At 41.2% G+C, this 139,094-nt stretch overlaps 1 protein-coding gene across 2 annotated transcripts; it reads left to right on the forward strand.

Moving 5' to 3' along the window:
• Window positions 1–13,098: 13,098 nt before the first annotated feature.
• On the forward strand, window positions 13,099–110,017 carry LOC101476769 (zinc finger protein GLI2-like). Of its 2 annotated transcripts, none has more exons than XM_004565574.3 (14): window positions 13,099–13,353; window positions 26,781–26,889; window positions 68,441–68,546; window positions 78,975–79,177; window positions 81,609–81,791; window positions 91,541–91,742; window positions 92,170–92,362; window positions 94,749–94,859; window positions 96,683–96,823; window positions 100,818–100,967; window positions 101,532–101,696; window positions 102,478–102,756; window positions 105,931–106,282; window positions 107,248–110,017. In XM_004565574.3, exons 2-14 carry the CDS (start codon window positions 26,790–26,792, stop codon window positions 109,272–109,274), a joined length of 4,212 nt encoding a protein of 1,403 aa, XP_004565631.3. In that variant the 5' UTR covers window positions 13,099–13,353; window positions 26,781–26,789; the 3' UTR covers window positions 109,275–110,017. The 2 variants fall into 2 exon arrangements, with proteins under 2 accessions (XP_004565631.3, XP_076736558.1); XM_076880443.1 differs by having other exon boundaries at window positions 13,099–13,348.
• The last annotated feature ends 29,077 nt before the right edge of the window (window positions 110,018–139,094 follow it).

A 139,094-nucleotide genomic window follows, 5' to 3' on the forward strand; every position in this document is an offset into this window, starting at 1 on the left:
AGTAAGAAAACTGTCCAGGACTCTAGAAAATTAACACATTCATGTATCACCATCTTTCTAAAGTTACTATAAGCTACTGCTGATGAGCCTTATAACTAATACTGCAGCTCCAGTCTAGATCAAGTCTAATCAGTAAGAAAATAGACCTGTCTCGTGGCAGTGAAATGAGAAAGGGGGGTCTTGCAGATTATGGTTTAGCTGTGTGGGCCCCAACCCTCCTTCTCACAAACCCCCACCACCACGTCACAATGGCTGAGCGGAAGCTGCCCTGCTGCTGTACCAACTGATTCCCAACGCCACAGCACAATAGGCCCAAACCTGCCTCCATCCCTGGGCTCTAATCTCCTCTGCCTCCTCCCTATGCCCCTCATTCAGCCCACCATGCGGTGCGTGGGCACAATGGTGCTAATAACACTGCAGAGTGTCCCCACTTCTCCTGTCAAACAAACGAGGTTTATGTCCCAACAAAATGGCCGCAGAATGAAGGGTTTGAGAGGAACGAGGTGTCTGAGCACAGATCTAATTAAAACACAAAGAAGCAATTACTGCAGTTCTCGGTGTGACACATGAACAGCATCACGCCCAGCATGGACACATGGAGACAATACATGAATACACACATATGTACTGCTTCAGTTCTCAGTGCACAGATTGACAGAATTCATCCCTTTTCAAGGGAAACTGTGTGTCCAAAGAGCAAAACGGAACATCAAAAAAGTAGATATTAGCACTTATTGCACTGTTAATATGTAAAAATAAGAAGATATGAGCTAAGAATGCAAATTTAGTTAAATGTACCCTAAAGGTTCACTGTTAGATGAGCTCAAAAAGAGACATGTGACCAAAACACCAAATGCTGTCAAACCTGGTAGCTTTTGACAAAGGATACCCAGAAAATGTATGTATTCTTTAATTTTATAATCATGATGTGTGATTGCTACAATATAGCATAAGCTGAATGTTTTTGTAGCGTAACCTACAACCAAGAAGTTAGCCCATGTATCTTGTTAGTCTCCTGCTAGGTTTAATTTCTTTTCTTTTTCATAAATGAAAAGGGTATATGAAAGATGGATGTAGCTTCCAGTGGTTTTGGGGACTCCTTTTCACCCATTAATAACAGTATAGTTTAGTCATTGCATCTAACTTAGCAGTTTTGTCCATGAATTGCTAAAGATAGTTAGCAAACCTATTTTTGTCTTTTATCTTTTTATCGAATACCTGTTTCCCACGGAAGACAAGTATTCAGTTTATTTCCATCTACATTGTCTTCTACGCAGGAGGGGGAAATTGTTACTGTGTGCTAGAAATTCTCACTGTGACATGTCTAAAAACATTATTCACTCATCTAAACTGAAATCAGTGATTTTAATGCATTGTTTTGCATATGAAAGGATTTAAAAACCATTTCAGAATCAAAGATTCTGCCCCAAACAGCAGAGGAAGCATATCTGACCAAACCCTATCAGGTACCACTCTCATAAAGGCCTCGTTGGCTCCCAAACAGTCCCCTCAGTGTGACAGAGAGCAGGCCGATGGGACCGGTCAGATGTGACGGGACCTCCACGAGGGGATCCCACTCTGCACTTGACATTCATCTCCTCTCAGATCACTTGAGTGTGACTTTCCCTCGCCTTCGCCCAGCGTGGAGCCCGTGAGTCCTTCTCGGCGGCGCTGACATGCATTGTTGACGTGTCACTGGTTTTTGGAGAGGGCCACGTGCGTCCAGTCGCCTGAGACAAGTGCCTCCATACATGATGCGAGGCCTGAGAACGGACGAAGCAAAACGCGCTCCCAGCTGCAGGCATTGACGGTTACAAAGAGACTTATCTGAGAATCAGGGACCGTTAGAGGCTTTGTGAACAGGATGACGTCTTCGTGTTCAGCAGGAATTTACATTTTTACTGTTCTGCGTGGCTTATGCTGTCATACAGAACCGTTTGTGCAGGGTGAGTGCTTGAGGGACTTGCTCAAGGGCACTTGAGCAAGAAAAATACTCAAGGCATCTGTGGGCTTTTGAATGGAGGATAATCTCTAATCTAAACCAGCAGGCCGTGGAGGCTGTGGATTACGAGGGAAATCAATTAGGAGTAAACACACAAACACTGTTTAGCCGCTTTAGAAAAGTCACAGTCCCTCGTTTTGTCCTCTGCTGGTTTATTTTTCTGACAGCCTCAGTTTATCCTGACAGCAGAAACCAGACATTAACCCACCGCCTTCTCACCACCTTAAAACAAATAAACTGTCTGCGCTGAAGCTGGAGGAGTAAACAGTAAGTGGGCTGGACAGAGAAGACAATGAAAAATGGACAAAACATGTTTATCTGAAACAAACCAGGTCAAAATAAAAGTTATGATGACACCACAAAGCTCACAGTCATGCACTCTGTATGCACCACTCGTGGCTAAAACAGTACCGTTTGACGTTACAGATCACGTTACCTGGGGTTATAATTTAATGAGTATGGCCACTTGTAGCTTGTACAAACATTTATCTCTTAATTATTAATCCTTACACACACACACACACACACACACACACACACACACACACACACACACACACACACACACACACACACACACACACACACACACACACACACAACTCTACTTAGTATTAGTATTTACTATATTGTATTTATTTAGAAATAAATAAATAAATAAGGCCCCAGCCACACAGGCATAGAGACCCATTACGGACCAATCACCAGTTGCTAGGGAAAATGTATATTGTGCAAGTGTATACGGTGTTGCACTAAAAGCATTCTTGCAATTGCTTTAGTTGCTAGCAGATATCTACAGTTTCTCATGGAAGACAACTGACCTGCAAAAACTCAAAATGACCAAAGGTTATACAAAATCTAACATGCAATAAACCCATTTGGGAACCAACTGGCTACTCTGTTGCTATAGTACCTGCGCTCTTATTTTATTTTATTTTATTTTTGTATAGCTTCTGGATAGAACATTTGTGGAATATATGTAATTATGTGTAATTGTGAAACAGTTTTAGAAGGCGAATAAAATGCTAAACAGACACAGGTTTTGAAGTTCTGTTACTGTGAATGCAGTCCTTTTCACCAGATGGTTTTCCAGAAACTGCTATGGACAGAAACCAGTTTCCAAAAAACAGAAACAAATAAAAAGCACCCCCAAAACCCACCACCAAAGAACCACCATCCATATGGTCTGGGTTTTGTTTTAGCCACATGCTAAACAGACATTTTTAACCTCTTGGACCTGGTGTCCACAGATGTGGATGTCACATTTTGGGTTGTCTAGACCAAAATAGTAAGTTTTGCTCTACAAGCACCTGATATCCACTTACGAGGACATTATGCTGCCTCTGTTCTATCGAAATTTAAAACAAATATCCTCATATGTGGATCTCATTTTTTCAGAAACAAAAATCAGGTAAAAAAAAAAAATATCTGGCAATTCTTTGTTTTTACATGCATCAGGTCCCAATATGTCCAAATATCAAAGAGAAATTAAAAATGCATGCCATGGAAGAGTTTGGGTCTTAGGAGGTTAAAGACACTAGAAGTCTGAGTGAAGACGGTTGGTTGGGTTGTCTTGATGCATGCTCAATCATCCAGGTAAGTAAATCCCATCCAGGTAAGTGGTTGGGTTTTTAGTTACCTGGTGGAAAGGATGAAGTTATGGTTGAGGTTATGGTTGTTAAAATTGAGGAATATAAAGTTTGCATTTAGTCTATATGCAGAAAAATTGAAAAAAACATCCGACCAAGACTGTAAGTGACTTAACCTTAAGTTAGTAACTGCTTAATGTGCCTCCATTGCTCCATAAACCACTAACCAAACATTTCAAAGCTTCCTTTCTGGTATCCAGAATGAACTTTAAAGGAAACGCTGCTGCTATCGACAGTTCAGATGGAAGTAAAGTAAATGAGCAGAGAGTGACAAATGGCCTCAGACCTGCTGGGTGTGAATGAATCGGTGTCATCAGTTAGTCAGACAGCGAGACAGGCGAGACGGCAGGGCCGTCTGTATCGACCTTATTGTCCCACCGGACAGAGGCTGATGGGTCTCTGAAAGACTGACAGATTTCACTTGGCCATAAGCCAGCACACACACACATTTACATACGAGCGGCACCCTACACAGCATGGGAACTTTTGGGGCTGCTGGTTTCGATGAATGGATTACGGAGGCGGAGGGCAGATTGTCAAACTATTAGTGTCAAACACGGGATTCAAAATCCCATCTCCCGCCAGTTAATGGAGAAACAAACACTGCGATCATTTATTTTTAATTGAAAACAAGTGAAGTGCTCTCTGCTGAGCTCTCGCTGATGCTTTGAAGTGCTTGTAAATGGAGAACAACGCCCTCTTTACCCTCGCACCATGAAAAATGACACAAAGACAGTGACCAACCAGCACAGGACACAATATGAACACAAATAAATATAACTAATTCCACTTCTAACAGTGACTAATGATGGCTGTGAGAGCTTGTTTTGTCTCGGTTTATGGACCGAGACATAAAAGACAAACAGGGGAGAACGTGAAGGTCAAAGTCAAGCTGCTCCTCACAGAGACCAAAACTAATGGTGTGTTCTGGCGCTCTTTGTCCACTTCAGTGTGCAGTTTAACCAAGTTTAAACAGTAATGCACTGTTATATCAGCACAGATAAAATGCAAATATGATGAGGTTCTGTAGTGTCCAAAAGCTGACTAAGCCAAAGTAGATTATGGGAAGAAATACAGGTAAACACTAGATGGTTGGTACTGGGATTTTTAATAACTGTTTAAAAAAAAATCCATGCAGAGATGCTCCAGGGTTCCCACCTGGTAGGCCATGCTCCAAAGTCTTCAACTGGCTCCTCTCCATGTAGATTCACTCCTTCAAACACCTTACCCTTTCACACCAAACATAAGCTGTGCTTGCATAATAATACTTGCATGAACACAGGGTGAAAAAAACTACAAATAATCACCCAACAGCCAATAGGATGAGGAGAATGCAACTGATAGCTAGAATTAAGCTAAAAGTTCACATATTTTCAAGTCCCCTTTTTCCTGGTTCTAAATACAAGTAACAAATAAGCTGAATGACGATGTGAGAAGAATCCAAAATCTATGGAAGAATCCCAGAAGATGAGGTTTTGCAATGCAGCATGAAGCAAAACTGCAAAATTGCAACATACTGCATAAACTTTTCATGCAATTTGGTTGCATGGATACAAATGAAGGAATGATAAAGACAGAATAGTAAAGCATGCTGAGCTCTCTTCACTGTAGCTGATAGTAGATAGGCCAGACAGTAGGTAGGACAGGTAGACATCAATCCATCTGTCAGTAAGACCATAAACCCTGAGATACCTAAACTCTTCCACATGAGGCAGGACCTCATTCCCATCCTGCCCTTTTAGACCAGACAGCTATGAACTAGGAACTGCTAATTTTCATACCAGACACTTTGTACTGGCAGGAAGACCAGGACACCTGGAGTCTTTCACTGTGACGCTATATTGTTGAGTTATTTTCATGGAAATATTTAGCATTGTCTTGCTGAAATAAGTAAAACCTTTGCTGAAAAAGACTGCAACTGGATGGCACCTGGAGGCTGCACTCAACAGGAATCAAAACCATCAAACAGACTCTGGATCACCACGCGGGGACAATGCATGGTGTCCATGCAGTGTCCCTGTTTTCTAAACACGATGTCAGGACAGTTGTCTTCAGTCTCAGATCATCTTAATTCAGAAAAGGGAAATAGTGGCATTTCTAGATGTTGTTTCTATTTTTCTTTCTGTGGTAGAGTTTGAACTTGCTTTGTGGATGCAGCAACCCACATAGCAAGCTGCTCTGGCCCGGATCTGGTATCAAGCTGGCACTGCTGGCTGACTTCTGGCATGATAAGATGTATGTCATCCAGATATGGGCCAGACATGGCATAGATGGCACTGTCTATGTGATGTCATGCCACATTTGGCTCGATTGTGGTTTGGTTTATGTGGCCCAGTGAAAAATATTACATAAGAATCAGTCCATTCACTGTCTGAACAGAGTTTCGTCATGATACTTTTGCATTATTATTCACATGTTGTTATTACATGGCTTAATTAAGGTACACATTAGGCTGACATCTGGGGCCAGAGCTGAAACTGTTCTGGCCCAGCACAGGACCACCAGTGTGTCTGCAACTGGCCTTGTGCTGGCCCATGTGTGGGCCACCTCTGGCAAACCAGATCTGGGTCCCCAAAGGGCCGTCATTATTCAGTATTGTTTGCAACATTGAAAGCAGGACTCTCTTAGCATATCCAGTTATAAGCGAGTTCTTGAGAATGGCTCGTTATATTCCAGCAAGAAGTATTTGAAATTTGAGGCCTAAACTGCAACTTAAAGAAACACTGATGTTCTAAACTCTTAGGTAAAGTTAAAGTATTTGGTTAAGTTTCAGAAAACTATCCAAATGTATTGATTCATATCAAAAGAAAGCAACAATATTAGATTTTAACTAACAAGACTTAATGTTGTTGTTATCCTCAAACCAAAGTACAGTACTTTAGGTATTCTGGTACAAAGTGAGCCTCAGCTGTAGTTTGTGTTCAGTGCTAATACAAATATGCTGCTATGCTAGCCTGCCGAATAAAAATGGCGTTGGGGTAAACAGTCTCTGCTAACTATCAGGATGTTAAGGGGGTTACCGTGAAGACCTTGTTATCTGACAGAGCGATTTCTCAATCATTCACCCTCTTTCTCACGTGGGCCCTTCCTGTTTTCTTGACACTGATGTCGTCACCCCACCCATGTGAAACAACACTGAAGAAACGAGGCTGAACTGGGGGCTGCATATTAATCTGCTCGCCCCCCGTATTAAGGTCAATGGAGTTGCCTGGTCAGTCATAGCAAACACAGCAGAGACTGGGGTCTAAATCAATTTACTTAGGAAAACCTGAGGTCACCCGGGGTTAAGTATGAGGAGGCAGGGGGGCAGTGGTGCTCCTCCAGTCAACACAACATATCTGATTTAATACGCATCAGAGCAGGCGAGTGCAGGGAGGAGGGGCGAACTAGCAAATAAACTTGGCGGATATTAAAGGTCAAAGGGCTACCTAACATGTGTTTCTCTGGGACAGACTTACTGAAGGCTGAAGCAGACGAGTCTCAGCTAAAATCAGAGAGGTGTACACTGAAAATAAGACCTGACTTCCTTGAACTGTTTAGTCACAAACAGGTATGACAGTGCTTAGATTCGGATGAGATGATGAGTAAATACGTCAAGGTAACTCAAGAGATTTTTACTGTTATAAATACAACCCTGTTTACCAAACTGAGGAAATTTTTTAGTTTGGAAGTCAAATGTTTAACAGTTCAGGACCTTTGTGGTTGCATTTTGATTTGTTTGAGCACAGTCGAAGAAATCCAGATGACAACACAATCCATCAATCCATATTGTTCCTACACCTGCAAATATCCTTTGGCATCAGTGCTGCTTTCACGGATGTACCAGGAGACTGTGGGATGCATACAGTGTGCGTGCCTACCACTAGCGAGAAACATTGGCTGTGAACTGCATGTCTTCTATGCCACGAAGACCCATGTGGCCCAGATATGGGATTCTCCATTCGGTGGTAGATGCTAAACTGGGTACCACAAACCACAAGATATCAGAGGAGAATAAGACCTGTGATGCATGGTATGTCAAGCCCATCTGTGATTGGACATGCCCTGATGCCAACAGAAAAAGTCTGCAGCTATGAGTACATAGCTTTACTGCCTTGTAAATGACTTGGAAAAACTAACGGCTATGGGAGAAAACCCAGATGGAAAATCTGCATTGGACAATTGGAAGGACGATCCAGAGAGAAATCCCAGTCCATTAGAGTAAAGGTTTAGTATTGGTTAACTAGCCTGAAAAAAATAATAAATAAACAGTTATAGAAACTACATTATGTAATTTGAGACCAGGGTTTAATCCTGGGAAAATCCAATTTAATGATGAAAAACAGGAAACAAATTAACTTGGGTGCAATACATTAAAAAAATGTAATTACAAAAAATGAGAAGTGTGACTCTCAGAGTGAGAACATCAAAATATATTTCATGGCTGGTTGTGAATGTATCTTAAATTCATACTAATGATAATGACACTGCGTTTGTTAAACTAAGAATATGGATGAATGTATGCATACTTTTTCTTCGCATGTTGTATTTAGTGCTGATTTAAATGCCTGGGATTCCCAGAAAAAGTGGCTTCAGATGCCTGTATTTAAAATGTCCAAGTTTTGGGAAAAATATTAAACCCTATTTGAGACTTAACTCTATCTACGATCTACTGGGTGACTTGGTCAGGAATAAGCTCCAGTTCAGTTTTCCAGTAGTGAACTCCTCTAAACCCAACCGGTCGTAGCAGATGGCCGCCCCTCCCTGAGCCTGGTTCTGCCGGAGGTTTCTTCCTGTTAAAAGGGAGTTTTTCCTTCCCACTGTCGCCAAAGTGCTTGCTCATAGTGGGTCATAAGATTGATGGGTTTTTCTCTGTATGTATTATTGTAGGGTCTACCTTAAATATAAAGTGCATTGAGGCGACTGTTGTTGTGATTTGGTGCTACATGAATAAAATTGAATAAAATTGAATGAAATTAGGCCAGAAAGTAAAGTTAATATCGAGGCTTGAAGGAGACATCAGACTGAACATGAGAGTAAGGAAAAGCAACAGTAGAACAGAGTGAGTGTCAGTAGGAAGGATATGGAAAACTAAGCACTGACCACACAACACTATCCTCATGAAATAAGGATAACAATGTTAACAGTGTCACTATGATCGTGAACAATGAAAAAGCAGGTACATTGTTACACAGGGAGTTAGCCCTGCTGTGTGCATTAATACTCTTTGTGAGTAAAACGAACAGTACAGTAAAGTAGTTGGCTGAGTTTAAGATAACAGTGTGAAAAGTTATTTAGTGTTTAAGGCGTTGAACATACAGTGAAGCTTTCTAAGTATTTCTGAACATGAGCTGTAACCAGCAAATTGTTTCTGGGACACTGACATCTTCTCAGACTGTACTCTGTACCTGACAGACACCTCGCTACAAATGTAACCGCACATGAGGTCACTCTTGCCTGCAGTGTCTGTGATTGGCCTGTTCCGTATGATTGTTTCCTGACACACATTTCTGTTTTCTTCTACTGCCATTTTTCAAATGACCAGAAGACGCTGAATCAACTTGAACAGAGGAACACCAGCTCCAACTAGTGTCTTGATGGTGAAATGACAAATGTGAGCCAATTGTAAGTTTAAATCATAAATCATAACAGATAAAAATCTCATAATTATGCAAGGTCTGATGTAGGGCCCTCGGGGAAATAAACATTCTGGGTTTATCATGTTTACTTGTTATACGTTTTTACACATTAACACTTTTTAGTCAAAAAGCAATCTTTTTTTTTACCATTTACCCCAAAATGTCTTTAAATCTTACTGTTAAGTCTCTTCAGTTAAGTATGTTTCCAGTGTTTTTGATGTGAATGATTCTTGTACATTTTAACAAAAAGCAAATTAAAAAGAAAATGTGCTCATGATATATTTGGCATTGTTTTGTAAACTGTATTTGATGAAGAAGTTTTAATAACCAACCAAACATTTTGAAAGTTTTTCATCTCATTTAGTTTTTTTAATGTTTCCTATCGCCAAATGTTGTATGTTCATACATCTGAACACTTTGGGAGAGCCCCTTCAGTATAAATGTCCAAACCTGTCTAGACCTGTTTTTACACTTACAGCCAGTAAAGAGCAGAGATGATCGACACATCTCCAGTGAACAGTTACATGTTCAGAGGCTGATGGACTAAAGCTGTGAACTTTGCCTCCTCCATCCACTATGACGCACTTCACTTTAAACCCCGAAAAGTCAGATTTCTTCCTGCTCTGGGGACGAGCACAGGAACGTCTGTGGAAGTCATCAGGATCAGGTGTGGAGATGGGAGGCAGATTTCTCACGCTCTACTTTAAACAAGAAAAGATATTCAATATTATTTTTGCTGTGAGGCAGGATTATCTCCATATGGAAGTGATACGAGTGATACATCACCTTTTTTTTTAACCGTCACGAACTGAGCTGCTTTATTTTCATTTAATTTGGCCGCACAGATGCAGTCGAGGATCAGACTGCAGATGGTCCAATTTTCTGCCAGGAGGTGACACCACATGTTTAACCCATCATAATTTATTATTTACAGTAATATGTATTATTATTAATATTATTATTATTAAAGCTAGCAGTAGTAAACAAGTAACTGGAGAACCGTGTGGTTCTTATAAAACTAAAGTTCTCAACACTCACCAGCAGGTGGAGATAATTTGATGAAATACAAAAACATCTCTGCTTTCTCTGCTTTTTGTCAGGTCCTCACACCTGGCTGCAGAGTAATCCGAGTACAACAGGTGATGGATGTTTCATTTCCCAGGAAGCATCTGGAGGACTGCGGAGGCTCATCAGTGGAGCTGTAATCAGTTAAGCTCAGGAGATTCCTCAGTGGAAGAGTTTTTATCTTCCATATATACATACAGAAGACATAAACTGCCATAAATAAAAAATAAATGCATTTAAAAGAAAAAAACATGAAATTCAACATAAATAATATTTTTAAATGGATGAAATTATAATGTATTATAAATGTATATTTTTATTTGATACAATTGTATTTTCTACTCTTTTAATTTCTCTATTAATGCACTTACTGTTTACCTACTAAAATACGGATTTATCTACACGAAACATAAATAGGTAGACGTAGATAGATTCAGACATTTTAATTTATTATCAATTATAACTGATAAAATTTTCAGTCACTTTTATTTCTTCAATTTTTTCATTCACTAAATAACTGAAATGTATTTAAAATGATTAGAAACATGACTTTATTTACAATATGTAAAAATATATTTCTGATTTGATCTGATTTCAGGCAGCAGATTTAGATTCATTTTTATTTAACATATTTAGTACTTAGTGTTGTAAGATGTACAAATATTTATTCTGTTTTTACTTTAGTTCGGTGATAAGCTGCAATAACGAGAGCTAAAGAATTGTGATTAGTTCATATCATGTCAATGGCTGAATGACAATAATGTTGAGTCTGAGTCTGATCAAATGTCTGTATGTGGACAAGAGTCGCCCAAAGTCATGCATAATCACATTTACCACATTTGGTGTAGGGAATTACTCGCTTTAGCCTTTTATCATCAATGAACAATAAGCTGAAGGACAGAAACACCATATATTCACCTTGTGTTTGTTGTAGTCACACAGTTTATCCACTGGGGGGCGCTGTCACAACACAAGTGTTGGTCACAGCATTTTGTAAAGATAAAATGAGTGTCCGTGAAGAACAATCATGTTGAAGGACACGTGGGGTTCATACTTGTCTGTTTAAGGTCAGATACCTCAGCGCCTCTGCTTTACTTCCTGTTTGCTGTGTGTCAGTCATTTATAAAATTAATTAATACACTTTAATTTTTTTCTGTCTTTGCAGAAATCTCCATGTAATCCAAAACTGCCTGCATTCCTCCTAACTTTATATTTTTTTTCTATTAAAATGGTGTAAAACATGTAAGAATTATTGAATGTGTATTCTAATAATACTCAATACTATTAAAATCTTAAAAGAAAATACAAATTTGCGTTATGATTGCATTATAAACTAAAATACTATTATTGTTGCTGTTATTCATATACAAAATACAGAATAGCAATAATGTTTAACAAATCAAACTGTGTGATTATAAAACACAGTACATCTTTAAAAATAGTAATAATTATTATTAAACAAAATAAAAAGTGTACACATAAAACAATTAGAGCCTCTGCTGGATAACAATACTACTACTACTACTATTAAGAGTAGCAATAAAATTAAATGTATAATAAAAAATAGTACATAATAATTATAATAGTCATTATCAATAAAGTACTAAATGCAAAAATAAAAATATGAATTCACTGTTAAGATGATTACACAATAATAAACCACTGTTGTCATCATTATTAATATATGTACAACATAGATTTGTTGTTACTGTTATGCCCAAGATTAAAGTCACAGTGATTTAACTTTAACTATATGATAATACAATAGTTTTATTTAATATTTCGGTGTCTTTTAATCAGAAAGTCATTTAAATTGATTAATTAAATAGTTAATTAATTATTAATCAATACATTCATTCATAATTATTTAATATCTGTGTGTCTTTGATATGAGAAGGTTATTTTATTTCATCTATGTTTAATTTTTTTTCTACTCCTTTACATTTGGCACGGAGCACATATACATTGACAATAAAGGGAAATTCTATTCTATTCTATTCTTCTATAATTATGTGTCTAACAAAGAGAAAGTCATTTCATTTATTTTGTTTATTTATTCACTACATTTTACTGTCTTCATGTTCATGCGTCTGTTATGAGCGACACTCGTCGTGCAGTGGAAGGCAGCCACCGCCAGGTGTCAGTATCACTCTGAAATGCACCTGTGCGTGTTCTCCTTCCGCTTACTGCGCTTTCAGGAAAACTAAGTTTAAGTAAAACTCTCAGTCAGGAGCCTGAGTCCAGCTTTGAAGACAGAACACACACACACAGTTAAATTAACACAGGCAGTTTTTTTAATCCTTCTTTTTCACAGAAACACTCGGAGTGTGTTTGAAATATTCACCTTTAAAAACTGAGATCGTGTTCGCAAACCTCAATTATGCGGAGACGCGCTGAGTGGCTTTAAATAGGACACACACACACACACACACACACACACACACACACACACACACACACACACACACACACACAGTTTTGCACTAATATTAAACATCAAACTGATGAACTGACGGGGTAAAGTGAGCCGGTAATGCCTCTGAGGTAACCTGAATCTCTCTGTTTCAGTCTGAGTTATTGGGAAGTTCTGAGGTTTGCTGTGTGCGCGGAGTCAGAGTCACTCCTCTCCTCTGAGGTGATGAAGAGGAGGTCTGTCCGTCCCATCAGAGAGAGAGAGAGAGAGAGAGAGGGAGGAGAGAGAGAGGAGAGAGAGAGAGGGGAGGGCGGTGAAGCCATCCAGAGTGACGCTCCGCAGCATCCCCGGACAGGAAAAAAAGTTCCTCCTCTCTTCCAAACTTTGGCGTGGAGAGCTGATCGGAGTCTTCCTCTGCTGCTCCGAGTCCCACTCAGGCTGTGCGCTCGGACATCTTTCTGCGGATACTTTTCCACCCGAGGCGCGCACTCCTCCGCGTGTCTGCGTGCACCGCACATGGATTTCAAGCTTTGTGGGTCTTAGATGAGAGGAAAAGTTTGAGTGGAAGGACAGAAGGAGAGAGCAGAAGACTGAGGAGAAGGTCGGGTGAGTCTCCGCTGGTCGGCCATGTGCTTACGGAAACATTAGAAACTCCGAGCAGAGCGCAGTCTGCAACTTTTAAATCAGTTTAAATAATTGAGTTTAAATATCACACTTGCTTTATTTTCTATCAGTTATATTTTTTAAAATTAATTTCAGAGTATTTTTACTTAAATTTGCTTTAAAAAAAATCATCTGATTTTAATACTTGATCGTTTTCTGGCACAAGAGGAGGTGAGAAACGGGAGAAGAAGACACTTTGGGAGCTTTTATTCCAGGTGATGTTTGAAGGTTTGCAAGGAAGCAGGAATTCCAGGAATGTGCAACCTGATATTTAAGATGCTCTCTGAGCTTTTCCTTTACATTACTGTCACTTTTTACAGCCTCAAAATCAGATGAATTTAAAAGCTGTTCTGATGGAGGCTTCCTGAAGGCCTCAGACAAACATGAGGCGCACTGACACCTCCTTTCCTCCCTCAGCTCCAGTCCACAGCAGATTTTTTTTTTTAATTTGAATCCTGAAAGGCCGGTTGCATTAATTTGCATCAGAAAAAAAAGTTTTAGTGCATTTCCATTGTGCAGGATGAAGAGTTCCAGCAGTCAGGGAGGAGGAGGAGGAGGAGGAGGAGGAGGAGGAAGGGGTGCAGAGATGGGAGAAAATAATGGAGGGCCCCCCTTTATTCAGGATGACATGGGCATGGGCGACGGCGGACGGGGACGTCCACTTTCATCCTGACTGAGGCTGGAAGAAGTGAAAGAGAAAACTGGGGGAAAACGAGGGATTCGGGAAGGAGGAGGGGGGGAGAAAAAGATTGAGGCGAGCGAGAGAGGGGGGGAGAGAAACGCCCCGCTGTGAGGACTCAAAAGTCTCTTATCCCACAAAACAACAAGTCCGCAGCAATTACGCCGTGTGGCCCCGGGGCATCGCTCCTGGTGGGTTTCAGTGGGATGAAAAGCAGAGGAGGGAATTGGAGGGAGAGAAGCAGATTCACCATTTAGCACAGAAAAAAACACACTGTGGACAACCTGACCTCTGTCCTAGGAAAGAGGGAGCCCCGAGAGCTGAAAAAAAACACATTTGAGTGTTTAAAAGTGAAAAATGCCTGAAAAGAGGCTTTTTTAATTGTCTGAACACCAAACTAAACACACAGATTTACAGCTCCTGCTTGTTTCAGACACAGAAAAAAAGTTCTTTCTCTTTTGAGAAAAGAAGCAAATCTTCCATCTTTGCATCCTGTATGATTTGAGCTTGAAACTTTTTGTTATTTTGAGCGAATATTTGCACCGGTTAGCAGCCGTCTTCAAAACGCTCCGATTCTCAGCTGCTGCAGATGTTTCCCACCTGAATCAAAGGTCACGCTCTAAAGTGAGAACAACATCCAGATGTGTCGCTAAAGCCGTTCACTGATGAGTCGGGAGTTGTTGTTTTGTTCCAGGATAATATTTGCTGCTTTCCTTCTTCCTAAATGAGAGCAATCTGAGCAAGACTTTTTTAGGAGTGTGTTGGAAAAATAAAATCAGTGTGATGTGAATTAACTGAGATTAAAATGTTGAAAGTGCAGAGAAATCAGCAATGCAATGATTGTTTTTTTTGTAGGATTTAACAAGGGGCTGAAGGTGAAGATAAAGCCTGCTTCTCCTCCTGCCTCTCTCTGTCTCCTTTTGGGTTTCAGTCCAATTGAAACACTTCAGGAGTTTAAGGGAAAATAAATAAAGTCGTATAAAACCTAAAAGCCGCAGAGGAACTCAAAGATTTTCCCATCTTTATTAATTAAAGCTGACGTGAAGCTCCGTCCGCTGATTTTCTTTGGTGCTTTGACTTCATGTTGAAGGACTGAAGCAGTTCGGGCTGAAAAGGAACCGCTCTGATTCTCAGCTGTTCTAAACATCTGGATCTGTCGCTGAAGCTGAAATCTGTTTATTAACTGAAAGCGGTCGGCTTCTGTTTCACATATTTTTGCTAAAAGACCTGCTCTGTCATTTCTGCTGCATGAAAGCGGCACATGTTCAGGCTTTTTTGTGTCATTTTCCCCTGAAAACAGAAATCATTAAACAGATTCCAGCAGCTTCACCGACACATCCACAACGTTCAAATACAGCATGTTTTTGCGCAGTCGGAGATTTATTTCTCTGTGCTTTAGAGAAAAACAAAAGGACTCCTGAGAGCAGATTTCAAAAGACCGAAAAAGAAACCGAGAGAAGAGAAACGTCCACGTCACAGGCCTTAGAAACTCTAATTAACCTGCACCTTCTTTCTGACCTAATAATAATTTCTACCCCTAATTTATCTGCAAATTTACTTAAAGCATTTGAACAGCCTTTCTTTGCCCCAAAGTCCCTAAAACCTTCTGAGATTGTACAGATTTTTGTGTCATTTTTCCCTGAAAATCACTACCTGACTCATCAATAAACAGCTTTACCTGCTTTTCTTGTCCCTTTAAGTTTATGGTGGCCTTTCCCCATAAATATGTCCACTTAGTTATCTTGATTCATCAGTCACATTAAACATTTAAAGCCAGAATGATGAAGAATCCGTGGACAGAGCTTCCTTTCAGTTTTTCCTTTCGGAGCTGTTTGGTGGTTTTTAGGCTGCAAGGACTTTGGAGGACGCTGATTAAACAGTCTGATGAACAATTCAAACCTTTGGTTTTTCGTTTGTTTTCGTTGCAGAGAAGAACTTGTTTTGGATGTGATCAGCTTCGCTCATGTTTTCAATAACCAGAAACGGACAATGTTTGGGTTTTAGATCGTTGTTCAGAGAAAATGAAACATCTTTTCAGTCTCTGAGAACTTGTCTCAGGCAACAGTTAACCCTCGAAAGGTAAACTGTGCTCAGGTTTTAGTTGACCCTCCTCTGCTCACTCTCTCTGCTGGTTTTAAGTGGCTGTTTGCTTTCCTTGCCGGCCCCAGCGGGTCAAACGAGGGGAGGATTATTCAGCCGCTCGTGGGGACAAGCTGCAGGAATAAAGAGTCTCTCAGTCGCTTTCAGATCTACAAACATTGACTCTGAAGCTCGCCCCGCTGCTCCTCCACGACACGAGAAAACTTCCTCCAACAGAGGAAACGCAGCCGTCACAGAACGTGTTGACAGCACGCACATGTAGAAAAACACTCGGAGGACCGGCAGAAATCAAAGGTCGCCGTGGTCCGCCGGGGGCCTGTAGTTCCTCCTCTTTGCTTTTCAGGATCAGCTTTGATGCTTCTTATAATTAACTCCTGCAGGGACAGCGAGCTGATCTGAAGGGCGGATGTGAAGGATGCTCCTCGCTGCGCGGATAGACACCCGCCATGACGCGCTGACACGTTAAGGAAACGCTGCATCCTTCCTCGCCTTAAAACGAGCTCTGAAAAGCTGCCAAACTACATCAGCTGACAGAAAAAACCACTTTCTTTTAAATACTTCTCAAACTTCTTTAACACATGGCGTCCCCGCAGGGCTTCTGGGATTCTTTAGCATTCAGTCACCCCTCAGTAGCGTTTGTACATGATTGCCGACCCCCCCGGACACGCCCAAAACTCTGAGACAGGAACCTGTGAGGGGTCGGGGATAGACTTCATCTCCCAGGAGGCTCTGCAGGTATCAGCTCTGCTCTGACCAAACGACCAAAAATCTCCTCTCAGGATGATGCCTGGTTCACATTCACTAAAGGCCCATTAGCTCTGAATAGATAAAAGCTGATGAACTTTCCTATTTACTAATCATGTCTACTACGCAGCAAAAGCATCAGAAGGAGGTGTCAATTGAAACTCTTTGGGGAGAGCACTAAACATGCAGCACTTTGCACCGCTACCACATCAAACTCCAAACCGTGCAGTCGACACCATTTTAAAGGTCTTAAAGTTTGCAAATGTTGTCATTCAGCTTGTAGGATGGCAGTGATGTGCACCTTTACCGGCATATAAACTCAACAGCTCATCCTCGATCATTGGTTCAGCAGGAGCCGATTAAAGAGGCATTTACCCAACTACTTCTAGTTCTTCTTTAATACCGATACTTTGGATTCAGGTGCTTTTCAGTATATTGAGTAGAAAAGCGCTATGTGAGAACCAGTTCATTTACCATTTACCATATGATTAAGCTTTAATTCTTGCTGTGGCAAGGACACTTCTTATGTGTGTTATCACATCAGGATTGACTTAAAACAGCTTTCCTAACAAATACATAAAATAATAAGAATCTACTGAATCTGAATTTACTGTATTAGGAAACAAAAATGAATGATTCTGGGGACACAGAAGTGACAGAAACCAAAACTTATGAGGAGCAGAAGATTCATCAGTGTTGTAGCCGTTTACTGTTAGCTTGTCACTTCCACAGCTGGTCCGTCAGCTTATTGTCTCCCCAAAAACGGTTGTGTTGTGTTTTGTTAGGTTTGCTGCACTTTTCTGATGGCTGGTGTTTTCTTAAGCTGCAGTGCGTTACTTTCTCCTGTCACTGTGAGGACACCTCCTCACACACAGAGTGCAGAAGTTAGACACTAGAAAAGTCAAATAAGAATAATCAAGTTGTCAAAAACATGTTATGTTACTGTTAGTGAAAGTGAACCTGACCAACAAAAGTTAAACCAAGCGTAAGGAGAGAGAAGCTGACAGGGAAACCATCATCATCATCATCAGCGTCGTCGTCTGAGTTTACCTTAAGCCTGCCATGACCACTGCTAACAGGTAATCTGTGCCTTTTAAAGATGCAGCAAAAGAGAAACTTATGTACATGAATAACCTTTTCCTGCTGTGATCTTTGTGGACATAAACCTGAAAGTTCATGTGGGTCAAAAGTTGCCTTCATAACACTTAAATAATTCAACTGTGAAGACTTTTCTCCTTTTTGGGAAAAACACACTGAATTTATTTAATCTGATTGGATTTACACTTCCACTTTTTTTTATTTAATAAAAAACATCTTTATGAAATGAGAAGCATCCACACACAAAACGAGTTCTTGTCTGAAGTTCACTGGATCCTTTTTAACATCCTGTCCTCCAGCTCTATTGCAGGTTGCTCTGGTCACACAGCAGTTTCCTCGCTATCATGTCACAGTATTGAACAGTTACTACTTCTAACACTAACTCTAAGAATGAAAATGTAAGAATGCAGTTTAAAAGAGTTCAGTAACAACATCTGGAGTCAAAATAAGGGTGCTGTTTCCATCAGTAGTATTTATTTATTTGGTTGGGTTGTCAACCTCAACATGACCGTTTATGGACAAATAAATTCAAATTCAAATTCAAATTTTATTTGTCACACACACACAACCATACACAGTATGACATGGGGGTGAAATGCTTGTAGCTGTACAATGCCCGACCATTAAATGACAGAAGAAAAGTTTTACAATATTTACAATTTACTACAAAAATTTACAAATTAACTTCGGAATTTACAGTAAAGAATGTGCAAATAGCAGAAGAGATTATAAAGATAAGGATTATAAATTATAGGAATTATAGGATTATAGGAAATGTGTGGTGGTGCGTGTGGTGACGTGTGTGAGAGTCCAGTCTTATAGTGACGTGTTTGGGAGAGTCCAGTCCTACACCTGGTTCAGGGCCCGAATAGCCTGGGGGAAGAAGCTCCTCTTCATTCTCTCTGTTTTGGCCTTAAGGGAGCGGAAGCGCTTCCCAGACCTCAACAGTGAGAAGAGTCCATTGTTGGGATGGGAGAGGTCCATCATAATCTTCCTAGCTTTGGACTTGCACCGCTTGGTGTAGATGGACAGCAGGTCAGGGAGCTCTGATTGAATGATGCGTTCTGCCGAGCGCACCACCCTTTGCAGATCTCGTCTGTCCTGCTTGGTGCTGTTCCCAAACCAGGTGCAGATGTTTGCCGTCAGGACGCTCTCGATGGTGCAGGAGTAGAAGTTCTTGAGCACCTTCAGTGGCAGATGGAAGTCTCTAAGTCTTCTGAGGAAGAAGAGACGCTGACGGGCTTTCTTAACCAGGGTGTTGATGTGACAGGACCATGACAGGTCCTGAGTGATGTGGACACCCAGGTATCGGAAACTGTCCACTCTCTCCACTGGCGTGCCACTGATGATGAGGGGTTTGTAGTTCCTCGCCTGCTTTGTAGTGAAGTCCACGATCAGCTCCTTAGTCTTGCTGATGTTTAGGAGGAGGTTATTCTCCTGGCACCAGGTCTCCAGGTTCCTAATCTCCTCCAGGTAGGCCGTCTCGACGTTGTCGGAGATCAGGCCCACAACAGCAGTGTCGTCAGCAAACTTGACAATGGAGGTGGTGTCGGATGTCAGAAAGTGCATTTGAGGATGAGGTGGGGATGGGTGTGGGTTGCAAAGCAGCTTGCAGATGCACAGACACTCGCTCAGCTTATAAGATAAGATAAGCAAAAAAAGGTGAATGATGTAAAAACTACTCAAAAGAAAGGAGCTCAGTTAAATAAAACATGAAGTAAAAATCAAATAAAGGAGCTCAATGAGTAAAAATGTAATTAAAATAAATAACTGCTCATTCAAAACAGCAAAAACAGACTTATTCAGACTCTAGTCAACAAAGAAATTATGATTCATCATTCAGGCTATGAGGCCTTTAGTTTGATGTAAATCTGTACTGCTGTAATATCCATGATATATCCAACCAAATCTGTGTTTGGTGTAGATAATGTAACTGTTATATTAGTTATTTATTGAGCTGTGCAGCAATTGTGTGTCACTATGGAAAATACTAGACCTGTTCCAGAATCACCAAAGTTTAGGATTTACTGTAGATCCACCCAGGCAGCGAGGAGGAAGTCTGCGGTCCAAAGTGAGGCTGTAAAACAGCAAGAGGCCGGGCTGTAGACGGACCATTTGGCTGGGGGTCAGGGATCAAAGCGATTGGTCAGCGTGGACTCGACGCCATCGGCACGCTCAGGCGGTCCTTCAGAGTGTAACCTAATAAAAAAGAGGCAGAGAAGAAGGAGAAGGGAGACACTTTAGGTGTTTTACTCACGGTAACGGGATTAAGTGTCAGGAATCAAACCTGAAACACGTGCAGGACTCAAGTAAACTGTGACTTGATCCAGTAATTTACCAAAACATTAGGGACACAGCAGTATTATTTTAAGCTGTGAATCATGCAAAGCTATTCAGTGGATCTATTTTGCAAATGAGCAGAATAGATCCACTGTAAGGCAGAACTGATAGATAATCCCTGCTCTGGAGACAGAACTATCAAACAGGATATCTGAGCATTTGTTTTTCAACTTTGATGTTTAATGTTTTTGGTATTACAATTAAAAATTAAAATTTCAGTTAATGTCAGCTGGAAGTGTCTGACCCTTTAAAATCCAGATTAATCATTTAAACGTAGGGAAAGAAGTGAGAACATCTAAGCTCTGCTTCTTTATCGAAATGAATGCAAATACATTCAATAACAATAAAACTGAATTTCTCACATGTACAAGCTGAAAGAAATATCTTCCTGATTAATCATCTAATTGATAAAGTAAATAACACATTAACCCTGTTTATGTGTTTCATTTTCACTTCTGTGTCTGAGATGACTGCGTGAGTTTTGTTATTATTGAATTATTGAGGAGATTTAGAAGACTAAAAATAAATAATAAAGAATTTCAAACAGAACAGGTAAGGAGAATACAAAACACCAGTCAGGTATCACAAAGCTCTACTGTCAAAAAACACAGATTAAAAATAATTCATACATTTTTTTTATTAGAAATATAGTATATTAAAATACAATTTTGAGTAAGATTAAAAGAAGAATTTCAAACTTGTGTTCTATAATATTCTTGTGTTATAAGTAAAACTAAATTATGGTTTAGTTAAGATAAACTGTTAGAATTAGAAAATCAATAAATATTTAAATTTGTATCAAATTGTAATAAAATATTATGAAATGGCAGTTTGTATTTATTTATAATAAATAAGCATTTTAATAAAAATGCCACAAAAAATGAAAAAGGTAACAAAACATGGGGACATCTTGGTAAATGAGTTTAAAAATTCTGGTTAAATGTCTCTAAAGTTTTATTTTGATATTTTAATTGGTAGCTTTACTTAAAACATTTTCCCAGGTACAGGCCCTCGTAGTGATGGGTTCAAATTTGATGCTTTTTAATTACATTTCCAGCATTTTTCAACAGTAGTACAGGAAATGGAAATATTTTAAATTTAATGGTTTAATGGTTGACAAACACATTTAGGCTCTACAAAGAAACTAAAACCAAAACTTCAGAGAGAGCCTTTTTGTTAAACTTTCAGTGCTCATATCACCATGTGGCACAGGCGGCTGGTCCAAACTCCTGGTTGTAGTGTATGAAACATCTCCTTCTTGGTGTATATGTATGATTTTTTTCGTACCTATTTAAAACATTTTCTTTCAGGTAAAATGTGGGTTTTATTTCCAGCTTTGAAATAACATGAGTGCTCTGAATTCCTACGAGCCTCGCAGAAAGCTCTGGGCTGCCTCAAAAACAACATAAAAGTGAGGTCAGGGCATGCCATGGCACTCAGGTGGGAGGCATCCATTCATCCCGCCGTGCTGCTTTCTCCTCTGAACTCGGCCGCCACATCTGTTTGCTGTTGGCGAGGGCAGGAGGAGATCAGCCACAGGATATTGAACATCCTCCTCTGAGGGGAATCTCACGGAGAAACATCCAGCCTGGCTGATGGTCCGAGTCTGTTTACCATCAGCTGAGGGACAAATGGGGGCCTCGCGGGGGACGTTTCCTCGGTATAAATCCACATGTCACCGTTAGCCTCTGTTTGTGCTTTCACACAGTAAACAACCACCCCTTCTATTTATTTTATTTTAGACTTGCCACCGACCCCGGCTTCTTTTACGGGATAGCTATTATTCAAGGGAGAATAGGTGTAGGCCCCAGCCATAAATTCCAGCAAGTGGCCCTTGGAAAAGGGGGTACCGCTCCGAGGAATTGACTGCGTGCTCTGTGATTTTACTCCACTGCGCTGTGATCTTTTGAGTCGAGACAGAGTCATTTGTTTGCCTGACAAGAGCTGCTCTAATAATTCAGGCAGACGCTGGCTGATGAGCCAAACTGTACTCGAGTACACCTAGAAAGGAGAGGCATTTGTTTCCCGGACGCAGGGAATACCCTTCCACTGCAGGCCCTTTGATTTCTAGAAGTCGTGGCCCTCCACAGGAGGAAGATATATCCTGTGTGTCAGCGGCTGTTAGTTAATTTACACAGTGGCAAAGGTGTTTCTCTCAGGTGACTTGCTTTGAAATTTCAGAGCGGAGGCAAGCACAGAAAGAAAAAAAAAACACAGGTTGTGCAGACTGTGCATGATTGCACAGTTAAAAACTGTACGTTTGCGACCAGGAAAGCCATAAAAATTAAAGTCAGATGTGTTAGTTAAACAAACTGCTGTGTTTGTGATTTAGAGTGACGGGAAAAGGATGACTTGGCAGGATAAACAGCCGCTGATTTCCTCACAATGACTCTGCAGAAATCGGGGGAGGGACGCTCTGAAGCTGTTGTTCCGTTAAATAACCCCATTGCAGGGCTCTCTTTCTGAGCTTTTCCACTCAAATGAATCATTGTGAGGTTTTTGAAAAGACCGACAGACAACAGTGGGAGGCCACGCTTAATTACCTCACTGACTGAACTGTTGACTTGCTAACGTGGTTGTTAGATACTCCCACGAGTAAATTCACTGATGCTTTTGCTCACTGCCATGCTCGCCATTTAATTTTCACCATAGTTTACTTTGTAGACTTTTTGAGGAATTAAAAAAACAAACATATGTGACCTCCAGCTACACAACAGAAATCGTGCTAGATAACGTTATTAGCTAACTTTACTAGCTATAAGTTATTAGCTAGTAAAGCAAGTCAAGTTGATCGTATGTCTTTAGAGCTAAAGAGAAAAAATGGTAGGGTGCAAGCTCATCTTTTATCAAGAAAATTAGTGCTTTGGCAGTTCTTCAGCACTTCTTAGCCAATAAATAGCTGGCATCACCTGATGACTCCATCATGTCATCCAAATATGGCCACTTTTGCATTTACAGATGCTACTAAGCTAGCAAGAGATAGACCTGATATAAAAAATTAAATGGAAAAAAAGGATTTTGGTTAAAGTTTAGTGAGTGAAATTTTGGTATTTTATTAATCTGTCATTCAACACCAATTAGCTAACAAAGCTAGCAAGCATTAGCTGATAATGTCCCTTTTTTCCTAATATGGTCACTTTTGCAACTTGTGTCACTATGAAACGAACTAATTGTATCTTTGGAACTGCGCAGGGAAAAAAGTTCAGTTCAGGTTTTATTAAGTGAAATTTGAATAAGTTATTAGTCTGATGCTCACAATTAATTAGCAGGTATATTTGTTTTACCAATCAAGTTAGGTGGTGTTAGCTGGTGACTGACAGACTAATGTGTTGAATCTATACTGTACGGACATTGTTAGCCCTCCTGAAACCCTACAGTGTTACATAGATCTAGATTAACCCGACATGCACGCCCCTGAAAGTGTAACTACACCTCAGGTTGGCGCAGCCTACAACTACCATGCTGTCAGTTCCTCTTATGCATTTCTATTTCCTTTTTTTTAATGTATTGTTGAAAATTCTGAATCATGTTAGAAGTTTACATTATAAAATTAAATAACTGTCAGATTTGTAAGTTTAGCAATTGGTATTTCTGCCTTTGTGTCTTTACAACAATTTCCCAAGTAATTAATCCCCTTTTTAGGCCAAGAACTGTGACTCTTAGAGACGAATGTTTTCTGAGAGGCCTACACAGCTAAATGTGTGAACAGTAAATGTTAAGCTTGACTAATAATGATTTGCGAGGACACATCAGAGGGCTGTAGGCGTGAAAGGCTGCCATTACGTGCCTCATTTATCACCTCAACTAAAAGAGGTTTGTGTGTGGTGAGGAGCTTCCCATGAGGCTCCACTGCTGTCCTCTCACACCTGTTACACTGATTCATCCTGAAGACAGCAGGCACACCTGTCAGTCAGACTACCTGCTTTTTCACTAGAGGCAGTAAATTGACTTTTGGTCACTGACAAACTCAGTGAACTGAAGGTTTATCAAAGTCTGCAACCTACAGCAGCCAGATTGTTGTTGGAGCCAAAAGGTCAGAGGTCTGTCTTCTGAAACTGCCACTAAATCATTAAAAAGATACAGAAGATATTATACATGGGGCAGGACCAAAGACTCTATTAGGGACCAAATCTGCATATGTCAGTTTATCATGTAAAAACATTAGGGTTTTCAGAAAATGTACTTTAGTGGAAATAATCAGAATCAGAATACTTTATTAATCCCTCAAGAAATTATGTGGGTTACAGTTGCTCCAAAACAGTAACAGAACTACAATGCAATACTGCAATACTGCAATACTGCAATGTAAAAAGCTTACAAGCAAAAGACTTAAAACAACTTACAGTATATACATTTAATGATAAAGTTAATCTTATTACCATTTTTATTTATTAACAGTGCATTTTAGCACTGAAAAAAATCAGCAATTTTAAGTTGTCAGAAAAACATTATGAACCTGAATAATTAAGCTGAGAGAATTTTTCATTGGTTTCTTTACACGACTTTCAGTCAATTCTTGATATGTAGACTCATTTTAAAAAAAAAACTGAATTAATCCAAAGATTTGTTGTGGTTTTGATGCAAGCTAGTCCTGAACTAGCATTTCTACTGTGATACGGTTTTGCTAATAAAATAAGCAAATATACTAATATTAATAAGCTATACCATTTAGCCAGCTAAGTGTCAGTTAGCCTCACCAGTCTAGCGACGTTTAGTGCATAACATCATCTGATAAAGTAATTTGAAAATGAAGTTATTTAACTTATATTGCTTTGTTTTATATTAAAAGACCAAAAATGTTTTTTTAGAACGATATACCAGCATAGTACTAACTGATTACCTGTTTTGGCTCTTGTTGAGTAGGTGGCATGTGGCAAACTCTTATCAGGTTTCTAAATTTATAAACAACTTAAATGATCAGATGTCTGTGTAATTAATTTACACTGACCCTCTTTCGTGTCATGTAAATCGCTTTCTATCCGTATTTTCATCTTTAAATGCATGGGATTGTTGCCAGTGGTGCCCATTGTTTGACACCAGATTTACTTCTGCTGGTTTTGGATCCAGTCCAATCTGATCTGCCAGGCTTATTAAAGAAACAGAAGGAGGAAATCAGGTTCCCAGATGTTTAGTTTTTTCCTCCTTAAAGGAAAATCCCAGTCACACTATAGAAGCTGAATTAAGAGTCCTCTTCATCTCCATCTCAACTTTGAAGATAAAGTTGTATTGTTCCAACTTTTTAAACCACGCAGCAGCTCTGAATAGCAGTGGTGGAAAGGTCAGTAGTCAAATAAACTTTGATGACATGCGAGCTAAGACCCCCACCTCCTTATCCTCTAACCCCTTTAACCCACAAACTGACCCCCATGGTGACCCCCGAGTCCCCCCTTCCTTGTGGCAGTGGAGCAGATTGAGTCGTGAATAGCGAGAGTTTGCGAAAAGACAAAAATCTCGTGAAGTGAGCTGCTGCTCATCGTAAAATCCTCTGACATGTTTGCTTGGTGCTCTGTGAGATTATCTCACCCCTTCGTGGGTGACTAACGAATGGTGCTTGGCTTTGAGCCAATCACAGCACCAAGTGGAACTAGCTGATGGTTTATGTTCAGATTTTATAGCAGCACCTTCATTCACAGATCATTCACAACTTTTTCTTCTTCAAGGAAATATTTGATGATATTTCCCCAAATTCACGAAACTATAGATGATATAGTGAGCTTTGATTTGTGTATTACGATCACTTCTTGCAGTCCAACTACGGGTTAAGAGACTCAGTGAAGAGTCAGAAGTCAAAGAACTGTATTGTTTGACTGATGCATTTCGGCGTACAGCCCTGTCAGGGTCATCGATGGAGGTCCATAAGTTACAGTGTGTTGGCTGCACAGTGCGTTTGTGCATTTGCCCCCCTCAGAGTAATTTTTTCCATATAATTATAAATGTACTGTCCAACCAAAATGCTGGCAAAGCTTTAAGGTGCTGAAAAAACATCTTCAGAAATTAAGAGTCCAGAGTTTTTTGAATGGGTTATCTTTCAAATAATATCTTATATGTCGATTTGTGCTGATTTTAAAGTGAAATTTCTGCTTGGAGGTGGAAACTTCATAAAAAAAGAGGTTGATATTAACAGAACCATAACAGAACTTGGTTATGTTGGTCGATGTAAAGAGGTTAACTTGTTAGACATGTATTAAAACTACTTTAAAAGATTTATTTAATATAGCTGCTGTTCCATTTTGAGGTCTTGGCCTAAAAAGGCTCTCTTTGGGTATTTTTCAGGAACCTCTAAGTACTCTTAAGTGCTTCCAGAGTGTTTGTGGAGTGTCCTTTTCCTGGCCTAAATGAACACTTTCTTTCGAGTGTGCTCAACTTGGTCGGCTCTAACACCTCTTTTTGTCTCCTCTTGCTTTTGCAGCTCTCGACCATGGAGACTTCACCACAGAGAGCCACAGATAAAAAAGACAAAATGGACGGTAGCGGATTCACCGACCTCCCAAAGAAACCCTCACCCTCAGAGACCAGAGGTAAGGCACTTCTTAAAACTTTCTCCTTAAACCAGTGACTGAATTTGAGTTTGGAGCCCAGCATCAGGCCTCGCCACGCTGTGAACTGAGGTCTCCCAAGTGTTCAGCCAGGGGGCAAAGAGGGGAGCAAACCAAGTGATGAAATATACATTTCAAAGACAAGGCGCCAACTAGGGAGCTGATGCTCGTGGCTCTCCTTAGATACTAGCAGCAGTCAGAGGTGACTTACAGTAGATGTCTGATAGGAATCCTAAGTAGACAATGCTCAGATGAGCATCATTAATGGGCATCAAGGCCCAGTGTCTACAGTCAAGGAGTGTGGCACCATTTGTAAACGCTGATGAGTGGATAACAAGAGAGGTGGTGGTGGTGGGGAGGGGGTGTTGGGGCAGGTGAATGTTTGTGTTGTTGAACTAAATGAAGAGTAGCACCGATGCTGTCTCACAAGGGAGGGACAGACAGAAAGAGAGAACCCATGTTTTAAAGATGTCAGCGAACGTGTGATGAAAGCTTGGCATAATGAGGCTCAAAGACCTTGTTCTTACCTCCAGAGTATAAAGGCAAAAAAAAAAGTGGAGCTGACGACACGGAGCTTCAGAGATCGACAAAGATGCAAGCCGATGGGCTGGCTTTGAAATGCAAATTAAACGTGTGATTTAGTGACATTTTTACTCATTCATGAAGGACTTGGTGGCCTGCCATTATAAAGAAACACTCATTAACTGGTAAAGAGGCGACAAAGCTGGCAACGCGGCCCAAAAGTCAGCACCTCGCCAAATCACAAAGGATTTTCTAGTTAGTACAACTTGTATTTTGTCAAGTTTTATTGGATATTATAACTCAGTGTGTTGTTTGAATAGAGACGTAGAGGAAATGGAGTTGGTTTCCTATCATTTTCCAACAGTTAATCTTTAATAATTCAATGAATTAAGTGTTTAACCTGCCTGTGCCTTACCTTTCACAGTGTTTTTGCAACTATATGGACTTGATAAAGCCCATTCAGAAAATGGGCTTTATTTGTACTCATGTGATTATCAGGAATAATTTGATGAAATTAATAATAATGATTAGTTAAACCAGTTTAAACCACAAATCCGAGGTCAAACTGAAAGCCTTGGTCACGCCAACCTTATTGCAGTGAATGTGGGTTAAACTACAAACTAGAACTAAGCACAAAACCTTTTGTGCAAGTTTTTTCTATCAGGAAACTCAACAGTAAGTTAATTGTTGTGTTTGTATTGTATTACTTATTTCGTACGTCTTATATTTTAACACAACACAACCTAAAACTGGATGGGGTCAAGAGGTAGAGGAGGTTGTCCGGTAATCGTATTTTGAAGGATGGTGGTTCGATCCCCAACTTCTCTGTGCGTGTTAAAGTATCTTTGGGCAAAATACTGAACCTCGAGTTGCTCCTGTCTGAGTGACTATTAGGTCCTGAGTGACATCCGGAAAATATTTACTGAGCTCATAATTAATGTGAGAAGTAGGCTCACGTTCCTATAGACGTCTAATAATGAGACTTCTGTTTGCAGTCACATCCTGTTGGATGAAAGCAGAATCACTGCACTTCACTTTTGTCTTATAATATAATGTGGATCTGCTAATAACTCATAAACCACAGTCTATGCTCAGCCTGTATTAATGTGTACAGGTCCCTGCAGGAAGACTGGATATGAGCAAAGCTGAGTGAGTTGGGATGAGGTGATAGCTGGACATTTTTACTAGCCAGATTGTTTTTTTTTTTATTGTTTTTATTGTTTTTTTTGTTTTTTGTTTTTTGGGGGGGGGGGGGGGGGGGGGGTCCCATTAATGCATAAAATCAATCAATATTTTCATTTTAATTATATTTATATAAAATTATTCAGCCTTGTTACAGTTCCACTTTGCTAACTTTCTTTTAGAGCTTAAAGTAACTGAGATTTGCAGAGACGTTCAATTATTACCTCAAATCTTGGTTTCACTGGCCATAGAAACGTGAGCCATTTTACCCAGACTGTATAAAACAGATTGAATGAGTTAGTATAGCTACAGGTTTAGATATGAAATTGGAAATCATCTTTTGGCTTTTCGAATTGGGGGGTCTCTACTCTCACCTCCACACTCCTGCCTTTCCTTCTCTCTCACTATCTCCTAACATGCCTCTCCCCTCTCCTCTTCCTCTGTCTTCGACCGACAGTAGTACAGTTTCCAACCTCCAACAGCAGCAGAGGCAGTTATTAACTGAATCAGCTTATACTGGCGTTCAACTTCATCTTATAAGACAAGCCATTTTATCTCATGAATCTTTAGGGTCCAACTCCCTAAAAACCTGCTTTCTTCTGACTGGCTGACTACAGAAGTAAAAATAACAATGGTTACTTTTAGAAACATGTATCTGCTTTTCTGAAGCTTCAGTGATGTTTAATCCAACGTTGTATTAATGACAGAAAATAAGGAAAAGAAGAAGATGAAATTGTGTGAGTACCTTCAGCTGAGCCACATTTAAACTACATGAACCACCTGCTGAGGTATTTTCATGATGAATGTCTCGTGAAGTGACATGAGAGGCAGAAAGAGATGCATGTTTTAAAGATGTCAGTGAACGTGTGATGAAAGCTCTCGATAATGAGGTTAAAAGACCTTGTTCTTACCGCCAGTGTATAAAAGGGATGAAAAAAAAAAGGCCTGGTGGAGCAGCTCTGACGTGGATGCAGAGTGGGCCGCGTTTGAAATGTAAATACAGCCAGTGATTTGGTGACATTTCTTCTCTTTATTAATGGAGAACTTGGTGGCCTGCCACAATGATGAAGAAATACAGCTTTAATTGTTCATATGAGACTACATGTTGGGTTCAAGTGAATGGCGCTCCATTTCTGGACGTGGACTTCTTTAATATTTTAATAAAACCACACGCTTTCTTCTTATGGCCAACACTTGGACACACATTTTTACACACTGGGTATACCCTTAGCCTATTCTTTCAACATGTAGGGTAGGCATCTGGGCACTTAAGGAAACGTACTCTCGGACTTTCACCCAGGAGACTGGGGATCGTACTGCATGTCAGACCCAGAAACTGAAAGTAAAAACATGAACATAGCCACTGTGACATTACTGCTTTTTTTAAGCATATTTGATGAAAGACTGCAGTTCTCAGCGAGTTCCCAGCTAACAGTACCTAGCTTAGTTGGCAGTTCATTATCCCATAAATAAAACTACAATGATAATCTATAATTCCAATATGTCCAGATTTTAACTGTGGACTGTGAGTATAAAAACAGGACATTTCTGATACATGGCGATTCATCTAAAGTGAAAAAAACAACAACTAGGAGCTTTTACCAACCACACAAATCACCACTTCAAGCCCGACCAATTAAACAGCCATCAGTCGTAAGAGGAAAGGTGAATAGTTGCGGCACCAGAAACCTCTTTACAATTGCTAGCGCGGATGCTGTGCCAGCCTGTAGTTTGCAAACCTAACAAGTGGAACATTTTGTGTTCCACTTTTCAGTTTCATTACAACTCAGAGACCAGTTGGCAAGTGTTTCTAGACAAGTTGACATCTTCTGTGCAAACTATAGCAACCGTAGCAATCTACTACCGACAGAAGCAAATAGTGCCGCATCGTATCCCTCTTTGGAATCAATTTCAGTATGTGACTGCTAGCAACCTGTCACCAACCAATTCAGGAAAAAAACATTTTTCCCTCATGACCAGTGGTTGCCAGATAGTTGCGAATTGATCTCTAGGCCTGTGTGACTGAGGTCATTATTATTTTGTTGACATTTACAACAAAAACGACATCACATCTACTGGTACAAGCTCCAATTTGATTTTAGTCACCTCCAGCATTTTGCTGTTGCCACAAAAGCACCATAAGAATAGAATAGAATAGAATAGAATAGAATCGAGTAGACTTGCTCATTATTGTCATTGTAAATGTACAACAGAATGGTAACTGCAAGTATAAATGGATGTGGCTGTGTGATGACATCAACACTGGTGCTCAAAGCAATGGGGTCTTAAGAAAGCTGTAAAACTCAACATACTTCATTGTTAATGAGAAAAGCCAAATTTATGTCCTATTTCTTTGCATTTTTAATTTTTTAGAGCCACCCACTGGGCCAGATTGTATTTGGCCCAGTGGGTATTTGACATCCCTGCTCTAAAATGTCTTTTGATTATTATTATTTTTTGTTCAAAGATCTGTCAGATTAAAGTCTTAAATAGAGAAAATCGACTTTGAGTCTTCGAGAAAGATTACTGGTACAGCTGCAGTTTGCTGCAGAAAAATGAAAGAGAAGCTCCATTTTTCATCCAGAATAAGCCCGCTTTGCATGAACTCCTCTGACCCTCAACACAGCTTTAGCTGAACTTTAATAAGCCTGCACTATTGTATATTTATATGTAGCCATTTTTAATCTTCTTCCTACCTAAAATAAAACGCCTCTCCATAACTCTTCCTCCCTATCAGCCTCGTGTTTTAATCTTAAATAAACAAGAAGCTTCGATTCTCCAGCCCGCTGCCCGTCTCCACCAATCAGATATCCAGCCTCGGTGCTAAAAACCACAACCGTCTGCCACTGTGTCGGGACAGAGCAATTACTTATCGTGGTAATATGCATTATTATTCCTGTTGCCAGCTCCTGATAAGTCAATATGCAGCATGAGAGGGAGGCAGATGAGCCGAGGTCCTTGAACCTGAGAGCTTATTTCCAAACAAAGCTGGGAAAAGTGGAGGATATACGGCTGCTGTTCGGCATCTTTTATTGGCAGCGTATGCTTTACTGCTGTCTGCAGCATTCCTGTCACCTAAGTCATGCCCACCTCTGAGCCTCGGCTCCATAACAGCCCGCCCTGCTTTATATTCCCGTCCCGCGTTATTTATTTAGAACAATTTCCTCTCTATCAAAGGACATGGCTAATGCCGAGTTTTAATATGTTATTTACACATAAAAACAAGCTATTTACAGCCACGTACGGGTGCAGAAGGGAGGAAAATGAATGGGCCCCCGCGCTCCCTCTCCGATCTGTTATATCACAGTTTAACAATCTGGATTGCTAATAGAACCATTTATCATGGAGCGGTCATTTATTTTACGTGAGCGGCCCGGGTCCCGTTCCCAGAGGCCTATGGAAATGGGGTGCGCATATAATGAAGCTCAAGTGAGAGTCACTTTGTTTAAAAAGTGGGGACGCCACGCTCCGAGTCAATTAGGATGGACCCAGGTGCTCCAGACGCTCCTATCTGCTCCGTTTGATGATCCGCCCTACCCCCTCGCCTTCCCCTTCAGGAGATTTGTTTTTTTTAGAGTGAAACATAAAATAAAACTCTGGCATGGCGGCTCCTGGACCAAAGTTTGCTGTCATTTACCAACACTCGGCCCCAGCAGCGGGGTTTTAAATAATTTTAAAAAATCTGAACTCCCCTCTCCTCGCCTGGCCGAGCCCGAGGCTCTGCTGCCCAGTTAATAGATTCAAATGAGTGCTTGTATTTCCTTTGACAGCACGCATCTGTCTGCTCATACAGGCCGGGCCACGGCACGCAGATTTACGCCAACTCTGGGACCTCTATGATTTCAGGCCCATTCTCATAACTGGAGGTATTTAGAGGGGGAAATATTACTAAGAAATGTGCGAAAATGACAAAGAAGCCACCAAGCTTTTATTGATGTATGTGTCAGTTTGTAGACGCGGGCCTCGGAGGATTAAAGTCACCCCGGATTAGGAGTAAAATCCCCCCCGCCTGTTTATATACATATATGTTCAGAGACATTTTATGAAGGCTGAGCTGAAATGTGATTTTGTTAAATTTAGAGTTATTGCCTTTTTTCAGGTAGTCGAGGAAACACATTAAAGGCACACTTGATCCATAAAGGCTCCCATACTACCTGAAAGTCATCCAGTCTGGCCAGTTTGTGAATATAAACTGGAAAACCTCCATTAGGATCAAAGGAGCCAAGCAGTGCCTACCTTGTTAACTACATTAATAACACTCCATTTAAAATTAAAAGGAGTTTTATGCGTAATACATAACATACACTTCTGTGCATTGTTTTTAACACCTTTATGCCTTTAGGGTATTCAAAAACTGTTAGCAATACTAGCTAAAAATAGCTTAGAATGCAGACTACTAATCACTAATGCCACCAAACAACTGTCTCCAAGCATGATAAGACTCCACATAAGAGCAAAAATACTAATGCTGATGTGGCTCCATAGCAAATTTGGGTAGATTGCAGCCTAGCTAGCTGCTGCAATCGGTTCAGATTTTTAGGTAAAATTTCTAGCTAAAATTAGCTCGCTTCCTTAACGAGTCTAAACCAATTTAAATCAAACTTTGCATGAAACAGATATAAAGTTAACCAAATGCAATTCTAAAAAAATTAGTTTTTAGTTGTTTTTTACAAGACACTACTGAGTCCACAGATCTTAAGCTTAGACGCAGAGAGTTCCACAGTCTGGGGGCCACGGTGGCAAAAGCTCAGTCTCCCTTAGTTCTCAGCCTGATATGCCGTAGGCCCTGATCACATGACCTCAGCGACCTGCGAGGGACATAGGGCTGTTGAAGTTCAAAAATGTAAGCTGGTGCTTGTCCATGAAGAGCTCTAAAAGGCAAAACCAGAATCTTAAAATGGACTCTGAATTCAATGGGGAGCCAGTGCAGCCGTATTAGCAACGGTGTCACATGTCAGTACTTAGATTATTTGGTCAGAAGTCTTTCTGCCTTGCAGCCTTGCTGATGTTCCCCATTTGCATTTCTTTCTTGTGCCACAAAACGCACATGACCGCACGTAACCGCATGTAACCGTATGTAACCGTACGTCACCACGAAATACGTTATGAAGAATTTAAAAAGTAGGTACACAATGGCTTCCAAGAACATGCCCATAGGACAGGTTTTTCCTTGCAAACAAGAGTGGCCTACAGACCACTCAGTAGGGCTGTGCGATATGACCAAACTCTCATATCCCGATATAAGAATTCTATCGTCCCGATAACGATATAAATCACAAAAATGTAACATTTTCTGTAAATTATGTGAATCTCGGGCAGCTCGACTTGCGGGAAGTGTTTCCAGCTGCGCGTCATGTACCTGGAGTCGAGTGTTTTAACCGATGCATGAAACTATACATTTTTAGACATAAGTTGTGACGGCCGCCGATTTCTTTGTGAGTATTTATTACACGGCGTGCTGCGGGGGAAAAGCCTGTTCTAACATTTGAGTCTAAGGTTTATTTTTTAGCACCTGGCAGCTCTTTTTTAATTCTCATCCGTAAATAATCTGCTCTTCACGTGATTCTGTTTATTTTGAAAAGTCTCAACAGGATCTTGAGCTTTATTGTGAAAGGTTTATGTGGAACATAAACAAGCGGACATGCGATGGTGTTACCATCGTTGTTGCTAACCACAACGCATAAAAACAGGTGCATGTCCGTCCTTAGTGTGGTTATATAAAATATAAGAGAAAGAGAGAACTTTAAGAAATTAATATAGCCACTACAGTGACCATCCAAACGATGAAAAAATATTGGCGTAAACAGTTTATTTTGCGACACCAAGAAACAAACGATAGCGTAAAATGAAACGATAGACGTTTTTATATCGTCATCCGATATATATCGTTATATCGAACAGCCCTACCAAAAAGAACCTCCTTGTGTTTGCTTTGGTCGCTAGCATACAGCTGCAACCATTGTTTGAATGGAAGTAGCGGACAACTCTTGAGGAATGTGAGCCTGACATAATGTGAAAAACCTCGACATATGTATTTAAGTATTTAAGTATTTATTTATTTATTGTCATTGTCAAGAACAATGAAATTGCGTTTGGGGCTTCCATACAACCCAAAAAAAAGAAGAAAAAAAAAAATACCCCTTAAAACCCAAGTGTACATATTTAACCCAGTGTGACTCCAATGCAATAAGACAATCCTTAGCAATAATGTTCGTAGAAATTCAGACAAAGACCTGAGAAACATGACAAAATACAACAATGCAACCCATTCAATATTATTGTACTGTGAGATATGATATCAGATATGATAGTTATCTATTTAAGAAAGAGGGGGGGGGGGGCAGGAGGGGGAAGAGAATAAAGATATGATGCACCAATGCAGACCAGTTCATTGCTATTAAGAAGTTGGATATGGTTATTGTCCGTGAGAGGGGGGCAGAGAGTTCAGGAGCCTCACAGCCTGTGGATACAGGCTGTTGGCCAGTCTGGATGTTCTGGCCTGTATAGACCTGTACCTTCTCCCTGAGGGCAGCAGATGGAAAAGGTGGCGCGCAGGGTGATGTTGGTCCCGCAGGATACTGTGCACCCTCCTCAGACAGCGAGTGGGGAAGATATTACTGATCTCTGGCAGACTTGTTCCAATAATTCTGCCAGCTTCTTTCACCACCCGCTGGAGTGCTTGCTCATCGGCCTTGGTGCAGCTGGGGAACCACACTAGAAATCCATACGTCAGAACGCTGCTGATGGCACAGTTGTAGAAGTTCAACATCAGAAATCTGGGAATGTGTGCGCTCCGCAGTCTCCTCAGGTAGTAGAGGCGCTGTTGGGCCTTCCGTACAACTGAGGTGATATGGTTGCCCCAGGACAGGTCCTCGGTCACAGTTACCCCCAAGAATTTAAAACTGCTCACCCTCTCCACCGCCTCACTGCCAATGAAGAGAGGCAGATGGTTGTTATGACCCCTCTTCCGGAAATCTACAATGATCTCCTTGGTCTTTTTGGTGTTTAAGACCAAGTTATTGTCGTGGCACCATGACTCTAGTTGTTGCACCTCTGTCCTATAGTTTGTCTCATCATTGTTGGATATAAGTCCGAGCACTGTAGTGTCATCTGCAAACTTAACAATGAGATTGGACGCGCAGGAGGAAATACAGTCATGGGTGAAGAGAGTGTATAGCAGAGGGCTCAGAACACACCCCTGAGGGGCACCGGTGTTGACCACAAGGGTGGAAGAGGTGTTCTTACCCACTCTGACACTCTGTCTACGGTTATGAGCTGTCATTGTACCGATACAGACAGTATTTATGCTCCTCGCAGTACAGTATTTGTAAATCTGCAGTTCCAGTGGCTGGACGTGCCATTGAGATGAGTTTTTCTGGATGCTATGCTCACCTAATTCAATCTTACCACTATGTCCTTTTAGTGGTGCTTCTTAGGATTTCAGTGATACCACATCATCCATCACTTCAAGCCACTTTTTCCTGCTTTGACTTCAAAGTTCATTCTTGGGAAATGCCGTTTTTCCTCCTGGTGTATTTAGAGTATTCTTCCAGGGCTGTTTCGATCTAACATCAGTCTCCTCTCCTGCTGTTTCCAGGGTCGGGATTGGTCAGTGAACCTGAGCATTTTTAAAGCAAGCGTGGGTATGAAATCCTTTTACATGCTCTGAGAAAAATGGAGGCCGCATATCCCGGTGGTTGTGTACTTATTTATTAGTTTATTCTTATCTGGCCCCGGAGCTGATCTGAAACCAGAGTTATTACACGTGAAAACCATGTGACCTTTAAATCCTTCACCGGCTGCAGATTTCTCTCTGTTCTCGCAGCATTCAGCCGGAGCTCGCCGCTTCCTCTCAGTCTGTGTCGCTAAACTAGGCCAGAGGAAGCTACTGGGTGCCGCTAATGATTTGATTAACTGGTTTCGGCGGCTCCTGACATACATCTTACAGAGAGTGAGTTTGTCATTCGGGAGGGAGATTGATGTGCCGCGGTCGGCGCCCACCGCCTCCCACCCCATCCGATCCCTCCCAGGTCTATCTGCTGAGCCCGGCTGGTCCTCCGGGAAGGAGCCTAAGTACTTAGCACCTCCTCGGCTTCCCCGGGGCAGGATGGGTGTGTGTGTGTGTGTGTGTGTGTGGGGGGGGGGGGGGGGGGGGGATGTTGAGGGGGCAGCACACCTAAATAGGCTGTAGCATTCCTGAGCACATATATTCTGGAAGCCTGTCAGGAAAAATGATCAGTTAACCAGTTTTTAGCTAGAAATGTATTTAAATTTGCTAAAAATGATAATTGTTTATTTGTTTTACATCGATGCAGGTGGTTATTTCTGGGTTTTTAGCCAAAATAAAGAAATGTTAAGATTTAAAACACCAAAATTGCTCTTTTTTTTTAAACAATACTAATGTGGGACTAGTTGCCACTTTTTCTTTGTCCTCACTAAAGTGGTGTGTTTTTTTAGGGATTTAAACTAATCCTCTGATTGGCCGTGACAGCAACCGGCCTCCTTTGAGATGCTTAACAAATACAAACATCTGCCTCGGGTGTCACAGAGTCAAACTGGAGTTGGGCAGAAACAATGGGATCACGCCGAGCTCCCTCCGTTAGATGAATGGCGACGTGGCTGGGCTGTGTAAATAGTATTTTAAGCGAGCCGGGGTTCGTGATAAGGACAGATCTCTTTATCGGGCCGGGTGGACAGTGAGTAATTGATGGTGGCTGGATGCGCGGGGCCCCGCCGCGGGCGAGCGAGCTGCACGGGGAGCGCTCAGGGGGTCAGGCCCGCTGGCAGAGAAAAATGTGACAGGGAAAAAAAACTCAGCGTCCACTTCCTACTCCAAAAGGACGGCCACTAATCTTCCTGAGAAGAAGAAGAAGAAGTAGGAGGAGAAGACGGCGAGGAGGAGGCAAAAGAAGAAGAAGAATAGGGGGCAGTTCTTTTCTCCTTCTCTGCCTCTGTCTAAATGAGGCCCAGCCCGGGGAGGCCAGAAAAAGAGCCCCCTGACATCAGATCTGGATTACTGCACAGATGAGCTGAGCTGACACTGAGCGCTCATGCTAAGCTCATTGTTAGTGTTTCATCATAAAGTGACCCTTAAAATCAAACTTATTTACAAAAACGTTCCTCTTTATCCATCCAGATCAGGGATGCCAAACATCTGGCACAGGGGCTACAACCAATGTAGTGTGAAGCGCTTTGGGGTCCCTAGGGACTAGAAAAGCGCTATACAAATGCAGGCCATTTACCATTACTCTCTGAAGGACCTGTGATCTAGGTTGTCGTCTAATAAGAAGAAGATGACTTGATCAAATCCCCCAGCTCCTCCTGTCCACATGTTGAAATATTCTTGGACACTATACTGAACCAGGAGTCGCCCCCGATGCATCCATCAGTGTGAATGTTAAAGGTGCTTGTGTGAATGAGGCTTGCAATAAAAAAGCAGTTACTCAAATAGATAAAAGAAACACACACACCATATAAGTACAATTTACTTTATCCTGTCACTGTAGGCATCATTGACATCAAAATAATGACCTGACGCAGCAGCGCTGGTTTGTGGGCTTTTAAAAAGGTCAAAAACAGCAAATGTCTTGTACAGATGTGAGCCACAGCAGAAAGCTGCCCAGATGTGGCTGCTACACCTAAAGTGTACTTTATACTTCCACATTGAATCTTTATGGAGAATGACCTGAAACGTAACAGAAGAACCAATGAAGAAGCTCCTTCTAGCAGGTAGATGGCCTTCTGATGTAACCCAAAGGGGAATTGTGTCTCTGACTGGAATTGAACCAGCAACCTTGCACTTGCCAAGTAAAAGTAGAAGAACCAGTAGCTGGGAATGCACATAAGGAAGTGTTGGAACTAAACAGACCAATCACAGTCATTGTGGGCAGATTACAGGTGTTTCTGGATCTTTGGGTCACAGCCGTGTCACTACACATCGTTTTCCAGAGCTTTATCTCAACTAATATGTCTATACCACAGCTTTAAAGCAACATGCTGTGACAGGGAATACAGAGAGATAAACATTAGACAAATTTTGGACAAATTTCAAGTTAAATTGAAACAAATGGAAGAGACAGTTCAATTAAAACTTGGTGTGTTACTAATAAGAATAAAAGCAACACTAGATCAAAAAGAAAATCCACAAGAAAAGATGAACAAATGACCAACACAACACCAAAGAATGTGTTTTAAGGAGCCAAGAGCCTCGAATGTACGGTTACCTGCTGGGCTGAGCTCAGATTAAGCCTGAATGTGTCTGCTCTGACACTCAGGAGTGTTTACTTATTGTGTTTACAGGAGTGTTCTGTACGGTATTTTTCACAGGATCAGCTGTGAAAAATTTCTAGAGTTTTCCCAGATTTGTGTCAAAAGACGTGCTTTTTAAGCCTCAAATCTGGCTCTGTGTCCCCTGAGCACAGCCCCTCAGTGCAGTACAGTTTCCAGTAATCACAGTGGCTCTCTGCATTTCCACATGTGAACCCGCTGCGTATACAATCATCGAGGCTAATGGGCTTCCTACACACACACACACACACACACATTTCTGCGGCTCTTTGTAAACATTTAGCTTGATGACTTTCCAAGATGCCCTCGTACCATTTGATCTGAAGTTTCCCTCTGGGGACCGGCTGGTCTGAGGAGCCTCGAGATTAAACGAACTGAAGTAAAAGCAGAATTTTTTTTTTTTTTTCAAATTTCATCTATTTATAGGCGGGTACAGATTGCTGGATAGAAAAAAAGAAATTCTACTTCCAGGCACTTATTTTTCCTTGTTAGTTGTTTTCAGACTTGCGAGCAGTCATTAAGGAAACTTGTAAAAATATGGCCTAGATTCACGGGATGAACGGCACCTCACATCTGCTGGGAATCTGGCAAGTCCATACCAAACTTTGGCACTTTTAATGCCTCATACCTCCTCTTTAGGCCATTTCCTGGCACCTTAAAGATGATCAAACATCTCCTGTCTAGTTTCCTTTTAACAGAGAAAACAGTAGATAAAGAGAAACCCAGATTAACACAACCAGAGCTGAGAAAGTGGCGTTTTGGGCTTGAGGATCAAAGTAACTGAGGCTCTCTCGGCCCTGAAAAATACAACCACAGGCTTCAGGCGACGTCTGGAGACTCTGAGGTTTTCCTTGCACTGGATCCAAAAACAACAGGCTGCATTCCTGCAGATTTACAACTGTGGGGAGTGAGCGCTTGGGAGCGATGTATGGATGTTTTAGAGGATTAAGCCAAAACTCCCCAACCACCACCACCGCCTCCTCCTCCTCTATGGTGTCCCTCCTTTCCCCATCTACTAGACTACAAATGAGCTCTCCGCCCCCTCTGAGAGGTGGCCTTAGAGGTTTGGGGGGCAGGTCCCAGGTTTGTCTGGGCTCAGCACACAGACACTTGCATGGGGACCAGCCGCTTTGTCACCATTCAGCTGAAAGAGCTATGACTAAATGTATGTGTCGCCTTCCGTGGTTGGAGTTTGGGAGGTGCAGAACTGTCAAAATTCTCACAGATAAGCCACGAAAATCAGTTTGGTTTGGACCACTGTTGTCATAAAAGATTTTTATGTATATCTGCAGTCAATATGATGCTGATTATAGCACGAAACTGCATGGAAAGAGCAGGAATGGTGGAGGAGGGTTGCAAAGTAGTCTGCACGAGCATCAGTAGCACCTATAGGCTTACTGACTCATCATTGCCATAACTTTCAACACATGCAAAGTCTGTGCAATCAGGTGAATGCGAACAAATCTGAGTTGATTAAACTTCACAGAAACACATAAGCTGGGATCCTCCTGACATGAACACCAATATGAAACAGAGGAGGAGCGTATTGATGCACATATTGGAGAACAGTGAGATGACTTGATGGTAAATCCTGAAAATACTTGATTACAGCTATCAGCTGGACTCTTGTCATCCTGGTGGCTTCCAGTGTGACTGCATTAATACCCCATGCTAAGTATGAGAGCACCATTATTTTCTTCCTGTGCATTTATACTCTGACACAAACTGTAAATGCAGACTGCTAATCCAGCTATTAAACACAGCCTACCTCCACCATAGCTGCTCCTGTCATGTCTTTGGTGATTGATCCTGATGCTGAAAGAATTAATAAAACCTTCTTTTGATCAAAGCGGTCCTGACCAAGCTGATGTTGGCGGGTTTTAGACAAATTAGACTTTTTCCAAAAACAGAAACGCTGATTTTAATGAAAACATAAAGACACGAAATCATATATTTGTTCTCTGGTTCGCTGAATGCTACTTAAAAAAAATATTTAAATCAGCAAAAGTCTCTGCTACAGTATAGATAACCCAGTTTTTTCCCTGTGTGCCTCTAAGATCTTAAATCTTAGAGGCACACAGAAATATGTCATCATCTGAACTCTCCACTGTCTGTTTCTGAAAAATAAAAAATCAGTTCAAATGCCTCACACTTTAAGCCAGCTTCCCCCTGATTGGTTGACACTCCTAAACAGAGGAGGATGGGAGGAGCTTCTGTGTCTGAGGTGACCCTATTAGTTATTTCCCCCACTCTGTGAGATCATGCAGAGCCAAGAGTAGAAAAAAATTGTCTGAAACTGAGTGTTTACATCAGTCTCAGGTTTGAGGCTTTGATTCACAGGGATGAACCATTTTTCCACCAGTGGAACAAGTCATCTTCATCAGAACAGCATTCAGTCCAACACAAGTTGGAAGAAACTGAGCTTTCCAAAAGTAAAACTAGATGCTAATTTAATAAAAACCTTCTCAAAGGCAGCTGAGGAAGCCAGGGCTCCACAGACTAGAGAGCTGTAGCTCAGTCAGAGCTGCTCCGAAGCTCTAAAGTTGACCACAGATCCCCTCTAAACACACTGGTGGTGGTGGTGGTGGAGGGCCATCTTACTGTGTATAAACAGGCCGTAGCGGTGGACTTGCTGATGAAGACCCAGACTTCTTTTCATTACTGCAGGCACATCTGCACAAGTCAGACAGAAAACATGTGGAAATGCTGCTTGTGTGTGTTAGTTTAACTTGTGACCCCCAGTGCAAACAGAGGGATCAGTGTAAATGTCACTGTGGAGGCCATATTTGCAAAGCACTCTTAAACCATGGATATCAGAGCGAGCTGAGTAAACCGCCAAAACAAACAAGTGGAGTGATGCTGCAGCCGGGGGAGAGCATACAGCATACAGTTATTAACAAATCCTCATTATCCAGCAGACCCCAACCCTGCACTCATGCACATGTGATTGTTGGCTTTTGAGAAATATGTCCTCGAGTCTTAGCGTTTCAAAAATGATCCAAATGACTTGAATAGTTTCCAGAAAAGCTTTTTTGGCGTTTCTCTGAAACATGAGGCAGGAGGAACATGCTTCTGCAGCTTCATCAGATCATTAAATCAAATCTTTATGTTTGAAACTGTGATTCTGACATTTTTGAGAGCACGGCAGAAACTTGTCTGTGTCCACTGCAGGAGCCTCCTTTGGGTAACAGGAGCCACTGGCATGTGTTTATATGCCACTGCTGCAGGACTTTAACTGTAGTCTTCTCTTTGCTTCATTTTGTGTTTGAGGTCTTTCAGATGGCTGAGGCTGGTGGTTGGAGGTCTCTTTCTTCACTCCTGCTCACAGCGGATCATCTGACTGTTAGAGGGTCCTCTGTAATACTGAGGACTGTTCGTGTTCCTATTTAAGTTCTTTCAGACAGCTTTGATGTGAACTGGCATATATATGAATTGAATTTTGAGGCTCTCGATTCTTCTCCCTGCATTTTAACAGGAGGAAGCTGGAGCTGTGGTCAGGTAATCTTATATTCAAGAAAATATTTACGTCCAAAGTGCTAAAAGTATTATGCATACCAATTAAATTTTATACCTTGATTGGTATGCATTCAGTGTATACCAACCAAATTGTTCATAACGATTAATTATCATAAAAAAGTAAACCTTTGATTTTTTTATATTTTAGCTGCATTTTATTCAGAATTGTTTCATGAGTATAAATCTAAAAATCACTCCTTCCTCCATACAGAACACTGTTCAGCCTCATTTCTGACACAAGTCTGAACCTACAACGTCCTGAAGGTGAAAGGCATGTGTTCTCACCATGTTGTTCATGCTTTGGTTTATTTTTACCTCCTAAAATCACTTCAGCTGTGACCAAACAAGCTGTTATACTAGTTACAATTGCTTATATTGTAATACAGTCATTAACTATAGTTGAAGGTTTCACAGCCGGATGTCGCCCCTCGTTTCTGTCGAGGCCTGAGAGGAGACGACGGGGCAACGCTCAGGGTCAGACTGCTCATGTGCTGCTGATCTGACCTGTCTTTAAATCAGCCTGCTCCCACAGGTCCAATGAACTCATGTAGCAACTGTTAGCTGCTGCTGGTGCTTTAAATCTTTAGCAGAGAGTCTGATTCTAAACTAAAACCCATAAAAATTAAATGTGCTTTGGTTAGAGTGGTGTAAAGAACCATGCAAATACCGGGACAGTGACTGTAGGAAAGCAGAGGGGATTGGAGACGTTGCAGATGCAGAACATTTTCCTCCCCTTCTTCCCCTCCCTGCCAGCTGATGGAAATCCCCGGACCTCTTTCCATCCAAAACAAACACCAACCGCATAAAGTAAACCTTAAAACACCCTCCACATGTCCTCACATCAGCTCGTCTCAGGTCAGGTTTCATGGAGACAGCAGCGGCCTGAAACCTTTACCTGCCCACCAATGTGGACTGCTACCCTCGTTATCTATCAACAAAAATCAAATTATTCCACGTTATTCCAGGCTAAAGCTAAGCATGTTTTCCATGTTAGTGAAGGCCTGACACGTCAGGTTGACAGAGTGTAGTGACGGGCCTACAGCCACAACCTCTGTCCTGTGAGGCAGCCGCCGACTGAGCTCCGGCGCTCTTTACACAGTTACAGTGAAATGAGAAGAGGCACGCTAATTGCCTTGTAAGTATTGCAGAAAGCAGCTGGAGATTAGCAATAACAGCTAATTAGCAGGGCTGCACAGAAAATCAAAGCTCGCACATGAGGATAAACACACGGTCTGGTGTTTGCCCGCCGATTATAAATCTTTATGAAGCACAAGCTTGTCACTTTCATGGATTTTTAAAGCTCCGGTCTGAGAGACAGCGAGTCGGCTCGCGTTTCACAAACTTTCCCCTCTTAGCACTAGCGCTGTGGCGACCGTTAAAAAACACGCCACAAATGACGCGGCTCTCCGCTCAACGCTGAGGAATATTTTCCCTCGTAAACGCACTGAAGTAAGTGGTTTACACGCTGAAAGCCCATGAAAGTGATTAGAGCCTCATTAAGAGGCCTTTTTGTTGGAGTCGGACATCAGTTCTAACACTCTGAAATGACTCTTTAAAGGATCGTGTTCAAAAAGACGTGGACTGACAGGATGGTCTCAGTGAACAGGCACAGGCTGCCAGAACATGAAGTTGTAGAAGTTGTAGGGCTGCAAAGGCCCCCGCCAACAGAAATATGCAGAGGACACTGGTGGGGGTTGTAGAGGTAGGATGTAAAAGTCTTCAAGATCTTTTCAGACCAGAGAAACTGAGAGACACATGATTCTCTTACAAGATTTCCAAACCCACAAAATCACCTGGTTTTATGATCTAAATGCAACTGGGATCATAAAATTCATCAGCAAACACTTTTCTGTGGTCATAAATTGAGTGAGAAGTTTGGATGTTTCCTGATAGACTTCTAGAGGACTCGACCCCGTCAAGCTATTAGAATCAAGGTTCAGATGCTGATTAAATATAACACTTACTAGTTTTTTGGATCCATTCTCATCCTGAAGATGCGGTTGGTTCGTCAGCCGTAGCAATATTGGCCACCGAGAGTTTTAGAGACCTAAAGGAGGGGTCACACATGATGTAACTGGCTTTCTACTCACTGGTTTGGTTTAGTTACTAAATACTGCTTTGTTACATTTAGGAAAACACTGTATTTTGTGGTAAAATGCAACCGTTAGTACTGCAGTAGCCATGTCCTGCTTTAAAGCCTTGACTTTAACCTTGTGGCCGTCAAGATATTGTTCTTAGCCTCTGTTTTTTCTGTAAATCAGATTATTTCTCAGTAATGCCCTTTTCTTTCCTTCTTTTGTGAAGCTTTAACCTACTTACTGAAGTGAAGCAGTGGAGCAGTGAAGGTGAAAGGGTTACTCGTACAGGGAGTGCAGAATTATTAGGCAAGTTGTATTTTTGAGGAATAATTTTATTATTGAACAACAACCATGTTCTCAATGAACCCAAAAAACTCATTAATATCAAAGCTGAATGTTTTTGGAAGTAGTTTTTAGTTTGTTTTTAGTTTTAGCTATTTTAGGGGGATATCTGTGTGTGCAGGTGACTAGTACTGTGCATAATTATTAGGCATATTTATTTTTACCAGTGAAACCAATATAACATCTCCACATTCACAAATATACATTTCTGACATTCAAAAACAAAACAAAAACAAATCAGCGACCAATATAACCACCTTTCTTTGCAAGGACACTCAAAAGCCTGCCATCCATGGATTCTGTCAGTGTTTTGATCTGTTCACCATCAAGATTGCGTGCAGCAGCAACCACAGCCTCCCAGACACTGTTCAGAGAGGTGTACTGTTTTCCCTCCTTGTAAATCTCACATTTGATGATGGACCACAGGTTCTCAATGGGGTTCAGATCAGGTGAACAAGGTGGCCATGTCATTAGTTTTTCTTCTTTTATACCCTTTCTTGCCAGCCACGCTGTGGAGTACTTGGACGCGTGTGATGGAGCATTGTCCTGCATGAAAATCATGTTTTTCTTGAAGGATGCAGACTTCTTCCTGTGCCGCTGCTTGAAGAAGGTGTCTTCCAGGAACTGGCAGTAGGACTGGGTGTCACGGTCTCGCTGGCAGACCGTGGGGATGTGGGGAAAGGAGGACCCAAAACGCAGACTCTGCGATGCAAACAGTGCTCTTTATTTACAGTGGAAAGCTGTAAACACAATAACTCCCCGTTGCTCCCTCGAACCCTGTGTGCGTGCTTCCCTCCGACGTCTGTGCTCGTGCTCGTGCTCCCCGCTGTTGTGTTATTGCACACCCTGTGCGTGCTGCCCTTCTGGTCCCTCGTTTCACCTGCAGGACAATACAGAAGCAGCCGTTAACACTGAACCCGCGCGCACACACACGATCAGCACTTCCTAATGCTACACACTGACTTGGAGTCTTAGCTTAATGATCCCGCGCCGGTGGGAGTTCCAACTCTCTCCTAAGTAGCTCCCCCGACGAGCCCTGATCACCAACAGGTGTGGCATGAACTTCAGGTGTGGCCAGTCCTTCCGCAGGGCCACACCCCTCAGGCCTGCAGGTGGCTGAGCTCCATCCTCCAGCCACACCCGCAGACATACACACCCATACCCTGCCTATACATATGAGTGGGACACAGACTAACACAGCACAGTGCAGAAAAACACACACATCACCAAAATAATAATAACAACAATATCAACAGTCAAAACTGCTCACGGACCCCGAGTCCTCCAGAGCTGGGTCCGTGACACTGGGAGTTGAGCTTGACTCCATCCTCAACCCGAAAACGCCCCACAAGCTCATCTTTGATGATACCAGCCCAAACCAGTACTCCACCTCCACCTTGCTGGCGTCTGAGTCAGACTGGAGCTCTCTGCCCTTTACCAATCCAGCCACGGGCCCATCCATCTGGCCCATCAAGACTCACTCTCATTTCATCAGTCCATAAAACCTTAGAAAAACCAGTCTTGAGATGTTTCTTGGCCCAGTCTTGACGTTTCAGCTTGTGTGTCTTGTTCAGTGGTGGTCGTCTTTCAGCCTTTCTTACCTTGGCCATGTCTCTGAGTATTGCACACCTTGTGCTTTTGGGCACTCCAGTGATGTTGCAGCTCTGAAATATGGCCAAACTGGTGGCAAGTGGCATCTTGGCAGCTGCACGCTTGACTTTTCTCAGTTCATGGGCAGTTATTTTGCGCCTTGGTTTTTCCACACACTTCTTGCGACCCTGTTGACTATTTTGAATGAAACGCTTGATTGGTCGATGATCACGCTTCAGAAGCTTTGCAATTTTGAGACTGCTGCATCCCTCTGCAAGATATCTCACTATTTTTGACTTTTCTCAGCCTGTCAAGTCCTTCTTTTGACCCAAAGGACGTTGCCTAATAATTATGCACACCTGATATAGGGTGTTGATGTCATTAGACCACACCCCTTCTCATTACAGAGATGCACATCACCTAATATGCTTAATTGGTAGTAGGCTTTCGAGCCTATACAGCTTGGAGTAAGACAACATGCATGAAGAGGATGATGTGGACAAAATACTAATTTGCCTAATAATTCTGCACTCCCTGTATATGTTAACCACCTGTGTTTAAAAAGCATTAACAGACGAAGAAAATTTACCAAAATCACGCCTGCTAAGACAACCTTTATTAGCTCTGTGAGCCCGTCATCACTCATAGATCGTCCTGATTGATCCTCCTGGCAGAGCAAAGCTCAGGGACTTACAGAGCAATCTGAGAGACGGAGGGGAAGCCCGTGATTAGGAAACGAGAGCTCGCCTGAGGGGATTGGGGAGAGTGGGGAGGCCTCTTTGTGAACGTGGGCGGGAGGCTGCATGCAGTGGTTTCGTGTCAGCCCTCGTGGTCACTTAGGCTCGTGTTTCCTCCCGAGCTGGCGGTGCTTTCAGGAGGATCCATGATCCAGTTTCCCCGTCAGTAAGAAACATGCCATTACACCCACCCTGCTGTTTCCCTGCGCTCCAGGAGCCGGAGGTGGGAGCAGATTAACTCCTGAATGACAAACTGTTTAGATTTAACTCCTCTTCTCTCCTGTAGTGATCACACAGAAATTAAATGTTAAAACTCAGCTTCACCATTCTCCATGTCTACAGGTTCAACATCTTCACATCCGCCACATGTGATGCTAAATACTAGCACACACTTAATGACGACTAATCAAATGAATGAATTTTTGGTCTAATAATTTACTTATTTCAAAATTTGGTCATTTGGGTTTTTTTTTATTTTGTTGTTGATTTTGGATGTGTTTTTCTTGCTAGAGATGGACTGATTTATATATATATATAAAAAACAATATGGGTATTGGTTAAATATTGGCCTAGTTGACTTATATCTGTACACCCACCATCCTCCTCTTTTATTGAGAAAATTAAACAATTCAGCAGGGTGTTGTTGGGTTCTCTGTTTGTTTGGCAGGATTACTCAAAAAGTGAATCAACTTGTAAGTGATTAACATCTGGAGGATTTGTTGGAAGGACACTGTATTGATATCGGCTAAATATCGGCCCACTTTACTGATATCGGTCAAATATCAGCAGACATCATGAACAATATTCTAGCAGCTAAACTCTGATCTTTAGCATGAATTTGTTTGTCATCTACAGGCTCAGATGCTGCTCATAAACTATGGTACTCTACCTGTTAACAGGTCTTTTATTTTAGCTCCCTTTTGCTTCCCTAGACTCCCGGAGCTGGAGGTGGGAGCAGATTGACCTGCTTGACTTAACTCCTCTTCTCTCCTGTTGTGATCACACAGAAATTGAATGTTAAAGCTCAACTTCACCGCCCTCCACTTTTACAGAAAACTTAAACCTCTTCACATCCACCAAGTGTAATACTAGACCCTAGCTGACACTAATGACAGTGTTTTGAGGTTAATCTCATCAAAATTGATATAAAAGGTGAAGTTTGTAACCCTCTCCTGTATCTGTTTTTTCTGGCTCTAATTTATTCAGGAAGCTTTTTTTTGGACTAATTGTTGTCCTGATGTGCTTTGTCTTCTCACCATTGGTGGTGTTTTCTCAAGCTAATTAGCCACCAAACCAGGCCAAACTGGGCCTGAAATAAGGTCAGGAAATATGCAGATTAGAGCTCTTTTTTAATAAGTCCAAACATGAGTCATTAGTCAGGACTTTTAAGATGAATCACTGTGATGATTTAAAAAAATTTTTGTTGTCTGCATATGCTTTAAAGAGGAGCTATTTTTTTGGTCTGAAATGGTGCACTTGATCCCTCCAATTCCCGTGCTTTTGTCCCGTTACGATTCGCTGAGGCAGGTCGAGATGAGGTGCGAGTCAGCGTTTAATTGTGCTCTCATTGTGTGAGGCGGCCTCTTCTTCTTCTCCTCCTCTAAGCTAGGCACTTTATCTTTACACACTGCGCTGCTCGCTGGGCTTTGTGGAGCACGCAGCTTCCATTCAGCAGACTGAATTGTGCAGGTCAGAGGTCGCCCACTGGGGATGAGATGGAGGGGGAGAGGCCTGATGCAGATCAATACTACACTCTGCTGAGGAGCTCGGTGTATTGTTACTGCAGCTGTTTGAGTGCATCCAGTAGAGTCAGTTATTAAAGAACGGTGGGATCATTGTTCTGATAGAGGAAGGTCACAGGTTTGATTCCCATCCTAGGTACTAATCTAGCTGGGTGTTTAGTCAATAGACATGGCTGAAGGAGCATTTCCAGCTGTGGAAAGTGAAATTACTACAATTTGACAGCTTTTAAAAAATGACCAATTATGAAAGAATACAGCTGTCAAAAAGTAAAATAAAACACTTAATGAAAATAGTGTAATTTCCTTAAACACATCAAAGATATACATTAAACATCACCCATGGCATCAATTAATTCAAAATGTGACATTTGAAATGCTTTAATTTGCTTCATGACTAACTTTAAATGACATCCTCCACAGTGGCATTCTGAAGGTGTTAAACAGAAATAAAGTTTAGGAAAATGAAAACTGGGCAATAAAAAAACAACAAATAAAGCAATTAAGTAAATAAAAATAAATGAATCGTGTATTAAAAAATAATAAAGATATGTAACTAAATCTTTCTTACTCTTAAGAAATACTGAATAAATATAAGAATATATACATAAAAACTGAGGCAGAAGGGAAAGTAAATAAAAACAAGAATCATAAATTAAATAAAAAAATATACGTATTGTTCATTTAATTTTAGATTTTGATCTACTGATATAATGGCCAAGTATCGGTAATGGATAAATATTGGCTTTGTTGACTGATAGCTGTGTACCTATCATCGTCCTCTAAAATCAGTAGTGGTTTGGTTTGTTACTCCAGTTGTTTTGCCGGGTTATTCAAAAAGCGAGCCAACTTGGAACTGACCAGTTACTACAGGACTATTTGTTACTGCATCAGTATTGGCCTGGTTTACTTACATCTGTCAGCAAACATGATGAGTTTTACCAGTGATTTTATCTGCTTGTTGCACATCAACTTTAAGAGCTGAACTCTGATCTTTAGCATGAATTTGTTAGGTTTGTGCACCCACCATCCACCCCGACCTCCTCCTGCAGACTCACATGCTCATAAATTCATGTAATTTAGCCAGTAGGAAAACTAAATTACTGCACCTGCTCAGAGTTTTAGTTGCTAATGACAAGACGATAACTGTGATGAATAACCAAAAAAATAAAGAGCACAAAGATGAGATTTGGCCGTTTTTGACTATCATGAACTCTGATTTCTGACTGTGAGCTCCGCTAGGTGATGCAGAGATGCAGGGCAGGTTAGAGGAAAAGCAGTTTGGCCTTTCTCAGCTGGAGATTCGTGACTTTTATTCTTCCTAAAATCTATCCAGAACAAATGTTTAATCAACTTCTCTTCATTCCCCATAAAATCCAACCTTCCCTCTCATCCTTCTGTGATCCAGCAGCTGTCTTTACTCACGGACAAATAGCTTCATGACAGCGGGGATTTGCGCTGGCATGCAACCTAACTGCAGACACAATAAAGCTGCTTCTGGTAGCTTCTCTTCTTCTTTTTCTACTTCTTCTTCTTCTTCTTCTTCTTCTTCTTCTTCTTCTTCTTCTTCTTCTTCTTCTTCTTTTTCTTCTTCATTGTGTCACGTCTGTAGGTCAAAGCATATCAGATTATCCAATCAGGTCAAAGTTCTGACTGATACACATCAAATTTCTGCAGATTTAAAAAACTGTGACCTGGGGCTTCTTCACGCAACGGTTTCTTTGAACTCCCATCGTAAAAGATCATTTTAGATCCACTATTAAGGTAAAAAGGTCAGAGGGATCCGCTCTGAAGCAGGACTTAAGTAACACTGGGATTAACCCTGAGTTATGAATGAATTTTCAGTTTAGTGGAATCACCTGCTTTGAAATTTCCTGGAAGCCATTCTCCTCAAAAATTTCACCACAGTCTTTGAGCTGGTTTGGGTTATTGGTAGAAATCTTCAAAGCTTTAAAGGCCTGTGGGTTTTTAAGATGTATGAGATGTGGGATATGTTAAATGATGAACATTTTGGGAATGTTTTCAGCTGTAGCAACAGGCAGTTTGATTTGGGGAAGCATGCTTGAGACACTACATGTAGATGGCTGAGCTTTAGCAAGCAATATAACCTGATGAAAAATTACCCAAAATGTTAACATCAGCCCACCTCCCTTTGAGCCATAAACCCAGGCTGATTTGTGCTGTAAAGTCAGAGCGAAGAGAAGGAGACAGTGAATGCAGGCGGGTCCTCCTGCATGCTCGGGTCTCATAGGGTGTAATTTTTCCTCTGTTTAAAGCTTCATGGCAAAGTTTGTGAAACGCTTTGCTTCGTTTTGCTCGATTACAAGCCAAGCAGGCCTTCTAAACTAAACTCAAGTCAGGGAGTGGTTTATGGGGGGCGTTCTAACGTGTCATCGAGCTGTGGACGTCTGGGTCCTGTAATTTTCTGCTCTGCATTGTAATTCCCCCTCTGTGTGTTCAAGACACTGATCAGAGGCAAAGTTGTTGGAGTTTGTGTGAATCCAAACTTCCTGACCTGCAGCGTTTGCACTGAGTGTGTGTGGCTCCTGAAGCAGTGGGAAAGTGTTAATCAGGATTAGAAAGTCAGCTCCCTGCAGCTTTGTCTCCTTTTCTTGACTCCTTTCTCCCACAAGCTTCTGTTTAACACAGAAAGGAAGGACCAAAGGAGAGTTTGAAGTGTCTAAAGAGAGTTTGTGTGAGGAGTGTCAAGAGTAAGAAAACAGAGGTCACACAATGGTGGTGAGTGGAACAATCTGACTGGGTCATTCTTTTTCTGTAGCATCAGTTTATACATAAAAGTTTACATTAGAGGTTCTCTGTTTAATACAGAGCTGAACACATATAACCACTCACGCTGGATAAAATTTGTGGTGATTAAACAAGACGGGGACCTCCAGACTCAAAAGGAAAAAACTGTGGTTCCTCTAACCAACACTAGAGGCTCCAAAGGTGAGTCACTCCACCACAGACTTCCATGGTAAAATGTTCATAAGTAGAAATATTCAGGCTTAAAATTTGTATAATTAGAAGCTCCTACTTGCCTGCTTCACTTCCAAGTTACTAAACTGGACCCCTGGAACACAATTAGCAAGTCTAGTACTAGCTACCCAGCCCTTTTGAAGTTGGCCAATCAGAAAAATTTGACTTTTTAGTGAGCCTAAATTAAGCAACCTTACAGAGATTGGAGCTAAAATAGTTTGTTTTTTGAAAAAAGATTCATCAAAACTAAATTTTGAAAAATATCTATGCCAGGTGATGGATTTACTCTGCTAATTAAGCTAGCTAGCATTAGCTGCTAACTTAGCACTGCACCCACTTGTCCAAACATGGGCACTTCTGGCTGAACTGACCTGATATGGCAAAAATTCTAATATTATGACTCCAAAATGAGTCCAAAAACTGATGTGTGGCATCACAGTTTTTTATATACAGTCTGTGATCGTAGCAGTTGTTGCTTTGCTTCTTGCAGCTGTTTCTAGGTGACCTTCTTGTCCAAACATGGTCATTTCTGGTCCCAACAACCAACATGTTAAAGACCAGAAGTCCAGGCTTCAAAATGGATGTTTGCAAACGAATGGGTGATGTCACAGTTACTCCGTCCATCTTTCATATACAGACTACGATGTGACCATGAGCCCTGGTGTCTATGCTAAGGCATTTTCTTGTATTAGATCAGACTTCTGATTTCTTCTGATTTCCAGTTGTAGTCAGAAATGTAACCCAAATCTTCTTCTGCCCTGTCTGCGCCTGCTGGAGGGCGTTCATTGGAGACAAGCAGCTCCTGGCTCATCTTTATAGGCCTGATGAAGTCAGCCAGGGGCCTGCTCTCCATCACACGCAGCAGCACAATGTCAAACAAATAAAATCGGTTCAGAGAGTGGAGCCGGGGGAGTGGCTGGGTCAAAAAATAGAGACAACACTGCTTCAGCAGATTGTGTCAGACGTGCGGCAGAGCGTTTATCAACACGGGAGGTGGACGGGTGCTGACACCACAGGACGGAGGCTCCATCTATTCTGGTAGATCGAGCCGGAGGTCCGGGGCCTCCTTGGAGAGCGGTGTGAAGACAGAGAAGACGTCTTCTGCTTCCACCTGCGAGACATTCATCATCACAGGCGCATCACTCAAAAGATTCCCCCGTGCTGCCTCCCTCTCATTGTTCACCAACATCTGTACCTGCAGAGGCCTCCGCCTCATTAAGACACCAGCACAACAACCTTACAGAGCTAATGTGCGCTCAGGTGTTATTCATAGCTCAGGTTTGTTCCCCTCTCACCCTCCACACTCATTTTCGGAGAGGAACTAGGTCTTTGTTTAATTTACAGATGGCCCATTGGAGTCATTTCCCTCTCAGCTGCTCCACCAGTCCGGGGTGAGGCATAATCCCAGGCGCCCCCCTAGCGAGGGTGCCGGCGGGGTAATATGGATGTTAGCTGGGGAGCATGGTGACAGCCCCAGAAGCGACAATTTAATTCATTGTATTTTAATTATCGCTCTCATTCAGCAGCTCCGAGGCCTCTCTGTGGCTCCTCTCGACAGCAGGCCTTTATCACCAGCCCGTTGCACCACATAATAAACTTTTGCTTTCAGGTAATTACTTAATCTGGACAAACCTGTGTGTTAAGCAGTGCTATTAAGCGAGGGGGTGATAAATCAGGCGCGCAGTGGAGGTGGCTGATTACTCGACGGTGCAATCAGTCTTTGAACCCTCGCCGTCTTTTAAGTACCTAAATTACACAAACAGCATGCTAACAACGTGCTGCTTGTAGGACGGCCCCGTCAGCCCCCGCCGCCTGCTTCATTTGGTTAATGCCTGCCGCCGCGCCCTCACCTTCAGCCCGTTGATGCATGGAGGTTATTAGCACATGGCCTGAGCCCAGCTGTCCGAGGCTGATAAGTAACTCTGTCCCTCGTGGCCTCCATGCTCCACACAGTCCTGCATGGAGGGACTGGTGGTGGTCTGCCTGAGGTTGAATACACTGATACGCAGCAGGGTGACCACAGGATATGCCAAAAACTTCTTAAAACTCTATTTTTTGAGTTAAATTTAGTTATCAAAGAGAAAAAACAAATTATTTAACAGACAAAAGTATGTGGGCATCAGTGAAAATATGAGGAAACCAACCCCAAACCATCCCTCAATGTCATTATTTTACATTAATTGGCTAATCATGACTGATTTATGGTCAGAAGCAGTGAATGACCTGCGAGACCCCCATGTTGAGAGTTCTTCAGGACTGCTACAAGAAGATAATCGCTGCAAAAATCAAAACGTTTGTTTTCTGGTCCGGTTCAGTCAGAACAGCATTTTGTTTTCATGGCAGCAGCGAAAAGCTAACTTTGAGGTCAAAACCAACTCCTTCTTCTATGTGAAGTCCTTTACTAGCTCTGTGGTCGGCATGAAGCTGGACACTCTGGTGACAGTGGCAGAGAAAAGGACATTAAAGAAACTGCTGGACGTTATGAACAATGCTGGGCATCCTCTGCACACGGCCATAAACAATCAGAAGAGTCTGTTCAGTGACAGGTTGCTTCTCCCCAAGACAAGAACTAACAGACTTAAAAACTCCTTTGTCCCACACGCCATCAAACTGTTTAACTCCTCTCTGGAGGGGAGAGGGAGGGGAAACAGGAGGACAAAGGAGGGGGGAACAACTAAGCTGTAGTGCCTCTTCACCTCACTGTACAATACCTTGTGCAATACTTTTTGTAAATAGTCAACAGTGCAATAGACTCAATACTTGAAATGTGCAATTCACTTGTATTTTTATTTTTTATTCCTATTTATTCTATTTATCCCCTTTGTATATTTTATTTATATTTGTCTCTGTATTTATATATGTGTGTGTGTGTGTGTGTGTGTGTGTGTGTGTATATATATATATATATATATATATATATATATATATAACAATTCTGTAACTGTGCTTTTTTTGGAAGTCAAATTTCCCAGAGGAACCCACCCGAGGGATTAATAAAGTTCTATCTTATCTTATCTTATCTTACTGTTGTTGAAGATTCACAGATTGATTGGATCAATGCAGCATCAATTTTTTATTCCAGTTTGAGAAATTTCCCCAGTGAAACATAAAGTGAGAGGGCATCAGAGATGGTGTTGAAATACATTGGAAACAGACAGACATGTTTGAAGGCCTGACTCATTCCCTCTGTGGTAAACTGCTTGTACCTTGCAAAAATACTAATACATTTCTGCTTCTGTAGAGCAGGACTTGCTTATCGTCAAGCTTCTGTAAAGTTGCAAAGTGATGTTTACACTGAATGGCATTTTTATGGCTGCAGTTTGGGTTCATTTGTCCAGGTTTTGAGATTTTTGCCTAAGTCTGTCATGTCTATAGTCATTCCAACACAATGGAGGTGACGGTGATGGAAAGTCCCAAACCACCCCCAACTACCACAACCATCAGCTTTGTTCATGAGGACTATGTGTCTGGTAGACAGTAACTCCAGTTTCACTATTTCTCTAAACTTGTGTTGTTTCCATTGAGCTGGGATGGAGGCAGAAACCTCAGAGTTGGATTTTATTTAGCATTTGAGGTAATTGTAATTTTTGTGGCGTTTCTAGTGATTTTTTGTCTCAGTGGAGCTTCAAAAAGTCACTGACTGGATTAACAGGTGTTTTGATTTCCTGTTCCCATAGACTTCCAATATTAAAATGTCCCTTTATGGCAGAAATAAGCATGCTTACAGGCTATTTTATGTCTGTAAACATTGCATTAGCATGTCTACATACAACTGTGTAGGGGGGTGAACTATTTCTAATCTTTATCTGTTTAATTGTTTTCTGACCTAAAGTTTAAAATATTAGGGCCGTGGCTTCTTTGACAGGTGAATGGCGACACAAGCAGGTACCAACTTCAGCTAAGTTAACTCACTAAACTGGATGTCTGGCCTATTTTTTAATGGTTTATAGAACTTGGTAACAAATAGAATCACATCATCAACATGTAGGGATGGTTTATGCTTAATCCAGTCTTTAATCTGGCCCTTTGGATAGACTCATGTATCTAAACTTTATTAAACCTAAATTTATGCATAAGTAAGGGCTAAGCTGACTCTCCCTTAGCTAACTGGTGTTAATGAACTGTTTGAACTGTTGCAAATGGCCTGGTAAAGTTACTGGTCCATGCTGTTGTCCAAATACAGCAACTAAGGGTTCTAAAAAAGCAAGGTGGTGATGGCCAAAAAGCAAAGTCAAGGATTTACAAAAAGCTATATCCTCCTATATAGCTATATCATATTCATCCTACATCTTTATGTAAAGCCCATTTAAAGTGGAGATGTGTTATGTGATCGTTGCCGAAATGAGTCAGTTGACGTTAATTCCCACCAATTTCAATTAGACATGCTGCCAGTCAAAGCAGTATGAATTCAATACAATTTTGACCAGCCAGAAACTCTTGTGAAGTCAGAATACTTTAGACAGAATGCTGAGTGAATCATTCCTACAGCACTGGTGATGGTCACGCACTACTTAAGGCTGCACTTAATGGACCTTTGTGTCATGACGATGAGACGTCAGACTTGGTGGACTGTTCTACAACAAAATATTTCTTCATTTAAGCAAAGGCAGGGATCACCTGGGTGGGGGATGACTCAGAGGGGTGGGGCTGTGCGATCTGCAGGGTGAGAGAGAGAGTGTAAGTGAGAGGTAGTGAATGGATCGCAAATCGGGGGGTCAGAAAGTTTGGTCTTAGCCACGGGGGTTCCAGAACTGGGAGGGACGAGTCCATACTACAGTCCAGGATACTGGGGAGTTCGGTGGAGAATGGGCAGGTGGTTACAGTTTGGGAGAAGTGTTGTTGAGTTCAGCTGGCAGGCTAGAAATGACCACTAGTAGGTGAACCTCAATACCACAGAAGAGGTTAAGATAATTTGGCGATGACCTGACACACATGCCACCCTTAAATATTCCATGTCATTACAGACATTACAGCATACCAATGTAAATATTATCTTCCATGAAGAGATGCAGTGCAGGTGTGAGGGAAAGCATCCAACTTCCAGACTCCACCCTGAGGCAGACCCTTCCTCTCCAGAGGAAGTGAGGAAAAAAACAGTTTCCACACAAAACAAAAAGAAACAGAAATACCCTGGTCATGACATATTTGATGACATTTCAAAACAGGCCACATGTTTTAAACTTCTACGAAATACATGTCCTGACTTTACTGTTGGCTGCAGAAAGAGCATGTTTAAGCCAAAAAAGGATCGGATTCAGAAAATTAAGACTTTGACAAAAATGCAAATATGAACATCTGCAACTGTACAACTGAGCAAACTCTCCTGCAGAGGCTCTGAAATTGCTGCTCAGAGGACCTTGAAGTAAATTGTGGTGTTAACTGAAACTGGTTATATGCACATATTCTCTCTGCACGGTCATCACCAGCCCTCCTCGCAGTTTTGCGACTAAATTTAGCTCGTGCTTCACTCTAACAGCAGAAAGCCGCGTTTCTGCTGTGTGTGTGCTGAACGGAGGCTGACTATGAAAAACTGTAGCCAGCCCTCTGCGGCGCTTCACCAGCCGCTAAAACAAATGTTACCAAGCAAAGACTAATAGATGGCTAGAGCCCGAGCGGGGGCGCGGCAGCATTGCCTTACGCTGCGTACGCCCAGGGGGGATCGGGGCCCGGTGAATCAGGTAAACGCGCCTCTTGAACTCTCACGAGCACTCGCCTTTTGTTCTTCCTGTGGCGGCAGAACAATGGGGCTGTCTCGGTGATGGAATAAGCCTGCATGGTCAATCCCCGGCCTGGACTCCCAGGCCCAGGCCCGCAGAGGAAACCTCAGTGTGGATGGCTGAAAAGCTGACAGAGCGACCGGCTGAATTACTTCCTCCAAGTCCAATGTTTCCAAGGTGGAAGAGGAGAAATCTATGCTAGAAACTCTTCTAGAAACAAGTCATTACCTCTTGATTTAAGTCAATTTAGCTTTGACTCAGCTCGGAGTGCATAAAACCTTTCAAGCACATTTATTAAATCTCAGCCAGTTTAGTTTTGCATGTCTTCAAACACTTGGCAAAGTTTTACCTGGTTCTAAGTAAAGATTAATTTTCCCTTTTTTGTGCTGCTGTAAACAAAACCTGCTGTTTTCAAAGGATATTTATGAGTGTGATGCTCAGTTTACTCTATGCAGCCAACTTTCTTACAACCATCTTTTTTCAACTTTGATCATTTTGCGTCTTTATATTTTTTTCTTATCTCCTGCACTTTCCTTCCCATTCTTCCTACTTTCTTTCATTCTTCCTCTTTTGTTTAATCTCCTCTCTCTCTTTACTTTTTCCAGTCTTAAACTGCATTGGGGCTTTTATTTGTCTTCCACGGTTGCTTACAGTGGTGTAGAATTAAAAAGACCTCGTCCCCTGACCGTGCTGTTTTGGTGACCCAGATTTAGCTGCTCTTTGTCTCACCCCCATCCTCCCCTGTCCTCCTCCTGCCCCCCCTCGCTGACCCCCTCTTACAATTCACCCTCCGACTGTTATGAATGGGGCATTAACTCGAGCTGCTCTTTCAATCAATGGGGCCCTTTAGTGCTCTCTCGCATGCACACCGAGCTGCTGTACTCGTGCAGTCAGTCAGAGGGTAATTATACCGGAGCGAGCCAAATTACAGCCAGGGATGTCTGGGACAGTCGGAGAGGGCGGTCACAGAAAGCAGGGAGACGAGGAGGGAGAGAAATAGAAAAGAAAAAGAATGAAGATGAGAAAGGCAAAGCAGAAGTCCACAGAAAAATTGGAGAAATTTCTCTCTGAATTGTGACAGAAATACATTTATATAAAGAAATAACAGTACAGATAGAGAAGGGGGAAGGAAAGGTGTCGACACAGAGATGGCTATAGAGGTGTAGGACTTATAGAGAGAGACAGAAATAGAGAAAGAGAGCAGAGAGGAAGGGAGAGCTATAGAGGCAGATAGGAGAAATACAGAAATAGAGACATAAACAAAAATAAACAAGTTTACAGGTAACATAAAGACAAGAAAATTAAATACAGTAATGACTAAGGTGACAAGAAAAGGCAACAACGTGACAGACTGACACATGAACAGATAATACAGATTGTAATAGAAAGAATCATTGAAAGAATGAAAACACAGTGAGAGAAATAAAAATACAATCAACAAATAGAGACAAATGCAGGGAGAAATGTGGGTACCGGAGATAGGAAAAGACAGCATAGCAATGAAAACATTATCTGAGGTTACAGCATAAGGGAGGAAAATGCAGGACACACAGAGACAAATAAAGATTAAAATAGGAATAGAGAGAGAAAAAATGATAACAGAGGAAGATATATAAATGTTTCAAAATAAATGTTTAGGCAGATGTTAGGATTTATGTGAGGAGCTGACTATAGAAACAAGTAAGAGTTTAAGGCATTTACAGATAGGAAGGCTGGGATATATAAAGGCACAGCCGGTGGTATTGAGAGCTATGCAGAGCCATCGAGGTAGATAACAAGTGACAGAAAAGAAAGAATTAAAAGAGAAATTAGGTCAAGAAATAAAAATGGATTCAAATGTTACAAGTCAGAATAGAGATAAATGGCACTGTCAGCAGGATGGATGTAATAGAAATAAACACTAATGTGCATATAAAAACACCCAGCACGCCCCTGCGGGCGGTTTATCCTTCAAGCTCGGGTCCTCTACCAGAGGCCTGGGAGCTTGAGGGTCCTGCGCAGTATCTTAGCTGTTCCCAGGACTGCGCTCTTCTGGACAGAGATCTCCGATGTTGTTCCCGGGATCTGCTGGAGCCACTCGCCTAGCTTGGGAGTCACCGCACCTAGTGCTCCGATTACCACGGGGACCACCGTTACCTTCACCCTCCACATCCTCTCGAGCTCTTCTCTGAGCCCTTGGTATTTCTCCAGCTTCTCGTGTTCCTTCTTCCTGATATTGCTGTCATTCGGAACCGCTACATCGATCACTACGGCCGTCTTCTTCTGTTTGTCTACCACCACTATGTCCGGTTGGTTAGCCACCACCATTTTGTCCGTCTGTATCTGGAAGTCCCACAGGATCTTAGCTCGGTCATTCTCCACCACCCTTGGGGGCATCTCCCATTTTGACCTCGGGACTTCTAGGTTATACTCGGCACAGATGTTCCTGTACACTATGCCGGCCACTTGGTTATGGCGTTCCATGTATGCCTTGCCTGCTAGCATCTTGCACCCTGCTGTTATGTGCTGGATAGTCTCTGGGGCATCTTTACACAGCCTGCACCTGGGGTCTTGCCTGGTGTGATAGACCCCAGCCTCTATGGATCTTGTACTCAGAGCTTGTTCTTGTGCTGCCATGATTAGTGCCTCTGTGCTGTCTTTCAGTCCAGCTTTGTCCAGCCACTGGTAGGATTTCTGGATATCAGCCACCTCCTCTATCTGCCGGTGGTACATACCGTGCAGGGGCCTGTCCTTCCATGATGGTTCCTCGTCTCCCTCCTCTTTCTTGGGTTTCTGCTGCCTGAGGTATTCACTGAGCACTCGGTCAGTTGGGGCCATCTTCCCAATGTATTCTTGGATGTTCCTTGTCTCATCCTGGACTGTGGTGCTGACACTCACCAGTCCCCGGCCCCCTTCCTTCCGCTTAGCGTACAGCCTCAGGGTGCTGGACTTGGGGTGAAACCCTCCATGCATGGTCAGGAGCTTTCTTGTCTTTATGTCAGTGGCTTCTATCTCCTCCTTTGGCCAGCCTATTACCCCAGCAGGGTACCTGATCACGGGCAGGGCGTATGTGTTGATGGCCCGGATCTTGTTCTTACCATTCAGCTGACTCCTCAGGACTTGCCTGACCCTCTGCAGGTACTTGGTGGTTGCAGCCTTTCTAGCGGCCTCTTCATGGTTCCCATTTGCCTGCGGGATCCCCAGGTACTTGTAACTGTCCTCTATGTCTGCAATGTTGCCTTCTGGTAGTTCAATCCCCTCAGTTCTGACTACCTTCCCTCTCTTTGTTACCATCCGACTACACTTCTCCAGTCCGAACGACATTCCAATGTCATTGCTGTATAGCCTGGTAGTGTGGATCAGTGAATCGATGTCTCGTTCACTCTTGGCATACAGCTTGATGTCATCCATGTACAGGAGGTGGCTGACAACTGCTCCGTTCCGTAGTCGGTATCCGTAGCCAGTCTTGTTAATGATCTCACTGAGGGGGTTCAGGCCTATGCAGAACAGCAGTGGGGGACAGAGCATCTCCTTGGTAGATCCCGCACTTGATGGTAACTTGTGCTATGGGCTTGGAGTTGGCCTCTAGTGTTGTACGCCACATCCCCATTGAGTTCCTGATGAAGGCTCTTAGGGTCCCATTGATCTTGTACAATTCTAGGCATTCCAGTATCCAGCTGTGGGGCATTGAGTCATAGGCCTTCTTGTAATCAATCCAGGCAGTGCACAGGTTGGTCAGTCTGGTCTTGCAGTCTCGGCTGATTGTTCTGTCTACCAGTAGCTGGTGTTTTGCACCTCTGGTATTCTTGCCAATTCCTTTCTGTGTCCCGCTCATGTATTGACCCATGTGCCTGTTCATCTTAGCCGATATGATGCCTGACAGGAGCTTCCATGTAGTACTGAGGCAGGTTATTGGTCGGTAGTTGGAGGGGACCGCTCCCTTCTTGGGGTCCTTGGGGATCAGGACCGTCCGACCTTCGGTTAGCCATTCCGGGTGTCTTTCGTTAACTAGCAGCTGGTTCATTTGTGCTGCCAGACGCTCGTGGAGTGCAGTCAGCTTCTTCAGCCAGTAGGCGTGAACCATGTCGGGCCCTGGTGCTGTCCAACTCTTCATACTGGAGACCCTTTCTTGGATATCTGCCACTGTGATGGTTACTGGACCCTGTTCAGGGAGGTCGCTGTGGTCTGCCCTCAGATCCACTAGCCACTGAGCATTGCCGTTATGGGTTGCATCCTTCTCCCATATGCTCTTCCAGTATTGCTCCGTCTCCAGCCTTGGTGGTGCTGTTCTCTTATTGTTCCCTTGCCACTGAGAGTACACCTTTGCTGGTTCTGTGGAGAACAGCTGGTTTATTCTCCTGCCTTCTATCTCTCTGGTGTACCTCCTCAAGCGGCTGGCCAAGGCTGTGAGTCTTTGCTTGGCAGTTTCCAAGGCCTCAGGTATGGACAGCTTGCTGTATTTCTTAGGCACCTTATTTGTCGCACCTTTCTGCAACTCTGTTAGTTGGCTAACCTCCCTCCGTGCTACTTTGATCTTGCCCTCTAGCCTCCTTCTCCATGGAGGGTACTGCCCCTTGTGGCTGTTCAACTTGTAGCCAAGCATCTCACTGATCACTGTTGCCGTATTGTAGATCAGCTTGTTAGTGTCGGTAATCGTGGTTGTAGGTATTGCCCGTAGTGCTGCATTAACATCATCTAGCAGACCTTCTGAGGGTACTTCACGTAATCTTGGTAACCGGCTACGGGGGATCCAGGTTTCAAGCTTGGCCATGATCCTATTTTTCAGGTCAGTTCCTCTCACACTCAACGATCCTTCTCCTATCGCACTTGGGGCTATGTACCCAATCTCGGGTGGGGGTGATGATATCTCCCCCCTGACCTGGCGTCCTGACTCCTCCTTGCCGTAGCATTTGTGTTGTACCTCGTCAATCTCTAGCTGTGAGAGCAGTCCCTTCTTTCGAATGTTGGAACACTGAGCTACTAGTTGTTTCGCCGTCATTGTGGATGTTGGGTATCGAAGAATCCATAGGTCCCTCATCCTATTCATGTAGCCCCTTCCGCCGGGGTTACTTGCGTAGTAGCATTCCGGGACGAGTTTCACAGAGAGAACAGATTAGAAATAGAGACAGAAATGGAGCTAAAAGAGATTAGAAGGGACATAAAGAATATAAAATTAATATATCATCAAACTGGCAATATGAACAGAGATAATGGAAGGATAAAATGATGTTAATTAAAGACTAAATAGAGATAAATACAGGAAGAGGGGTGTCCCTAAATAACAACGATCTAATGAGACATCATTAGATAATATAACAGAGATAGGAGAAGATGATTACCACAGGAATGGAAGTCTGAGTTATGTTGACAGGAGGTAGACAAATAAAAACAAAGGATCAAAAAAAGAAGAGTTTATAATGTTGTGAACGGAGATAAAAATGACAAGAAAAGAGATAACCTGTGATTGAAAAACTGATACAGAGGAATTGTAGAGATACAAGGACATAAAAGAAGACCAAATGAAAAAGAAGAAAATGAAATAAATAAACATGGAGATATATTTGGATATAGAGATGGCTGAAAATAGCTGTAGAGTCAAGATATAGAGCGAGTTAAACAGTGACATAAATAAAAACAGCAGATGGAAGTAAATTTAGGCAGAAGGATGATTAAAGAAGTTGATTCGTGGCTGTGGTGGCTGCAAATGGTAACAGAAAATAGAAACAGAAATTCAAAACAGACATAAGACTTAAAAACATAAATACAGATAACATTTGTGGAAGGATTTCAGTGTTTTTGAAGAGCTCCAGAGGTCCTTTAAATAGAGATCAGTAGAAATCAATAAAGGTATCAATAAAGCATGAACAAAGACACTGACAGTTTCCTCTCCGCTCCACCACGTGCTGCCGGGGATCGGTCTATTTACTGGTGTAACCTCTCTGCAGCACTTCGCTGCTCGTCCTCTTCACAGCTGCTGCCGTCTGACTTTTGAATGTCACGTTTGGAGCCTTTAATTAATGTGAAGCACTCCAATAAAAACACGCGACCGCGGGGCTTTTTCCACGACAAACAGCGAGGAAGAGGAAGGGGCGGCTTCGCCCTTAACACGAGTCAGTCATGACTGGAACTCACAGGAACAGATACAAGCGTCTTCACTGCTAACCACAGATCAGTTTCACCCATTTAAAGACTTTTTTTTTTTTTTGAAATCCAACTTGAAACCAATCAATAAAAAACTAATAACCATCAGAACTTTTTCAGAAGAGGAGGAAAAGTAGGACTCTCCCACCTGTGGTTCATTAGATTTGGCTTGTTTGTTGAGGTCTGCTTCATCTTCATCATCACATGAAATATTAGGTAAACACAGGTGTTACTGACCACATTATCAAACTGCTCTTAAATCCCACAGAAACATCTTTAACACTGTAAGTAAAACCTGTTTGTCTCTTTCATGCCACACTGAAGCAGAACTTTGTTCCTGACGTTTCTTCATCTTCTCTTGTGTATATCATAAAGACCTCGGTCTTGTTTGGTCACACTCTCTCTTTGTTAATAAAATGTAGGAACAGTCAGTGCCTCGCCATGTTGGAGTTTCACATAATGCTGTTTCATTTCTTTTCACTTCAAAATGCCCATTTAGTGTCTACGCCTCCATGTGCACCACAGATACGGGTCCTAGACCTCCAAAGTCTGTGTTAGGGGGTTGGTGGGACAGCAGTGGTATGTGTTGGATTGTAGCTCCTGGTTGGGCTTAGAAACTAAGATGTCTTTATTAAATTTGTGTTCAGTATAGGTTTAGGCAATATAAATGACTTTCGGCATGGAAAACTACTAGTTTGATTTAGGAAGAAGTCTTGGTTTGAGTAATTAAGGATGGGAATTGATAAGATAAAGATAAAATACGGTTCCATTATTGATATCAATTATCGATTTGATTCCTCATTTAATTGGAAAACATTTTTCCGTCCATTACTGTCTCCTACTCCAGAAATATGATACCATTTTTAAGTTTTAAAAATGTTAAAATATTCAAGTTTGCTTGTTCTGTTTATAAGAGCTTATATGACCTTGCCCCGCACACACTGGGTGAGTTCATCACGTTTAAATCCAATATCAGTAGAAGAGTAACCACAGCCTCTAATGCACTGTCAATTCTAATAAAAAAAACAAAGTAAAGCTTATTTACGATAACCACGTTAGGACAACTTATTCATTGCAAGCACACAGGACTAAGAATAAGTTGCTTTTTCTGAGTGAGCAACACTAATTGTTTACCCACTGACAAACATTTCAATTTCTACTAAATTAAAAAAAGATTTGTGGTAACTTATTATTTTTAATTTTGCTTACATACGAATTGAATGCAACTAAATCACTTTATGTTTTATCATCCTTGAACTTGAGAGATTTCTAGTGCAACACTTAATATAAACACTGTATGTGAGTGTGATTCACAAAAAAATAATTAAAAAAAACTCTGGTTACAGAGTTCAAATCAGAAAATTGCTGCTTTCGATTCATTTCTCTTCACTGCCATTTGTGTCTCTTTGCTTTTTGGTCTCTTGATTGAACAAAGAGGCATCACCTCAGATTTTTTATAGTTCTTGTGGACTTTATTTTGCTGTTTTTTGTCGTATCAGAGACTAAACCAGCTCTCCACTGAGTTTTGAAGCCAGCATTTGATTAAACTCTCTGTGTTTATAATGTCTCAGCTCAGCTGACGGTTTATACTGGTACATGCTGTCATTTTTGTGGCATTTGCATTTATTAATACCAGATGTGTTTGTCAACGTCAGGAAGCAGGGTTTAGTCTTCCGTGATGACTACAACAGAGTAGAATGAAAGAGAAACACTTTCTTGTTTTTTTCTGCGCTGTTTCATCGTAATGAGACACTGCTGAACTAAAAGTTGCTCTTCAAGAACCCTGGGACTCGATTAAGGGAATAAATAAAAGTTATTTGCCAGAAAACCATATTCCAAAGTTTAATGCTCCTTTGATTCAGAGTTTCAGTTGCATGAAGCCATATCACAGTCCTTCTCACCATATAACCAGAGTTCACACTCGCCTAAATAAACTGAACTGAGTTTATTTAACAAACGGGTCAGTTGCGAAAGCACCAAAACAACCCATTTAGCGTCTTTCTTAATTCCCCCTCGTGCTCTGATGAGTGACAGCGATGACCCAAGCACTTCATTCAGAGACATTTCCACACTGAAAAAGTGAAAGCAGTCACTCGTTCCAACTGTCGGCGACAGGAAACCGGCTCCCTCCTCAGCAGAGCCTCTGAATCGCGTCTTCCTCCAAAGCAAACACGGCCCAAACGATGGTGTGACAAGGCTGAGCTGGTCGCCTGAAGGAATCCAGCCCCCCGTCCCTGCGGGCCCCCCGCGGGCCCCCCGCGGCTGGCCAAAAATGAAGTAAAGTGGGCTATTTCTGCAGGCGTTCAGGGACCGGGGCTGTCCGTCACGCTGTCAGGGGCAGAGTGAGAGGAATGGACCTGGAATGCTGACTCACTCAGGTCTGAGGCCCCTAGAGGCCCCAGGAGGCCACGTTATCCCTATCCCGCTCGGTGGAGAGCAGATAATGATCCGTGGCCCTGACCCCGCCGCTCCCAAATCCCAGGTCACCCTGAGAGATTCCCGCAAGAGCGCCCGCAAGAGCGCCCGCGCGCGCACGTGTCACACAGGAAGAATTTTAATGCAATCCAGAGATCAGCTGGCTCACCTCCTCCTCCTCGCTCTCTGTCTTCTTCGTCTCTGATCCGGCAGCCCGGAGTCGAGACACACCAGGATGCAATTAGCAGGACGTGAAAACTGCAGCGAGGACGAGCGAGGAGACGATGAGAGAACCATGTAGAGAGAGAGTCAGGCAATGCCCTCGTGGAGCTTTTCCAGATTAAAAACCTGAGAAAAATGTTAACAAGAAACATAACTCCATAAAGCTGAGCGAGCCACCCCCCAAAAGGCTCTGTTTATGTGGTGGTAAAATAAAGACACGACATCTTCTGTGGTTTCGTGTTATCGCAACAGCTAATTAGTTCTGATGTTTTGGGTAAACTTCCCAGATCCGAGAAGAACCCATGAAAGGAAAACAGCGCCTTAATGACAAATAAAAAGGGCCATTAAAAGGATGCTCAGAGCTTGTAAAAACAAACGGCTGGGTAAATGAGAAGCAGGAATGCACCTTTATTAAACACAACCTGGGCTTTGTCTTCATGCTTATCTGACACAAACAGTTTTTATCTAATGTAAGAGGAATCTGAGTTTACAGGAAAAAGTTAGATGCGTTTGGAAATTCTGCTTGTATTAAAACAAAACGACATCTGTTGCTACAGTTATTAGCTTAGCGTTGCATAAAGGCTGGAAATGTGGAACCATTAGCATGGCTCTGCTAGAATGCAACAAAACACCAATCAGCAGCTGGTTTGTAACTTATCTTTTGTGGGCAAAGTCAACATTTTGTGACTTTCTGTGACATCAAAATTAGATTTTCTGTTAGCTAGTCATTGTTTGTAGCTTAGCTACAATTGTGGATAGCCTTAGAGATTTTAGCTAATGCCTTTCTTTGTTCTTTCACAGCCAAAGCTTGCTACAAAATCACTTTGTCAGCTCAGGCTGTCTTGCTTACTAACAGTTTCAAATCTCTCCTGAATCATTTAGCTTTGGTGTTGTTTCACCATTCACTTCTCAATTTTTTGAACCTCAAGCATGCAGCATGGCCAGGTTGAAGACACCAGTCTATTGTCATTTTAATGATAAACCAGTGGAATGATACAGAGGTCCTTAGATTATACAAAGGGAGATGTTGCAAGAGCTTGAGAAACAGGTTTTGTCTTAATGGCAACTACTGTCATTCAGGTTGGACTGCAGGAGTACAACATTTATTGTATTGCAGTTTGAAGTGAGATGTGTGGGTTGGATTTGTGGCTGAGATGAGGATGTTTCATCACTTTGTGTTGATGAACAATTTAGCATGTTCACTCAGGTGTCTTCCCATATGGACAGCTGAATGTTGTTTCCTTTCCCTGGATGATAGCAGGTATTCATCCATCATGTACTATAGAATCAAGGGCCCCAAAGCTTTAATTGCCTTATGGGAAATGTAGGCTCCAGCGTTTTTGGAGCTTGACTCATGCCTCGGATGAAAAAAAAGTCCAGATACTCTGGTCTTTGTTGTTTTAAGTTTTTGGAATTACACCTCAGTAATTTATCCCAACACTGAGCCGACAAACACAGATCAGGAACCATGCATCCGGCTCTTCAATCCCAGAAACAGAAAGCACAGTCACACAATTTCCTCCTCCAGTAATTATGTCCGGAAAAACAACCAATAATCAGTCAGACACATGCACTTGTGTTTACACCCGACACAGGGGGAGTGTGTGGACTCTGTGTTGAGTCAGTTAAGGGCTTTAGCTGTGTTTTATGAGCCTGTTTGGAGCTCCAGAGGAGACTCAGGCTGTTTGGATGGAAAGAGCGTGAGTAGAAGAAAGCATTTTCCCGGCGCTGTCAGTCCCAGTTTGAGTCGGGGCTGCAGCTTCCCTCCACACAGTCCATCATCCCGTCTAGTTCAAAGACCGTCTAGCTGCAGGTCTTTGTCAAAAGCCCAGTTGGATATCTTTTATGTTCAAGATGTAGGATTTCTTAGGACAACTTTGATTATTTATTTATTCCACTTCTCTTGTGTGATAGTGCCAATATTTTACACGAAAGTGCTCAGCTTGCTCTGAAATTCATGTTGCTTTATTGTAGCCCTTTTGCCTTTGAAATTTCTCTCTTCTTTTTTTGAAGTCTCCTCTCTCCCTCTCTGCCTTCCTCGGCTAACTCTCTTCTTCTTCTTCTTCTTTGCCTCTCTGTTGTTGCAGCCCCCCACCACATCTTCCCAACCTTCCACACGCCGATCCCGATTGACATGCGCCATCACGAGGGGCGATACCACTACGAGCCTCACGCACTCCATGCCATGCACAGGTAAGTGACCGCCTTCTTCTTCTTCTTTCTGGGTAATTATCTCCAAAGAGGCTTCTTCACTAAACTGGCTTCAAGTCATCAGATCTTCTTGATGCAAATAGTTATTTCATATTCAGTTACTCCAGAACAGTACAGAGGTTGTTTTTTTCTCTTTTTTTTTTTTTAACTCTGGAGGATTTGCTGTGATAGCACGCTAGCTGATGAGAGCTGAACGTTTGCCAAGTTCAATATCAAAAGCAGATGACAACATGCTGACTTCCAAAGTGAATAATCAATGCTAGTTCCTAAATTTCCCCTCTACAGCCCTTGTTTCCGATACAGTTTGATTATGTGGGCAAGCTTTGCTCTTCTGGCTCCAGCCGTCTGGGGATGAAACACTCTGATGCTTGAGAAGTCTGAAGTTCAGCTGCTCGGATCCAAACTGGTAAAAATCTCACTGAGAAGAGAGGAAAATATTCTCCTTTAATAGCTGAGGTGCCACTAAGCAAGGCATTTTACCAGCAGGACGAAGATTTCCAGCTTTAACTGAGGTTCCCTGTTTTCAGTGGTGTTGAAAGTATTAAAGTTTTACTACACTGGAAGTTTTTGTCCTCAGTTTGATACAAGATTTACGGACTTCTTATGTAAATGCAAAGCTCTTTAAAGATTGATGTTTTCCTTTTAAGAAATAAGTTATATCAGATCAGGTCTACCAGTGAAAAATAAGAATAAACATGCCCACAGTGTCTGAGTGGAGTTACATTTATGGCTACTACTAGCTATATTTATTTCCCTTTCTGTTTCTGACTAAGTGAAAAGTTAAATAAAATTTAAGTTGGATGGTGTCAATCTGCAGCTCGCTCCATTAGCAGCGATCGGCAGGGCCGGATCCATCACTGATGACATAATACACCCCACCTCCGCCCAGCACCTCTTTATATTCATTAATGGCTTGTTGTGGAGCTAATCTGTGTGGTGCAGGCCGTGTTGCCCCCGAGCTAGCACCGTAATTAAACTCCTGGAGTATAGAGGTCACAAAACAGGCTTCAGTGCTGGTGGTGAGTCCGACTTCTGGGTTGCAGTGAGGTTCAGTCGCAGATGAAATCCCATTTATTTTCTCTAGGGAAATTCACTTTGTTGAGAAAACACAGTGTCGGTTTTGTTCTTGCTTTTATTTAAAAGTCAAACCAGAATTTTTCCTCTGAATTCTCCAAAACCTATAACCGTGCAGCAGACTGAATGAGACTTTGGTTTCACTTCATTTCACAGTTTGAAAGACTCTGAAAATGTGTCTGGTTTAAAGTTGGTTCTCAAAACAGCGGTTAGGAAAGTCACTCCTTACGTTTTCAACTTTTATGGAGAGCTTTTGATCAAAATACATGAGTTTCATCAGCAGCTGGAGTCATTTGCAAGGTCAGGAATGAACTTCACAACAGCTTTGCAAACTCAATCTGCTGATGAGGTCCATTTAACACAATTTAAAACTCCAAAAAGACTTCTAAAGAAACTTTACAATAAAGCCATTATCCCACAGGAACTGGAGCCACGAATTCTATCGGAATCTTAAACCTCCCAGCTATTTGGGAAAAGTCATTGAGATGTCAGGTTAACCCCAATGGGGAACAGAACTCTTTCAAGTGGTGAAGTCAACCATCATCCATGTCCAAACCGCCTTTGACTCAACATATTTTATATGTAGATACATACTTCACTGATCTAGGTTTTAGCGTTGTTTCTGTTTCTGATTTTTATTAGATTTTCCTCTAAAAGGATGATGGGTCCACTAGAGGGTTGGACCATGTGGCTAACATGTTCCATTGATTGTCTGTCCGTAGATGCCTTGGTCTCTTGGGGTGGTTGAGGTCTGTTGAAGTGATATCTGATTAGGATGCTTCTAGGTGAGGGATTTTGGGTATGTCCTCCTGGGCAGACCCGGGACATGCTGGAGAGATTATATCTCTTGCCTGGCTTGGGGATGGGAGAGGGAGGTCTGGGCTTCTCTGCTTAGACTGCTATCCCTGTATCTTGACCCAGATAAGTGTATTTTTATTTGTTAAAATTAAATTCACTTTTATTTATTTAATATCAATTCACAACAACAGTCATTTCCAGGTACTCTAGTATCTAGTATAGTAAGGTAGAGAGAAAACCCCACCGATCATAAGATCATCTGTAAGCAACACTATGATGATTCACTCTTATTGGTAATTACTTTAATTGCAGGATTTGAAGTTTAACTCGGGACCCGCCCACTACCCTTTAGATGAAGTATATGAGTCTGGTGATGGCTACTTCATAACATTAACTGTCAAGATAATATGTAAACGGCATTAAGGTTAATTAAGGGTCTGGTGATAGATGGCAATATCTGAGATTAGTGACATTCAGGTGGTTCTGCAGGTTTTTTCCCCATTATTGCATTAAATTTCATAATTATTGGAAGATTTATGTTTGATTTAATCCATCACTATAATTTCATGTTGGTCTCTTCGAATGAATTTGTATGTAAGGAGCAGCTACACTGGCAATCCCAATTAAAACAAGAGAGAAACCAGGAGGAGGGTATTTGTTTTATTGACTTTAAACTAGAGCAGAGACATTATACACAGTCAATGGGACAATCTTGAAACACTAAAGATGGTTTTCCTACCCCTGCCCCCAAAGAGCTAGTAAAAAAGCCAAAATGGGAAACCAATCCTGACACATTAGAGGTTTATACTTGTTTCAGAAGTAGCTGTAATGTGTTTTCTGTTTTATAGGTGTGTGTTTTCTTTATTGTATTTAGTTTTAATTATTGGATTTTGAATCATTTTAAATTTCACTGATCTGCATGAAACATGCTAAAGAAACAGAGTTTGATTAATGATTACTTGACTGGTTTGTGCTGCCTCTTGAAGACTGAAGTGGAGTATTCCTGCTGTGTCCCAAATTAGAATAAGGACAAATGTCTTCTCCCAAAAAAATACATCGTTAGCAGGAGTGAAGGCCTGCTAGTGTTAGAAAACCTGTAGTGAAATAATAAAACTTAAAGTATTTTAACAAAAACAACAAACAGAAACTGCACGTCTTAATTGTAAACTTTTAAGAAAGTGAGCTATATAAAATCAGGCAGGGGGCTGCCGCATTCGTGGCACACTTTGAACAACGAGGAGACTTCAGAGTTACTTTATCACCGAAGAAAAACTGGCGGCGGGACAAAAAAAGTCAATAGAATCCTCCAAATAGTACTCTTACATTTAAATTCACAGATTTGATGGTGATGCATACTTCGCGCCTGGCGGAAGCAGGGCTATTCATCACGCCGGCTGGGAGAAGGGAGGGAGGGGGTAGGGAGGGGATGGCTGTCCGCGGACTCGGCCACCTTGATTAATGTGATTTGATCTTGACAGTGGACCCCTAATTCATCAAGACCTTGATCTAGCTGTCGCTCCCCCCTGCCTGTGCCAAATTCACCTAATTACAGGAACATTGCGCAGCAAATTAAGTGCGGTGTCATTTGTCGCCTGCCGCGGCACTTTATTACACACTCGTGGCAGCGTGTCAGAGGTCCCCTCCTTGATTGTCTAACATGACATCTTGCCGCCGTCCCCTTTATCATTGTTTGCATATACCGTAATGAGAGGGCTGGTTATTTTGTCAGGCCTGTCATAAAAAGCAGCCGAGGGAAAGCTTCTTCTTTTTTTCCCTCCACCGGATGCACAGGACGCTTTTTCTTCCCTCGCTGTTGCCGGCAGATGACAGTAAGGCAAGAAGGTTGCAGATGAGGAACACTTCCTCCTCCGTGATGGTGTCTCTGCGGACGGAGCGAGTCTGCAAACAGCATCATGTATAAGGCAGGGATCAGATCTACATATTGAAACTTTTGGTGGAACAAAGTAACTTTTTTGAGAAGACATTTTTAGTTCTGTAGATGGGGCAATGAAGGACACTTTCCTCCTGCTCTACAGTTTACCTGCTTGTGCGGCACTTTGACACAGTCCACATTACAAAGTGATTCACAGGGGCAAGAAAATAAAACTTAAGAAAGATATAACAAAAGACTAAAACTCAAGCAAAATCAGGAAAGTCTTTACCCTAGAAGTTGCTTTTAAGATCAACTTTCCTTTAACTTTAAAGTAAGTTTTTACACTACCAATCTGAGTTCCTGGAGATCGTTCCAGACGTTAGGGTCCTGTTATTTTTCTGCTGGTTGCTTGACTCAAACTACAAACCTCTCAGAGATGTAGCTAGAAAACATGCCATTTAAGGCATTAGAAATAATTAACATCTTGCCATTTCCAGACCATCCAGGCTAAAGATGGGAAGTTTTTCCAGTTTAAATGAAGAAAATCTCCACTTTATGGACATGCATCAGTATGTATGAGACTGGACAGATGGAAAGCCTTCTTCAGGGGAGCCAAAGTAGAATAAGGGGAAATTGATCTCAGACAACATGGAAAAAAAGATCAGAATTCTTGTTCCAAGACATTTGTTAATAGATTTTTTCTGCAGCAATGGAGAGTAATGAAAGTTGTAAAATACTAAACTCAGTTCTTTCTGTCCTGGTTAAAAGCCCAGCATCTCAGTTCTGTTCGATTGGATGGTTTTTTTTAGATGCCTTTGTGTCTGTAGATGCTAAACTCATGATGTGCTGGACAAAACTGAAATTAATATTGAAGCTGATACCAAGATTTCCAAAAGTCATAATTTTATCAGAGAACCAGCTAATGACAGAGATTTTCAAGTTAGAACCCAACAAGAAATTTCCCTTCTATACCTTATACACTGGAAAAAGATAAGCGAGGAGTTACAGCAGCTCATGAGACATGGACTTTGTGTTAAATTAAGCTAAATGCTTCCTGTTGCTTTTAGTGTCTTCTTGATGAGCTAACAGTATGTGTGTTAAAAATTCGACTCAGATTTTCCCTCCTTCATTTGTGATCAGTTGTAGTGAGATAATAGCCTGCTCTTTGTTAAGCTAGTACTACCATTGTTCCAAAAGATTCTTGTTGAAACTCTTTCACCATCTGAGATAACAGTTTGTAATTAGTAGTTAAACACAGTATTTTTTAGCAAGTTTCAGCTAGTTTCAGGTGACTAATTTCATGTTGATGATTCAGTCTGTTCATTTGGAAAAAAAATACTGTCCATCCAGCTTAGAACTGAGTTTTGTAAATTTGTCAAATTTGTGATCGACATGACATTGACCAATCAGCTGAAAGGAAGAAAAATTGGGTCAAAATTCGTACTCGTAAGTTGAAACTCACACACAGCCAGGGAAGCGCAGAGTAGTTTTTTGCTTTGTGTCTGTAACCAGACCTTAACAAAAAGAATTTGTAACTTCTGCAAATATTTTTCACAAACAAATTTTTTTACACACACAAATTCTCATCTATAGATGCACGAACGTAAAGTTTTCAGATATTTTGGTTTACAAGGTTACAAAACTAACTAAGCATTTGATTTACAAGTACAAAATATTTATGACAACAATTTGAGCCAATAGTTTATCAGGGTGTCTTCAGCAGTAACTCAAATTACTTGAAAGCACAACATATATAAAGAAAATAAATGTGGCCCAGAAACAGACTCCTGTGGCACACCACAACTAACAGATACCTAAGAGACACAGTTTCACAGCTATATAACAAAAATGAATACAATGTTCATGTTAAAACGGTACCTCTGTCCATACAATTTTTCAGCTCAGAAAAAAGCTTCTCAAAGTTTTTTTTTTTTCAATTTCAATTTAAAGCTAGGCTTACATCTGCTTGTTAACATTGATTTCTATTATTTATTTGTCATTGCCTCACATGTCAAATGGAAAACACAGTTTTAATATTTAATAGAAAGACATCCAGAAAAATGTTATTTAACAATAAACACAACTTCTACACATCAGTGTGTAGACTCAATTTCTAAACTTATCCATACTTCATTAAAATTTGGTTTTTAGAAACGCTCATAAATAAAATAAATCTCCTCAAAGCTTTAAAGAGAAAACAAACTGAGGATGAAATGATGAATTGACTTCTGAAGCAGGCCGTGATTTGCAGCCCCATCTTCTGTTTGTTTGTATCTAGGTCATTTCTTTTACCTCATGAGGCGTTTGGGGGTTTCAGGTTGGCGATGGTGGAGGAGGTGGAGGGGGCATTGTTGCCTGTTAAGTTTGAGAGGTCTGCTTCACGCAGCAGACTCATAAACCTACAGTGGAAGTTTATTCAGTGGCGCGCTGCTGCACGGCGTGATTTATCTAAATCAGAGAGCTCGCCGGGCCCGACACCAGAGACGAGAGTCACTGTCACACTGTAATTCATCTCTGGTGTCATCCATGTATATGTGCACGCACACACTCACAAATAAAACAAAAATAAACAGAAGGATGCAGAAGAGTCCATATAGCTCAGATGCATCTTTTACTGCACAGGAGTTTTTGAGGATCAAAAGACAAGATATGAAGATATGCTGTTCATGTGGAGGTTTAACTGTGAAAAATTAAGCAGAAATGAGTCATAATAGCATTAGAGATCAACTCAGTGAAACTGATGTTTCAGAGTCTGTCTGCCAGTCTGTTACCTCCAGTTTAAAAGCTTTGTAAAACACAGGAGCAATCACGGCTCGGCTGTTTTTTATTGTCTAACTTCATGATCCATCAGCAGCACTAACAACTTGGGAACCAGACGAATCCAAGAGCTTATGTGCAGAATGCCTCTGGCCCTCCTCCTGTTCAAACCAGGCCAATCACAGCCGTTTATCTAATATAGAGTAGGCCTAAAAAACAACCTAGATGGCTGCTGCTGATATGGCCTTTTGAATCTGCCGTTATCCGGTAAAAGAACTGGTTGGCAGATTTCCTCTAAGAGAGCATTTAAATGGACCTGAAGTCTTTGTTGATAAGAAAAACATGCTGGTTGCACTGTGTCCCACATCCTGCTATACTTCTGTTCTTTAGCTAGGTAAAGATTAATGTGTATAATAATGCATAATAGTGCACTGTAAGCTAAAAACAGAGCAGAGGGGGTGATAATCAGAGAAAACATTCAGAATTTCAAGTTTAAAGTCATTAATTTGTGCTAAAATTAAAATTAGATTATTTTTTACATAGAAAGCATTAGATTTGCAAAAACAGTCTCAGAAATCATCAGACATAAAAGTCAAATTTATGAACTTTGCCAGGTTAAAATGACACTGCAGTGTATTTTGCCTGCAGTTAATGGCCTGATTGCTTCTACTGTAAAATTTAACATTTTAATATCTGTGAGCACTAACTTACCTTTAAAGCCGGTTTCAAGTGGCCATTAGAGGAACTGCACTTCTTTGCGGCGCTGCATTTTTCAGTTGAAGAAGTTGCCGCTTCATTGCATGCAGTGATGTAAAAACTTTTGAGAGTTCAGAAATGTGTGTTGTACATTTAAGTTGAATTAGATCAGATTTGAATGCTTGCAGATAGAAAAGCAGCTGTAAAAGAAGTAACAGTAGATGAAAAAAGTCTCCCGATGCATAAAACAAATTGCGCTCAGTATAATTTGAAGAACTGAGATGTATACCATAAGATTACATTTTTTTCTCACGAGACAGAAGACAGGGATCCTCTTTGTAACCACCACCTATTTCCGCCTCTCCCGGGCGGCTCCTTCCTGTCTCAGCCTGCTGCATGGCGCCAAACCAGGACACGCTTCGAAGGTGGAGCATTGTGCTCAACCTGCAGCCTGCTGGCACCTTCTGAACATCTGAATATTACATGACTAGCTCTTAGTGTTCTTAAACAAAGCTTTCAGGTTAGATTTAAAGAGAGAAATATTTATATTCTCATCTGATTCAGACTGTGATTGTTGGAGGAGCTTGTTATCATGGTAAACAACCCAACTTAGGCTGGATTCAAAGACAGACAGGCCTCAGGCTGTTACATAACGAGAGTGTTAATATTTCAAACAGACCGAGGGGCTGATTATGTTTTTGGGTGGAAAATCTGATCTTTATCGTGTGCATGGGGAGACAGAAAAACATTGCCTCAGTCGTGATGCAATCCAACGCTCTGGCTGTGAGGCAGTCAAGTCTTTGTTGGATGGACGGACAAGGGAGAGAGTGTATTTTTAATGAAGCAGCCATGTGAGAGATAGAAAAGATTTGGTGAACGTTAAGCAGAGGTCGTCGCACAGATGTGGAGATGACTGACTGAAACATCAGCTGTGGGTTCAGATTCAAACCACTTGAATGAATAATGATAAGAACTTTTTCATTTTGATTAAATGTTCAGTAGTTTTATTGACATTTCTAACTTTGAAATTGGTCAAAACCCCGAAAGGTCTTTTGAGTCTGTGGTTAATAAGAAATAAAAGAATTCTTTTCATCTAGCTGAGAAACTTTCCTCCTTCACGAGAGGTTTTTGCTGACACCGATGATTGACTTTGGCAGCGACTCTTTGAAATTCCGCTGTCGTGGTGAAACATGAGATCAGCACATTTTAGTTCAATTAATACTTGATGATAGAACTTTTATTTTCTCTTCCTGCATCATGTTCTCCATTAACCATTGGCTTTCAGGATAAAATTTCTATTTTTTAAAACACATGCTATGGTTTAATCAAAAAGTGCACCTTCAAACTATGAACTCTCTCTTTCTCTTGAATTACTCATTGATTTTTACCACTTTGACAAAGCCCCTCTGGACTTCCAAGCACTTTGGAAACCTGCTGTATTTTATTTTATAGATATGTTTAATACTATCACTGAGGACATAGCCAAGATAGACCAGGGACAGCCACACCTAGCATAGAAAAAAGCCTGGCAACTCAACACAATGAAGCCCGTTACAGAGCTATACATGTACTGACAGAACTGGAAGTGCATCCAGTGAGTACTGTTTTCTGATTGTTCGAGGAAGTTCTGCTTCAACAAATCCATACAACTTTTGCTCCAACTTATACAAAATGCTCCAGAACCAGTGGAATTCTAATGAGCCCAAACCTGAGTCACAATCCAAAGACGAAGTGAAGAATAAAGTGAAATCAAGCCAAAAGCCAGTCCTAAAACTATGAAGTTCAAAACTAAATCTGCAGTCAAGTCCTAAACCAAATACAAAGTCAAAAATAAAATTATAAGATAACCAACTCCAAAATGAGTCTAAAACCCAACTCTAAACTGGAGCAAAACCAGGCTAAAAGTATGTGAGGACCAAAGACACGTCAAGAAACTAGTTTAAAACAGCTGAAAATCCAGCTGTTTTAGCCAAACCCAGCAAAAATCTCCAAAGCCAAGTCCCAAATGGCCCAAAGGTGAGCTGAAAAACCTAAAATAAAAGTCCGTATGTAATCCAAAACCATGTGCAAAGAGGTTCGAAATGAAGTGCAACGCCATGTTAGAAATCATATAAAAAGGAAGAATAAAATAAGATAAACAAATTAGTCCAACACCTGATCTAAAGCCAAGTTCAAACCACAGTGTAAAACAAAGTCCAAATTAGAATGAATCTAGTCAAAAATGTATGAAACTAAGACCGAAGACAACAGTGAGAGTGAAAAAACCTCAAATAATGTCAAAAACAGTCTAAACTATTCACAAAGCAGTCTGAAGCCAAGTTAACACCTAAATATGAAATCAAGAATAAAACCTGGCATTACAAAGTCTGAAACGTATCTTAAATCAAAGACAAAGTGGAAGCTTGTCTAAAACCAAGTGCAAAAGCAGTGTATGGCATGTGTAAAACCAAGTACAGACATGCAATCCAAAAATCGTGCCCTGATCTGTGACAAGCAAATCTGACAGAAGAACTCTGAGAACATCTCCAGTTTTTCAAAGCTTGCTCACTTCACATTTAGTAAAAATATACTTTTGTGCATATATTTGTGTAACTCTGAAGTTCACAGATTCAGGACAAAGGTGTCAGCTTTGCATTCTTTTATCAGGCTCATCTTCCCCAAAACCGCAGAATCAGCCGTCTTCCAGATAACCTTACACAGGTGAAAGACGCCCACAAAATGCCCCGTGGACACAAGTGTAATCTGTAGAGGCTGTTCTCCTCGCCGTGCAGCACTTCCTCCCCCACTGTCTGCTCGTCCCATGACCCTGATCTCACCCCTTCCTCCTCCTCTCCCAGATCAAAAGCTCGATAGAGGAACCGCGTTAGACGTGATATCACTCTCAACACTCTGTGTACACTGAGGTGGATGCTGGGAGGATTGGGTTCGCAGGTGGATTACTCACCGTCACCGCAGGAGTTTGTGGAGTGCGAGGGCGCTTCAGGTGGTCGTGTCAAAGCGTGCTTCATGTTGATGGCACGCAGCTTTTAAGGGGGGAGATCCTAAATCTGGAAGCTAACAAGTATTATGTTTGTATATCCAATTCGTCTTTGCTCCATTGTTACAAAAGTGTGAACATAACCTCTGGAGCTGGTTGCTGATTGGGTTAAAGAAGTGTAAAGATCAACTGCAGTATGCAGCAGTTTGCATATAATTTGTCTTTTCTGTTCCAGCCCTGCAGGTTTGGCCGGCAGCCCCGTCATCTCCGACATCTCCCTGATTCGCCTCTCGCCAGCTGCAGTGGCCACGGGTGACTCTCCCTTCAGCCCGCCTCACCCCTATGTCAGCCCTCACATGGAGCACTACCTGCGCTCTGTGCACAGCAGCCCCACCCTATCCATGATCTCAGCGGCCCGAGGACTCAGCCCTGCGGACTGTAAGTTCACCCATCTTCTCTTTTTTATCTATGAGACAAAGAAAGACATTTATTTCTCTGTCTGCTTTTACTCTTCCACGTTGTCCAATCAGTTTTCAGGGGACAAATTCAATCTATATTGTTGTAAAATGTAACATTATTTCAATGGATTTTTAAGCTTTATACATCATTTACACATTTTACCATCTTTGCCTTAGTTTAACTTCAGGACCTTAAAATCCTTATTTACTTTTATATAACTGTTTTTCACTGCCATCTTCCCAAGCTGGCAGACAAAACAAATACGAGTCAGTTAATATTTTTTTGTGCATTTTCATAATTCATTCACGCTTTGGACAAATCACTTATTGGAGGATCTCTGCAGATTATCAGGTATTGGAGGAGGATATTTGCTTTGTCTCCTTCTAATTGTGGATACATGTAACCATTTTAATATGTCTAACTAGTCTTTAAGCTGAAATCAAAAACAAATCCCAGCTAAACTGAAGCTTATCTAATCCAAGTGTGAAACCAACTCCAAAATCCAGTCAAATGCCATTCAAAACCATGGACAAAACCAGTCTAAAAGCCAAATATAAAAACTAATAATACATTTTTAATTGGTTTCTTTCTAAGAAACCAAACTGCAGGCTCTTAACATTACAATATAAGTGCCTTGAGGTGACTTTTGATGTGAGCTGGAGCTATATGAATAAAAGTATACCAATTGAATGTACCATAACCAAGCCAAAAACTAGTGTATGAGAAGTATCTTTTTAAAAATGTAGATATTTTAAATTCTTTTGAATAAATCCAAAGATATGAAGCCATATCTTTAACCTTCAAGCCAAATAACCTCCAAGCATGTTAGGCTAGTTATATTTTGTATTTATCATAAAACTTTATGGTTTTATTTCCACTGGTTGAAAACTCCTTTGGAGCATCGTTAAGTAATATTGTGATTTTAGAAGGAACTACTTATGACTCAGTCGGCAGTCTGGGTTTGAAGTGTTTGGTGACATGTTTTGGGGTCTTTCTGCAGGGAAACCTTGACCTCCTCATCCTTCCACATTGATACTAAGAGGATTCTTTTAGAAACACTAAGTTGAAATTGATAAAACAGTGCTGGCAAACCCTCAACAACCCCCCACCCCTCCTCAAAATCTACCCGGACGTGATGACAACTCTTTCCTCAGCGCTGAATTACAATAACAGATTGGAGCGCGGTGGTGGGACGGGGTATAAATCTTCTTTTACAGTCTGTCAGTGGTAATGTGGCAAACCTTTTAATGTGAAATAAGCAGCCGCGCCTGAGATCGGCCCGTGATAAAGCTGCACCGAAGGAGAAAAGATTGTTGAAAGACAAGGTGTTGAGTTTGGAAATGAAGACTGCTAGCCTTCCAGGTGACCTCTTTATTCACCTCAGCATGGAGATGTGACTTCCTGTTATTTTCACATCGCTGTTAAAGGACACTTTGGCAACAAAGAAATGTAATATGTGAAAAAAAGTCAACTGGAGCCCGTTTAAATAAGCATCTTTTTGTTTTTCGGAGGTTCTGCAGTTTTTAACCTGCTGGCTCTCTTCCTGCACTGCGTCTCTTTTCCCACAGCTTCATCTGATTAACTAGCTCTCTGGTCATCATTCAGAAGTTTTTAAGGTGGAAATGTGATCCTGTGAGGGCGAATTAAGGGCAGCTACTTCAGCTATGAAGTCAGCACGAGCACGGCGTCTGCTCTTTTTTACGCCCAGAGGCCTGATGTCGTCTGAAAGATCGATTAGGACTCGAGCAGGAGGTAGAGAGCCTGAAAAAAGGGAGCAAGACACAATGTGAGGACGTGGAGGAGAAAAACAGATTCATAATTCAGACTTTGAGGTGCTGACACATTTAAAAGGATCTTACTATGTGCAGATGTTAACACCAATACGATTCACGAGTTTGCATTATAAAGTAGCTGTAGGCTGCCTTTAAAATCTATAAACTAGATTAATTGGCAGATTAATTAAGTGGCTGCAACCACCTTAAAAACTGAAGAAAAAGTAGTGAAATTAGGTAACTAAACTCATGATGTGAAAGTTCCTCCACTGTCCATCAAAATAATCAGTAAATCAGAACTAATATTTACACTCCGGAGTCTTTGACCTTAACATACACCAACAACATAAAGACTTGTTTTCCTTGTGTGACTGAAGAAATGGGGGGTTGGTGGGTGGGAGCACCTACACGGGCTGTTGCACATCAGCGATCCAGCTCCACCCCACTGGCCCCTCTCCCCATTCAGAGATCCCCTCAGTGTGAGGCACCAGGAATTTGCCCCTCTCCCCCTTCCCTCCCTCCTCCTGTTTAGCCATTCACTCCATCCCTGCATCCATCTATTCTCCCTGTCCTAATTTCCTGTTCTCATAGCTTTCTTTAACTCTGCTCATTCGCACCCTCTCTGCTTGCTCCTGCAGTGGCCCACGAGCATTTGAAAGACCGTGGGCTGTTTGGACTTCCTCCTCCTCCACCTGGAGCCAGTCCGGCTGAGTATTATCACCTAATGGCGAGCCACCGGAGCCCCTATAGCGAGCTGCTCATGCAAGGGGCCGGGTCCACGGCGGGGGCCCACCTGTCTGACTACATCGCTCCCATTGATGGTGAGTACCTCTGAGATTTGACTTGAAAGGTTTCCAGCTGCAGTTTCCTAACTTCTCTAAGCCCCTAGTTTTGGTTTTCTGGATTCCTGTGATTTTTAGGCTAAGAAGTTCAGACATAGTACGATGACAGTAAATGAAAAAATGTGAAACTGCAGTTTCTGTCATTACCAGTGGAAGGTGCCTCCAAAACCGAGTCGGTCCCCATAGACTGCCATGTTACAATGTCCAGCTTTACAGCAGTGATGCACCCATACATTCTATTTAACTTCGGCCTTTTGCCCCAAACAGGTCACCTGGGTGTAAAAAAAAAGAAAGGAAAGGGGGCTTTAAAATATCAAGGATATGAGTGACAATGTACGCCACCGTATGCTTTACGCAAATGGTGAAAATGTGTGGAAACAGTTTTAAAGTTGAAATAAAACCTACGTTTGAACCTCTTTTGGCTTTTCATATTGTTGATTTTGACTTTCCAATCCAATGTATAGAAAAAAAAAGTAAACCAACATTTCAGTTAAGTTTTTCTAAGTTTATCTTATTTGTTTTGTCTTTTCTTTGGGAGATGAATCACAAACTACAAGTGTATCTAATCTGAGTTGTATATACTTCTGATAACAAACAGTGTATCTGTGTATCTTATGTGTTTTTATAGGTTATTTGGGGTGTTACCGTGTTGTGAGCGTTATTTCAGGTGGCAAATCCTGTATCACGTGAAAAGTCAGTTCATCCAGCTGACTAAAGCGGACTGTAGAAAGGTCTCTTTTCCCACCAGCCCACCCGGCTCTACCCAATGAGCTGCTTTGACCCCGATTAGGGAGATGAAATTCGTATCACGTTGGAGATGAAACAGAGATCACAGGAGAGGTGTATAAATAAAAAAGCCCTGTGTACATTTTTCATGTCAAACATCTTCAAACATCTGAAGGGCTTCAGGTATTGGACATGTGCTGAGCAGCTCGCCTCCACACCAGGCCTCCACCAGCACTTTTCCGTAAACATGGAGGACTTATTGTGGTGCTGTGATATTTCCACTGTGGGGCACATTTGGCTGCAGTAGGTATATTTAATGTAATGGATGCCTGCTTTGATCCGGCGCTTTGCTCTGCACCTTAAAAGGGTACCCGTGTCTGAGAGTGAGACTAATGGTGGAGGGGAAGTCCTGGTGATGAACACCAGAAAACTTCATCTGTCTGAGTCATTGTGATAATACCTGCCAGCTTAACGCCTCTGCACTTGCACAGATGTGACATTTCCTGTTAGTGTTTCTCATACAGTAAATTTCTAACTGGGTTGTAGGATATTTATGGCCATCTTCCTGCTCATCCTTTACTCACCTTTGCTTTTCTAGGTGCTTTACATAACTACTGTGTGCCACAAGACTCATATAAAAACACAGCAGGGAGAGAATTAGGTTCCTCTGGAAAAAAAAATCTTTATAAGAGATGACTTTTTCTAGAATTGTGAGGCGAAAGATAGAATTCTGGTTGTTTTCCTCATAAATCTGGCTTTTTCTGTCAGAAATCTAAAATTTTCTAGTAGAAATCTGACTTTAATCTCAGAATTTTGAAAAAAAAGTTATGGGTACCCATCAATATATATTTTTTATTGGTCATAATCCCGAGCAGGTGTGCTGGAAGTGTTAAAAACAAAACTGGAGTGTGAGAGTATGAGAGCTGTTGATTTTTAAAAAAATATTATTGTTGGCCTGTTTTTGACTCTCGTGTCTGGTGTGGATGCACGTATATATTTATTTTTTTGCTTTTTTATTGGGTTTTGTTCTAGGCACATGCTTAATAAGCAAACCTTGAGAAACTAGTTGATGTTACGCTTCAGAAAAGTCTCAAAAGTTATTCCAATGCTACTCATGGATTTAGATTGATTTATCTGAAGTGCAATTATGGATAACATTTGTAACCTGCCAAGGGACTGCATATATAAATTGTCTTTAAGCTAACTTTGCAGCAATGCATCAAAAGGCAACATTTGTTAATATTGCAATTTTCCCTTTCAATTAAAGTTTAAATAAAAAACAAAACAAAAGCAGCTTACTCTATACTCATCAAAGCAATAAGCTTATGCATTGCTTTTCAGCTGGTAGCTGGTTTCCAGTACTTATTTCAGGCCAGTGGTTGCCTTGGTAACCCGGTCACATGTGATACTTTTCCATTGGAAGTTGCTTTAATTTATTGTTAATTTGTTGCCTCAGTGATGGGACTGATAATTCCAACAGCTATGTGGCGAAGTTGGTGACCTTCATTGACATTGGATAGTCTCTCATTGCTGCATAGCTGTTCATACACTCTTTAGTAATATTCTATACAGCACTAGTTACACATTTTAACCATCCACCATGTTTTGCTCAAAAGGGTTTTAAAGGATTCTTCAGGACCTCGTGTGTTTCATGACTTACCTGGTTAAGTAAAGGTTATACTTACTCGCTGCAACATCTTGTGCTACTAACTGGTTTTATACAAAAGTAAAGATTGTCACCAGTTTAGCTTCCATTTGATTTCTCGTCAACACATAGATGTCTTTCATTAATTTTGGATGATTTGGATTTTAAAGTATTTTGAAACAGTAAACACACTTATGTTAAAAGTCTACCTTTAAGTAACCAGGTCGTGTGTGACTGCTGCATATATTTGCTGTCTGCTTGGAACAATCATTCTCACCTTCTTCTTTCCAGTAATATATGTAAATTCTAAAGCAGCTCAGGAAGTCTGAACTCATAGAAGAAAGCACAGTGATGTTTCCTCTATAAATGAACTATAATGAGCTTAAAGGACAGAACAACACATTTGCGTGGGAATTTTAGGTCTTTACATTTCTAAAACCTTTACATGTGGTTTCTTGCTGGAGTATCCTGAGGCTGTAAAATGAAAAGGAGAACTCCAGGTTGTAACTTGCAACCAATCTATGAGGTCCACAATGACACTGAAAACAGAGCACATCTGAAATTAAATATAAAAATACAATATATAAATGTACAAAATAACTGGTGACTTTAGGCCTCACCCCAAGTTTTACAGTGAGTGATACGGTTGCCTGCTGAGCCGCTCAACGAGCCGTCAGCGTGGGTTAAACTCTTCCCCACAGGCTTGTGAATGAGCTCGCTGTGTTATGGTGTTGGAGGCCAAAGTTGTGCTGCTGAGAGCTAAGGCAGGCTGCCAGCAGCGTGAAGCCGGCCAGCCGCGCTCACTAAAGCTGTCATAACTCAGTTTCCAGCCGTCCCGAAACACTATGCAGGCGCAGGAGCCAAAGCAAACGGAAAGCACGTTTGGCTCCGTCTCGCCAAAATGTCATTGTTAAGATATTCACTGAAACTGTGAGCAGGGAGCAGCAAGATCACTCTACCTGCCAAACACGGTGAAATATTTCCATTCTTAGAAATGAGGGGAGGAAAGCTGGTGATGTTTGAGAAAAACTACTCAAAAGAAGCAACACATAAGGTATCTGTCTAACAGGAATGCTGTCTAAGATGCTTTCTTCATATTCATCTTCTGTGGTTGCACTCAGTCCTACAAATATTTAGTTTTCCGCAAATCTGTTACCAGGCTTTTGGTATCAGAAGGTTTTGATTGGTTTGTTTTGGGGCTTTGTTAAAGCTGAGTAAAGATTCAAGGTGGAGATATTCAACACATGCAGCAGATCTACTAATTTCTGTTTTAAGATCTTTAAATCAGTTTTGTGTGTGTGTGTGGGTGAACAATTCCTCTCGTGTCTCCCTATCTTTGACACCATCTGTGGTAGTTTCATGTTGAATAAGTAAGCTCGAAGTTTTTATGTTTTTGAACGTAATCTTTCACACCATCAGATCAGTTTTGTCTTCAGTTTGACTTGTTTATATTATAATGATTTAAAAACTTTCTGTTACAAATAAAACAGTCTCACGCTGCAGGTGAAAGAACAGAAACTTGGCAAAGTCATAACATGAGATTTTATTTTATAGTGATTACATCTTTATTTTCATGAGAAAAGGTCATCTTTTTTTTAGGCATCGAATTTACTCATCTGTTACACGTTTTCATGGTTGATGGTCTGGTGTCTTTTTATTAGCTCCAGAATGAGAGATGTGCAAAGTGCAATCATGTAAAGTTAACCCAGAGAGCCGACACATCTGGGCCTAATCCGGGCTTCTTTTGGCACTTGTCGTGCTGGCGAGTGTCGTTTCTCAAAAACAGAACATCCTTGACCTCTGGCTGCGTTGTGGCAGCCATGCTAACCCCATGTTTATGCAGTCATTCAAGGCCAAAGAAAACTGCAGATGTGGGCCACATCTGGGCCAAACATTCGCTTCTAGCTGGGAAGCATCTTTGACTGGTTTTCCTCATATTTATTGCTCACATAAGGAAAATATTTTTGGCTATCATTTAGTCACTTTTGCTTAAATGTTTATTTAAAATTAACAGATGTCATAGTTGACAGACTCCTTGTGAGTTTTTTTAAGTGCTTATGTCAAAGTTTGACTCCAGAATAATCGAAAGTTTAAGCAGCTTATTGATTTTTATCTAAAGTTTATGACTTTCCTTTAATTGAGAGCCCCCCCCCTCCCCAAAATGTTTTCAACACACCTCACCCCCCCCCCCCCCCCCCCTCCCCAAAGCAGCTTCTAATATAAATCACAATGGAGAAGTGGGGGAGGTGGCAGTGGCAGCGGCGAGCGAGTCGAGCCGGGGTTTTCCATTGGTCCATTTATCAGTGGAAGTGGCACATTAATAAACACATCTCCCCAGAGGTGAGAGGAAGTAACAGAGATGAATATGGCTGCCAGTCCTGAACGGCGTCATACGAGCCGCTGCCGCCATCACCGATAACAGTAGGAAAAAAAAGAAAACCTCACCCCCACCACCACCATCAGCATCAGCATCAACCTGGGCTTTATCTGAGCTTCGTCTGGTTAAATGTCCAAATTAGCATCCAGCAACACCGGCCGCCCCTCAAACAGTAACAAACCTCCAGAGCTAAGATGTCCCTCGAGAATCGAGGAAATGTTTTTCCTCTTCTGTGGATTTGTTAGATCATCATTCAAATTCCATATGTCCCAGCATAAAGATGCCTCCTCCTCCTCCTCAAGTCTTTAAACAGGTAACATATGCTGCAGGACATACTTGGAAAGACCCTCTGAGCCCCATCGTTAATAAGCACGGCAGTGAAAGCAAACAAAGCAGAATTAATTGCTTGCTGAGCTCCTCGCTGTCGCAGGAAAAGCTCAACGTCAGAGCCTCTAGTTTCTGAGCCTTGGTGACAGGAAGTGAACCAGATGTGCTCCAGGAGTCCCCCCAACTGTTTCTTTGTAAGGAACAAGGACAGATTTTAACATTTATCTTAACAGCCCTTTTCCAAGCAGCATTTAGTGTCAGGTGTCCAATACAATGCTTTAATGTGCTTTAATTAACTCAGTTTTTGAGAACATTAGAGCCACCGTCAGTGGTGGAAAACTCATGGATAAACTCTTTCTTTAAATGTACATTTTTTAAATATTCCCATCTTTGAGGAAGATACCAGCTTCTTTCACTGTTATTATTTGGTAATTTGATGTGCAAAAATAAAGGGCAACTTTTAAGGCTTCCATTTGTTTTTGAGCAGCAAACAGATATGGCTGTGTGCACTATGTAGACTAGCCTAAAAACAGCATGTTGCAGATTAAGACCAGATTAACCTGCCACATTGTAGTCATTACCAGGGTTTCAGAAAACGTATTTGAATCTTCCCAGAGGCTTAGCTCTATACATGGTAATACCCACCATGATGTCACCCATGAGCTTGTTAACTCATATTTTGAAGTATTGTCTTCAGCATTGGGCTGTTTTTTTTTTTGTTTGTTTTTTTAATCCAATTCACAGGGAAACGTGATATAACGTGCATATCTGAGTTTACCACCATTTCATTGACAGAGCTCAGAGATTCCAAGATTGCAGAGAGGGAGACACTGACACAAGATCTTTTAGGGAAAAAAAGAATTGAAAAGTTTATGAGCGGTAACAGATGTCATTCAGGATAATAGTGCTAATTATAAATATTGCTGATACCGTAATTTGTCAAATAATTGTGCTAATCTATGTGATGCACCGTTACAGTTTATGGGTGCAGCTTGCTAGCCAAGCTATACCAACCAGCATTAGCTCATAACTTCTTCCCATCCTTTCATTCAAATGTGGTCTGACTCAGAAACCCAACATGGAGATTGTTCAGTCTGCTCACTTTAAGGGTTCACCATGCCAGAAATACATGGGTGACATCATAGTGGCTACTGACATCTTTTATATACAGTTTGTGGGGATTGACTCACTCTGACTTCATAGGAAAAAAATATCTATAGTCTCAGGCTGAATCGTTTAAAATCTGTTTATTTACTTATGTCACATTAAACATTATTATTTAACCATAACACCTAAATACAGTCAGTGTGCTTCTCATTGTCTTCTGGACTAGCTGGTTAGGAAAAAAATGACAATTAAGCATGCAATGAGTTCTGTATGTCCGCCCAGTGTTACAACTTAAAGAAAAAGGAAGTTTGGAGCCTGTTTTACCTGCCTGAAGAAGAGTTTTGTTGTCTGAATTTACATGTCAGAGCTGAGATCGATCAGATGGTTCTGCATACATTTCCTTGCAGTTGAAATCAATTCTTTGTAAATTGCCCTCATTTAGCATCGTGAAGTCCAACCCAGACTGGGTGATGTTTATCTGGAGTAATTACGAGGAATTATTGCGGGAAGATTGATTGGTCGTGTCTGAATCTTAATGAGGTCGCCACATGTGGGCAGATGTGAGAGCTGCATTGGATTTCATGCAGACACATGTTTGGACTAAAGACTAAAGTTGTGAAATGTAATGATCAGACAGCTGCAGAGGAGGCTAATTCCCTGCTTCACTCTAAGGCCTGTGAGAATTGAAATGAGGGTTTTTCTCCAAAAGAAAACTTGGGAAAAAAACCATGTATTTGTCTGTAATTTAAGCCCTTCTCATGTTAATTTTTTAAAACAATAAACAGCCAGTACATGTTGACCTCTGTCAAACTCTCCCAAATCCAACCAAGAAACACATTGATTAAAAAATGTCCCTAATTTTTCTGATTTACGCAGAAGTCAGTTTTATTGATTACTGTTTAAACAGCACCAAATACATGTCAACGCTGTGATGCTGGGGATATGTTTCCCTCATTCTTCACCTTTGTGTCAGCCCATTAAGGACACATTTCATTGCAGTGCATTTGTATAAAATACAACCCATTACAGATGGTAAAGTGACCTGCCTGTGAGTATCAGGGATGTCTCAGTAGGATGAGGCACTTTGGGTACTCAAAGATTACACACATCAACCGAGCAACAGCACCTTTCAACCACCAAACAAACAGTTTCATATAGATGCATGTAAATTATGGTTTAACTACAGTTCTAAATGTGCCATCAAGGGACTAAGTCCTGTTATTAGCATATTAGCTTCCTTGTAAGAAAAACAAATTATTTACTGATGCTTCTTATCTACATGGACATAATAAATGTGGGGTCCTTTGTCCATTTGCTCAAATTGATTGAGTGCCATTGTGATGACAGCTGTTTTTAGATTAAAGGTATTGACCAGTGTCAGTGTTTTAGTCTCTGTGTTGGCTTTTTTCAAGACAGAAATGAACCTATCAGAATGACAGGGTAAGTTATCAGCTAACACAGACACCGATTCTTCCTAATTAAAAGCCAAATAAAATCAGAATTTTACTAAAACTGGAGGGATGGTCTGTTAGTACAATAACCACACAATAAGCCATATTATCTGTCAGATGATCATATGAAAAGTGCACCAGAAGGAACAAACTGATCGCAGCTTATAACTGTATGCTGATGATCTGATTTTATTTATTACCAAAATTAAACAAATCCTTTTAAACTTGGTCTAGAGGTCCATTCAGGAACATAGCAGACAGTTAGCAGCTAAAGCCCCTGTCAGTCAAGGCGGCACGACCTAATAATGCCGATGTCATGGTCCTGGGCCATGTTGGCCCAGTATTCTTAGTTTTCGTGTGTTTTGTATTTTGTTCTTTATTTATGCCGTGGTTCCTAGGTTGTTCTGTTAAGATGTTCCTTATTTGATTACCCCCTGTGTGCCCCTCTGTGTATCTGTGAGCCCTCGTTTCCCCTCCTTGTGTTTTCCCCAGCCCGTTATGTCTGTGCTCTCCCCGTGCTCTCTCTCTCCTCCTGTCTGAACCTCTGTGTACTTCCTGTTTTACTTTGACAGTCTCTTGTCAGTATGCGTCATGTTGTGTTCACTCCTGCCCTGTCTCATTACGATTATCTGTCAGCTGTGTTCCCCGTGTGCTCCCACTTCCCTCGTTAACCCTCTGTGTATTTATGTCTGTGTCTCCCTCATGACTGTGTGCCCCTCCGTGTTTCCTCGTGAGTCAGTTCCTTTATGACTTCACAGTTTAGTTTCATATTATTTTGTATCGCCTTAACTTCCGTCAGCAATAAAACTGTGTTTTGAGTTCATTCCTGCCTCCGTGAGCTTGCGTTTGGGTCCTCATCCTGCCTGCACACAGCCTAAACATGACAGCCTTAATGCAATTTAAATAGGTGAATTATAAAAAAAAAATTATTCCCCTGTATAGTTGTCATGAGGGCAAATTAACTACATAGGCTAAAAATGTTTTTTTTATTAAGCTGTAAACACATTTATTTCTGCTGGAACTAAAGAAATTAAGTTGGACATTTTAAGTTTTGGAGCCCACCTCTAGTGGACATTAGCGGACCGGTTTATGTCCGACAATATTTTCACCTTTAAGGTGTTGTGGATAAATACAAAAAAATAAAGCCAGTATTGGTACCAAAAAAACAGAAGATTTATTCATAACACATGGGAAAAGACCCAGGGAAACCGAGTTAATGATAAAAATGATTAACAAAAATAACGATAAAAAAAACCCATACATTTCACACCCGAGCCTCAACTCTCGCGGCCCGGTATCAAACGACTCACAGACTGGTAGCGGTCCCCCGGGGTTGGGGACCGCTGACTTAGACTGTACAGTAAAGACAGTTTTCATATAATGTTATGCAAATCAGCATCAGCATGCATAACTGTTAAAGCCAGGTGGCATCAGTGTTATACTTTATTCCCTATGTAAAGACAAACTGAAACCCAGCCTGCAACTATTTGAATTCTCCCTCCACTGAAAGTGTTCTTTACTTATTTTAGGAAAGTAGGGAGTTGTAAAGCAAAATACCCTGAAAACATGGTGATTCTTCTCAGTGTTGTGCAATCAAACAACAACTAACCCCCTCGACCCTTCTCCATTTAAAATTTGTGTCACTGGGACAGATCCAGTCGGATGTAGGTCACTTATTCCAGACGATTGCTTCTACAGTGTAATTCCTGCATCCTTGAGGCTTGAGTTTATTGTCTAATATCTACAGTAATATCTGCCAGGCTCTGTTTGTGTCAGTGAAGAGATAGTTTACTATATTCGCTGTGAGCACTTATTGATAGGGCTGTTGTGAGTCCGCGGGGTTTTGGGTGTCACAGCGATGCTGCAGCAGCATCCATCACAGCAAGCATGCACTTCCACCCTCACCGCTTTAATGCCTCCGCCCCAAAATAGCACAAACAGCAGACACAGGCTGATTCTAAGTAGACTGCATTCAGGTGGAGAGTGACTCGTTAGATTTAAGAGTCTTTCCTTTAGACTCCTCTCACTGCTAACCTACATGTTACCAGTGTGATGGATAATATCACCTGTTCACCCACCTGTGTGTCATCCACAGTGTCGCGGTTCTCAAGCCCCAGACTGACGCCGCGGCTCAGCAGGAAAAGGGCGCTGTCTATCTCGCCGCTGTCCGACGCCAGCATCGACCTCCAGACGATGATCCGCACCTCGCCCAACTCCCTGGTGGCATACATCAACAATTCACGCTCCAGCTCGGCCGCCAGCAGCTCCTACGGACACCTGTCGGTCGGCGGGCTCAGGTATCCGCACCCACACTGATGTCAGATAACGTAACACCTGGATCTGTCACTCAAAGGTTCAGTTCCACTGAACTTAAACCTTCTCATGAGACAAGTTTTGATTCTTTATCTCAATCACTGAACCCTTGCAGTGTTTGATCGCCTTCTCAGACTGAACAGGTTTATTCCAGCTCAGGTGTCTGATTTTCTCTCTCTCTCTCCTGATTGGTTGTTATGTTGCAGAAGGGAAAAGCCACAAAGTTTTTTCTTCTTTCTTTCTGATTTTCGTTTTTAATTTTATTTCCTCAAATAATTAAAGAATGGAGGTTAACTGCACAGTAAACCAAAGTTTAATTTATTCATTGTAAATATAAGTATCAAGTTTTATGTTTACCGCTGAGATTCTCTTTTATACAAAAATCCTTTATACAAAAATTTCCTCTTGCAGCCCGTCCTTCCCCTTCCCTCACCCCATCAATCCCATGGCCTACCAGCAGCTCCTCTCCCAGCAGCGAGGCCTCAGCGCCTTCGGCCACACTCCGCCCCTCATCCAGCCGCCGCCCACCTTCACCACCCGCCAGGGGGCCCTCGGCCTCTCCTCGCTTCCTGCCTCCACCCACAACAGCGACCTGGTATCCAAGGTAAAGGGGCAAGGGTTTGATTCCACTTCGCATCATTTTCTCCATTTCATTGCCCCTCGCCGTCCTGCTTTCCTGTGTGATCTGTCATGTCCTCTCCAGTACAGGAGAAAAAAACTAATTTACAGAAATGAAAGAGGAGTTTGTGCTAAAGGAAGCTGTTCTGTACCTTTAAAACCATCAAATATGGTATCACACAGGGATAAATGTAAGAACCAGTGCACTTTATTTTAGAAGTACTGCAAGTGATTTTATTAATTCATTTAGTTTCTACACAAAGTCATATTTGCTGATAATTTTAGGTTCAGGTTAGTATCAGGATGCAGGTTAGAAATGATTTTTGTATTGTGTGGATGTTATTTGATGTCTGCGCTCCACGTGCTCTGGACCTTTTATGGAGTTCTGCTTCACAGATGGCTTGATTGAATTATTGATTGATTGATTAACTGGTGTGTGACTAAAATTAAACACATCCACATTTCTGAGGAATGCTCAAAGCTGAGAATTTAGTCTAAAAAATTTTTTCCCGTAACTTGATTCAGTTTTTTTCCTTTTCAGTATATTTTCCAGTCTTCACATATTTATATGTGTCTATAGAAGATGCTGTCATATTGATTTGGACAGAATTTAGCAGCAGTTTCTGTTAGAAACAAGTTCAAATAATCTTGAAGTGAATGAGAGCTTTTGGTTTTCCACCTCTTTTAAAGAAAAAATGCTTTTTAAAGATTAAAAAAAAAAAAAATTTGCTAAAAAAGCCCTACTTGTTCTTTTTTGTTTAACTTGTCACATAGGACCTGGTTCTGGATTCATTTTTCAGAAGTAATAATCTAATTTCTATTTTTTGTTGATTTTCAGCATTAAACTCTTTTTATTTGTTGCTAGTAAGGATTATTATTTTTTCATTTTTGTACTCAGTTTCTGGTAGTCGCTGCATTTTCCTTCTATAAAAGTCATTTTTTAAGCACATTTTCACTGGTTCAGTAACATCAGCTCTGTTGACACATTCTTATAAGGCTGTTGTTAATTTTCTATTTTGACTAAGCAGACGTAAAATGTTTATTCTTACAATATGACAGCTTCTTAGGTGGAAGTCATAAACACACCGACATCTGAATACTGTCATTACTAGATATTGTAGATTTCTTATACATTTTTATTTCTTTTGCCGTTTTAAAAAACAAGACTGTAAACATCTGCCTCGTATATTTGAATCAGTATTTAAAGTTCTTCAAACAAAAGACAGTTTTGTCTGGTTTGAGTTTAAATAAACAGAGAAAATAATATAAGTTTAAGACAGCTGTAAGCTGACAGAGTTTTGTGTACTCAAAGCTTTCTGGATGATTGAAGCCTCTGATTTCTGTGCGGTTGCAGGAAATTCCCCCTTTTTGTTCCCCAGGTATTTTTCTCCATGCCAGCTGCTGAAATAACTGTTTAGCCGAACCCTGAATTTTGCAGCTCCGGTTTCCAGCTGTTTGTTTTCACTGTAGATTTTGTTTGTCATCATCCCGCCCTCCGCTCGCTCACCGGGTCACGGCGCTCTCAGTGTTTTTATTTGCGGTGTCAGCCTCCGCACATGCTCGGTAAACTCTCGGGGGCAAACCCATCATTTCTCTACTCCAACACTTGGTTTCTCTGTCTAATCTGGTCGTTTAATCTCGGAGTCTGGCTCAGATTACAGATGTTTGTGTGAGAGGTTAGGAAGGGCATCGTGTAGATCCTGCAGAAGGGAACAGGGGCCGGTGATTTGCCTTGTGTTATATTTTGAATTGGATTTGCCTTTTTTAGAGAGTTTTTCAGCTGAGAATATGAATTACTCTATGATAAATATAGAAATGTTTGCATAGTTTAATTTTTGTTCTAGTGGGGTTTTGTCTTGGTTGCTTGTTGTTGTTGTTGTTGTTGTTGTTGTCACTATTTCATATAAATAATATTAAATCTACTCCACAGGGTGACACCATATTAATGCAAAAAATGTTAAATTTCAACTTAAATGCACTTAAAGTAAGTTAGTGTAATTTATATAACCCAGTATCACATGTAAAACAGCATAAAAACAATAAATAAATACAGTAAGAAAAAGTATTAAGTTAGAAAGTAAGAAAATTACAAATTAAAACAAACAAAAAATAAAATAAATAACAATAAATATATACACAAACAGAAGGAGAACAGCAGATAAATCACTCAAAATAGTAATATTGTCCTCCACGGGCTTCCGTACATCTTGAACTTTAGGTTACAGTAACCCTCCTGTAAAAATATGATTATTGTGCAGGAGTAACAGGATTTTTACTGGAGATAAACTTTTACTTCAATTCATTTAAATCCGTTCTAGATGTTCTTGCATAACATCTAAAGGTGTCTGATCCTGAATCTTTCCCCTCCTCAGAACCACAGAGGCGACTCGGCCGTCAGCAGCACAGTTGACCCTATGAACACCAAAAGGTCAAAGGTCAAGCCTGAAGCAGAAGGACTGAGGCCATCGTCTCCCTGTTCACCGGTACGAAAGAATAAGAGAAAAATGTGTTTTACTGCTTTGCATCAGGGTTATATGGAGTAAAATGACCTTTAAGTTAACTGAGACTTGAACTGTAAATAGATAATTTGCTCAACAAAGTCTGAACGTAGTTTCAGGAGTGAGTACTCTTTAGAAAGAGGCATTGTGTGGAAAGACGGGACTTAGTTTTGAAAGAAACTTTGGCGCCACTCATTAACAATGCTTTTAAAAAAGTCACGACCTTTTGTAATGAGTAATCAGATGTTTGTAAAATCAGGACCTTTTTTGGATCATGAGGTGACGTTTTTGGACTGTTTTGAGAAGCGTGGGAGTTTGGACAGGAAAGTGGGAACATTTGTTTGCCTTCACTCTCTGTGTCCTGATCCGTGGCCACTGATGCGCCACAGCCTCCTGTGACCTTCTTGTAAATCGCATCTCGGATACAGAAAAACTCCACATGATAAGAGCTTTGCATCCATTCGTTTGGCTCCCCCTCCCTCTCCCTCCGCGGCCACTGTAAACTGTGCCAGAGCACTTCATTTTCATGAAATATTGGCCGGGCTTTATTGTCATGTGAGGAGCCTTTTCCTCTTCCTTTTGACAAATTTGCGGCTTCTCTCCGATAGCGAGGCAGGTTTGGGCGTGATGCATGGGGACGGCGGTGCGCGCAGTCGTCTTGGGGCCACCAGAATTGATGAAGATCGCGTGCGTGGGGCAGAGACAAACATGCTGCAGTCAGCACCTTGTGTGTCAGTGTGTGTGTGCGTCTTTGTGTTGGTGGAAGTGTACCGGGAGCCACGTGGGACAAACTACGTGTCAGTTTGTGTCTCAGACATGTGTGAGCGTCCCTGTACATTTGTCTTGGTGAGGACACTGAGCAGGAGAACATTTTAAACAGTGACACTTCCAGGAAGTGGGGACATCTGAGGAAAGTTTCAATTTTTTACAAAGTTGTGAACTGGAAAGTCTGGTAATTTTTTGGAACGCGAAATATATATATATATATATATATATATATATATATATATATATATATATATATATATATATATATATATATATGTATATGTATATATATATATGTATATGTATATATATATATATATGTATATATATATATATATATATATATCATTTGGTTGGAATAATTGATCACAACTCTGGGACATTCTTTGATTTTTGTCAAAGTTGTGAAAGGAAAAGTGGGAACAATTTTGGAAATTCTGGAAGTTTTTTAGACAGTGAAAACTGGGGAAAGTGGAGGCGATATTTAGAAAACAGGGAAAGCTTTTATCAAACTGAAAGAACTGTTTGAGAAACACAGTTTCTCAACAGGTTTACCAGATTTGCCGCTGTTGAAGACGAGCCCGGACGCCTGATCACACACTCAGAAACACAAAGCTGACAATGTGAGATTTCAGTGTTTGGTTTATTTACGTTCACGCTGCGGAATTACAAGCTAACGTGGAGTTGTAAACAGAAGTCACGCGTGTGTGTTTGTGGTTGAGGTTGTCAAAACAAATCTGATGCCAACCTCTTCAACTTCAGTGAAGCATGATGGAGCGGTGCGAGCTTTAATCTGTAATTTACCATCTCTGGTGTTCGTGGCAGGTAAAACATATGAACAAACAGCTGAATGTGACTCCTAACAGCTGGGCAGTAAACGCTTCCACATGTGCTTGGTGCAAACAAGCCCTCAGATGAAGGCGAGAAAACGTGCTTATTTCAGTTCGAATAAATAACTCTCGGTGTTTTTCATTTATATTGAGAAAAATAAAGGACAGCTTGACATGTGTTTAACAGTGTTCGGTCTGGATTCTCTACAGAACCATCACAGTGGCTTGTTGGACCTGAAGGATGACGTGGATCGGGACGATTGTAAGCAGGAGCCCGAGGCTGTTTACGAAACCAACTGCCACTGGGAAGGCTGCACCAAAGAGTACGACACGCAGGACCAGCTGGTCCACGTAAGTGTGCGACTGCAAAAAAAACACCGTCTGCAAACTGATAAATATTCTGACATCTCAACACCTTTGCTAACCTAAAAGAAATGAAGCTGACAGAAAGATTTGTCCTGAAACCATAAAAATCAGGCCAATGAAAACCCTATCTGCCTCTTGAATAAATACCATATGATCAACGTAGCTTCTGAAAACTCAGATAAAGATATTAAATCTAGACTATTAGAGTTTGGTTTGGCTCAGTTGTGGTTAAAAATCAATCAGTTTAAATTCCAACAATGAGAATGTCAAATCTGAATGTTATTAGTCATTTTTTCTTGCATCATTCACACATCATGCACCAAGCACTCATTTAAAACAAAAGTAAAATATGAAGGTCCCAGAAAGTTGATTCTGTTCATCTGGACATAGCTTTTTCAGTGGGGGAAGATATAAAATATGATAGATAACTGCGACTCAAACTGTATTCTATATGAAACTCTGTTGTTGCTTAACAGGTTAAAATGACTCCTGTTTAGACTGGTGACCTTGGTTGGGTTCCTCTTGTGGCAGCCAAACTATGGTCTCCTTAAACCTGACCAAACAAAAATTAGAACCATAAAAATTATGATCGTCACATATTATATACAAACCTCAGTTTCCCTGTGAACATCCAACACATTGTTATGCCACAGCATGAACTACTGCCATTCTGGCAGATACTGCTGCTGACAAAGAGAGAAGTACTGCCCATGATTCAATAGCTTGTTGAACCACCTTCAGCACCAATAACTTGAGGTAATGGTTTGCTGTATGACTTTATCGGTCTTTCACATCATCGTGGAGTCAATCTTCTTTGCAACATTACTTCAGTACATTGACTTTTGCCACTGAAACACCTTTATCATTGTCTTTTTCAGTCATTCTGTTGTATATTTGATGCTGTTCTTGGGATCATTGTATGCTTTACCCATCAAACAAAAGGCTCACATTTGACTCTGGAATACTTTGGTATACAGAAGAGTTCATAGTTGACTTGATGGCTGCAGGGTGTGCAGACTGCTGTGTTTAGTTTTGTGCATTACGACCAAACGTCTCCATTATGGTCTGACCTATCCAAAGGACATTGTTGCTGAACTCTTTTGTTTTGTTCAATGCAACATTATAAACCTAAGCTTGTTCAGTCTTTTTCTAAGTGTGCTGTCATGAGCTTTAACATTCAACATGCTAACTGAGGCCTGTAGAGTCTGAGATGTACCTCTGAGATGTATTGCACGTCTGATCTTGCTGGGATTCCCACTCCTGGATAGTAGTATTGTGTAGTATTGTGTTAATACACACCTGAATGCTGCACATCAGAAAACTGACAAAACCTCTGCTTTTGTAGAGGTGCTCTAGCTTGATGATGATCAGTTAATCGAGCTAATTTACTTTCTCACTTAATTTCAGTGGAAGCAGTGAGCTTGTGCTTAGTTTTTCACAGGACAGCAGAGAGTCTCCAGTTTTGCAGATGATAAATCATTTGAAATTTGGCCTGCTAAGTTACCAGATGGTTTGGATGGCTAGCTGACCTTTTCCACTCAAGAGATGGAATACTAGTGTTAGCTTTATGGCTGTAAAAAACAATCTGCATTAGCTGTGTTCTCCTACCTAGAGAAATAAGTTAACTAAATATAACAGCAACATTACTTCGATACAAATAAGAGTTGAACGTAGGTGCTGTAATGTCTCCTATTTGGTCCTGACATTATGAAGCTGCAAGTTTAATGCCGACCTTACTGGAAGACAACTCGGGATCAAATTTGATACTGAAAATGAGAAAATCTGCCCTGAAACAAGGGAAATAAAATCTTTTAATTCCTAAAAACTAAATGTTGACTTTCTGTTCCAAAGGTCAGGAATGAGCTCTTTGATCATCTACGTGAACATCTACCTGGACACTGAAAACAACCTCTGTGTTCATTCAGTTCTTGTACATGCTTGTTTTGAGTTTTTCCTCTGGCTGACGAGCTGACCTCCAAACCATCATCGCTTTCATTTTTTCTCATCGCAGCACGCAGAGTCTTGGCTGAAAGGGTCTTAGGCATTCCTCAGTTGCAGTGAAGCAGAGAGAGAAAAGAGGCAGCAGAGTGAGGAGGATTAGTGAGGGTCCTGCAGGGCTGGGAGGCTGCTGTCCATCATTCATTAAACCCCGATTCTTCTGTCCATCTGAGGAAAGTCTCACATAAACCAGCTCTGTGACCGTTTACAGACTTTTAAAGCTGCTATGTGTGGCATTTTCAAACACCGGAGCTTCAGATTCAACATGATTCTGATGCTTTGATCGCAGCGCTGTAAACAAATGAGTCTGTGGTCGAGGTAATTGTCAGCTGTGCCCTTGTTTTTTACAAATCGAGACCACATTTCCTGTAAACTTCATTAGATCCTATCCTCTCCCTGGCAGAGCTCCACTCATTTGTTTTCTTTAGATTCAAGGGTAAACATGTGAGGAATCATTTTTCCATTGATCAGTAACATGATCAAAACCTGTGCTCACTGGCTGTATCTGCATACAAAGACACAGCATGGAGGTGGAAAGTGGATGGATACACTAGTCTTTACCGCGAGATATCAGCAGGTGACTCATCCTAACACCACTAATATCAGTCCTGTGGCTTCTCAGAGGAATTTGGTTAAATCAGTACTTTATGTAATTGAAGGAAGTTTTTTGGGGGACTTGTCTGGAATAAATCATGCAAGCATATTTCCCAACATTGCTGGCAGCTTATTTAAAGGAAGAATTCATCCCAAAATCCATTTTACATATTTTTCTTCTGATCTGTAGTGATGCTCGTCCGTCTAGATAGTTTAGGCGTGAGTCGTCCAGTTTTTGGGACATCAGCAATTTTGGCTTTTTGAAACCAAATGCTTGACTTTAATTTGGGATCATAGTTTACATCATCAAATCACCAACCTTCTGATTAGCAGATGACCCAACTTTAGTCATAAATACAACAATCCTCAGACCAGTAAACGCAGTGATATTCTTAAAAAAAAACTAAATTTGGACTTATTCATTTCCATCAAAGTGAGCAGTTGGAGACAGCCAGAACAGTCACAGGTTCACGATCCCTACTTTATGCTCTCTGTTATTAAAAATCCACAACTGTGTAGGGGCTACAGCATGTGGGAACTATTTTCTTTCACTGTCTACATCCAGTACACATAGGAAGATTGTGGCTCACCTAAAGGTGCACACGACATCCTTACACAAATATATGCACGATTCCTTCTGCACAGTGACACATATAGCAAATGTTATTCGGTAGAAAAAAATAGTTGATGCCTGTAGTGATTTCTGAAAAGAGACAGTCATCGGGTCTTCAAGTGCATTTTACTTTAACTATACTGGTGAAAAGGCAGAATTTCTGACAGCTGATAGCTTTAAAACAGATACCAAATCAAACTAGAGCATGAGGAAAGAATAGATAATTTATTTTGGGGTTGAACGGTCCTTAAAAGAGGAAGTCAAGCAGTTGTAATCACGAAAATAATTGTGTTTGTGCAAATATTACAACAAACTGTCTTCCGCTTGGGTTAGATAATCAGGTAAGTCAATAACCTTCCACGGGAGGCTCTATTGAGTTTTTGAGGGCATTTTATTCTCTCAAAAATCTGTTAAAGCAGGAATAAATTTGAGGTTTCAAAGACACATAAGAGAGAAAAAGGTCAATTTTGAAAACACTCACAATAAAAGGATGAAGCTTGTCGAAAATGCTAAGAAAAAATATGATTTATTTTAAGAAGAAATGGTTTTTAGTGAGCTGTCTGATTTCGCTCTTTAACCCATGTTCATTTCCACTGTCGCAGGCAGTCTACGTATTCCCAATTAGACTTTCATCTGCTGCAGCCTTCCTTTGAGATTTCCGCTGATAAGATGGATTTCCACAGAAACATTAAACCGGGAACAACGTGGGAGCCTCTTAGTGGACAGCTCTCCCCAGAAAACCCTCTCATTTCTCTGTGTGTGTGTGTCCCACAGCACATCAATAACGACCACATCCACGGAGAGAAGAAGGAGTTCGTGTGCCGCTGGGAGGACTGTTCGCGGGAGCAGAAGCCCTTCAAAGCTCAGTACATGCTGGTGGTTCACATGCGCCGACACACGGGGGAGAAACCACACAAGTGCACGGTGGGTAACGGATGGCCTCTGCGCCCTCTTCAGGCTCCCACAGGGCCCCTCATGCTCTCTAAACACCAGCAACTGCACATATGCACACATCTGGAAAACACACAGATTTCTTCACACTTCCTCTTACTGAAACATTCATCATTTTACTGTCAGATTAAAAGAATTTATACCCACACAACATCTGTAAACCCCTGGTTTTGACCCAAACCCCAGTTGATGGATTTATAACCTGTAACAGTATATTTAAGTTTTGTTCCAAAAAAATTGCTAAACTGCTGCTTTGCAACCAACTGGTCTCCAACTGGTTTTTCTGCCTGTGTGACTGAAGCTTTAATCATAATTATCAGTCTCACGATATGATTTAAAGTCTTTACTTGTATAAATAGAAGTGAATATCTACTTTTAAAGTACCACACAAATATTAGGATGTCCACTATGAAGGCCTTGTGTTACCCTGTTGGTTATTTAACTGTTTATCCAGACAGTTATCTGTGTTTTGTCTTTATTTTTTTGCTGCCATTTGTTTGTTAGAGTCACTTAATTATTTCCTGTCTTCCTGTGCAGTTTGAGGGATGCTCTAAGGCCTACTCCCGCCTGGAGAATCTAAAAACCCACCTGCGCTCGCACACCGGCGAGAAGCCATACGTCTGCGAGCACGAAGGATGCAACAAAGCCTTTTCAAACGCCTCGGACCGGGCCAAGCACCAGAACCGGACGCACTCGAACGAGGTACAAAAGACTTCTCCGCTCACTGAAACTTCACACAGACTCTCTTATGGAGCTGCATAACAAATTCTCTCAGAGCGCTGCGATTGAAGTGGTGGAGATGTGAGGCTGCAGGTAGTGACAGCAGTTCACCTCCGCCTCAGGTGAGCTGAAGGCTTCATGTTGGGCAGCAGGTTTGTTCCTTTGTGTCTGTACGAAGTGGTGCCGGCACCCTTTGTGTCCCCCTGTGCAAGTCTTGCAGACATTTGTGAGTAAATAATGAGGTGGAGGCATAATGAGCTCCACGGCCCACAATGCATTAGGGCGAATCATGCTTGCCGCCCCTGCAGGAGCCAGACCACCTGCAGGAGCAGAAAATGAATCCTGGCAGTGTTTCAGAGCGCTCAGTGGGACTGCAGAGTGGGAATTCGGCATCGCTGCAACAGCCCACGGTCACACTGAGCTGCTCACATGCAGCTCAGATACAACTCAATAAAAAAAGGTCCGCAGCATTAGAGAGGGAGTTAAAACCTGCAGGTTGCCTCTGACTGCTGAGAAATCCCAAAGTCACTGATTGTTTCTGCTGATTTCCTCATTAAACGTTCAGTGCTAACAGCTGTTGACAGCAGATCTGCACAGCCTGCTGGAGTCACAGTTCACTATGTACCCTCACAGTGAATATGCAGGCTCTAATGACCGTATATATAAAGATGGATGTGGCCACCATAACATTTGGGAACTGCAGTTTTCGGTAGTTTTCAGTCTTTTATTTCAGCATTGAATGATTTTTTCTCTGCACCTACAGAAACCTTACGTATGTAAGATCCCCGGGTGCACCAAGCGCTACACCGATCCCAGCTCTCTCAGGAAGCACGTGAAGACAGTGCACGGCCCTGAGGCCCACGTCACCAAGAAGCAGCGCAGCGACCTGCCACCCAGACCAGTGCCACCCCGGGAGAACAGCGAGAATGAGACGGGTCCAAGAGAGCGAACCCACAGGGAAGACAAAATATTGGATAACAGCTCCCCCAGAGGTGTGGAGGACTACCTGCAGGTCAAATCCATCAAGACAGAAAACTCTATGGTAAGACCGCTCAAATCTGCACACACACACACAGGGGCACAAAGTTAGACGAGTTATGTACTGCATGCTGACTTTACTACACAGCTTTTGATTCTAACAACTCTAGTATAAACCTCTTTTGTTTAATGAAGTATTTCTCTTATTTCTCTTCTTTTAGTCCAGCATGCCTTTTTGTTCTAACCTTTCTTCAGCTTCCTGCCTCATTGTTTTCATTTCTCTCTCCTTTCTGACTTTCCTTATGGACAGACCTTACTGAGGTGAGCTCATCTGTGGCTTATAACTATTGTACATTATTTAAAGTCCTTTTTATTTACCATCTTTCAACTTCCTTCCTTTCCATTGCACTGATTCACTTCCAAAATTACATTATGACCAAAGAACAGCAGCTTCAAAGTCCCAAACACCTCCAGATTTATTCTCCCCACTCTTGTTGTAAAGCCATCTTGAGTTATGCCTCATTACCCTCTCCCATTCCTTTCCTCATTTTCATTCCAAGGTGCCAGATTTTCTTGTAATGTTTTAAAGTGGCCGTGAGCAATATTAGTTCAGGCTCTTTGAAGGTCTTTCAATTTTTTTTTAAACACTGGCTACTTTTTCATTAATTTTAATTCCATTCCTTGTACCTGTCCATTTCCAGAGGATTGTTAACTCTCAACAGAAGAAACAGTGTTGTGTCTACACCAGGGTTGTCCTTGATCCAACACAGCTGATTTAAATGGCTAAATGACGTCAACATGTCTTGAAGTTCTCCAGAGGGCTGGTAATGAACTAATTATTTGATTCAGGTGTGCTGACACCCTGTGTCAGCACACCTGAATCAAACAAGTTAACAAAGAACACATTTTGAATTGCATCTTTGGCCACTTTATTACGAGCTGCCTGTCACATAAACACATAATTTATGTGCCAAAGACAGACCAAAACAAAATAGAATTTTTGCACCAAGGTGATTCCCAAAGAGCTATTAGCTGAAAACTTGTCATAACTCATCATGGTGTGCAGTGTGTCCTTGAAAATATTAAGATGTATCTGGCCCTTCACTGAAGCCTCATCAGAAATGGTCTCAGTGGAAGTTTGGCTGATAAGAAGCCATTTTTAATGAAGGGGACCAAGGAGAAAAGACTGAGGCTGGATTATACAAGATCTGGACTGAAAATCAGCAGCAGCTCTGATAGAGTGATGAATCCAAATAAAAAAATCTGTGGTGAAAATCATTATCAGTATGTACAGATGTGGTCAGGTACAACAGTGAGTGTCTACAGACATCTGTAAAACACGGTGGAGGCTCTGTCATGGTTTTGGGCTGCATATAACTCAGTGGTGTTGGAGATCTTGTCAAAATTTATGAGATATGAACAGAGAAAAGTACCATCAAACTGTGATCCACAATGCAATATTTTTTGAAAAGCATCTGATTGATATAAGCACCTTTTTCAGCATGATGATCCCAAACACACTACCAGTGCAGTAAAAGAAACCCACGGTGCAGCACTATCAGTCATTAATGAAATGACAAGAAACCTTTCCAGCTCATTTGAATTGCCGTATGCTTTATTTCCATTTACGAGTCCAGTTGTTCCCCTTTTCCTAGCTAAGTCTAAAGAAATGATGTGAGGCTCAAGACTTTTGCACAGTACTGTATAATCAAAAAATGGTCACATTTCATAAACCGTTGATTTATGCAAGTGTGTAACAGACTTGTGTGTAATCACGTTGAGTCAGGTTCAGAAGTTTTGTTTTTAGCAACTGCAGTATAATCTAAACAACTTGAAATACTGCTAGAAATACTTTAAGTCTCATGCTTTTCTTTTTAATGCTGGTATTCCAGCAAGACAAACAGAGCATTTTATTGATAAAACTGCAGTTTTTTTCACTGTAATTTTCTTGATGAGACTATAACTTGCCATATATTTGCCACCATTTCCATAGGCTTTAAATATAAAATGGATGAAGCCACTACCCAAAAAATAAACTCTGTAATTTCACTCATCAAAACAGCCAAATGTGTCAGATAATGGCAACTAAAACATGCCAAAAGGCACACAAAACACAAACATGGTGGAAAGGTCAATTTCATTGACTCCAAAGCACTGGGCTTAACCTCTGGCATGGGGGCTGGTCCTTGATTAACGTCTGAGAAGCCCTGCCCTATTTCAGTAACAGCTGTTTAAAGTACCAAAAGTCAAGAAGGACTATAATCCTTTTCAGGGTAGAATATTAAAAACAACTCTACATTGCCTAATCTCTTATTGAAGTAGCTTTTCTTGGGGTTTTTTTTTTTTTTTTAATGGGATTTGTTTAATTTGTATAATTAAATTGGAATTAATTGCATCCAGTTAGTTTCTGAGATTTTAGTCATCTGAAACAAGCAGGGAGTTATTTATGCATGACGTTGTTATCTCGAAATGGTACTACGGTGTACATTTTTCCATTACACAGGATTACATTCACAGCAGAGACCTATCAAACACCCATCACAGACCATGATAAAATTCACTCCTGGATGAATATTCAAACACTGGGAATTGGTTGTGCAAACTGAGCCAACCAGCAAGCTGTGATCAAGACAGCTTTTTTAGCAGCGAATATATTAGAGACTGCAAGGAAACAGGCCAGGCAGTGGATATACACCGTCTAATCATTGCTGTCCTTAGTCCGACTGGAGAGGTTTGTCATCATGTTAAACCCTCTGTTAACTCGAATTTGATGTAAACAAAACTAACATTGAAAGATATAGTTGTGAAGGTAAGAGAACAACAAGCTTCACCTAAATGCTTGAGCAGCCTCCACCCTGACAGTTGATTTTTTGGAGAGGGAAATGTGATCACATGTTGTGATGATTGGCCCGGCGCTCTGGCTCAGGCTCAAGCAGCCTTTCATCCTGCCCATTTCTAATTCACAGACAGACTAAGACAGTCTGTAATCTGTGGTGCGCCCCCACCTCTTCACCCCCATCCCCAAAAAACACACTCATTATTTACAATTAAGCTGGGGGAGGATAAAAGACTCACTGATTCACTGTTTTTCATGCCATGTTAACCACTGTCCCATTTTTGTTCTACTACAGAAAAGCTGTTTTTAGGACAAACTATTGTGTCTCTTTCTGTTTTGCTCATGTTCTTTTTTTAAAATCTCATTTTCTGCATTCCTTCTCTTTCTCTTCCTTCTTCACAGATGTATCAGTCCAGCCCTGGTGGTCAGTCATCATGTAGCAGCGAACCATCACCACTTGGCAGTGCCACCAACAATGACAGTGGAGTAGAGATGGCGGCGCACAGCGGGGGGAGCCTAGGGGACCTCAGCACCCTGGATGACCTGCCGTTTGTGGAGTCCTTGGGCTTTGAAGATTCCACCAGTGGGGTCGCAGCGGTGGGTCTTCGCTTTAGAAAGCAATTCAGCACCAGCCAGCGCCTGGAGCATCTCAAGAAGGAGAAACTGAAGACAGTGAGGGACTCCTGCCAGTGGACCAACAACCCAACACCACCTGTGGTCCTCGGGACGAAGCTCCCACCCATACTGGCAGGCGGTGAGTTGATAGAAAGTCTAGATTAAAGCTGCTTTGACAGTTATTCACTTCACTTCAACCTTTCACTAAAAATATAGAAACTTTTCCATAGTTAACACTTTTCTTAGGTGATTTGGTTTCCAATCCAAGAACTAATTAGTAAGCAGGTGGACACTTTACTTTAACGTTTCCCACACATGAATAGACTTGGACAGGACTTTACTTGGACAATCCTCCTATAACCGTGCAGAAGAACTGAGTGTGAAGGTTGAAACTGTCAGTTTACTAGATCCATCTTTGTTCCATCCTCATCCATGGCCATAAGCTGTAGGTAGAAACAATAGGATCATGGATACGTGCTGAGCTTCCTTAGCACTTTGTCTGAGACCAGCTTTGGAGGTGATGAGCTCAGTCATTTAGGAGAAGATTAATAAAATGAACATGATTACATGGAGTCCTTCCCTGGTACCCAAAGTATCTGACTGGACACCTGAGAGAGATGTTTCAAGTATGTCCAACCAAGGCAGACCCAGGGATCCTTCACATTATTCAGGTGCTTTTCCAGTTCTGAGTGGTAGTCCTTCTACTCTGGAGGATGGAGGTTTATGCTGCTGTGCTGAACTCACTGAAGCTGCAGAGCACAACAAAGGACTTTCATCAAGACCATGGACTAGAATGAGAAACTGCCCAGTGAGCTATCTGAATATTGATCTGTTTTTTATTGCGGAAAAAGTATATGTGGTATTACTTGTGGCATTAATTGACGTAGAAAGAGCAGGTGCACCTTCTTTCATATGAACACATACACCCACTGCCCCCTCAGATAGAATCTAATTCAATGAAACGCACTACATTTGGTCCACCAGCAAGTTCCTAGTATTTTATGTTTGTTCGATTGAGTTTAAAAATACCTGAAAAAAAGCTCCACAAGCTTGACAAAGTAGCTCTAGATCTAGAGTTTCTCATTCTCGTCTGTTTGTTCACAGGTTCCCTCCTGGAGAGCCAAAATATGGGTGGGGGTCCGGCGTCCTTCCCTGGTTCTAGCTTTGGTGAACTGAGCTCTAGTAAAATGACTGTACTAGAAAACCTTTCCGAGAGACGTGATAGCACTTCCAGCACCTTGAGCTCAGTCTACACCCTCAGTCGCCGCTCCTCAGGCATCTCCCCTTGTTTCTCCAGTCGGCGCTCCAGCCAGGCCTCACAATTTGGTGCCAACCGCCCCAGCAACATCAGCTCTGCGGACTCCTACGACCCCATCTCTGCCGACATCTCACGGCGTTCAAGTCAGGCTAGTCAGTGTGGTGGGAGTGGCGGAGGAGCAGGAGTGTTTGGAGCAGTGGGTCTTCCCAGCCCTCTGAGCCTGACCCCAGCCCAACACTACCGTCTCAAGGCAAAATATGCAGCTGCCACTGGGGGCGTACCACCTACACCTCTTACATATATGGACCAAATGTGTCTGCAATCCCATGCAGCCCTGTATGAGGACTCCCAGAAACCCTCCACCAACAAAGGCCTACCTTTCAGACAGTACAGCAGCTATGCCACAAGAAGTTTGATGCCCCACGAAGTCCCATCTAACATCCCCCGTCGAGCCAGTGACCCTGTGAGACAGGTTGCCCCAGAAACTTTAAACCAGTCGCAGTTGCACCGCTACAACAGCATGGGCACGCTGAGTGGAAGGGTGACAATCCAGCCTTGTCCACCTCCTGCAGCAGATCACCGACGTTTATCTCAGCAAGACTGTCATCGATCAGATGGAGGTCTTCACCGTTACCCTTATAGTCTGCGACCACCAAGCATTTCAGAGAATGCTACCATGGAGACAACAAGTCACATCCCTGATAATGGAGACAAGACAAATGAAGATTTCCAAGGAGCCTCGGCTATCCAGCAGCAGCACTTCAGTCAGAGAAGGATGGCTATTGTGAATCTGCTCTCACAGATTTTACCCACTTCGAGGAATAGTCCAGGTCAACAGCAACAGATGTGTCCACCTTCGCCATCCAATGTTCCAGCAAGTTCAGGACTCATGGATGCCTCCCAGGAGTACTCCAGACTACAGGTTCGAGGGAACCTGGCTGTGCTCCAGCAAAACCACAATTTTGGATCTCTTAGCAACCATTTCAGCTCCAACCAGCAGTTGAATCAGAACCTCACAATGCAGCAGAGGTACATTCAGCTGAACTCCGAGCCAGGAGCAAACTGCCTCCAGCAACAAGGATTCCAGCAGCCATCGAATCTCAATGAAGCCCTGTTAATTGAAGGCATCCAGCCCTATGACAGGAATGGTAACACCACCTATAAGCCTTGCATTAACACCATTAGTGGGAGCAACTGCAAACAGGAGTCATGTGACATGGAGACCTTTGACTTGCACTTTGCTGATGCTGGATTTCAGCCTGTGCAGATAAAAATTGAACACACTGACACATCAATATGTAACATGAACTCCCCAAATCCCTCACAAGTTGGAAATCAGAACAATTTTCAGCCAAGGCCACCAACCGAACCGAGATCTCTGAACAAGAACCCTTCAGTTCCAAAAGTTACGCAGCAAATGATGCAAGCTGCTAATGCTAACTCCGAATTATCCACTGCTGGAGTTTTAGGACTTCACCGCAGCAATAATGCTAATGACAATGCCTTGTACTACACAGGGCAGATTCAAGTATATGAGCCTAATGGTAATGTAAACTGTAACAAGGTGGTGCCTCCCACTTCAAGCGCCAATCAGACGGCAAGAACCAGTGACTGTACCACAGCACTGGAGCAGGCCCAAATAGACTTTGATTGCATGCTGGATGATGGGGATCACTCCAGCCTCGTGTCGGGAACGCTAAGTCCAGGTCTGCTCCAGAGTTTGTCCCAGAGCTCCTCTCGCCTCACGACGCCCAGGAACTCGGTCACGTTGCCTTCGGTGCCTGCGGGGACAGGGAACATGGCCATCGGGGACATGAGCTCACTGCTGACTGCTCTAGCAGAGGAGAGCAAGTTCCTCAACTTGATGTCTTAGCCTCAAACTGTGTGCAGACATTTTGAACCCCTGATGCAGAATAACCCTTCAACCCTGCAGTTGGAATTGATGTGATTGTGAGCTGAAAGCTTCTGTAGCCTGCCTGTTGTTTCCTTGTACAGTCTTGTTTATGAATTATTTAAAATGGCAGTTTTTTTAGTCTTTTCAAAAAGCCATATCATTCTTTTTTCTTTTTTTTTTGCTTTAGGTAGCAAAAATGATGAACAAGGGAGTTTATTCAGTTGTTGTACAGGTCTGCAGTAAGATCAGTTTACTAAGTGCCTGCCTCAGATACAACAAACACATGTTGTGCGTATAGTTATATTCAAAAAACGTGCAAATTCAACCAGGTAATTATCTGTGTACTCAATTAAAACCTTTCACACTGTAAATTACTTGAGTTCAACTTTAATATTTGTCAAGGAGAAAACAGTTCACTATTCTTTTTTTTCCATCTATCATCAAGTTTACAGCCACTTCCCGTGGTGAGCTGTGATTTGATTGCTGCATTGCTGCTGAGATTAACTGTGGCATCTCAGATTTGGGCATCAGAGACTTGATTTGTGACTGGAATTATTGATAACTTGGCCGTGCTCTCACAGAGAGAAGAGGAGAAGACTTCAGAGCAGAGACTCAAGCTTTCTTCTTTTTTACACTGTTGAAAACAGTTTGTTGTGCTCGTTATATGTAAATATCCTTTGTATATTTCTAAGAAATACAGTATTGACTTTGATTTTTTTAAATGCATGTGTTTTGTGTTGTCCTTCCAGCCCAGGTTATCCACAGCAGAATCAGAAATACATTTTTTTTCAGTATCTAAAAAAAACTATTTGGCTGTAGTTTAGGAAACACTATGCAATGCCATGCAAAGAGCAATATTAATGTTTAAAATGCACCTACTAAGCCAATTTCAAGCATTTTTTTTCCTGAGCCCAACAGAAGACTTTGAAAGCAGGCCAATTGAGCTTGTATGTCTATAATTGCCTGGGTTACTGACATCCACTCTCTCTAACATCATAAAGATCTAAGAGTAGAAAAATAATGTATGAAACAGAGCGTTTGGAGCAATCTGAAGCCTCAGCCTTTGGCTGACTGGGATTACTTTAGCCATGATTAACTTAAGCATCCAATATTCCAACAAAATATAAATGATAGTCCTAAAAATGTCGTTTTAATGTGTATTGTAGGGCTTAAGGACCATTTTTGTAACAATTAAAGAAACCAACTGAGCCCAACCAGGTCTTTATGATGTTTGCAGAGCTATACAATGTCAAACTTTTATTCTCATAAATGTGATTGTCACAAGCCATTCCAACAAGATATTTAGTTTATTAGTAAATATATAGATATATAGATATAAATCCAAGATATCTCTAGAAAATACCAAAGGTTTGTATCCAGCTCAGTTTGTATTTAGCTCAAAGTGTGCCTGATTTAAGCTGTTTTCACACATGATGGTGTGGGGAGAAGTTACATGTAGCACAAAATAATCAACTTCCGACCTATTCTCACTGCTGAAAGAACTCTGGTTTGGTCAAGGTAGCGATCATGACAGCATGCAAGGTGCAGCACACATTATCAGTACCACTGAGCGAACTGGCTTCTTACCTACGCATTGATCACATTCTCAAACAAGACTGGCTGATGTAAACTGTGACTCCTTTCGACATTTGCATTTTCACAGTCTCTAATCCCTAGAGATGTTCAGGGCTGGAGTGTTTAAGATGTTTTAAAATGGTTCTGCTTTAATGTAAGCGTTTGCTTTTGTTTTTTGCAGGATGGTCTCTAAAGTTGGTTTGTACCACAGTCCTGAACTTTGCAAGGCATTACAATTATTTGGCAGGGGTGGGCAACTCATTTCTTCAAGGGGTCACATGAGAAACTGGGGTTGTTGTGAAGGGGCTCTACTGGTGGACCTATTAGTCCTCCTAAACAGTCCCAGTTTTTCATGTGGCTCCTTGGGAAAATGAATTGCCCACCCCTGAAGTCCAACAAAATAGGACTAGACAGTCTTTAACCTTTTCACGTTCACATAATTAAGACCATATAATGTCCCACACACCCACGTGAGATAATCCAATCCAATCCAATCCAACTTTATTTATATAGCACTTTTAAAAACAACAAAGTTGACCAAAGTGCTTTCCAATAATAAAACAGAGATAAAGCAAGTCTAGAGCATTAGCACCAAGCAAGTGGCCATCATAAGTTATTTTTTACAACTCACTTGTTTAAATGTTATTAAGGCTTAAAAGTATTATTTACTCACAAATGGTTGGTGACACAGGTGGCCAGGCTTCACCTTAACTAATTGGAGTCCCTGAACTGGACTTCTGGACCTTGTTTGTGCTGTTGGAACATTTCAATAGAATTATTTGACCAATAATATACCTCCTGTGCAGTTAACTGTACTTACAGACCATCTAAGAAGTCTGTGCTCTACTTTTTGTAAATAAATTTCTAGGATTTTATTTGAATATTACTTAATTACCAGTTATCTGTGTCTATGTGATGCATATATACAGTTTGTCAATACATCCTGCTAACCAAGCCAGCTAATAATTTAACAGCCACTCATCCATATACAGTCACTTCTAGGACCCTCAAACCAACATGACTCTAGCCTAAAACCAACATAGTGATGTCCACAGTGACTTTTATGCACAGATTATGATCTGGACCTGATTCTCTCAAAATCTTATGTAGTTTGTAATTTATGAACATGGTTAAAGTATGTTAGGAAGATTCTTTGTAGTCAGGTGTTTTGGTATTCCTTCGCACTAATTCTAAAGTGTTGAGATCTACTAGAGGGATGATCCCTGTTCCTCCAACCCTTATACTATACCCTCCTTTAGTGCTTTAACAATAATGCTGGAAGGTCCAGCATCTACCATGTGGGGTGGGGCTCGGGAGGTAGAGCAGGTCATCTACTAATCAGAAGATTGGTAGTCGTTCTTTGGGTGCTCCAGTCTTCAGTTTTAAGTATCTAAGGGCAACATACTGAATCCAAAATTGCTTTTCAATGAGTTCATTGGAGTGTTAAATGTTAGATAGAAAACACTTAGAAGGAGAAAAAAGTGTTTGTACGATAAAGTGTGAATGGGTGAATAAGGCATGTTGTATGAACAAGTGCGTGCTCAAGTAGATTTGAAAAGTGCTATAAAAGAAACAGTCCATTTACTTTTCACCATAGCTGTTCAGTCAAGTTGAGATCTGGTAAGCATGAAGGCCACAGTTCTGTAGTCCCATAGATGGATGGTACTGTCATTCCAAATCCCAAAATATGGCAGACAAATGTAGGGTCAAAGGTTCAGGTTCAGGGTTTTACTTGAATCGATCACCTGTCAAACTGAAGCAGCAAGAGGACGGCTATCAATTTCATTCCACCTTTTTGCTAACAACTGCTCTGGTAATGAGCCCAGTCCAAAAACATAAAGCCTACTCTCATGTAAATCAAATAAAGCGTCAACTCAGTCTGTTTTCCAGCAGGTTCTGTCGTCTCCTGGTTCTCGCTGTGGCTGAGTAAATATTATTATTCATCAGTCCGCCCCTTGATCATTTCCTGCAGGAGGAGGAGGAGGAGTGTTGATCGCTTCAATAATTCAACAACAAAACTTTCGTCTTTGAAGCCATGTTCCCACACCCCGTGCCGACAACGCACTTTCTTCACTCCTTCCTTGTTGAATGTCAGGCTGAGGCGCCAACACATTCTTAAGACGACCTCTTTCGGGGCGGCTTTGAAATAACTTCCCCTGACCTCGTCTTGCCTTGCCGGCGAGAACAGGCTTGACATAATGTAAATCCTCACTGGTAAGCTGATGAAAAAGGACGCTAACAGGAGGCGAAAGGGCTCGATGAGTGCAGAGCGGCGGCTGCTGCTGCAGTTAGCCTGTGTGTATTCCAATATTGGCTCTGACAGAGCGGCCCAGAGGACTCGGCTGCTGAAACCACATAAAACAAACCAGCTGAGAGGAGCGAGCGATGCCGGGGACGCAGCGCTGAGCTGAGAGGAACAAATGATTTTAGTCTGTCAAGGAATTCAGCCGAGGATACGTTTGATCTGGAGCTTGTGATTGCTTCTGCCACTGGAATTCCTTCTCCTCTCAGAGATGTGAAGTGAGAAAGAAAATAGCCCCGGGCTGTGAAATACAACCAGGGCCCGAACAAGAGGTGGAGATAAGACTCGCAAAGATGGTGCATTAACAGCACCTTCATTTATTGATGGCGATAACTGAGTGAGGAAGATGAAAGACGGGTTTCAGCACTCATGAAGTATGACTGTACTGTAACTTTGTTAGGGAAAAAACAATGACTGGGGATGTTTTGCAGCAGAGAACCTGCCCTAACCTGGCGTTAAATTCTTATTTGGTTTTTAATTTAAGCCTTAATGAGTTATTTAAGATTTAAGATTCGTTCTAATTAATCTAATGTTTCCAAGTTCTTTGTTTTCTAAGCTGCATAATCTGATCACTTTTGCAAGGTGACAGCCACATTTTAACTTTGTTAAAGTCGTTATCTTTGCAATCTAATACATACAGCTGTAGTCAGAGGTTTACATCCATTTATCATGGGCATAAGGGTCACAGCAATTTTTGGCTTTTAATGCTTTTTTTGAATTCTTTTACAGGAGTGTAATGATCGTACAGCAAACATCTTTAATGTCTTTAATAAACAGTACCTGGGTTTGAATTTATTTTGAATTTTCTCTGATCTTTTTGGGTCAAAAGGCTCTACAATATATTTTAACCTGACAATGCTAAAGCCTATTAACTTCTCATTAGTCATTATGATTGACCACACTTGCTAGTTTCTCTTGCAGCATAAGAAGGATTTGTTTGACGGCACTCACTGGACTGATCAATACTTAGAACAATGAGAGAGTCCAAGAAAGTCAATGAAGATCTAATGTAGATCCAGTGTAGATTTACACAAGCTGGGAAGATTGGGAAGCCATTTCTAAACAACTGCAGATTCCAAGATCATGAGTTCAAAACAACTGTACTTAAATACAAGTTATTGTGATGTGTCATCGCTTTGCCAAGCTCTGCAAGAAGACCCAAACAGACACCCTGAGATGAGAGGAAATTGGTTAATATGTTCAGGAACAACCCAGGAAACACCAAGACTCAAGGCTGCCATTAACTGGAAAGTGCTGGAACACCAGCATCACTGGGCTGTACAATCATCCCAGTCTGGAAAAAGAACAGTTTGAAGAAATCATTAAAAGCCCCAAATTACCATGACAATCATATTTCTAAACTTCTGTTCACAACCGTTGGTGTCTTGGACATAAAGTTATGATTTCATTGACTTGTCACATTCTGTTGGTAAAGTTTAGTCAGCTGTTGGAAGGTTTTAAGCTCTTTCTGAATAAAAGGAGAAAAGTACATCAAAAGCTTAAAATTAAAGACAATTTAACTAACTGAAAGCCACATTATTTATGAAATAATTGTATTAGAAATGTTCCAAAAGGCTCCATCAGCACAAACACATTCCAGAGGCCCAGTTCAAGGACTCCAATTAGCTGCTACCTGTCAGTGAGAGAGGCCACATCCCCAATGTGCCTTGCAAAATCCAGATGGGTTAGTTTGTTTCCTTTTACAGTTGTTATGAAGGGTACTATCTATAGAGGCTAAAACTGTTTTTATATCAGGCTATAAATATGTTTATTTCTGTAAAGTTGGACATTTTAATATGGAAGTCAATAGGGACTGACTCGCTTTTGGAGCTACCACTGCATCTCTAACAAAGTCATGCAACAACAGAAGTCTATAATTGGTTAATCTGACACACACTAGATATCCTATAGATACAGTTACTACAAAATTGTTAAAGATCAGAGAAATTCTAGATAATTCTCCACAAATTCCTCCAGTATTTCGCTGCTTTGCTACATTCATTACAGTCTTTGAGTCTTCATTTTAAAGACTTGATCAGGTGTATCTGCAGTTTTCCCAGGATGAGGTCAATCACAGACTTATTTCCCTTCATGTGTCTGTTTTTTTAATCCATCTATCTAAAATATTATGCTGCAGAAACACAAAGCTCGGACAAACAAAGTTTGAGATTGGACAGAATGAAGATGATTACATGAGTCTGGCAGCTTCACTTAAATCTGCCATTCAGCAAAACTGTTGGAAATTCTTGAAGTGACATCTGCTCCTCCTCCCTCATAAAGAAACCCAGAATCTATGTATATGGGAGCATTTTTCATTTTTAAACTTTAGCTGCTGCATACCAGATGTCTCCTACATCACTGGACGTCCAGGCTCATGTTTCCACTTCACTTCACTGTGTGTGTTTGTGTTGGCTGTTGGAGCAGGATGGACTTCAAACTACAGCTGTGAGGTCACAAATTCTGCTTCGGGTTCGTGCCTCAAACTCATATTTTAGGTGTTAGCAGAAACATGAACTTGCATCATTCTCCAGAGTGGCATTAACACTTCCATCCAGTAACAACCAAAGTACATTGTTGTGCTTGAAGGTGTGTTAAAAAAAAGCCAGAATAACTTCAAATGTATCTTTCAGAGATTGTACGTAGAGCAAAAGCTGGAAAGAGATTTTGTCCAAACTACAGCGAGCCCCAAAAGTGCCCAAGTGTCACCTTCAATCAGCACCATCAGCGGGTGGACATTTTACAGCCTGAGCTCATGGTAGGGCGACAAACAGGCCTGTCTGCAGAGAGTTTAAAGACCTTCGGAGGAATGTTTTTTACAGTGAATGCTACATTCTCAGGCGTCTCTCAGGGCTCCAAGTTTGACAGGCTCTTTATGACCGACAAGCTTTTGCAAACACTCAAACCTTAGCAAAGCTGCCTGCAGCTGAAGACGGAGATGGCATCAGTAATTCCCAACTACGGGTACAAAACTCCCACGTGGTACTAACCAGTTGATAATATGGAGAGAGTATGTCAAGTAACCTGAAAAAAACAGCTAAACAGCTAAAATCAATGCTGTATGGTGCATTTCACAGCAGAGTACAGCTCATTTTGAAATCTTACACAGGGCCTCCATTCATGCACTGACTGAAAAAAGTCATTTTCAGTCCATATATTTTAAATAAATATTTAGATATGGTATAGTTTGAGTATTTTATTAAAAATTGCAGGTTATTCTAAGGTTTGGAAACTGAGTTTTATTTTATTTTATTTTTTTAAAACCCTATATGCTGTATGTCATTGGTCTGTTGGTTAGTTAATTTCCTGATTTCTAGTTATTAATTTACGTTTGCTTTACTGTTGCTTAGTTTGTTAGTTTGTTTTCAGTCTATTTGTTAATTTGTTGGTTTTTTATTGGTTGTTTTTGTTTTTTTTCTGTAGGTTTTCTGGTTGGTTATTTTTTAATTTAATTTGTTGCTTTATGTGATTGTTGGTAAGTTTGCTTGTTGTTTTGATGGTTGGTTTTGTTAGTTTGTTTTTTGGCCTTTTTGTTTTTACTTGTTTTGTTATTGCTGCTTGTGTTGCTCTGTCGTATGAGTTAATGTTAAGTTTATTCATTTAGTAAAGTTGTTTCATAGTTTGTAGGTTGTTTTGTATGTCGGTTAGTTTATTTGTTGGTTCTGGTTGTTTTGTTTGTAGATTCAATAGTAGGTTTATTTGTTATTTTGTTGGTCGGATGGTGGGTTGGTAATGTTGGGTAATTCGGTTGGTTTGCTGGCTCTTTTATTATTATTTTTTGGCAAGTTTGTTTGTTTCATGTGATAGCTAGTTTACTGGTTTGTTGGTTGATTAACAGTTTAGTTTGTAGGTTAGTTTGTTGGTTGATTTGTTGGCGATTCTATTGTTAAGTAGGTTGGCTTGTCTGTAAATTGGTTATGCTTTGGTTTATAGATAGTTTTTTTGGGTAGTCCTTGGTTAGTTTGGTTGTTGGCACATTGATTTGTTGTTTAGTTGGTTGCTGGGTTTGTCAGCATGATTTGTTGATGGTTTATTGGTTTGTAAGTAAAACAAAACTTTATTTATATAGCACCTTTCAAGATAAAAAAATCACAAAGTGCTTCACAGAAGCTAAAACCTAAAAATCAAAATCAACCAAAAGCAAGTTTAAAAAGATGAGTTTTTAGCTGCTTTTTAAAAGCGACCACTGAGTCCACAGATCTCAGGCTCAAAGGGAGAGAGTTCCACAATCTGGGGGCCACAGTTCCAAAAGCTTTGTTGCCTTTTGTTTTCAGCCTCGTGTGTTGGACAGCAAGCAAGCCCTGGTCACATGACCTCAGGGACCTGCTGGGAATGTATGGATGTAAACGTTCACTTATATATGTTGGTGCTTGTCCATGCAGAGCCCTGAAAGTCAAGGTCAAAACCTTAAACTGGATTCTGAATTTAACGGGGAGCCAGTGCAGCTGAATCAGCAGGGGTGTGACATGGGAAAACTTGGAGGACGTGGTCAGAAGCTTTGCAGCGGCGTTCTGAACAACTTGCAGATGCTCCAAAGAGGCTTTACATAAACAAGTAAACAAAGAATTACAATAGTCCAGACGAGATGAAACAAATGCATGAATGACAATTTCTAATTCGGAGCGCGATACAATGGGACTCAGCTTAGCAATGTTTCTCAAGTGATAAAAACAGGAGCGAACCAAAGATTTTACATGGGCATCCAAAGTCAGAGCTGAGTCAATACAAACACCAAGGCTCCTGATAGACGGTTTTGCAAATGTAGCAAGTGGACCCAAGTTTTCCATAACACTAGGTACAAAATTTTTAGGAGCACAAACAAGAACTTCAGTCTTCATTTAGTTGAAGAAAGTTTCCAACCATCCAACATCTAATGGAGTCTATGCACTTATGCAAAATCTGTAGCTTGGAAAAATCATGGGGCTTAAAGGAGATACAGGGAGTGCAGAATTATTAGGCAAGTTGTATTTTTGAGGAATAATTTTATTATTGAACAACAACCATGTTCTCAATGAACCCAAAAAAACTCATTAATATCAAAGCTGAATGTTTTTGGAAGTAGTTTTTAGTTTGTTTTTAGTTTTAGCTATTTTAGGGGGGTATCTGTGTGTGCAGGTGACTATTACTGTGCATAATTATTAGGCAACTTAACAAAAAACAAATATATACCCATTTCAATTATTTATTTTTACCAGTGACACCAATATAACATCTCCACATTCACAAATATACATTTCTGACATTCAAAAACAAAACAAAAACAAATCAGCGACCAATATAGCCACCTTTCTTTGCAAGGACACTCAAAAGCCTGCCATACATGGATTCTGTCAGTGTTTTGATCTGTTCACCATCAACATTGCGTGCAGCAGCAACCACAGCCTCCCAGACACTGTTCAGAGAGGTGTACCGTTTTCCCTCCTTGTAAATCTCACGTTTGATGATGGACCACAGGTTCTCAATGGGGTTCAGATCAGGTGAACAAGGTGGCCATGTCATTAGTTTTTCTTCTTTTATACCCTTTCTTGCCAGCCACGCTGTGGAGTACCTGGACGCGTGTGATGGAGCATTGTCCTGCATGAAAATCATGTTTTTCTTGAAGGATGCAGACTTCTTCCTGTACCACTGCTTGAAGAAGGTGTCTTCCAGAAACTGGCAGTAGGACTGGGAGTTGAGCTTGACTCCATCCTCAACCCGAAAAGGCCCCACAAGCTCATCTTTGATGATACCAGCCCAAACCAGTACTCCACCTCCACCTTGCTGGCATCTGAGTCGGACTGGAGCTCTCTGCCCTTTACCAATCCAGCCACGGGCCCATCCATCTGGCCCATCAAGACTCACTCTCATTTCATCAGTCCATAAAACCTTAGAAAAACCAGTCTTGAGATATTTCTTGGCCCAGTCTTGACGTTTCAGCTTGTGTGTCTTGTTCAGTGGTGGTCGTCTTTCAGCCTTTCTTACCTTGGCCATGTCTCTGAGTATTGCACACCTTGTGCTTTTGGGCACTCCAGTGATGTTGCAGCTCTGAAATATGGCCAAACTGGTGGCAAGTGGCATCTTGGCAGCTGCACGCTTGACTTTTCTCAGTTCATGGGCAGTTATTTTGCGCCTTGGTTTTTCCACACGCTTCTTGCGACCCTGTTGACTATTTTGAATGAAACGCTTGATTGGTCGATGATCACGCTTCAGAAGCTTTGCAATTTTGAGACTGCTGCATCCCTCTGCAAGATATCTCACTATTTTTTACTTTTCTCAGCCTGTCAAGTCCTTTTGACCCATTTTGCCAAAGAGAAGGAAGTTGCCTAATAATTATGCACACCTGATATAGGGTGTTGATGTCATTAGACCACACCCCTTCTCATTACAGAGATGCACATCACCTAATATGCTTAATTGGTAGTAGGCTTTCGAGCCTATACAGCTTGGAGTAAGACAACATGCATGAAGAGGATGATGTGGACAAAATACTCATTTGCCTAATAATTCTGCACTCCCTGTATATTACTGAATATCATCTGCATAGCAGTGATACGAAATGTCCTTAAAAGTGCTCAATAAGTGTTGAAGAGGAAGTAAATACAGTAAGAACAATAAAGGCCCCAAAACTGAACCTTGTGGCACACCATAGGCAAGAAAAGTAGAAGAGGAACTCTACTTAGAGGTAGCCACAGAAAAGGATCGTTCATGCAAATAGCATTCAAACCAGTCCAAAGCAGCCCCTGATATACCCACCCAGTGTCTCAGCCTATCTAGCAGATTATGATGGTCCACAGTATCAAAGGCGGAGGTCAGGTCCAACATCAACAGAACGGAGCATTCTTCTGCATCACATCTCATCAAAATGTCGTTGGAGACTCTAAGAAGTGTAGTTTCAGTAGAGTGAGCTCTACGAAAGCCAGATTGGAATTTATCCAGAATGCTGTATTCATCTATCCATCCATCCATCCATCCATCTTCATCCGCAGCCTAAGCAAAGAGGCCCAGACCTCCCTCTCCCCAGCCACCTCCTCCAGCTTATCCGGGGGAATACCAAGGCGTTCCCAGGCCAGCCGAGAGATATAATCTCTCCAGCGTGTCCTGGGTCTGCCCCGGGGCCTCCTCCCGGTGGGACATGCCTGGAACACCTCACCCAGGAGGTGTATTTATCTAGAACAGCTATAAGCTGCTTAGCCACAACCTTTTCTAAAATCTTCGAAATGAACGGTAATTTTGAAATCGGTCTGTAGCTACTAAGAAGAGAAGCATCAAGCTTAGGTTTTTTTTTAACAGTGGGTGAATAACAGCATTCTTACAATAAACAGGGACCTGACCAGAAACCAGTGAGGTATTGATAATTGTGAGCACACAGGGACCAACAGACTGAAAGACATTTTTTAAACAAAGATCCAGGTAAAATATCAAGAGAGCAGGAGGATGCTTTCATTGAATTAACTAACTTGACCAGCTCAGGTAAGGACACAGGTAAAAATCTTTCTAAAATTACAGGCCTAGCTTGAGTTGGAGTAGACAAGAGAGACACAGAAGGAGAGATTTTGTTCCTCATGTTACTGACTTTTTCAAGTAAGAAAGAAATTTTTCACAATCTTCATTTGATGAAATTTGTAGGTTGGTTTATCTGTAAGTTGATCAGTTTACGCGTCTATTACAATAGTTGGGCAGTTTGTTTGGTTTATTTTTGGTTTTCAGGTTAATTTGTTGTTTGGTTGGTGGGTTTGTTAGCTTACTGATTGGTTGTTTTCTTAGTTGATTAAATTGATTTCATGGTTTGATTTATTGTTTGTTGATTTTTTTTTTTATTGTTTTGTCTTTGGTATGTCAGTTGGTTTTTCTAGGTTTATTTTTCATTGGCTTGTTGGCCGATTCATTCATTTAAACTAACTTTTCTTAGTTTCCTCAAATCCTGAAAATCCTGCACAGGAAATTCTTTTAGCATGCACCACCAGTGACACCACCCACCATCATAAGAATGTGAGAGTCCCCGCATTCTGTGCGGTCAGACACTGAGTCAAAGTGATGATATTGTAAATGACTACCAGCTCCATCACAGTGGTGACACTCATTCCAGCAGACTCGCTCTGATGTGAAGGAGACTGTTCTTCTGCTCTGACCTCCACCGCCCCTCTTCTTGTCTTTTTCCTTGCGATGACACCACATCACATCTCCACAGCTCTGCATTATTTCGTTATTATTACTCATGTGACAGTCTAACAAGGCCGACTCTCTCCTCCTGCGCCTGGTGTCAGAGCAGATGATGGATAGTGCTCTGCACTCACCGATGCCTCATTCATTTCTATTAGACTAATATGTAAATTCCATCCAGATTTCAGTCTCTGCCTGCTGAGGCTGGAAGACAATATTAATTTACGAATCAATTTCAGAAGCTTGTGGTCAAACTGGCAGCTGAGGAGGATGTCTGTCTCCATTTGTATCTGCCCACAGATGATCAGACGTCAGTAAGGAGTCAGCCACAAGCAGACACTCAGTAAAGTAAACGCCAAAAAAAAAGAACAAGCCTAGAAATGACCTACAGAGAGACTTTTTCTACAGAAACTGCTTGCAGTTCACATAAAGGACAATAATTAGATACGGCTAATCCTTTACACTTGCTTCAAAATAGAAAAAACCCAAATTTTAATTTACTGTTTGCAAATATAATACTAAGTTGTTGTTGTTTTGTTTGTTTTTACAAACAGACAACACTATTTTGTCTAACATATGCTAATCAATCAGTTAAGAGTTTACAACAATCCATCTTCTGTTCATGGTGACTTCTTCAATGAAAACTGCCACGTTTAAGCTACACCTCCATAGGGCCTTTTATATTCTGAACTCTCCTGAGTGCCCTCTAAGAAACTGTGGAGCTTTTTCTGTTTTCCCAGAACCTCAAATATTACAGTTTTCTCAAAGCCAATTTCTTGTCACATTTATGCACAAGGAGTTCTTCAGTGATGGAGATTTGTTTCATTAATAAAACCCTAATTAATAAGTAACTAATTACTAATTAATAAGACTTTAGTAGTTAATAAGACCAATAACTAATCCTAAAATTGTCTCTAATACCACAACCGTCATCAGCATTTCAACATGCAGTGTTAATAACAAGTTTCCATCAGAGGGCAGGACATAATGACATTTTATCAGATGTCTCCTGTGTTTGCCCATTACATACAGGTTGCACTTCACCATAACGTGCTGATGCCAGTTACAGATAATGTTCACATTCTGGAGATCTACAAGTTTAAGGAGGCTTGAGAAGTGACTGTGGCCCAAGTAAGCAAGTAACTAGCAAGAAGATGGTAGTTTGCCTCCAGTTTGGACCTTTGTGTTGTCCATAATTCTTCTCGCTTTCTTTACCCACAAAACCAACAAACCTGCAAACTACTGAGTTATTTACCTCTCAACTCTCAGTTGTTCAGTGCTTAATTGAACAAATAACGTGTTGAGAGATTTCATTATGTCAAAGCTGTCTCTCAGCTTTAATGCATGAGGGTCTTAATGTGTTAACATTTATGAATTTGTGTTGCAGATCTTGTAATAAATCAAGATCACAGACTCCCGGATGATAAGCCTGCAACTTAAAGATCTGCATTAAAATGTAAGGGGTTCATTCTCTGGTGAAAATGATATCTACCTTTTGTTTTGTTGCTACTTGGACCATATTTGTTGTTGTCAGTGTTGGGAAGGTTAGAGCGTCATCCTGTAACCATGGGCCTGTGCTTCGTACGTCGCTTACTACATCCAAGATCAAATGAAACATCCAAGACCAAACCATCGCGCTAACCGTGAGCGCGCTAATCCGGTTCCCCGAACACACCTGCTGTTGGCGATTAGTACAGCTGGATGAAGTAATGTGCGATCACTGGGTGCCGTAAAAGGGGATACGCATCGATAGCAGAAACAGTGATCGGCAACCCTCTGATTGGTCGGCGAAAATGTCGAAGGAGTGCGCTCGGCTCGGTATTTTTCGGCAGCAGAGCAAGAACTCCTGAGTGAGGGATTTCAGGAGTTTCAGAGTTAAATCAGAACGCAAGGGAACACTGCAAAGGCTGCAAAAGCAAGGAGAGAGGGCTGGCAGAAAGTTGCTGACAAATTAAACTCGTAAGTAATTTAATAATAATAATAATAATATATTGGATTTATATAGCGCTTTTCAAGGCACCCAAAGCGCTTTACAATGCCACTATTCAGTCACTCTCACATTCACACACTGGTGGAGGCAGCTACGGTTGTAGCCACAGCTGCCCTGGGGCAGACTGACAGAAGCCAGGCTGCCATATCGCGCCATCGGCCCCTCTGGCCAACACCAGTAGGCGGTAGGGTAGATTTATCATATCACACTATATTATCCAATATTATATTACATTATATTATATTACATTATGTTATATTATATCCTCTTTCACATTAGAGCCACAACAGGACCCACTAGAACATGGGAACAAGTAAAAGTGAAATATAAGAATATTCTACAGAATGGTAATATTTATCACTTATATTGCTTTTCGTCTCTTGGAAAGAGACCCTGAAATAATCTGTTTGTTTGTTCATAACAGCAACCAAGAAAAGGGCAGAGCAAAAAAAGACAGGTGGTGGTCCTGCACCCCCTCGTCAACAAGTTGGTTAAGTGAATAATACCCTCACGGGAAAATCGATATCTCTCAATGAGCACACTGTCGCGCTGAGCTAAAGGATCCTGTCTATCCCGCAATATACGCTGAATTCTGAGGACTCTCCTTATCAATCTTGCACCTTCCTCAATGGGTGGCTCGCGTAAACGGACAGGACATGGCTGCGACAGGCTTCCCAAATCCACCTTGGCTTTTATAGCCGTGGTCTCTCATCTTGATTACACGAAGTAATTTACAATTACTACTCTGAAATATGAATTACATCTGTAATAATCACATACATGTAATAGAATGTTAATAGTACATTTCCCTTTTTTAGGAAATGACCTGTATGTATCTGTGTGACATCAATAAAAGGATCAGGTGCTGATTTATCTTTAGTTACATTGATGTTATTTATTTATGGTGAAACAGTGGTGGAATATCGCTGTTGCTTTCGTATAAATGAAGCGGACATACCTGCGTGGCCGCGATCTAATCCTGTTTACATAAAGTGAACCTGCTCCCGAGCAGGTTTACGCTTACGGCTCTGTTGCTATGACAGCAAGTCCCGGATGAGCTTCGGGGAACCGAACGATCCAGGATCACGCGAAATCGTCAACAATCTAATCCAGCTAACTTACTTAGCGAGGTACGAAGAACAGGCCCCATGGCAAAACAAAACCCAAACAGTCCTGACCTGCAACAATATGAAACAGGAAAATACCACCGTGTAATCCATTTATTTCAACAAAGTAACTGTATTCTAAATACCACCTTTTTAAACGGTAACTGTAACGGAATGCAGTTACTCATATTTTGTATTTTAAATATGTAATGGCGGTACATGTATTCCGTTACTCCCCAACACTGGTTGTTGTCAAAATATCCATCTCTGGGCCAATGACTGGGAAGATTGATGATGCTAACAACTATGATAACAAAAAATTACTTTATAATTGCATCAAGCTATTTACTTAGGCATCACCATTAGCAATTAACAGAACAATGGAATAATACATTTGCCTTACAATGTTTCATTTTTATTTGTCCTAAATTAAAGACTATTAAATAAAGATCACTTTGTTTTTAAATCTTGATTTTAAATACATTAAATTTTATTAGATGCTGGAAACTGGATCAAATCAAGTAGCTGTTGTAAGTCAAATTCTAAGTAAATATGAAAAAAAAATCCAATCGGACTTTTGGATGGGGAATGAGCAATGTAAGTTCTGCCAGGTTGACTGGGTTTATGAAAAGACAGGATAAGCACAGATGTATCCAGAGCAGCAGAGGCTCTCTCTGGTATCCCCACAAAGCTTCACCATTCTTATGACTGTGAAGCCAGTAAACCAACCCTAGGCGATTAAGATTCAAGAGATGACCTTCCAGCCTCAGACCTGAACGTGTTGAGATTTGAAGCACCTTGCAGTTCCTGAAATGTCTTAGCATGGGTGGCCCCTGTGGGACAAATGTATTATTAAGGCGCGGCTCCTCATTTCAATAGGGCCAACTCCCTGCCGAGAGCGAGCACAGGGGCCCCCCGTGTCATCGCCTGCTTAATATTAACTAAGGCCGCGTGAATAATCCTCAGAAACTGAGGTCAGTGCCACGATAAAGTCTGAAAGGACAAAAACACCGGTATGGTCCTTTAACGAGCCCTGTCTTAAAATTTTTATAGAGAAAGTGAAAGAATCTGCAGAACCAAACCAGCTCTGTGAGGTTTCAGACACTTTTCTGGGTTTTCCTGAATGAAGTCACACGCTGACCTGCTGGAGCGCAGCGCTGTCTGGGAATGTTGCTGAGGTGTTTCTAAAGTAAAAGCCCCTTGAGCTTTTTTTCTAAACTGCAAGCATTGAAACCCAACAGGAAAATTATAGTTGGTAATTTATGCAGCATTCCGGAGCTTGTTTTATTCCTTGGACTTCTTTCCAAGATAAAAGGTCAAATGTAAGAAATGGGATTTTGCTTCCAACAGTTCTAGACTTGAAAAGTCTCAGTGGCCCAACATGATTTTTGGTGATATCACAAAAATCACCTATTTGATATCTTTAACTTGAATTAAATCTGGAAACAGAGCTTAAAGCAAGCAAAGAGATTAAAAAGAAACCCTGGTTATTACAAAAAAAGGCCAAAGTACTCTCAAATTAATTTGTCAAAAATAAAAACATTGTACTGTCATTACAAACTGCCTTTATGGTCCAATAAAACAACTCTGGGTCGATGGACACCCTGATATTACTGTGAATGACTTCTTTTGAGTGTTGTGTGGAGTGTCCAAACTGCAAAGTCTGAGGCAGGCAGAGCTGAACTTAGTAGATAGTTTGCAATAGTAAAAAAAAAAGGTCAAACATAAGGCCAAAAAGGGGGAACAGTGAAAACTGTGAAAAGTAAATTCTCTGCAGCCAAGAGAAAATCCACATTGACAATTAGAAACAATAGACCACTAGACACTCTAACAAAGGACCACAGGTGACAGCACCTGTTTAGAAGGGCAATAAGGGAAAGTGGAGACAGGTGAGGAGAATGGCACAAAGCTGAACTAAATCACAGAAGACAAGAATAGGGAAGCAAAACTAAAAGCAAAGCACAAGGAACTCTCAAAATAAGGCAGGAAGTGAGATAGCTAAATGGGGACATTTAACACAGGAGACTTGGCACAAGAGGGCAGAACACTTAGGGAAGAACTAAACTCTTAAACAACTGTACACTAAGAGGACAAATATACACAAAACAACCTAAACACTAAGAAAACCACAAATCACATAAAATATTTAAGTAAACAAAATTTGAAGTCCAAAAATACTCAAAAAAGGCTGAGCAAACTGACCCAGGGTCATGATCCCAGCTGTTTTATGGCGAGAGGCAGGGTACTCCCTAACACACTGAAACAACCGTTTGCACTCACAGTCATACCCGCATTCACACCTATGGGCAATTTAAGGTTTCCAAATAACCTATCCCCACTAACTCCATTTAAATATTGCAACTGTGAGCTTTAAAATACCAGAATCAGGTAAGGAGAAGCAGAAGTCTTCGTGTTTTTACTCCACACCTCCCTTCCTTCTGGCTCTAAAACACAATCGTAGCGGCATTATTCAACACTGTCATCGGAATGAGAGCTGATAAAAGTCAGGTAGGAACTGCTAACTTTTTAAATATTCAAATTTCAGAGCAGAATCACTTGAAGATGTTTATCAAACTTCCAGATTTCTTTATACACGGACTGAACACCTGTAAAATCATCGGTACTGTCTGGCACTCAGGTTGGTATTGCATATGGCTGCAGTGATGAGGTTACAACAAACCATGACCATTGTTAGTTTTTTTTAATCTCCCACGTCAGAGGTCAAAAGATGCTACAGTTAAAAGATTTCCTTTACTGCTAACTAACAAAGAGCGGGCCAATCATCGACGAGGCCTTCGGTGTCATGAACTAATACAGTATGCATATTCATGATATGTTTCTATGCAAAATAACATCTGTTTTCCAACAACGTGCCATCTGTCTGAGGCGCTCTGTGATATTAACGGCTCATCCCGACACCAAGAGCTTTCACACAAACAATTGTGGTGGTCATTATCTGGGCTACCTCATGCAGGCAGAGTCTCCACTGTCATTTACATGTAATGACACACACACACACACACGCACACATACAAACACACACCACTGTAAGGACATCTGGCAGGAAGTTGGTGTTTCTGTACAGGGACGTGCAGAGGGGGGGGGCTAGAGGGGCTTGAGCACCCGCCCCTTTCCTGATGAGTGCCCAAAGTGCCCTTATGTTGAGGCAACTTTTAAATTTTTTTTATTTATTTATTTATTTTTTTATGTGTGTGTGCGTGCGGAGTCCTGTCTGTGCCCCTCAACAATAATATTTAACTAGTAATCACAGTTTTGCTAAATAAAAGGATCTGGCTTGCATCAGTCACATGATCACATTTAACCAATGATCGCCCTCGACGGCAGAACGCGCTGGTTACGAGCCGGGAACGAGCTCACAAAGAGCACGCGCATTTTTTGCGGTCCGGAGCTGTAGGAGAAACACAAATTAATTCAGAGACACAGACTATAGGTGTACAGCGTACACTGTAGTGTGTAGCACACAGGAGTATTGGCTTATTACGTACACGTTGGTAAGCTGTCTTGTGGCAATTCGACGAACTGAAACAAACGAGCGTACTGTGTGTGCAACAGCGCGACAAACATTACCTGTCCTTTTATTAACTGCACATGTAGTGCTGGTCACAGCTGCTGGCTACCTGTGTAAGGCTGTCATGGGTCTGTAGCTCTGTCACCGTTTTAGGGAACATATTTAGTTTTAAAGTAAGTTTCTGGGCATTTCCTGCCTTTCTGGAGGGATTATATTTCACTAAAAAACGATCTAATATGAATGTCCACATAATAATTATTATAATTATAATATATTAAAAAACACACGCTGTATTTTAAAGAACATACATTAAGAAGCAGATTATATTAGATTTATATTTTAAATAAGACAAAAGTTGGATTTTACAGCAGTAAAATTATTGTATCTCTACAGTTTAAAATGTAATAAGCTTTGCCCCTGCACAGAGTGGATAGTGAAACAAATGGAATCATCATAAATACATTATTTCATATTTATTACCCCCTCCTCATTGCTTTATTATTGTAGCTCTAGTAATAAATAATAATGTAAGGATGCCCATAGTATATACAGTATTCTGAAGAAGGTCTAAAATGTCACTGTGTGTGCATGTGTGTGTTTTATTTAGCTGGATTTAAAAAAATATTACTCATGATATAACATTGTCCAGACATGGCTGGTAAGGACATGAGGAGGAAACAGTAGGAGCTGTATGAGGCTACTAAAGGCAGTGCTATAACATTTTTCTGTCATCATTTTATTATAGATTAAGTGCAAGAGTTGTTAGGTGTGGATAATTAGATTATAGTTTATTGCAATAACAAGTTGTGCCTTGTTCTCAGATAGACAGCAAGTGGAGAGTGATATATGAAATGATGGGAAGGAAGGAAGAAGAGAAGCAAAGAGTGATTCACAGGCAGAGCCAAGTTTATGTCACAGTTTTTCGTTGCCTTATGGTTCCAAGCGCTGTCACCAATCTTTGCATTTTGTTATTATCTCATGACACTTGTTTAATCTGCTACCATCTCTCCTGTGGACTTTTTAATGTCTACAGTCTCAGATCAACACAGCCCTGCCCTTCCCATATTAGATTCTTGATGAATGTGTGTTGTTGTTATTCAGCCTGGTTCAATGTGCCCCTTTTTAACTTTGAGCACCCGCCCCTTTAAACCTCTCTGCACGTCCCTGTTTCTGTACAGGTTAGGGTTTTGTTCAAGGACGCTTTGCAACAGGAAGTCGGTTTTACTTGTCAATCATTATCGATCATCACACCTTTTTAGAGAAAACTTGCAAAACTTCCAGAATCATCAGCTGGTATGAGATTTGTCTCTGATATACTGTAACTAAAAAGGAAATTAGTCATGAATAACACTCCAGGTATTTACATTTACTTTAAACACAAAGGTTTGAAGTAACCAGAGAGCCCCAGATAAGGGTTGAGCGCCTTCTTTGCATTGGGAATTGGGAATGAGTTGATGCCTCAAGTGGATGACTTTAAGGATCCCAGGTTCTTGAGACAAATGGGAAAATGTACTAACACGCTGTGCCAGTATAAACTGGGTTTGGCTTGAAAACCGTACTGGTGTGTAGTGTAGTGATTGCTTGTAAGAGGTGGGAATGCTTGTGAGTGACGCTTTTGAGTCCTTATATGTCTTATATGCATTCCAGGGAGTTCATTTTTCAAGGAGCAGTAAAGGGTGGGAAGTGCTGGGTGACAGACGCAGAATATGCTGGAGAGATGAAGTAGCTCAGCTTTTTTGGAATTGCTGATATAAATAATGAATAGAAAGCCAGTAAACGCTAAATATTATATTTTATAATGAGAGATAATGTTTTTTATTTTCCAGAGGACAAATTTTGACATTTTTCAGCCTCTCATTTCACACCATTAATCACTGTGAATGAAATCTACGACGATCTGATGTATTGCCATAACATGAGACGCAAAGTAAAGTAAGTAAAATATACAAAAATAAGAAATGTTCCTTATTAAATACTTGTAACAAACTAATTGTCAGGTTTAAAAATTTACATTTTGTTGTGTAAAGTTGCTCAACTTTTCTGTGAATGGATGGCTCAAACTCTCCAGGAAGTGGTGGATGGCAGAGGCAGCTGAGGGAGGTCAGCGCCGCCACCTCACAGACAGCAGGGCCCTGCAGGTCTTGGCTCTCTGGAGGTTTGAGGATGGAGGTCCTCATTAAAACCTCCTATCACTGTGCCCTCTCCCCCTCCTCCTCACCCAGTCCACCCACTCTGAGGATTCGCAGCACTAAACGTATGCTGGGCCCATCCAGGTGTCATCCAGCAGGTGTGTGCTGACAGCTGGAGTATCCTGATGAGAACACACAGAAAGACTGAAAAGCTCAGTGCTCGCTAGAAAGTCTCAAAAGTCCTAAAGGTTATTTAACATTCGCCTAATATCAACATGTTTCCCACTTTAGTCAGGTTTGAAGAAACTTTATAAACACTTTATAAACAGGGCCCATGACTAAAAGTGTTATTCCCCTGTAATTAAATTGAATTTCATGAAATTTATTTGAAATTACAAAGTAATTATATTTACTTACAAATACTTAATGGCAACGAAACTAGAATAAAGGGGTAACAAGTCAGGTTTTTACAGGGAAGAAACAATATTCCCCTATCTTACATCATAAGCATGCTGTACTTTAAAAGACATGGGCCATATTATGGAGTGGCTTAAGCTAATTATTTCTTTGTTTCCTAAATAGTTGAAAGGTGGGCTGAAAGAAACGGACAGTGGCGTTCAACCAGGAATGAGAGAACTGCAAGAAAATCAGCAAATATCTAAAATACAGCATGAAAAGCACAGACAGTGGCTTCAGTGGACAATCAGTTTCACTTCAGCTCTTCGCTCTTCTCCACAGCTGATGATCCAACAACAACAGCATAAACAAGAATGGTCCACAGACCAGTTGCACCACTTGTTTTGCATGCCTCCTCTATCAGCAGCAGACACTGTCTGCAGGTAGACGCACTGCCAGTGAACAACCACTGCTGAATCATAATTTCGGCTTAACACTGAGAAATATCCCAGTTCGAGACTGGAAGGAGGCACAGATCCTGGTAGGGCTACTGCAGGAAGAGCACATGGCAGTAAAATCTTTCAGATCAAATATTTGGATCCATGTCCTGTTGTGGATGGTTGTAAATAAGGGAGCAGCTGAAAGAAGCTTACGGAGGTTACTCTCATGTCCACCTGAGTTTGACTCCAAAGTTAAAATGTGCAGCTTTAAAGCAGTAATAAAGACATCTAGACCTGGACACAAAAAACTGTTTTGGTCTCTAATGCAAATTTCCTCCTTCACAACAACTGTATGGAGGGTGAAGTGCAACTTTTGGCACTTCCTGGCAGTTCTGGAGGCCAACTGAGCCACTCCCAAACTGCATATTTTGGTTGCTTGCTCATTGTAGCCGGTCATATTTTCTCACAGAAAGGCCAAACTTACCTGTAGGTCAGAGGTGTGCAAGGAAGCGACTCACAATCTGTCCTAAAAACCAGCTTTAGCTCAAATCAGCTCTCATGCCCACTAAAGTTTGCCTTGTTCACTTTTGTTGTGCCTCTCAGCTGTCACCTTGTCATATGACATGCATGTCATCACGACATGATGGCACGCTGAGGATCCGTATGGGGGGTGCCAAGGGCAGAGGGAGCTTTTGAAGGTGGACTCTCTAACAAGCTGGAGCTGGGCTTCTGTCAAACATCCCAACCCCATCACCACCACCACCTCTCTGCATCCCTGCAGCCGGCATTAATGCAAATTATAGTCTGATAATTTAATAACTCTGCCGGCTTGATCTGTCCTTTTTATTACAATTATCATCAGGCAGGGGGTTGCGTTCCATCATCAGAAAATAAACATCATCGATCATCCTTGTAATGATTAGACGCTGACAGGCCGAGCTACGCTTTGCATAAATGGGCTTTAATGTGGAGCTGGAAGAAGAGGAAGAGGTCGTTTTCAGATGTTCTCCGCTAACTTTGGCCTCGCGTCGGGGATATTAACCGCGCTGATAGTCACAGCAAGCCTCCCTTTTATGCGAGGAGAGCCGTTTCTTAAAGGATTACGTCAGGGGAGGCCGACTCCAGCTCAAATCTCCGAGCCAAGACATGCAGTCGGGGCCTGTTAAGTCTTTCCAGAAAAAGGCTGGAAGGTGCCAGAGCCATACACAGAGCTGGCACCTCAGCATCAGGGCCTCCCTGTTAATTGCAGTGGAAAATGATGCTGCATTTCCCGCCTGTTGAAGCAGCTTGTAAAGAAAACAAGGCCCCTACCCCCTCCATCCGAGGAGAAAAGCTTGATTTATAAACTCGGAGTCTTAAATACAAGAAAGAATAATCAGGCTTTGGAGGGTTCTTGGCACCAAGTGAGCTCATTTTCACCACAGGGAGAAAAACATTAACCAACTTAAATCACCGTTGCATCAGGTGCTGAATGTTTTATGCCGCCTGTGTTCTCTTTGTGTGCTCTTCTTGGCAAAGCCCCGCAGCGTGAAAATAATAAAGAATAAGCCTTTCTGAACAAGGTGTATCACGTTGCTCCTGCTCTGATTACTCTTCTGACAGGTTTGAGGAGAAATCAGGTATTTATGATTTGTGGTTAAAATTTACACGCGCTTCGTTTCTCCGTTTTCACGGGCTATGAAATAATAGCTCCCTGCCAAAGCCTCGTCTTTGCCAGCGATGAAGGAGGAGGAGGAGGAAGAGGTGGGGGTAAAAATTGAGACACAAACACTCGGTGAGCAGCCGGCCTAAACACACAGAGCTGCTTTGTTCTCTGCCTTTTGCTATTTTGGCTTTGAAACGGCAAGAAAGGATGAACTCCCCTCTAGGATAACATATTTTTTTTTTACTGCCTGACCACAACGGGATAACATCCTCCCAAAAAAAAAAAATCCCCCCCAAAAAACAGCACCTTTCATGTGAAGACTCAGAGAAGAAATTTTCAAAACACACTCCACCGTTACACTGTCGACCAGATCTAAAGTGGCTGCGCCTCAGGTCGGGGACTCCTGAGTAAGGGTATCGTGGTGTCGCGGGGGCTCGAGGGTCATGAAACATTCGTGTTGGCAGGATCTCATCTCCCCATGTGGGGCTTTAATTGTCTCTGGAGCGCAAGACAATATTTAAAAGTTTTAAAACCTTCAGCAAGCACAAAATCAGAGGTCACTGTGCTAATGCAAGTGAAACAAACAAACTTTATTTAGAGCTGCAGCTTGTTAGTTTGAGCAGATTTAACAGTTTTTGTTTAAATTTCTGTTTTTCTACAGATTGCATATCAAATATGGCTGCAGCCACCATGCTGTCACCCCTTCATTTTGGTCTCACCTTTTCAAAGTTATGACAGTAGTGTTTTGCATACCACTATTTGTTTAAGCCAAAAGTTATCACATTTGGATGACAGGAGATGTTATCAGCTAATGCTAGCTATCTTAGTTGTGCAAACTGCTAAATAATGCTAGGTAACAGCCATAAAGTTATATTATAAAATTGCACCACAACTAGTGCAGAGATTTCTTGCCTGCAATTAACCACACAGCAATCATATTAGGCTGATACTGTCGGTAAAGATGCTTCAAAAGGCAGCAACACCACAAACTCAGTCTAGAGGTTCACTTCAGAGCCCCCCAGCTAGCTGAGGTGAAGCCTAGTAGACTGCTAGCATCTACACCTGCCTGTGGGGTGTAAGAAGCATGCCTGTCAGTGAAAGAAATCAAGCCAGTAATAATGCAAACTTTAAGGCTTCAAAAGGTTTAAACAGGTGAGTTGTAAATAAATTTCCCTCCTGTTAGATTTGGTTTGTGAAAATTAAAAATGTGTATTCCTCAACCAAAAACCTTGACACTTTGGCTGTTTGCATATTCTTGTGGTTGTGAGTGGAAGTGACAAATTTGTCTTCAAACAATATCCTTCTACTTTCCAAACTGTAGATAAACTGTGCAAAGTGTCACTTTCTGAAGCGTGCTGAGACACAACTTGTGCTTTTAAGGTGAACCTTCTCCATTTCTGGTTTGTGCAGCACTACGTAAGTTTTACTATCAAAAACCTGCAGGCAACCATTGAAGTCTGCTATAGCAACCAAAGCAATTACTGGAGCTTTTTGATGCAGCACCAAACACGATTTCACCCAGTGAGAGCTAGAAACATCCAGAAAATTCTTGCCAACCAGTTGGAGAATACACTTGGTTGTATCATGTCCAGTGTTGGGTGTAACGCATTACTGTAATTAAATTACTTTTCCACTGAAAAAGTAGAGTAACTAATTACTGTTCATTTTTAGGTATTTTAATTACAGTTACTTACAATGTACTTGCGTTACATTGTAAAATAATTAAATTCGCTGAATATCATTATTTAATTTCAATAATTAGAAAGCATCTGAAGGTGAGCTTAAAAAAAATGATTGCAGGCTACATTGTGGAAGAGATGCTACTGCTGCGTACTGTAGAGTCTCCATCTTTAAAAAAAATGTATTTATTATTTAAAGAATTTAATTTCTATTGTTTGCCCACTTTATAGGTTTATAGGGATTTTAAGAAGCATTTAGTTAAATTACTTATTTAGTAATTAAGTTATTTTTCTGACACAGTAATTAGATAAGTATTTTAAATACAATATTGACTAAGTAATTAGTAATTAATTACTTTTTTAAAGTAACTTACCCAACACTGATCATGTCCAATATGGCGGACAACTCTTGAGCAATGTGTTCATAACGTAACATGAGAAACCTCAATAGAGAAAAGAGCTGTTTGTGTACCAGGCCGTAAACCTGTTTGCTTCGGCTGTAAAGCTAGACAGTTGTACATGGAGTCTATGGGCACTGACTGATTTTTGGAGCCATCCAACATAGAGGAAGTGTAGAGTTGGCTGTTTTTTTATTTTATTTTGCAGGCCTTGATGTTTCTGTTTCCTACACATTTATACCAAAAAGCTTGCATCATCTCAAATTGCTGGGCATAAGGTTTGAACCACTATCACTGGTTGTGGGAGGGGCAAAAATTCTCCAGTAAACATTTGGTCTGCTAGGACTTTCGTTCTCACTGAAAAGTAGTGCACCATAATCCATGCCCATCAATCCTGTCAAAAGAGGGTATAATTTTTTAATCTATTTCAGTTACAAAGTTAAATCCTTAAGATCCACATTTTTTTTCCTCACACATGTGTAGCACTCTTTGATTTCCCTCAGTGACCAACACTAGTATTTACATTTCATTCATTTTTCTATTATTTGTTTTTTATTTGAAAATAAGATGTTGTTTTTGTTCGTACAGAAATTTCTTGCAGATGTATTTGCGCAAATATATTCACTTGAGTGAACAGACTGAAAAATTCAATATGCACCTTTTTCCTCCACAGTCTTTGTACACATTGGGATCTCCACATTTCTTTCTTGGTATCCAGATGATGTTCAAGAAGAGGATGTTGAGTTAAAGTCACGTGTTGTGCTTGAACGTGCTCCTCTGCCACTCACTCACACATGTGAGTCACCGTCTGAAGCCTCTCTGTGTTGTTTGGTTTTGAAGTCCTTCTGCTGTGATTTGGGGGAAAACGGGGAATTCTCTACATTCATCTATTCCTCTGGCACATTGCACTTAAAAGCAGCAGAGCCCCATTAGCTGCTGCCCTCTTTTCTTTATTTTCTTTTCCCCCCTCTGCTGGATCTTTTCTGTCCAGCTGGCTCCCAACCAGAAGCTCCTGTTCCCTCCGAGACCTGTTTCAAACACTTTAAAAAAACAAAGATAGAAAGAGGGAAAGGACAACAGACAGAACAGAACTGAAGTCCTCAGCCTGCTTAATGATCACTCGCCTGTGATGTTCAAGGGCCCGTCTGGATTCGACTTCTGGTCTAAGAGTGTTTTTCAGTCAGATGCTGGAGTGTATTTGGGTAATCGGCCCTTTATGTTTCATTCAAATTTTATCTTTGCATAGATTCTGATCAAGATATATGACTTACACTCTTTTCTTGAGGATGGATTTTGGCTGTTTCTGCAGTTCTTACTGATGTTCCTGGTGAAATTACATGTAATCGATTTATTTGGATACTTTGATGTGAAATTCTTTAAAACTATTTGAACTTTTTTAAAAAATGTTGTGCATTACAAAAACCTCTCACAAGTTATGTTGCCTCTGAAAACAGAAATGTAGTTCTTTGACTAGTTAAATTACTGAATAAAGCAACAAGGACAGTTTGTTCACATCTGACATTTTTTACTTAATGATTATAGTTTGAACAACAAAAGAATGAAAGAAAGAATGAAGAGTCTTCTTTTAGGTTTAGTTGAATTTAGTGTTTTGTGTTGTGTGTATATCAACAAACACAACATTTTTTTAATAATTCATCTGTGGCAGCATAGGGACATGGAGGCTAGCAGAGTCCTAGAATCCATCATCTAGGCGGGGTCTTTCTGTGTGGAGTTCACATGTTCTCCTCGTATTTGCGTGGGTTCTATGTGGGTCCTTGACTTCCCCCCCAGTCCAAAATCAGGCACTTAGTGAGGTTAGATTTATTGGTGTTTCTAAATTGACCTAGGCGTGAATGCGAGTGTGAATGGTTTTGCATGTTTCTGTGTTGGCACTGTGACAGGCTGGCGACCTGTCCAGGGAGTAAGCCCTTGGTAGCTGGGATAGCCCCCTTGTGACCCTGAACTGGATAAATGGAAGAAAATGGATAATTCACCTGTTTAGATTATATTGAAGCTTTGCTCTATTAGGGGACTGACTGTGAGGTGGATGGTGACACAGGCAACTCTAGCCTCAGCTAACTGAAGTCACTGTACTAAACCATGTTTGCATTGATTTGTAATGAATTTAAACACATCATCATCATCATAGAGTAATTGTGTATAATCTTTAAATTGTAACATTTTTATCCATTTTGGTGCAAGTTATAAAAACGTCACACTGTGATATGATTCCTAGAACAACAACTTGTGCTTTGTGCACTGGAAACGTTGAATTAGGAAGTGTGTCATCAGTCACAGCAGCTAATTGGAAAAAGAAGGATAGAAGAAGAAAAATGAAGAAAATGTCCTTTTGCAAACACTGATGAAGTGTTGTTAAGGTTTTTTTTTGTTTATATATTGCCGTAACTATCCATCCATAAACTCTGGACAGTTCACCAGACTGTCATGTCATAAATATTATCACAAATCTTCTTGAAATATTGTGATATAATTTGGAGGCTCTATCGGTCACGTCTAGTTGTTGGTATGTTTTTGTTTGTTTTGTTTTGTTTTGTGTGTGTGAGTGTGTGTGTGTGTGTGTGTGTGTGTGTGTGTGTGTGTGTGTGTGTGTGTGTGTGTGTGTGTGTGTTTTAACAAGAATCTGTCAGAATCTGACCTTTAAAACAGATTGTTGACAAAGTGAATCATGGTCTCAGACATCGGAGGACTTTGGAAAAAGACTAATATGTTTTTCAGTCCAGCGTCTGGACTTTAATTTTTTCAATATTCACAAGTTTTCTAACTTGTGCATTTACAATGACAAGTGAATTTACTGTTAAGTAGGTCTGTTAAGTTTTGACTTGCACATCTGTATTTTCAGTGAAATCTTTCCAAAGTGTTTTCTTTTTTTATCATTTATAACAAGTAATACTCAACACGCCAGCTGTTTTTCTGTGCCTCTCAGCAACATCACACACACTATAACCAGCTAATGTAACAAAGTGATCTCTACATAAAATCCTGTAGTCATGACTGAATCTCATAATCTGAGAGCTTGCTGCTATATCAGTGGCACAAACCCACCCATCAGAAAAACAGTGGCAGGTTGCTTGAAGTGTTTCTGACTCCCCTCACAGTCCCTGAAAAAAGCTTCAAAAGTTACGCAAACCTAAACCATCCATTTCAGAATGCGTCAGGACATAAACCTGCAAAATGCATGTTTTTATCAAGCTTGGAGCTTCATATTATACATCCAGAAGAAAGATCCAAACTGTAGGTTACTTTAATGAGCATGAAGTTGTTGATAAAAAGCAAAAACACACCTCTGGTGTGCCTTTGTATAAAGTCAGAAACCCTTAAATCGTGCAGAAAAGCCTAACAAGCCATTCCCCTCCTGTCTTTGAGAAAACACTGAGATTCAGAAAAACAAACTCCCCAAACACACAGGCAGAAAAAATACCAAGATCATGCCCTCAATTATCGCAAGAAGAAATTCAGACCAGATGCACGCTGGGATTTGATCCACATCCAAACAACACGGCTGCTTTGGGTTGCAGAATCCTACAGGGGCCCATCAGAGGTCTCTGAAGACCCCAAGGTCTGACCTGAGGGCCGACTGAGACAACCCCATAAATTCCAAACTCACATCTCAGAGGAACTGATCAGACTGAGTGGAGATCAAACTGCTTCCTGCACAGAGAAGAAACACTGCAGTATCGACTTAGTTCAGGGGCCACATACAACCTATTTTGACCTCAAGGAGACAGCTCCAGCAAAAGCAGTGGAATACCCCATTAACTCTGATTTTCATTCACCCCAGCTCTATGATTTTGTGTTTGGGCTCTACTAGAGCAGCTTCCAAATATTCAGCTCATACTGGGCCTTTGGTTGCAGCTATTTAGTTCAATTCATTTCAGTTCAGTTCTTTGTTTTAGCTGCTTTACCTCCGCCCTCTTCAAGGCAGCTTTCTTTTTTTATTGGCTGCCCCTCATGAGCTGGGTGCAGCATAACCAGATTTCAACATCAGTAACTTTGATGTAACTTTGGTCTTAAAGGTTTAAAAGTTAAAAAAAAAACTTTTAAAAGTCTTAAATACAAATTTGTTAACTCATTCACTGCCAGCCATTTTCAAATCAGGTAACTCCCCACTGCCAGGGTTTTTGAGCATTTTTACTCATTTTTGAAGAGCCACAGAAAACTGTGTGTTATGATCATATAAACGCTGAACCTACCAAAATGAAGAACAGACTCTCTTCTTTCATCCAAAAAAAAAAGCTTGTTTCTACCATTTTCCATTCTTTAGTAATCAGCTGTAGAAGAGAGGTGGGTTCCACCAAAAATGCCTGTTTTGACCAAAAAAAGGGAGAAAACGAGTTTTTTGTGAAAAATACATTTCAAGCAGAAAAGTGCCTTTGACACTAATATTTCTTGCTTTGTGACACCTCTAACATATAAAATAGTTTTTCACTTCTATAAAACAGAAATAACACTGAGA

Source organism: Maylandia zebra, linkage group LG23 (assembly GCF_041146795.1).
Source record: "Maylandia zebra isolate NMK-2024a linkage group LG23, Mzebra_GT3a, whole genome shotgun sequence".
NCBI classification, from domain to species: Eukaryota; Metazoa; Chordata; class Actinopteri; order Cichliformes; family Cichlidae; genus Maylandia; species Maylandia zebra.

What these genes read in the sequence shown, in the direction of transcription:
- LOC101476769 (XM_004565574.3), top strand. Translation starts at nt 26,790, where the DNA reads ATGGAGACTTCACCACAGAGAGCCACAGATAAAAAAGACAAAATGGAC. An exon ending in CTCACCCTCAGAGACCAGAG is followed by an intron (nt 26,890 to 68,440) that starts GTAAGGCACTTC and finishes CTGTTGTTGCAG; the next exon opens with CCCCCCACCACATCTTCCCA. An exon ending in CATCGTCTCCCTGTTCACCG is followed by an intron (nt 94,860 to 96,682) that starts GTACGAAAGAAT and finishes GATTCTCTACAG; the next exon opens with AACCATCACAGTGGCTTGTT.